Below are 142346 nucleotides of genomic sequence, written 5' to 3'. Positions count from 1 at the left end.
GTTGACCTCTGACCCCCACATGTGCTCTCACATGTGTCCATGTGCACATAATGCAAGCGCACAGACATCTTAAACTGTAGACGTACATAGGTGTACGCAGACACAAGGTGCGTCTCTGATCTTAGAATTCTGAAGTGGGGACAATTAGGAAAAACTCTCTCAGCTGCTGTGGGGAGAAACCAGTGGGGGGGGGCAGCATGATGATGACAGGAGTCATGGTGTTGGTCTGCCAGGCACAGGCTGAGCTGATCTGGTTGTGCCTGTCTCTCTAAAACATTGTTCACTCACCCAAGGTCCCAAAGCTTTCCTGACATCTAGGTGCAAGTTGGTCCCAGACCCCGATGCGCAGCCAGGACCAAAGGCTTGGGAATGGGACACACCGGCTCACAAGGCTGTGCACACCTTGTGAACCGGTGTGGTTGGTGGCAGACTTGCTAGGGAAAAGGGATGTGCGAGCTGGGCTCTGATGCATTTTCCTGTGGGAAAAAAGCAGGATGAAGTACCACACAGAGGAAACTAGCTGAGCAAGAAGAAGACCCCCCCTCTCACCCCCGAAACTCATAGTTTTCTCATGGGAGGCAGAAACATGGTTTTGGAGGCACAGGTGTAGGACAGAAGTCAGGTCCCCTTCTCCTGCATAAGTAATGCCAAGTCGTATTGGACTCTACCTGGTATCAGTGTCCTCTTCTGTAACAGGAGATGTCTGGGGAAGTCAGTGCCTTTAGCCCTTCCTATGCCTATCCTTTGACCTCAATAGTCTCCATGTTCCGCAGACTCCCGGCCTTTGCTCATGTTGGATTTGTGTGTGTGTGTGTGTGTGTGTGTGTGTGTGTGTGTGTGTGTGTGTGTGTGCTATGCCAAGACTCACCTCTGTAGGACAATCTGGAAAGCCCACCCTTGCGCACATGCCCAGGGCTAGGCTCTGGCAGCACTCTGGAAATCGGCACCGAGTCAGCACCTGGGTGACCAGAGAGCACAGATGGATGGCTCTGCTTAACCTCGAATCCCCGGCATGTCAAAGAACTCCTGGTATCCAGACTGTCCTGGGACTCTGTGGATGAATGGGTGGGTGGATGGGTGGGTGGATGGGTGGGTGAATGGGTGGGTGAATGGGTGGGTGGATGGGTGGGTGAATGGGTGGGTGGATGGGTGGGTGGATGAAAGGAGGAGAGGCAGCTAATAAATAACTACCCTAAAAGTCAGTGGCCCATCGGCTTCTCTGTTGCCGGTATCTGGAGTGTGGTGTGATGTACCTGTGTATCTAATGGGGGCGTGGCTGGGTGAAGTGTGGGGCTGCTTACGGGCTTGGCTGGGCCTCTGCTGCGTACAGCAGACTTTTTCTGGGGAAGCTCTTGCGAGGCTGGGAGAAGTGGTTCTGGAGGTTGGCAGTGGCCTGGGCCAACTTCCTGGCCCTCCGACTGGTCAGGGGCCAGGGCACAGGAATGGACCAGTTAATGCTGGCCCATTGGCAAGCCTAGCCATCCAACAGATCACTTCTAACTGCCATAGCGCCTAGATGCACATGGGGAAACTGAGGCCTTTGGAAAAGAAGGCCTTGACCCAGATCTGATCCTTGGCATGCTGGAAGGATAGAAGGTCATTCAGGTCCAATTCTATGAATGATTGTTTGTTCTTTGTAGGTAGACTGGAAAACTGGAGGGGAACCAAATCCGGGGCCTCTGTGAGAGTAGTGAGTGTTCTTAACTGCTGAGCCATCTCCAGCCCCAAATGCTCTGTCATTTAAAAACATCTGTATTCTCTTTTCCTTCAAAGCCCATAAGATTGCTATAAAAGCAGCTGCTGAATGGGAGGAGCAGCTACGTGTAAGTCTGTACATTTCTGTGTTGCCAATTTTCATCTTATTATTTACATTCCCTGTGTGTGGAAAAGTATATGAATGTGTGTGCATGATCTTGTGTGTGTGTGTGATGGGACCTGTATGCCAGGACAGGTGCTTAGAGGTAATAAATAGGTCAACCCTGAGTGTTGGTCTACGCCTTTCCATCTTGTTTAGGACAGGGTCTCTTGCTGCTGTGTCTGCCAAGCTGGACTGAAGCTTATGGTAACTCTCCTGTCTCAGTGTCTCCCAGCAAGGAGTGCTGGAATCGTACACTTGCACCGCTGCTTCCTGCTTTTACGTGGGCTCCGGGGATCCAAACTGGGACCTCAGGCCTGTGTAGCAACCACATTTACCCACAGAACCAGCTTCCCTGCCCAGTTCCTTGATTTTGAGCTAGTGGGAGGAAATCTGCATTGTGCTGAGGATCTGCAGACATAGACTTACATTCCCACAGGCCAGTTTCATTTAAGCAACAACCCCTCTCAAAAACTTTTAGCGGAGGGGCTGGAAGAGGGTTAGTGGGCAAAGTGCTTCCAGAGCAAGTGTGAGGACCTGAGTTCAGTTCCCAGAACCCATGTAAAAACCCAGGCATGGTGGCACGCCATTGTAATCCTAGCACTGTGGGCCAGCCACAGGAGGATCTCTGGGGCTTGCTGGTCAACCAGCCTGGTCTTATTGGCAAGCCTCAATATCAAAAAACAAATGAATAAATAAAATAAAGAGTGACCAAGAAAGATACTCCTTATTGACCTTTGACACATCCCACAGCACACACACATGAACATGTAACCCCACACGTGAACGGGTATAACACACACACACACACACACACACACACACACACTTACTAAAGAAAAGCTAGGGGTATAGCTCAGTTGATAGAGGGCTTACCTTGCACGCACAAGGCCCTGGGTTTGATCCTTAGAACCATAAATCTATGGCTGTGCATACCTATTATCTAAGCATGGAAGGTAGAGAAGGATGATCAGAAGTCTAAGGTTACTACCAGCCATGGTAGCATATGTCCTTAATCCAGCCCTCAGGAGGGAGAGGCAGACAGATCTCTGTGAGTTCATGGCCAGCCTCATCTACATAGTGAATTCTAGGTTAGCCTGGTCTACATAGTGAGACCCTGACTCAAACATGCCCCGAAGATGAGCATGTCGTGGGGTCATAGCTGTCCTGAGTATCAGCATGACAGGCATCACTGCCCTGAACCTTCCCCCAACATCAAGTACAGGGAGGCTTCCTGGAGGAGGGGATCTTTGGGCAGAGTCTGTGGACAACCAGGAGGAAGAAACAGGAAGTCAGACCTTGGTTCTGAGGCTGGTGGGGGCCATAGAGACAGCCCTGACCCTGACAGGGGAGAGGAGCTGGAATAAAGCTGTCTTTGGAGGACAGTGGCTGTGGCAAGGCCAGCTACTCCTGCCTGCACTAAGGAAAGGCCAGGGGGTACACTGTACTTCTTCTTGGGGGAGAGGTAGGGCATTTAGACCCGCTGCTGTCACAGAAGCCAAAGAAAGCTAGCTAGGGTTGTTCCTGGAGTTACTAGTTCAGAGCCTGTGCCCAGGTAGTCCTAGCAAGTTAGGCTGGGCCACCCATCCTCAATGGCCAACTAGACAAATAACAGTGAAAACAGACAACGGAGAGCTATTCACTGTGGCCACATGGAAAAAGGACCAAAGAGGTCCAGTGACCCGCCAGTCCATCTTTGGGGGCTTGCTGACATGGGGTTCAGGTTTAAATAGAGGTCCAGAGGTATGCATAACTAAGCTGTCGTGGTCCTAGTGTGGTCCCGCCCACCATCTTGGCTCAGCTCCAGTCTGTCCGGCAAGGTGGTTTGAAAAGAGGTCAAAACTGCATGGAATCTCTGGGAGACAAGCTGTTCCTGTGGCTGGTGCCAGGATTTTCAGCGTTTTCCTTATACCCAGCATGAGATTCCTGGGGGGAATTCCAGGTTCCTGAGGTCCCTAGTCTATCTGAACTGTCTCCTTAGATTATCCATCACAGGCTCTCACTACACAGTTCCACAAAGGCCATCGGGGTCTGAGGTCACTCATGCCTGGGTGGCAGCGGTATCTGTGAACAGGGATGAGGCTGTTTTGAGAGTGGGAAGGGTATCTTGAAGCAAGGTGTCGCCACTTTAGGGGCAGAAAGGAAGAGCAGGAGTCTCTTTAGGGACCTGATCACAAGGAGGAGGGGACCTGGGTTGGAGGACACCCTGGACAAGGGAATAGCCAGGGGTATATTTGGTCCCAGGAAGGCCAGAGCTGGAACTGCCTATTGAGAGGCATCCAGGGCAAGGCCCCCCATCACTTCCATGGACACCCACCACTGTCCCCTATCTGGCCTCCCCTTATCTCTACCACACAGTGGCCACAGAGCTCTTATAAACCCAACCAGACCACAGGAGGTAGAAGCTCCTGGCTTCTAACTCTGCCTGCCTTCCGCATCTTTACCTGAACCCCCCATTGTTCCCTCCCCTCTCAGGTCTCCCCTGCTCTTCACAGGGGGCCTGCTCCGGCCTTCCTTAGCTTGAAGGCTCTCCTCAGGCTCCTCACACCTCCCCAAACATCCCAACTTCTCTGGGGTCTCATTCAGTGATGCTTTTTACAGGAAGCTTCTAGAACATGCCTCTCAGTCCCCAGTAACTTCAGATTCCCACTTCATTAGGCCACACTCCAGGAGAAACCCTCCTCCTGCCTCACCTGTCCTCATTAGAACAGGAATCCAGCTCTGCTGTGGCCTCCACAATGGCAGACAGAGCAGAGCCTAGCACTGAGAAGGGACCTAGGAAATCTGAATGCTGAATTTTGGATTGAAAATAGAGAGAAGGGCTGGAGGAAGCTAATGCATGTAAGGGCTGTTATGCACCGGATGCTGAGAGGGAACTGGGAGGCATGCAACACTTGGAGGAACAGAGGACTTAGCCAGGGTGGCTTCCAGTCTGTCTTCCAGTTCCTAATTGGAGGACAATGGTGGCCACCGCTGGGCACACAGAGTGTGTTCAGTGGATGCTAGTAGCCCTGTGCCTTCAAGCCTGAAAGGGCAGTTCCTGGGGTCCCAGGGACCAGACAACCAATTCTTCAGGATGGTGATTTTCCAGCGAGGGGAGGATCCATCTATCCTGTACTCCTGAGCCACCTAGGGTATAACCTCTTCTTACCTCCGCTGGCCCCTGGAGGCGGCAGAGTGAACATTGGGGTGGCCAGGGGCCCCGGGCCGGATGTCTGAGCCTGGCCTCGGAGCCGCCTTATCACCGTCTGCCGCCTGCCGCCTCCCTCTCTGCCGTGCTGGCTCCGCGCTGGCGGGAGCGTCCCCCGGGGCTGTGCGTCGGCCGAGCTGGCTCTGGGTTCCTCCGCTGTGCGGCCTGGGAGCAGCAGAGTTGAGCTAGAAGAGACCTGGAAAGGACCAGGAGGACGATGGAGTGGGGAACACTGTCCAATCCTCCTATCAGAGAAGAGATATTTGGAGTCCATTGCCCAAGCCATCGTGTTCTCATGAGATCCTGCGCCCCCTCCCGGAGGGGGGCGGGGAGCCTGGAAAGGTGGCAGAAGTCGGGCCAGCTAGTCCCCGTGGTGTCTGGCTCTGAGGTTAGCCTGTAATTTAGGCCCGACTGGATACTGGAATCCACTGGGCTCCCTCTGAAGCCCTTGGCTTCTTTCTGATCTCAGTCACACTCACTGCTTTGGGTCTGGTGGCTCTGACCTCAATAAATGTTCTCCATTTCAGCCTCCAGGAATAGGGTCCCAGCCTGAGGTCTGCAGTGCCCGGGGAGGCAGGACTGAAACCTCCCCTCCAACACTAACGAACCACCTAGGGACCACTGAAGGGTGCTACCAGGGAGTGGTAGTGAAGGTCTGTCGTCTCAACCACTGGGAAGGCTGAGACAGGTTCGAGGCCTGCCTGGGCAACAAAGTGAGTTCAAGGGTAGCCTGGGCAACCTAGTGAGACCCTAAGACCTTTTTTTTTTTTTTTTTTTGGTTTTTCGAGACAGGGTTTCTCTGTGTAGCTTTGTGCCTTTCCTGGGACTCACTTGGTAGTCCAGGCTGGCCTCAAACTCACAGAGATCCGCCTGGCTCTGCCTCCCGAGTGCTGGGATTAAAGGCGTGCGCCACCACCGCCCGGCCGAGACCCTAAGACCTTTAAACAAAAGGTTAAAACAGAGTTAAGGATAACTCAGTAGGAGCACTTGCTAGGCCCTAGATTCAATCCCAGCTCTACAAAATGACAATGTAGGAGCCCTCCAGAACAGAAGAGTGCTCCCTCCTTGAAATGGGGCATGGTGAAGGTGAGATTCCTCTCTTCTTGGGCACCCAGTAAGGGTTCCTGACCCTAAGGAGAGTCTGAACCACTTTCCCAGTCATCAGCAGCCCTGGCCAGGTTGGTTTATGGTGTGTCAGACTTAGGAAGGATGCTGAGCTGAGAGGAAAGGCTGAAGCTGGCCTCATGTGAGTCCTAGGGAAGGAGAGGAGCTGGTGACACCTGGGAGGGGACCAGGGCTAAATCAGGTGGTATGGAGGAGGATGGCCGTGCACAAGCCGACTTGGGCTGGAGGCCTGGGAGGGTGATTTAGGTAGAAGGATGCCGAGGTGGCTGGGGTTGTGTGGTGAAGGGTAATCTGGGCCCCATTGAGCACACTCTCACACCCAAGACCAGCAGGGAGAATTGAGTTTATAGTCCATAAAATAGGAAGTCACAACAATCAGTGGCATGCCCATTTTACAGATAGGTACATGCTTCACAAATTGGGAATATGAACATGAGAGGGATTATCCTATAGCACAAGCACCAGCTTCAGGAAATGAAAGTATGGAGGGGCTCTGGGTTCTGCATGCCAATCTCCCCCACCTTCCTTTTTCCGTTCTCTCTCTCTCTCTCTCTCTCTCTCTCTCTCTCTCTCTCTCTCTCGACAAGGTGTTATGCAGCATGTAAGGCTGGCCTTGAACTTTCTATGTAGCCAAGCATAACCTTCAACTTCTGATCTTCCATTCTTTATCTCCCCGAGTGCTGGGGTTATAGACATGCGCCACCACCATCATGCCCAGTTTATTCAGTATGGTACCCAGGGCTTCAGGCACGCTAGACAAGCATTCTACCAACTAAGCCGCATCCCCAGCCTCAACTATGCCTTTATGGATAGAGTCAGAGGCCCTAAGAGGTGCCAGGCTTGGCCCCATCTCTTCCTTCCTAACATGACATCCTTCCCAGGCCAGGAGCTGGTTAAGAACACAGACTGCTCTGCCCTCCAGGCCTCTTGCTTCATGCGGCCAGAGTCAGGCCCAGGATTCTGTATTATCAGCAAGCATCTTGGCTGGTCTGGGTCTGCTGCTCACCCCCAGGCACTTGGGGACCTGCAGTCTCTTTTCAAGCTTACCCCAAAGGCACACACTCCCCACTCCCTCCACTGTGCACAGCCCAGGCCCTTCCTCTTCAGGCTCCCCCTTCTTGCAGAAAAGTGAAAACACATGGTTTCCTGGGCAACCACATCCCTCCTCCCAGCTTGCTCTGAGACCTCCCAGCAACTGACTCTGTGACTCTGTGTGGTTCAGAGGAATATTTCAAATACCAGCTTCCCCAGGCATGATCCAACAAAGGCTCATCCCTCTCAAACCCTCTCTCTGAGGGGCCATAGCCCTGCTCCTCGCAAACTTGTAGGCATGGGATCTTGGGAAACGGTCCATACCATCACCTTGGTTACCACATAGGTCCGTTCACTGAGAAGGCCATTGCTATGTGACCTTAGGGGTCTGTTTAGCTGGGGGAGGTTAGAGCCAGAGAGAGAAAGGGAACTCATCTTAGGGCACACAGCAAAACCGGTTTGACAAGGTACTGAAATGGAGGAAAGGAGGGTTGATTGGCTATCTGCTGTCTGCCAGACATAGGGTTGGTATCTTTGAAAACTAACCCGGTAGGGCCCATTTTTTAAAAATTTGATGCATATGGGTATTTTGTCTACATGTATGTATGTGTACCACATGCATATGTGGTACCAGCAGAGGCCAGAAGAGGGCGTCAGATCCCCTGGAACTAGAATTAAAGACAGTTATATGTCACCATATCAGTGCTGAGAATTAAACCTGGGTCTTCTGCAAGACCAACCAGTTAACCATTAAGCCCTCTCTCCAGCCCCCATAAGGACAATTCTTATTTCTATGCTATAACTGAGAAAGACAGAGCTCAAAGAGATAAAGTACTTTACCCGAGGTCACCCAGCAAGTAAATGGCATGCTCTAGGACTGTCTCCTCACTAAACTCATTACCAGAGACTACCGTTCTCCAGATTAGAGTCAGAGAAGTCATGGGTGCTGAAGACGCCTGCCTGATGTTGACCTTTGCTGTTTTGTTGGGAGAATTCGACTAATGGTCTCTGGAGGCTCAGATGAGGGCCTCTCTCTTGTCTATTCTTAGCCCAGATCCCCTGTCAATATTCCTATACAGTCCTGGACATCTTCAGGTGGGTAAGTAGAGACAGGGGCCATTTGTGTTCTTCATGCCATCTTTCTGGACCTGCTGGTTTTGTTGTTTGCTTTGCTTTGTTTTTGAGACAGGGTTGCACTATTTAGCTCAGGGGATTCTCCTGTCTCAGCGTCCCAAGTGCTACATTAAAGGTGTGAGCTACCATGCCCAGTTTAGGGGTTTGGAATAGAAGACACCAAGAACATGCACATTTGTGAAAATGTGCTCTGACAGTTTCTCTCTGTGCAATTGGGAGTATGTAGGTCGTTTGAGTGGCCTGGGTCATTGGGTATGTGTGGGAACAGGTGAGTACTTGGGCATACTTTCATGTGTGTAGGTTGAGTGTGGGTGACTGTATGTGCAAGTGGGTGTGATCAAGGTTGAGGGTGATGTGAGATCAAGTTTGTCATAACTGTTGTAGGGAGGGTCATTGTGACTATTTATCTGTGTTGGGGCTGTGTATGTGAGAGTCTAGGTTCACACTAGGCTGTCTACTAATATGCTGTCTGTGATAACGTGTATGAATGTGTGTACGTATGTATGCTTTTGTTTTACTCTTCCTGATCTCTTCCGGTATTGGTTGGGTACAACTTTCATCCTCAAGTTCCCTCAAGGGTGGCAATGAGGGATAGAAGAGGAGTACCCTAGGGGTCCCCATGAGGCCAGCGGGAGGCTGGAGTACACTTCCCTATAGCCAGCTCAGGGACCGCCTATTGGTGCTCCCCCCCTCTGTCTCTGTCTCTCTGTCTCTCTGTGTCTCTGTCTCTGTCTCTGTCTCTCTCTTTCTCTCTCTCTCTCTCTCTCTCTCTCTCTCTCTCTCTCTCTCTCTCTGCTAGGGAGCTTAGGAGGATGTGGAGAACATGTTTTCCACCCCAATCAGGTCTCTTTGGTGAGAAAAAAAAAAAAAACACAAAGAAGGGGGACACTCCACAGAAGGCAGATTTTTATTGAGACACTTTATGACGCACACACCCGATAAACTATTTTCTAATTGTAGCAGCCTTCTCTCAAGGCCTCTGCTCTCTGAGCTTAGAAACGAATGGGCATAGAAGTAGATTAGCACAGATGCTGTGCCGTGCCAGGCTGGGCCTCACATTTGCAGGGTCAGCTCTGCCTAGGTTTGCTCGAGGACCACTGGAGAGTAGGAACACAGAGGAACAAGAAAGGCTGGGTGCCAGTCAGGTCAGGCAAGGTCATTATGGTCCCTTCTCAGGAAGCCAGAGCTTCGCCTCTAGGCCTTTGACAGATGGCAACTCCAGCTCCATCCGAGGGTTACTAGGAAGGGAGAAGGCTTTTTTTCTTCTTTTAAAAATTTTGTTTATTTATTATGTATACATCGTTCTGCCTGCAGGCCAGAAGAGGGCACCAAATCAAATTATAGATGATTGTGAGCCACCATGTGGTTGCTGAGAATTGAACTCAGGACCTCTGGGAGAGCACTCAGTGCTCTTAATCTCTGAGCCATCTCTCCAGCCCTGAAAGGAGGGTGCTTTATCCCAAAGCCTTCTGAAGATGCCTCTGTCAGAGTTTGGAACTGAGGCACAGGGTGCTGTATAAGCATAGGAGAGCACCTGGCTAGCAGACGGGGCCTGGACCCCGACCATGCTTTCTCTTCATTTGATGACAAGCAGGAGTAATCCCTCTGGGCTCTTCTGACCAGAAGAGCTCAGGGAATACACAGATGAGGAGCATGGTGTGGGATAGGTGAGGTTACCGGTAAGCTCAGTTAGCATGCATTGGCCTGTGAGGCCAGAGAGGATTTCCTGGACAGGGTAGCATTTCCGTGGTAGAGGGGCTAGGCCTGTAGGGCTGCCCCTCAGTTGGCACCTACAAGCATGGTCAAGTCAGGCATAAAAACATGTTATCACTTACACACTTGAGTAAAATTCTTCCAACCTGAGGGTACATCAGAGCCCCCACTGTAACTGTGAGCAAACATCATGATTGTCACCACACAAAACTGGGGATCCCTAAGACTGAGCTGGTGTTCCTTGCTTTACGGCATAGGATGGGGCAGTGGCTGGCAGCTAGACCCCAGGCTGGGCCAACAGCCCTGCTGCTCGACACGTCCCTTCTATTCCACAAGGACTTCCTGGGAATGATCAGGGCCTCTGTGCAGTTCCTGTTCCCAGCGGCTCACAGTCGCCAGGCCCAGGGAGACAAAACGTGCATGAGTGTGGTAGGGCAGGGAACAATATGGGTAGGGTGGGGGAGGGCCACAGGAAGCAGGAGCAGGGACAGCCAGGAGCGGAGCTGGCCTGGGGGTTGGGGGTCACTCAGGGACTTGTGACTTGATAAGGTAAGATGAACGCAAAGAAAAACAAACCAATGAGGCGCCAAAATGGTCCATCAGACGGGATGTCCAGGACAGGGACAGATGTTAGTACTGGAATCCTCATACCCCCCTGTATCAAGGGCCTTAAATAGTAGCAAATCCAATCCACAGTGGTCACTGGTGTCATCATAGGTATAAAAACCCTGACATCACAGAAAAAGAAACAGATGTTCGGAGAGGTGAGATGACTTAGCTGAGTTTATTTCAGGACAGGACTGAGCCAGGATATGCCACAAGCCAGTCTGACCATAGAGCTTTGTGTCACCTCAGGCTATCCACCTGGGAGCAATGCCCCTAGAAACTGCATATTCCTGTGTTCAAGCCCAGGGTCTCTTAGTGGCTTTATTTAGATCATTGTCCACAAAGTCAGTATCCCTGCCCCTCATCATTCCTCCTCCAAAGATCCCCAGTAAACGGGGCACAGTCGTCCATGCCTATAATCCCAGAATTGGGGAGGAAGGAGCAGGAGATTTGAGCTTCTAGGTCATTCTTGATTACATAGAGAGTTTAAAGCCAGCTTGGGCTCTAAGAGACCCTGTCTCAAAACAAATAGACAGGCAGAGGAACCAAAACAAAACAAGAGACCTCCAACAAATACGGCCATTTTATCCTTAGACCATAGAATTGAAGAACATGTCTGAGGGCGGGAGATGGTAACCTGAGTTTCAATCTCAGGACTAAAGGAAAAAAAAAAAAGCCTGAAGTTTTAAGGAGGGAAAGGTCTTGATTCACAAATGTAACAAGAAAACTGTAAATCAAACTAATAAGCAGAGTAAAAATCCCATTTGCTACAGGACTGGGGGGCGGGGAGGTGGGGAAGCTAGCCTTTTGAGTATCTGTGGGATGATATATCGTGGCTGAGAGGCTTCCAGGCTGGTCTCTGTGCCCTGAACCAATCATTTGACTTCATTGTGTTCTGATTTTTCATTAGTAAAATGTAGTTGTAACAGCTTGCTTAAATGGGATAGGAAGGCGAAGCACAGTGGAGGGTAAAGGACTTTAAAGCCTCGCAGAGCCGGGCCTGGGAGTGGAGTCACACTCTGCTGCTGAGGTCTTTTCAGGCTGCCCTGCCCAATTTCAGGAAGCCTTTATTGGCTGGAAATGTGTTCTTTAAAAAAAGGAAAGTTAACCCAACAAGTATTTAGCAGAGGGCGGTGTGAGTGTGTGTGTGTGTGTGTGTGTGTGTGTGTGTGTGTGTGTGTGTGCCACAGTTCACCAGTGGCGGTCAGAGGACTACTTGTAGGAATTGGCTCTCTGCTTCCGCTGTGGGTTCTGGGGTTGCCGGGTTTAGTGGTGAATGCCTTTACCCGAGAAGCCACCTCGACGGTTCTAGAGACTTCTTAGGATGAAGGAATGCTGGAGACAGCCTTAGAGATAAGGGTGAGCTTGAGCCAGCCTCTAGTGCAGGGAGGGTGATGTGAGGTCAGCTGCATCTCCTTCAGCTCACCCCCAGCCTGGTTGAAAAATGACCCTGTGCGTTCAGCCTCAGGCTTGCCTCCGTTATGATGAACAGCCACCACCTCCTCCTCCCCACCAAGGTCGACCGGGGTTCTGGAGCCCGGCTCAGCTTCATCTCTGTTTCTTTCATTAAAAATAAATACAAAGCTCCATTGGGATGCAGCTGACATACAATGAGGATGATATGTTACTTGGAATGTCCAAAGCGACAAATTTTGACGTATGTTTATGCTCATGAAGCATTCCCCACCATCAGGCTAACTGACATGCCCAGCATTGCCAAGTTCCTGAATGCCATCTGGAATCCTACCTGCTGTCTCTGCACTCACCCCCCACCCCCTACCCCCACCCCTACCCCCGTCACCTGGCAGCACAGAGCTGTCTCCTTGTATTTAGACATTACCTTGCATTTTCAAGAATTCTCTGCAGGTTTGGTGCGGTGGCTCAGTGGGTAAAGGAACTTGCTACCAAGCCTGAGGACCTGAGTTTGATCCCCAGAACCTACATAGTGGAAAGAGAGAACCAACTCTACAAAGCTGTCCTCTGACCTCCACCTGGGTGCTGTGGCATTCATGCTCCTCTCATACTATAAGCAAGTGTAAAAAAATACAAATTCGGGGCTGGAGAGATGGCTCAGAGGTTAAGAGCTGTTAAGAACTGACTGTTCTTCCAGAGGTCCTGAGTTTGATTCCCAGCACCCACATGGTGGCTCACAACCATCTGTAAAGATCTGGTGCCCTCTTCTGACCTGCAGTCATACATGCTGTATATGTAATAAATAAATAAATAAATAAATCTTTTAAAAAAATGCAAGAGCATGTGGTAGCACATACTTTTTTAAAATTAATTACCTATTTTTACTTTATGTGTTTGAATGTTTTGCCTGTGTGTATGTGTATGCACCACTGTGTATGCTTGGTATCCAAAGAAGCCAGAGAAGAACACTGGATCACCTAGAACTGAAGTTACAGACAGTTGTGAGCCACCATGTGGGTGCTGGGAATAAAACTGGGGTCCTCTGCAAGAACAGCAAGTGCTCTTAATCCTCAGCAATCTCTCCATCCACATGGCACACACTTGTAATCCCAGCCTTAGGAGGCAGGAACCCCTAGAGTTCAAGGTTAACAGAGAAGAAGAAAAGTTACAAAGTGGGTGGATTTCTAGGTAAAGGTGTGTAAAAGTACCAGCCTGACGATGGAGTTCAGTCCCCAGGACCCCTCGCCCCACCCTCCCTCTGAGCCAGATTCTGTGGCCTGCATCTGTAATCCCAGCACTCCAATGGCAAGATGGAGGCAGAAACCGGAGAACTGACAAGGAGCTCCTAGGCCAGCCAGCCTGGAGTGTGCAGTGGAGCCCGTAAGAAACAATGAGAGAGCTTGCCTCACCAAGACGGAAGCTGAGAAACAACTTCTCAAGTTGTCTGCATGTGTCATGTCATGCAAGTACCTGGACACACACACACACACACACACATACACACACTACTTAAAAAATTAAGTTACAAGAAAAGGTCAGAGTAAAAATATCAATGAATTAAAAACCACAAAAAAGCTGGGTGGTGGTGGCACATGCCTTTAAATCTCAGCCCCCGGAAGTAGAGGCAGGCAGATTTCTGTGAGTTTGAGGCCAGCTTGATCTACAGAGTGAGTCCTGGGACAGCCAGGGCTGTTAGGCAGAGAAACCCTGTATCAAAAAAATCCCAAACCCAAAACAAAACAAAAACAAAACCTACAAAAAAATTAATAATAATGCCAGCAAGGAGAGACATCATTACAGTCTCTAAATATGTTTTAAAAAAATGAAGGCACATTTTTCTGGACACATGTGACAACATTTCTTTCTTTCTTTTGGTTTTTCAAGACAGGGTTTCTCTGTGTAACAGCCCTAACTGTCCTGGAACTAGCTCTGTAGCCCAGGCTGGCCTCAAACTCACAGAGATCCACCTGCCTCTGCCTCCCAAGTGCTGGGACTAAAGGCATGCACCACCACCACCCAGCTGACAACATTTCTTGAAAGACATACTTTCCAAAGCTCATTCAAGGTGACAGAGGTAATACAGACAGTCCCATAACTATTAATGACATTCCACTTTTCATGAAGCAAATTGCAAATGCTCACTGGAGATGATTCTTTCAAGGAGGCTCGTGTCTGGGCCTTTCCTACTGGGCGTATGTTGAACACAGGTCAAGTACAGAGGAACTCAGCATGACCATTTGTCTTGGTGACCATCCATTCCTGCCTGGGAAGAGCTGGAATCTCCCTCTGATAAATGGGTATCATGTGGGAGCGTAATGGCAGCCTGCCTCAGAGGCCTACAGAAGAGTAAGTTGGAGTCGGGAGGCAAAGACCTCAGGAAAGCCAGAGTACGTAGAGTATCTGCACACTTTCCTTAGAGTTGTGATCATGTAAATGCTACCCATTTGGGTGGTTTAAGCAACAAATTAAATTTCCCACAATACTGGAGGCTGAAAGTCCATAGTCCAAGGGCAGGAAGGCTAGATTTCTCAGAGGCCTCCTCCCCTGGCGGCAGGAAGCTGCTCCTCTGTTATCCCACTGTGGTCCTTCCTCTGTGGGTACTCACTCATCCCTGGAGGGCCCTGGGTAGCTAGATCCCCTCCCCTTGTTCATCTTGTTTTTCAAAGCAGGGTCTCTCATGGGCCTTGAACTCACTGCATGGGTTAGGCCGGCTGTCCAGAGAGCCACAGGGATCCCCCGGTCTCTGCCTGTCTGATACTGGAATTACACGTGCGTGTGTTTGATTCGACATGGACTCTGGGGGTCAGATTTGGGTGCAAGGCAAACACTTTACTAACCAAGCCCTCTCTCCAGGTTCTTCAACCACCTCTTTAAAGCCTCTACTTCCGAGTACAGCTCCATTCTGATGTACTGGGAATCGTCCGTCAACCTGTGAACTTGACGGTACCACAATTTAACTCATAACAAAATCAAATGGCAACCATTGCTCATCCCTGGCCTGAGAGGACAGACCTGGAACTTCCAGGAAGATGGAAGCATTCCAAGAAGATTTCCTGGAAGGGAAACTTAAAATTTTGGTCAAAAGGGAATTAGAAAGAAAGACTGGAAATTCCAGGCAAATGGAACAGCAAGAACTCCAGCCTGGAAACAGGACGCGTTTCAGGAAAGATAAAGCTGAGTGACTGTCTGGATGAATCACAGGGTCGATTGTCCTGGAAGGTGGAGCTAGGCTGTAAAAGGCCGTGGATGTTGGGAGAACCAGGGGCTTGATTCTGCTGCAATGGGAGCCATTGATAACATCTGGGCTCAAGAAAGAGGGGAGTGTTGTACTTTGGGCCAGAATCAGGGAAATCTGTGGAGCAAGCTAGTAATTTAAAGCGGGCGTCAAAAGCCCCTGGCCTGCTGGTTACATGGTCGGCGTCACCACCAGGTTCCTCATTCAAAGCGTCTGGGACGGCATGCTCCTGATGGCCCGTGTGACTTAGGAACCACTGGAACTTTACTAGGCAGTATGAACAAGGGGGGCGGGGGGGGGGGGCGGGGAGCAGGCAGAGATGTGACTCCTCCTCTTCCCTCCTGACTCGGGCGTTTCACCCAGGAGGGAACTAAAGCCTGAAAGGCCAAGGCCTCAGTAGAGGTGGCGCCAGCTCTGAAGACTCATCTTGTGTCCGGTTGCCATGGCATCCGGCGCTGCACAGGAGGGCCAATCCGGCTTCCCCCCACACCCCCTGCTCCTGGAAGCGGGGTGATCACCTGGCCTCTGCGCTTTCCACAGCGCTGCGGTTGTTTGTTTCTTTGGTTTGGAAACAACACCAAATTGCCAGGTCTCCTGGAGATTGTAGCTCGCAAAACAATTCTAACGACAATACTTTTTCGACAATACTTTTTTTTTTTTCCAAACTGGGACTGTGAGTCTAGGCTCGTCTTGGCCCCGCCCACTCCGGCCCCGCCCACTCCACCCAAGCTGGCCATTTCTGCCTTCGGCTCCACTCTAACTCACCCCTGCTACCCTGTCAAGAGCAAGGGCCCTGAATCCTGGCTGTTCTTCCCACTGACCACAGGGAAGATACTCAACTCCTCTGTAGTTTGGGAGTAAAACACCGCATCCTTGGGTTGCTAGGAGGATTAAGTGAAGGTGAACTTGGAAAGCCCCGGAATACTATTAAGCATTATGATGGGCCTGCTAAGCTTCCTTAACAGCTATCGTGGTCCTATATGCCTTTGCTCTTTTGGAGTGTCTTAGTCACTGACCTCGTACGCTTTATTCATTTTTACCCCCACCGGATATGGCGAGAAACGGGAGTTCCAGGCCAGTGTTGCCTAGCTAGTGAGTTTGAAGCCGTTCTGCTCTCCCAGAGACGCAGCTTTGGAAAAATATAAAACAAAAAAACCGATTGCAGTTTAATTCAGGTGTGTGTGTGTGTGTGTGTGTGTGTGTGTGTGTGTGTGTGTGTGTGAGAGAGAGAGAGAGAGAGAGAGAGAGAGAGAGAGAGAGAGAGAGAGAGCGCGCATAACCCAATTTAAGAGAAATACGACAACATAGAGAGTGTCTGCTCAGCTTCCACCAGGCCTCAAACCTTGTGTCCTGGGGTTTCTAGGACATCCTGCCTTCAACCGTCCCCTACACTGTCCCAGGAAGTGAGAGATGCAGGCAGAACACAAGCTGACTCCTGCTATAAACCGCTTCAAAATCTCCACCCCTCTCGTAAAATCCAGACATGGCTTTTACACCAACCTACACCGCTACTTCCTGTTTGGTGTCCACCATCTCAGACTAAGGTGTCCCTTGGAATTTCTGAACCATTCCTTGCTCTTTGTGTATGTCAGTCTCTCTCTGCTTGGGGTCCTCTGTATTCCTTTTTTTTTTTTCTCTTCTCACTTTAGGAGAGGCACCATCAGGACTGAAGTGTTCCATGGGGTTTCAATGTGTGTGTGTGTGTGTGTGTGTGTGTGTGTGTGTGTGTGTGTATGTGTGTAAGTGTAAGTGTAAGCACCTGAATATTCAGTCCATAAGCTGTAAAGACTCTGAGGAAGAATACAGAGGTAATCATTGGGATCTTTATGGCGAAGAAGATCTGTAAAGTATGATTTTCTTTGATGCCCAGGATAATCTTCCAAACCCCTTTCTGCTCCTCTTCTTCTGGATCCCTGTCTCTTCCTGAGCAAGTGCTAGCCGGCTCAACCCTGCTTAGTTCCTGAGGTAGATTAAGTCAGGAGCCTTCAGAGTAGGCCAATAAAAGGCCTCCCTGGGGACTCTGATGGGAGACCTGTAGTAACCTTTGCTATTTGAAGGGTAGCCACATAGAGACTAAGCGACCCCCGGCAGTTTTGGTGCTTCCTGTGGGGCCCAGGCTCCCCGTCTTGTTCTGAAGGAAGTACTTGCCAACGGGAGGATCTTTGAGGGACTCAGACTCTGGTTAAGTCAAGTGCCAGCTGAGTCACTGAGGCTCAGAAGGACACTTGCCTCTTGATGTTCTGAATTGTGTTCTACGTTTGCAGCTGACCTGTCTTTTATATATTTACTGTGTGGTTGTCTGTGTCTACATGTGCGTCTGCCATGATTATGAGGGTGTCCATGGAGGTCTGAAGAGGGTATTGGATCCCCCAGAGCTGGAGTTACAGACAGTTGTAAGCCACCCATCATGGGTGCCAGAAACTGAACTTGGGTATTCTGGAAGAGTAGCAAGTGCTCGTAACCACTGAGCTGTATCTCCAGCCCCTCAACTTATTTTTAAAATGAATATGTGTGGGTAGAGAGTGTAGTGTTTGACTAGCTTACATGAAGCCCTCACTGGATTTGGTCCCCGGCATCACTTAAACCATACATGGTGGCCCTTGCCTCTAATCACAGCACTCAGGAGGAGTAGGCAGAAGGATCAGAAATACAAGGTCATCCGTGGTTACCGTGATGGTTTGAATGTGAATGGCCCCCGTAGGGTCATATATGTGAATATTGGTCCCCAGTTGACGGAAATGTTTGGGAAGGGTTGGGAAGCATGGCCTTGTTGGAGGAGGTGTGTCACTGTGGGCAGCTTTGAGGTTTCAAAAGCCCACTCCATTCCCAGTGTGTTCTCTGCCTCCTGGAGTGTCTCAAAATGTGAGCTCTCAGCTACTACTCCAGCGCTATGCCTGCCTGCCTCCTCCCCGCCATAATGGTTGTGGACTCAATCCTTTGAAATTTCCCAAATAAATGCTTTCCTTAATAAGTTACTTTGGTCATGGTGTCATATCACAGCAATAGAAAAGTAATTAAGATAGCTACATGGGAAGTTCAAGGCCAGTCTGGGTTACTCAAGGCCCTGTCTTCCCCTCAAAAATACTGTGAATTGAATAGTAATCTGAGGAGGTGGTTTTGGTGTTGAAATAACAATCATGGCTTCTGGTCTTGGGTTCTGAGCTTCACCTTAGCGACTTTCCAGCTCCCTGGCAGGCTCAGAGTAGACATGGGGAGACCTGTGTAGATTAGACAGGGTCAGCACTCTTTACTCTGACCCACACTTCTTCAGTTTATTTCAGTTGATCCTAGTGGGCCTGGTGTGACTCTGAAAGCCATTGCATGGTCTCTGTTTTCAGATAATCTCCAGGATATCTATGTGTGTGTGTGTGTGTGTGTGTGTGTGTGTGTGTGTGCCTGTGTATATCTGTGTCCGTGTGTGTGTGTGTGTGTGTGTGTGTGGTGTGTGTGTGTGTGTGTGTGCCTGTGTATATCTGTGTCCGTGTGTGTGTGTGTGTGTGTGTGTGTGTGTGTGTTCATGTGTGTGTGTGTGTGTGTGTTCAACATGCGTGTTTATGTGGAGGTTAGAGATCAATATCAAGTATCCTCTTCCATTACTTCTCTTATTTATTTATTTATTTATTTATTTATTTATTTATTTATTTTGGTTTTTCGAGACAGGGTTTCTCCGTGTAGTTTTGGTGCCTGTCCTGGATCTTGCTCTGTAGACCAGGATGGCCTCAAACTCGCAGAGATCCACTTGGCTCTGCCTCCTAAGTGCTGGGATTAAAGGTGTGCACCACCACTGCACAGCATCTTTTATTTATTTTTTTTAAAGATTTTTATTTTGCAGGGCAGTGGTGCATGCCTTTAATCCCAGAACTCCAGAACTCCAGGCAGAGGCAGGTGGATCCCTGAGTTTGATGCCAGCCTGGTCTACATACTTGTTATGTTTCATCCCTGAGTCCCTACCTGTCACATGCCTCCTAGCTGGCATACCCCGCCCCCTACCCTGAATTTTCCAGCCCAGGGGCCTGGGCTGCTCTTCCCTATATGATCCAACCATTTTTGTTACTCACCCTTTTAGTACCTTTGGGCCTCCTGGCTGCTGCACTTGGTTCCCCTGGTTCCTTTCTCTCCCCTTTCTCCCCTCTCTCTTCCCCACCACATGGTCCAACTCAAGGTCATGTACACTCTGGACTCTCCCAGAGGTTCCAGCCTCTGGCTATGCTCTCCCACATATTTACAATAGACCTTTTCCTCCACCATACCTAGGAGCAGTCATATCCTTTCTTTTCCTTTTCCTTCTTATTTTTTCATTCGATAGTAAGTTCCAGGATGCCCAGGTCCACACAAAGAAACTCTGTCTTGAAAACAAACAACAAAAAGAATTTTTATTTTCACTTATGTGCATGTATCTGCATCTGTGTGAGTGTTTATCACATGTGTGCAGGTGCCTGTGGCGGCCAGAAGGGGGCATCGGATTCCTTGGAGCTAGAGTTATAGGAGGTTATGAGTTGCTTCACGTGGGTGCTAAGAATGGAAGTCGGGTTCTCTGGACGTGCAGCCCAAGTGCTTTTAACTGCTGAACCATCTTTCAGCCTTCCTCTACCTTGGGTTTTGAATCTGGATCTCTCACAGAATCTGGAACTTGCTATTTGGTCTGCACTGACTAGTCAGTTAGCTCCAGGGTTCCTCCTGTCTCTGCCTTCCCAGGACTGGGACTCCAGGCACTTACCACCATATCTGGCACTAACACAGCTGCTGGGGATCTGACTGATGCTCCTGTCACAAGCACTTTGCCCACCCACCGAGCCATCTCCCTAGAAGCACCCCCACACCCCCACTCCACCCCCCCCACCCCCCCCACCCCCCCACCCCCACCCCCACCCCCCCACCCCCGAGCCCGCGAAGAATAATCTACTTGGAGACTGCAGAGAGGATTCAGGACTTGGCCTAGAGACATTCCTGTTTGTTGTATGGCGGGTGATGCCCGGCGAGGAAAAGGACGTATGTGTTAGACTTTGAGTTCCAGGTCTTAGGGCTGATCTCAGGGCTCCCTGGCCTGGCTCTGCCGTCTTGGTCAGTACACATCCCTGCCCTTCCCTTCTCCCCACTTTCCTCCTCCCTCTAGTATCTCCAGGGAGCTGCAAAACTGAGGCCACAGTGGGCATGACCTCTCACATAACAGTTAGCTGTGGGCTAGTGAATGGGCGCAGGGGGCAGAGGCACTGACTGCCAAGCCTAACAACTTGAGTTTGATTCCCTGGAACCACGTGGTGGAAGGAGAGAACTGAATCCCACAAGTTGTCCTCTGCCTCCACACAAACATCACGATACACATGCCCCTCCAAAATAAATAATCTCTAAAAATTTTAATGTTGGCTGTGACCTAGAAGGAAATGGGGCTGTGAGCCATACTGGGCTAATGACAAGGAGGTTTGTTCTCCAGCCCCTAGTGCTATGGCTTTCATTGAGCTCTCTCTGCCGCTTCCTGGAAGTACTTTTCTGCATTTGTTTAATGGGGTGTGGACTGGAACATTCTGGAGGGAAGAGCATCCTCTGATTGTGGAGATGACGCTGGTGATAATGATGTCTTGCAAAACCATGATGTTCAGATTCCTGAGTCTTTGAGAGCAAACGGCTGTTCAGGCTATGACACCACTCTGGCCTTGGCTTCTTCCGTGAACAGCCAGCCAGCTAGCCACCCCCTACTAATTGTTCAGGGGCCCCAAGCCAGGATTCCCACTGCCGGGGAGCTGGGCGCAGCCTCGGGGCTTATCGCCTCCCTGGCTCCCCAGCAGGCAGACTGTCTCCGTTGCTGCTGAGAGTAGCTGATAAAGAGGACAGACCCTTGTGTTTACTGTGGCCCAGTCTGCAGAGAAGCAGGCCTCCCAGCGGCGGCCCTGTCTCCTCTGGGAACAGGCTGTCTGTTTGCCAAGATACCATCACATTCCTGCAACCAGAGGCCACCCCAGGATGGGTGGGGGTGGGGTGGACAGAGGAGGAGGAAATAGGACAGCTGCAGGCCTCTCTGTTCCCTGGGGCCAGTTCTGAGAAGGTACTCAGGGGGGGATTCTCAGTTCCTAGCCTAGCTGTTAAGTGCATTGCAAAGCCTTTCAAAGGGTGCGCACAGCCCACGTTGGGATCATCACCTGTAGATGTCCATTGGTGGTTGTGTCCAACCATAGCCCACAGACTGCATGCTGCTGAGGCCAATTATGAATATTGCCCAACTTAAAACAAAGTCATAAAGTTTCTTAAAACATCACAAGGGTGTTTTGGGAATTTGTTGTTGTTGTTGTTGTTGTTAACTCTATTATGTGTTTCTTGACCATGAACTTCATAGATGACAATATCATGTCACAATGTCAAAAGGTTGGACATGCCTGTACAGTTTCCTGTACAGAACATACACTCAAAACTGATGTCTGTCTTCCAAACAGCTTTCCGTTTAGGTAGTCAGGGATCATACAAGGTTTCCCATGAAGGGAGCTGTCTGGCAAGATTGAGATGACATAGGGCCACGTGCCCCTCCACTGGCCAGGTCCGTTGACATTCACGGCCAATCCTAAAAGGGTGCTTGCTGGTGGCAAATACTGCCCAAAGCACCATGGGGACAGACTAGGGGGATACATCAGTGGGTAAAGTGCGTGCTTGTGAGCATGAGGACCTGAGTTCAGTCCCCCGCACAGGTGTAAAAAGCTGCCCGTGGTGGTGTGCATGTGCAAACCCAGTGTTGAGAGGCGGAGATAGGGGGAGGATCCTGGGCTCACCAGCACTCGAGTCTAACGGAAACAGTAAGCTTCTAGGTCAGTGAGCGACAGTGCCTCAAAAACGGGGGGGGGGGGGGGGGGGGGACGCACAGACGGACACCAATGAAGGATTCAAAGTTAGATTTCCCTGATAGGCAGGCAGAGAGGGAGGGGCCTACCAGTAGGAAATAAAGATGGCTTCCAACTTCCAACATAACTGCCTTCTTCCTCACCGGCCTACTGAGACAAAAGCTTACCTACCGGCTGCAGACAAAGGCCTGGCTGGCTTTTTTAGTCAGTAAGGCCCCCTTGACTATGGACCGGTTGGACAAGTTCAAGGCTGATTTAGGACTTGTTAATCCTAACGTTGCGAGCCCATCAGCCTCCCTGCCTTTGTTCAAACTGACCAAGCCTAAATTAGGAGAAGAAGACTCCTCAAAAAACACTTAAAACCTCCAGCCCTCTGGGCTTCTTCAGCTTCCCGAGGCCCCGCTCTGCTCTCAGAGGGCTTTTCTCTCGGTGCATTGTTGTGTGTTTCCTACCCTAATAAAAGCCTTTCCTCACCGGCTAATTCTGTGCTGTGTCTGAGACTGCCCCTGACGCTACTTGTTATGCTGGAGATTTGAGGGTTTTTTCCTTTTAATTCTTTAACTGGCATAAAAAAACGAACCTGAGCAAGACCCCTGGACAATAACACAAGCTCACCCTCCAGCCTCCATACACAAACACACCCATACCTATGCGTGCGTACACCACATACCACACACTATAGGTCATGAACTTGACAGCCCTTTTTAGGCAGGTCACCATTTTATTACAGAGTTAAGAGTGCAGAGTTAAACCCAGGGCAAATCATAGGCTCTAGACCCTCTGGTTATTCTCTGGTTACTCTGAGCTGCTCTGCCAGCTCCACAGGTGACTGGTTACAAGCCTATCTTGCTTAGCAAGGTCATGGGTGTTTGCAGCTGCACAGATGGCCGGCTTCAGGGAGAGCTGGCTTTGGAGCCCGGTCTGTATTATACTGCTTGGAGCCTGGTCTGTATTATACTGCTTGGAGCCCGGTCTGTATTATACTGCTTGGAGCCCGGTCTGTATTATTATACTGCTTGGAGCCCGGTCTGTATTATACTGCTTGGAGCCTGGTCTGTATTATTATACTGCTTGGACCAAGGCTAAAGAAAGCTGAAGTGGATTCTGAACTCACTGAGTCTGAGCTTCCGCACGCATCGTTATACAGCGGTGTTATACATCGCACGCATCGTTATACAGCGGTGTTATACATCGTTACACAGCGGTGTTATACACCGTTATACAGCGGTGTAATACACCATTATCCTCCTAGCTAAACTGCCAGGGTCTTTGGTTTTGCTGAGGCAGCTAAGGAGAGATCATTACAGCTGGCTGTTGATGTTTCTTCACAGAAGCAGGGGGCAGGTCCCTCACCTGAGTGTCTAGCTACCCTCCCAAACAGTTGTATGTAAATCTGTCTTAATTGCCTGTAGCCTTAGGGTCTCTGTATGGGGCTAGTATTTATAGCCGGAGGAAATACCCAGGTGAGAAACTCCCTCATAGATATACCCAGAGGGCTGACTCCTACATGATTCTAGAGTCTGTCTCCTTAACAAACATTATTAACTAAGTCTTACTAAGTTGTCCAGGCTGGCCTTGAACTTGCCATCCTCCTACCTCAGCCTCTTGAGTAGCTAGGATGACAGGCCTATGCTGCCAGGCCCAGCTTAGTACCCAGCACTTGCTCTGTATAGCCTTGGGGAGCAGCTCAGTGCCTCAGTTTGTAAAATGAGCTCTCTAAAGGAAGCATCCCCACAGACATGCGTAGAATGGATGGCATCATTTAGAGAACTTTGGAGAGAAGTCGGGTGGGGGTTCTGGCGAGGCACACAGTAAGTGCTTAATAAATGTGCCTGCTGACCTTGTTCACAAGGACCTAGGGGGTGAGGAGGAGATGGAAGTATAGTTGATTGAATGATAGCCCAAAGATGTCAGTGTCCTTGGAACCTGGGAATATATTAAGTAACATAATAAGAGAGAATGAAGGTTCAGATGGGACCTGGGCTGCAATCAGCTGACTTTGTTACAGAGAGATTGTCCTGGGTTATAGTGAGGCCTTTAACCACAAGAACCCTCCCTCCCAAGTGGAAACAGAGACAGAAGACCCACAATGAGCAATGTGAAGGATGCTCCCCCAGTCACTGTGGCTGTGACACGGAGGAGGAACCACACGCTGAGCAATGCAGGCCGCAGCTAGAAGTTGGACAGGGCAAGTGAGCGAATTCTTTCTTCCCCTGAGCTTGCTCAAAGGCACAAAGCTGAGCTGCCAAGACAGTTCAGGTAAGGGGGCTTGCAACCAAGCCTGAAGACCTGGGTTCAATTCCCCAGACCCACATGGTGAAAGGAGAGCACTGACTCTGGCAAATTGTCCTTTGACTTCCACATGCATGTTTTGGTATGTATGCCTCACTCCAAATAAGTAGATAAAATGCCTGTAGGCTTGGGGTCTTAAAGAGAAGGCAGGGATCTCTGTCAACACTTAGATTTTAGCACAAAGATACCCATTCATGTTTCAGACTTCCAGAACTGTGAGAGAATGGATTGGGATTTCGTTAAGACACTGTCTTTGTAATTTGTCACCACAGTGAAATGATTTTTTTGTCCCACCAACTGCTCCCCAAATAACCACACAGAGACTTAATATTAATTATAAATGCTTGGCCGATAGCTTAGGCTTGTTTTAGCTAGCTCTTTTAACTTAAATTAACCCATTTCTATTAATTTGTGTGCTACCTGAGGCTTGTTTACCTCATTTACATACTTTCCATCCTGCTTGCTCTGTGTCTCATGGCACCTCCTCTGACTCTTCCCTTCTTTTTCTTCCCAGCATCCTCTGTGTCTGGCTATCCCACCTACACCTCCTGCCTAGCTACAGGCTAGTTAGGTCTTTTATTAAGCCAATCAGAAGGCACCTTGGCAAAGGCACATCTTCACAGTATACAAAAAGATTATTCCTGGCTGGAGATGGCTCAGAGGTTAAGAGCACCGACTGCTCTTCCAGAGGTCCTGAGTTCAATTCCCAGCAACCACATGGTGTCTCACAACCATCTGTAATGAGATCTGGCACCCTCTTCTGTATACATAATAAATAAATAAAATAATCTTTAAAAAAAAGATTATTCCATAACAACTGGGGATGTTGAGCCTTGAACACCAGCAGGCTGGTGACAGACAGAGGTAGACAGGGATTGGAGGGTAGAGGCATTAGGAACGGGGGAAACTTGCGTGTCTCCGCAGAAATAAATGGACAGAGTTTTTCAGTCTGTAGAGTTAGTGCCCTTGGTGATGGCTGAGCCACTTCCTGGTAAGAGTGTGTGTGTGTGTGGGGGGGGGGGTGTGTCTCCTCCATCCCTTCATCTAGGATTGGATTTAACCTGCTTTGGCCAAACGTTTGTAGGTTTGGAGCCTGGCCTTGGGGGGTGTTGCACACTCCTGCCACAGCACCAGCTGTTTTCCCACCTGCCCTAGCCTAGGACCAAGCCTGAAGGGACATACAGCTGCTAACAGGACCCCAGCTCATAACATACTGTTCCCAGTTACTGTCTTCTGTTGAGTATGGGCGGTACACACAGTTTCTAACAAACAGTGTTCTTCATTGTCCATGGCTGGGGGGTGCTTTAGGTGCCAAAAGGCCAACAGAACTTCTCTCCGTCTCTCTGTCCATCTCTCTGTCTGTCTGTCTCTCTCTCTCTCTGTGTCTCTGTCTCTCTCTTTCCCTTCCTGACTTTTCCTGGAAGAACATGGCTTCTGTGTTGTAAGATGCTCGTGTGGTAAGGAAAAATGCCTCCAGCTGAAGCCAGGAATGGTCCAAGACTCATTAAGAGCTATGTAAGGGGCTGGGCGTGGAGGCACACATGTAACTCCTGGCTGGCCAGGAGCACCATAGACTTGGGGCTAGCCTGGGCTACATAGTGAGATCCTGTCTTAAGTAAGAAGGAAGAGGAGAGGGAGGAGAAGGAAAAAAGTGCAAAAAGAAGAACAGAGGAGGAGTGAGGAAGCAGAGGAGGAGACGAAACCAACCAACCAACCAAAGACACCTAGTCCAGAACGGAAGCCATGTGAGGGGCTCAGAAGTGGGTCACTATTTTTTGAGTCTTTTTTTTTTTTAAAGGCATGGTTTCAAGTACCTCAGGCTGTTTGCAAAGTCTTTATGGAGCTGAGGATGACCTTGAACTTCTGATCATCTTGTGTCTACTTCATGAGTGCCAGGATTACAGAAGTGGGCCTCTGTGCTCGGTTTGTGCCGTGCAGGGGACTGAGCCCAGGTCTTTCGTATGCTAGGTGAGTGGTCCACTTCCTGGATCTCAGAAACTATGAGGATCTCCATTTGTTGTTTTTAGTTGTGTGATTTGTTATGAAGCAACAAGCCGATGACTGATTGGTCTTTATGATGATGCTGACATGAGGCCTGGTCATTCCCTTTCATCTAGTGGTGCTCAGATGGTCTTCAGGCATTGACTAGACCACTCCCACCTAGCCCAGAGTGGTAAAACAGCAGTTGACGCTATAACTGTCAACTAATCTCAGGCATGGTGTTAAGCCACTGAGTTAGGAGTGGCATTAACCCATTCACGGCTAACCCATGTTAGCCGGAAGATGTAGTAGAAGCTGAGAGAGAAAGTGGGTGAAGCGGGCTGAGAACATGGATCATGCTGATGGCAGATTCCAGCAATGTGGAGTTTGATTTGCTGACACAGAAGCAGGTATTTGAGAGGTGCAGCCTGCTGTAAACAGCCTATATGGAAACTTCAGGCAGTACAAAGGGTATGACTCAGAGATCTGGGTGACCTGGGGGGTCTGCTGTCAGGGGGTAGATGAGCAGGGATGGAGGCCTGACAATGAGCAGAGTGGAGGTGTGGGAGAAGCAGTTGGGGTGGGGCTCATGGAAGCAGTTACAGCAGGGAGGGCAGAGCAGGGCAGGACAGGGAGCAAATAGAAGTGGCCCAGGTCATGAGCTGAGGGACTGAGTGCTTGGCGGTGCTGCTGGCAGAGGAGAGAAAGTGCGGATGGGGTCAAGGTTTGTGCTGTTTGGAATTTGGAAGAAACCCAGGAGACTGGATTAAACTGTGGTGTGTGTGTGGTGGTGGTGGTGGGGGTTTCCCAGCCAGCGGATAGGTCGGGCCAGGGAAAGGCAGAGGACAGGTCAATCAGAGCGCTGGAGAGATGGCTCAGAGGTTAAGAGCACTGGCTGCTGGTTGCTCTTCCAGAGGTCCTGAGTTCAATTCCCAGCAACCACATGGTGGCTCACAACCATCTGTAATGAGATCTGGTGCCCTCTTCTAGCCTGCAGGCAAACATGCAGACAGAACACTGTATACATAATAAATAAATACATCTTTAAAAGGAGGAGGAGGAGGAGGAGGAAGAGGAGGAGAAGATGGGAGCAGGTGTGGAGAGGACCTTGTATAGAAGTATCACCGGGCGGTGGTGGCGGCGCACGCCTTTGATCCCAGCACTCGGGAGGCAGAGCCAGGCGGATCTCTGTGAGTTCAAGGCCAGCCTGGGCTACCAAGTGAGTTCCAGGAAAGGCGCAAAGCTACACGGAGAAACCCTGTCTTGAAAAAAAAATGAAAAAAAAAAAAAAAAAAGTATCCCAGGCTGGCACTAGCCCAAGCTATTACCTCCTCTTGGTGAGAAGGGAAGGAAGAGAGTCTGGAGCCCTGTGAGCATGCTCTGATGGCTGCAGCCAAAGACTCAAAGTCCGACAGTAAGGGCACAGCTGTGCACAGCTGCAACATCAGCTGCTACGCACTCTGGTCGCCCACCCTGGAGCCCATGAACAGACCACTTGGGGTGCTGGTACCCCAGTCTCCAGTGCTCCTACACCCAAGTCCTGTGACAACGGGTGAACATTACTACTGTCCCCTCTCAGTGTGGCCCAGGAAGTCTTAGCATCTGAGATTCATAGGGGATTGCTACCTTAGCATGAGAATCTGACTTTGATCCCCAGCTGTGGTACAAGCTAGTAATCCCAGAGGAGTCAGAGATAGGAGAGTCAGAGATAGAAAGGTCCAGGAGCGGCTTGGCCAGCCAGTCAGTCATGTTAATTAGGGAGCGCCCCCCCCCCCCCATGAGAGATCTAGTCTTCAAAGATAAGGTAGAGGCATCTGAGGAATGACATGTGCATGTGTGTACAATTTCACACACACACACACACACACACACACACTCAGAGAAAAAGAGAGAGAATCTAATATGAGTAACCTAAGTTATTGTGTGATTTTTCTTTTTTTTTTTTTTTTTTTTTTTTTTTTTTTTTTTTTTTTTTTTTCCGAGACAGGGTTTCTCTGTGTAGCTTTGCGCCTTTTCCTGGAACTCTCTTGGTAGCCCAGGCTGGCCTCGAACTCACAGAGATCTGCCTGGCTCTGCCTCCCGAGTGCTGGGATTTAAGGCGTGCGCCACCACCGCCCATTTCATTTGTTTTTTCAAAACAGAGTTTCTTCGTGTAGCTCGGAATTTGTTCTATAGTCCAGGCTGGCCTCAAACTCAGAGATCAGCCTGCCTCTGATCAGCAGGGATGTTAAGATACTGGTAAGCCATGAGCCAGGTGGCAACTTATAGATTAATAGAAATGGGTTAATTTAAGATATAAGAACAGTTAGCAAGAAGCCTACCACGGCCATACAGTTTGTAAGCAATACAAGTCTCTGTGTGTTTACTCGGTTGGGTCTGAGTGGCTGTGGGACTGGAGGGTGAGAGAGATTTGTCCTAACCATGGGCCAGGCAGGACCAAGAAAACTCTAGCAACAACAGGGGTTCTCTGTGTGGCTCTGGCTGTCATGGAACTCACTCTGTAGACCATGCTGGCCTCAAACTCAGAGATCCTACTTCTGCCTGGGATTAAAGTGCTAGAATTAAAGGCGTGTGCTGCTACCACCAGGCAGTTTTGTTTGCTGACCCTGGGTCTGAACTCCTGAATACTGGGGTCACAGACAACTTTGTGCCCATTCTTGGAGGTCACCAGTGTGTTCCAAGTTTTAGTCCCTCATGGACCCTGCTGGAGGAAGCATCAAGCTAACATGTTTCCCCAGTGACAGCGGCAGCGAAAATGGATGGTGACCACCCTCCGCCGCTCCTCCGTGTCCAGCCCTGACGTGTGCTGCTGTCGCATGTACTTAGCCTCGTTCTGCTTGCACTTCACTGGCCCAAGGGAGTTCATCAAGGAAGATGATAGAGAGGCTGGAGGAATAACTCGGTGGTTAAGAGTGCCTGATGCATTTGCAGACCCAAATTCAGTTCCCAGCATCCATGTTGGGTGGCTCACAACCTCCCGTAACTGTAATTCCAGGGGAACCAACAAACGCCCGCCTGGTCTTCTGGCCTCCACAGGCACCCACACTTACATATCACGTACATTTGGCTTTTGAATGCAAACGTTTGTTTATTTTGACAGAATCTCATACATACAGCTTAAGGCAGGCCTCAAACTGTGTAGCCCAGCCCGGCCTTGGCCTCCTGCTCCTCTGCCTCGAGTCTCCTAAATGCGGAACTACAGGCACGTGCTGCAACGCCCAGCTTAGATCTGAAGTGTTGACTAGCAGGTGAGAAGAGTACAATGGAAGGAAGCTGGAGCAGGAGACTGACTTATAAAAACCACAAGACTGTCTTGATGGAGGCGGTGATGTCGAAGGTCAAAGCACCAAAGCAGATTTGGTGTCTGTCCGGGGATGCTTGACTGACTTGAAGATGGCCATATTTTCACCATGTCAGCCACAAGGCAGAAGTAAAGGAGCTCCCTGGACCTACCTTCGTAAGGTGACCTAATCATTCCTCGGCACTCTGTCCTCTAGTGTCACTGCATGGTTGACTGAATTTCAACATGAGGAGGGACCCATGCATTCTGTCCATTGCAGTAATCCTAGTGATTTAAGATGGATTCAGTTGAATAGATTATAATTGAAAAATTCAAAATAACGGCAATTAAGTGAGATGTTTCCTACTCACATGAGAAGAGGCAGGAGATGAGGAGGCAGGCCAAGCTGGGTAAGGTTGTTCAAGAAGTCCCAGACCCGGGCTCCTCTCTGTGCTGGCTCTGCCATCTCTAGTGTGTGGTTCTGTCTGCAACGCTGCTTCTGTGCTGGCTTCTAGAGAGCCCGTGGTCACAACCATACTCAGGCCACAGGGGGAGCACGCTCAAGGCAAAGGAAAGGGTGTTTCCCACTGTGTCAGCTTCCATCACACAGTCCTCCTCCTCCAAGTTGGACACAGAGTTTCTGCTTCACTTTGTTGAACAGACACAGTTACAGGGCCTAAGCAAGTACAAGGAGGTGGGGGTAACCTGTGACTGTCCAGGCCTGTTTCCCTGACAGTAGAGAATCTGTCCATATAAAAATAAGTGATTGCCGGGTTGCGGTGGCACACACCTTTAATCCCAGCACTCAGAAGGCAGAGACAGGCGAATCTCTGTGAGTTCAAGGCCAGTCTGGTCTACATACAGAGCAAGATCCAGGACAGGCACCAAAACTACACAGAGATCTGCCTGGCTCTGCCTCCTGAGTGCTAGGATTAAAGGCATGTGCCACCACTACCCGGCTCTTCCCAATCCTTCTTGAACAGTTCTACTCCCTGGTGATGGTGGTACATGAGCCTTTTGAGGCCATTCTCATTCAAACCTGAACCTTCCATGGCCACCAAGGCCTCTCTTGTCCAGAAGACTACCATTTTGATGGGCTGGAATGATGAAGCAGGTACCTGGCTCACCCTGGGCCTGATCTCAGCTTGTCTCAACCTCCACCCTTCCTTAGTGCCTTACCAACAACAGTCAGTCTCTAGCTATCATTGGGCCAATGCTAGGTTTTGTTCTGTTTTTCTTTAAAAAAATATTTATTTGGGACTAGACAGATAGTTCTGTGATTTAGAGCACTTGTTGCTCTTGCAGAGGGCTGGGTTTGTTTCTCAGAACCGACATGGCAGTTCACAAACATCTATAACTCCAGTCCCAGGAGATCTGATGCCCTCTTTTGACCTCTCTGGGCACCAGGCATGCATGTATATGCATGCACACAAAACAGAACAACCAAATCGAAAAACAAAACAAAACAAAACAAAAAACCCCAAAAACTCAAAATGTATTTATTTCTTCTTATGTGTATGAATGTTTTGCTGTATGTGTGCATGTGTACCACATGTATGCAGGACCTACAGAGGCCATGGGGAGAGTGTCCGTGTCATATCTCTTGGAACTGGAGTTACAGATGGTTGTAAGGCTCTGTATAGGTGCTGGGAACAAAACCTAGGTTCTCTGTAAGAGCAGCAAGTGTTCTTAATCACTGAGCCATCTCTCCAGCCCCTAGATTTTGTTTTCTAAGAGGAGGAATAGTTTCTTCTTCCTACACCTTTATGAAAAAGACCAAAAGATTTAGTGAGACGTTCACATTTCGAGAAAAAAAGGGAGCTGGCTCAGTTGGTAACGTTCTTGCCATGCAAGCATAAGGTCCTGAGGTTTATTCTCAACACCCACATAAAAACCCAAAACCCACATGCAGTGGCACATGCCTGGAATCCCAGTACCAGGGAGGTGGACACAGGAGGATCCCTGGAGTGAAATAGACAGCCTGGCTGAAGTGGGGAGCCCTAGGCTAGTGAGAGACCCTGTCTCAAAAACTAAGTTGGAGAGCAACTGAGGAAGATACTTTGTCAATCTCTGGTCTCCACGTGTGCACTGTGTGCATCTGCACACGTATTTATATGTATGCACAAACAGGGCTTCCCCCCTCCCCAGGCAGGGTTTCTCCGTGTAGTTTTGGTGCCTGTCCTGGATCTCGCTCTGTAGACCAGGCTGGCCTGGAACTCACAGAGATCCACCTGGCTCTGCCTCTCGAGTGCTGGGACTAAAGGTGTGTGCCACTGCAAACCAGGGTTTTTTTTTGTTGTTGTTGTTGTTTTTTGTTTTTTGTTGTTGTTTTGTTTTTAAGCAAGCCTGTTTCTATGGAGAAGGGAAACAGGACCCCGGCTGTGCAGTATGCAATCAAGGTGTCCCGGAGAACCCATCTTCCCTAGACATTCACAGCAGCTGTCTTATAGCTCACTATATAGGCCTGAGTCTTCTGGGCAGGTTTCTCCCAGGAAGTCAGCGGTCTCAGCCTGACTGGCTATGCACAGCCCAGCCCTGTTTCTGGGAGGGGGCCAACTGGGGTCATCCTACCCCACTTCCCCCTTATTTGGAAGGCTCTTGCCCGTCTTTGTATTCAGGGCTTAATTTGAACAAGTTCAAAACCGCCTTGCAGAGTTCAAGATCATTATGACAGGCAAAAACGCAGTGAAATAGCACACCACTGCCAGTTAATTATGAAAAATCCCTTAATAGCCAACATTATTATAAATTATATACCCATTATGACAGGAACAATTGAACTCTCTGTTTTTCTTGCCCAGCATGGGAGCTCTAAACAATACTGTCTTGTTGGGGAGAGTGACCTGGATGTACTTGGAGGCTGGTTAGCAGTTCCTGTGGGCTACCTTTGCTGACCGCAGGGACTGTGGACCTCTGAGGACACCCTGCTTCTGGGAGACGTGAGGCAGTGGGCTGGCCAGGCCTAAGAACCAACCTTGTCTCATACCCACCATCTTCTCTACTGCTATGGCTACAAGAATCTTCCCCACAAGGCCTTCCAACGACCCCTTCCCTGGTCCTCGCTCTTCTCCCTACCTATTCCTGGAAAGAATGCCTCCAGGCAACCTCCCTTATTTATCCTTCTTATAGCTCCAGGCCTGTGGCCCATGAATCCCTTTTGTTTTTACTTGCAGTCAGATAGATAAAGTAAGGGAAAACTTTAAAAAAACAAAACAAAAAACCAGAAAACCAAAAAACCAAACAACCATACATACTATGGAATTCCTTCCAGACCAAGACCGACAGAGAGTCCCTTAAGTTAGCTTTCCAGTTATGTCCCCTTTATCCCAGGGTCCAAGAAGGTTCTGGGCTGGGAGTGGCACCTAAATTAGATCCAAGACACTCCATCCTCCCCCCACCCCCACCCCCCGCCCGCTTAAGGAACTGTCTCTCATATAGCCCAGGTTAGCCTTGAGCTTGTTATGTAGCCTAGGATGGCCTTGAACTTCTCACCTTCCATCTCTTGAGTGCTAGGATTACAAGGTGTGCCATCACACCCTTTTATTTAGTGATGGAGAATTGAACTCATGGCTTCATGCACGCTAGGTAGGCACTCTGCCAATTGAACTACGTCTCCAGTCTGAGAGACTGTCTTTAAGAAAAAGAATAAAGGGGTGGGGAAAGTTGGAGAGATAGTTTAGTGGTTAAGAACAGTGGCAGCTTGCCGGGCGGTGGTGGCGCACGCCTTTAATCCCAGCACTCGGGAGGCAGAGGCAGGCGGATCTCTGTGAGTTCGAGGCCAGCCTGGTCTACAGAGTGAGTTCCAGGAAAGTCGCAAAGCTACACAGAGAAACCCTGTCTCGAAAAACAAAACAAAACAAAAAGAACAGTGGCAGCTCTTCCAGATGACCCAACTTCAATTCCTAGCACCCACATGGTGGCTTACAACTGTCTGTAACTCCAGTCTCAGGAGATCCAACATCCTCCTCTGGCCTCTGAGGGAACCAGGCATGCATGTGGTCCACAGACATACAGGCAGACAAAACAGCTATCTACATGAATGACCAGTATGGCATGATCCCCAAGGGTGCAGTGACCAACAGCTCTCTAGACTTACAACCCCCTCAACAAGAGGGGAACCATGTCTGGTACTGGAAACCTAGCTAACTGCTCAGAGCTAGTGAAATCATGCTCATTGGAGGAAAATCTGCAACTGTGAATTTCCTAAAGCAGCACAATCCCGACAACGATCTATAAACATGTGTCCCTACACCCACGGATAACTGTAGTCTTCATCCCTCATCAAAGAGACTTGTCATGGCAACAGAGACCATTAAAGAAAACCATAACCAGTCAAAATGCAGACTTGTGGACCCAGTCCCAGCAGATACATCTACAAAACACTCCCACAGTCAAGGCTCAGAAAACATTGCAGAAGATGGGGTGGAAAGACTATAAGAGCCAGAGAAGCAGGGTGTTTGCTGTGAGATTGTGTCTCTTAGTAAAGTCAGAATCAACACCCATAAAGTCTCAACAACATGACTGTGCAAACTCAAGCTGAACAAGTAACACATCAATACACATACCAAAATGGACATATACATATATACATGCAATAACAGTTGTGATATTTTATTTGTGCTCTAAGAAGCTTGCCTGGAGATCAGAGGAAAAAGCCAGCCATTATATTAAGTAGAAGTCAGGCAATGGTAGCACATGCCATTAATCTTATCACTTGGTAGGCAGGGATCTGTCTGGATCTCTGTGTGTTCAAGGCCACACTGGGGAACAGAGTGGGGACACACTGGGGACACACACCTTTAATCCCAGCACCAACCATAGAGGTTTGGAGGGCTGTACAGACAGACAGGAAGTAACAGAGCTGGGCAGGAAGAGGAAGTGATGTAACTGGGCTGAGAGTGTGAATGAGAGAACAGAACAGAAAGGCATATAGACATGGGTATACAGGAGTAGCTCTTTTTTTTTGGAAGCTGAGGAATTGGTGAGGTGAGGTTAGCTGTGGCTTTCCCTATTTCCCTGATCTCTCAGGGTTTCACCCCTGTATCTGGATCCTTGTTTTTTTATTTAATAAAACCATTTAGAAATTCATTGACAGCCGGGCGGTGGTGACACAAGCCTTTAATCCCAACATTCTGGAGGCAGAGGAGATCTCTGTGAGTTCGAGGCCAGCCTGGTCTACAAAGCGAGTTCCAGGAAAGGCGCAAAGCTACACAGAGAAACCCTGTCTCAAAAAACCAAAAAGAAGAAGAAGAAAAAAAGAAATTAATCTCCAAACAATTAGTGAAAAAAGAGGCCGTGAATTTGAAGAAGAGTGGAGGGGTATATGGGAGAGTTTGGAGGGAAGAAAGAGAAGGGAGAAATCTTGTAATTATATTGTGATCTCAAAAACAATTTTGAAAAGAAAAGAATACAGTGTTCAAGATGCCTTCAGAAGGGCCTCAGGCAAGGCATGCCAGCTCTGTTCTGCTTCTGGCAGCCACCTAAAGGCCTTATGGTCTCAGAGCTTGCCCAGGTCAGAGGCACCTGCCCTGGCTTCCTCCTTCCCGCTACAGCAGGGACTTTGTAAGGGCAGAGCCTCAGCCTGTGTGTTGGTTTGAATGAGAAATGTCCCCCATAGCCTCTGGCATTTGAAACTTGGCCCCTGGTTGGTGGATCTGTTTGGGGAGCTTTAGAGGATGTAGCCTTGCTGAAGGAAAAATACCTCACTGGGTGCGGGCTTTGAGAATAACACAACGCCATGTTTACTTCCAGTTTGCGCACTCTGTTTTGTGCTTGGGGTTTAAGAGGTGAGAGAGTTCAGCGTTCTGCTCCTGCCGCCATGCTGCTCACCGTGCCTACCCAGCATGGCAGACTCACCCCTCTGCAACCGGAAGTCCAAACAAACGCTTCCGTAAGTCGCCTTAGTCATGCGTTTGATCACAGCAACAGACAAGTAACTAATGTGGTGTGTGTTGGAATTACCGGGGGACCACAGAAGTCCAAACGAAGGCCAAGGCTGAGGATAGAGCTCGGTTGATAGAGAGCTGGCCTAGCACCCCACAAACCAGGCATGGTGGCCCCCACCTGTGGTCCCAGTACTCATGAAGTTGGCCTGGCTGGCTATTCAGCCAACGGTTTTATTTAAAACACTCAGGTGATTGGGACACATAGGCAAGGCACAGAGCCCGAGCTGAGTGGGAGCCGAATGCTGTCTTTCGGTGCTTCCCACCCCACTACCTTTTGCCTCTTTCTCACAGAAGACCTTGATTCCTGACCACTTGTGGACCTGACCTACTAGAACATTCCCTCCTTTTGTGGAAACACTTCAGCTACCAGCAATGGGCATGTTCCCTGGGGCCAGGGGGAGTACTGAACTCTGCACCGTCAGTGGTGGCCTGACCGTGGCCCAGTAGTAAGAGTTGGATCCAGCCTGGATCTTCAGGGCTGCAAAGCAAAGGCATTTTCCCCAGAGCCTGCTGATCTTGAGAAGCAGTTACTGGTTAGTAAATATAAGCCATGCTTGGGGCACAGGCTCAGGGCCTATTCACTCATTAGTTACTGTGTATGTGATAAGCTCATAATCCTTTATGAGTTTCAGTTTTGTTTAAAATCAAAAGAAACTAGGGTTGGGGATGTAACTCCATGGCTAGAATGCCCGCCTAGAGTACCAGAGGCCCTGGGTTGGATCCCCAGAATCCTATAAGGTAGGGTTGGTAGGGGCACACAGGGCTGCAATCCCAGTTACCTCGGAGGCCAGAGTTGGAGGACCAGGACTCATCAGGCTAGCTCCAGGCTCACCAGGCCTACATCATGATAATAGCAAGTAGATACCCACAAATCCAGTTTGAGGAATGTGGTTCATATGTCAATACACTCGTCAAATATGTTTTAAATTATTTATGAGAGTATGGAAAGATGGACATGTCCATTGTCTGCCTGTGTACAGCACCAATCTGCCTGTGTACAGCACCAGGCCCCGGAGGATGGTGGTGACTCTGTCTTCTGTCCCTTCCATGAATGCGGGCTTGCGTCCGAGGGAATGAGGACAGGGAGTGTTTCTGATGGGCTTTCTGCACACCAAGCTCTGGGGCAAACAAAAGCATGAAGCCAGCTCTGGCCTGGCTGGAAAGGAAGACATACACACAGGAAGTCCCAAGCAAGGCGGGACAGGATGTGCTGTCCACTGTCACCAGCTCTTTCTTACCTCCGCCCGTCTCTGCTTGGTCATGTCCCGCTTTGCAGGTCAATGGACTGTTTCAGAGATTAGAATTCTTTAATAAATAATTCTTTTGTTGGTTTTCTTCCTTTCTGCAACCAGTGTTTACAATTCAGACAGATTTGTTGTTTCTGAGCATTTGTTTTAACTATTTCTGGGGATTCCACTTGGGGAGAGAGCGTTCAGGAGGGACTGCCAGGTGTCCACCTGGGACTGTACGCCAGGGAGCAGGAGACGGAGTGTGGGATGTGGTTTTTGTCCCAAATAGAACTGTCTAGATTTTGTACCAAGTGTAAAGTATTAGTGATTTACTATTAGATGACTTGGCAAAGCTAGGTGTGGGGGCCGTTGAGATGGTTCAGTAGGGAAAGGTCACCAAGCTTGATGTCCTAAGTTTGATCTCTGGGACCCACATGGTGGAAGGAGAAAACCAACTCCTGCAAGTTGTTCTCAGACCTCCACACTTGCTCCAGGGTGTATATGCCCTCCAAAATTAATTAGAGCTAAAAACAAATATTAACAATAAAGAAGCTGGGTGTGGTGGAAGACATTGCCTATAATCCCAGCACTGGGGAGCAAGGAAGATGAGGCAGGAAGATGCTAAGTTTAAGGCCAGCCTGAGCAACATGGTGAGACTCTGTCTCAAAACACAACAGCAACATGGCAGAACCCAACCCAACCAAACAGGCAATTGGACAAAACCCCAAACGGTTCCGTGCTGAGGCGTGGGTCCAGTTTCTGTCTACCTATGCCTTCCTCTAGCATGGTGGTTCTCAACCTTCCTAATGCTTCGACCCCTTAATACAGCTCTTCATGTTGTGGTGACCCCCGCAACCACAAAATGACTTTTGTTGTTACTGCATATCTGTAATTTTGCTACTGTAGGAACCGTAATGTAAATATCTGTGTTTTCCAAGAACTGCTGCTCTAGAGGCATACATCCATCTTTACCAGGTATACCCCCCAGACAGTCTCACATGGTAGCCTAGGACATGTATGACAAGCAGCTACTACCAATGCCTGGCTTTATTGTACATCGTTCCAAAGACCATTTGTGTATCTGTAAACACAATTTTTTTTTTGGGGGGGGGGGTTGAGACAGGGTTTCATTGTGTAGCCCTAGCTGTGCTGAAGCGCTATAGACCAGGCTGGCCTCGAACACACAGAGATCCTCCTGCCTCTGCCTCCCAAGTGCTTGGGTTAAAGGCGTGTGCCACCACTGTCCCACCTGCAATTTTTTTTTTTTTTTTAAATTGAGGTAAGCAGGGTATAGTGGCATACACCTGTAGTCTTAGCAACCAAGAATCAGAGGCAAGGGGATCAAAAGTTCAAGCCATCCTCAGCTACACAGTGAGTTAATGGCTAGCCTGGGTTACATTAAATCCCATGAAGTTTAGTGTAGTGGGGCTAGAGATGCTGCTCAATGGTTAGAGCACTTGTCTAGCACTCACATGGGTTCATTCCCAAGGACTAGAGTGGGGGTGGACCTGTAGCATAATGTCCATTGTGGTCAACCCTTAGCTTTCTTGTTCTCTCTCTCTCTCTCTCTCTCTCTCTCTCTCTCTCTCTCTCTCTCTCTCCTTCCTTCCTTTTTTAAAAAACATCTTTAAAGATTTGTTTTATATATTTATACTTTATGGGTATGGATATTTTGCCTGTCAGCACATCTGTGCACTACATTCACGTAGTGCCAAAAGATGGCAAAAGACCCCTGGAACTGGAGTTACAGAAGATTGTGAGCTGCCATGTGGATGCTGGGAATTGAACCTAGGTCCTCTGGAAGAGCAGCCAGAGGCTGGTGTGGTGGTGTACACACCTTTAATCCTAGCACTTGAGAGGTAGCAGCGTGTGTATCTCTGTGAGTTCGAGGCCAGCTTGATCTATACAGCACGTTCCAGGACAGCCAGAGCTCTATAATAGAGAGACCCTGTCTCAAAACCAACCAAACAAAAAAAGGTAGCCAGTGCTTAACCACTGAGCCATGCCTCTAGCCCTCCAAAAGTTCTTTCTTCAATTGCTTTCTATTTTGATCTTTTATGTTCAGGTGCCTCTTCTTTTTCAACAGCTGGATGGTGAACCATCATTCTTCAACTAGACCTATATCGATACAATTAAGGTTGCTTTTAATATTCTGCCTTTTATTAGAAAATAATATTTACAGAGTGCAACTTCCCACTCTTCAGGAATAGCACAGATGGATGTGCGTCTGTGTGGAGTGTGATTGGCCGAGAGTGGGGACTGAGGGGTACAGGCCAGAGTGGACACTGAGGGGTACAGGCTGAGAGTGTGGACTGAGGGGTACAGGCCAAGAGTGGGGACTGAGGGGTAGAGGCTGAGAGTGGGGACTGAGGGGTACAGGCCAAGAGTGGGGACTGGGGGGTACAGGCTAAGAGTGTGGACTGAGGGGTACAGGCCAAAAGTGGGGACTGGGGGGTACAGGCTGAGAGTGGGGACTAACAGGCACAGACTTTGCTGCAGAGTGGAGGCCAATTGGACTGAATCTGTCAGAAATTCCAATCTGTGTCCCTTCTCCCAACATTTCTGGAGTGTTCCCAGGGTGTTAGACTAGGGGTGTGGAAAGTTATCTCCAGTCCTGAGAAAGAGGGACACACCAATGCCAGGATCCTGCAAGGAAGGGAGCCTCGGGGTTCAGAGGAAAAGGCAGGTGGACCACCAGTGTCAAAGGTTGGGGTGTTGGAGAGCATGTGGGGAGCTCTCTGAGGTCAGGAGTCACAGAGGGAGGAGGAGAGATGCAGGTGACCCATCCGATGGCAGCTAGGAGGCCACCCTTCAATCTCGGGGGCACTGACTGAGGGGGTCTCCAGCTGACAGCCTGGTTAGAGAGGAAGGCAGAAGTTTCTCTCTCCGTGGTGTGGAGGAGTGACTGACTGTGCACCATTGTACACGGTCCTGCAAATAATCTAGCCTTGGAAGGCTAGTCTCCATGGAAATGTGCTTTTGAATTCAGCCACGCATCGGCGTCCTTGGATACTTTCTTATATGAGGATTTCTGTGTTTCCCTGAAGGTTGGGAGAGGGAGGCCTCCCTAGAATCAGGTCTTCGGTCAGTCTGGGGTAATGTTCACTTTGGTAGTGACAGTCTTGAGTGGTCTCTGATCTCAGATCAAATGTTCATGGATATTTTTTGTTCTACTCCCTGGTATATCTGGATTAGTTTTAGTATTCAAAATGGAATATGTTGTAAATAAATGTATATCATAGAAGAGGGAGGGAGCTGAGAGAGGAGAATAGGGAGTGAAACAATTAAAAGTCATTATGTAAATGTATGGAAAACCAAGCAATTAAAAATTTAAAAATAGGGGAAGACAGCCACCCGCACCTGATGCCGTTCTGCTCAGACAGGGTCCAGCCAGCCCAGGTCCTTAGGCCCTCAATGGCAGGAAGACAGCCATGGGCCTGGCCTTGCAGTACCGGGCATGTAGGCCTTATTATGATAAGGAAATATGTGGTGGAGAAATGGGAGACATAGAGAAGCGGAATGGTTCCTGCGCTGTAGAAAGACTCAGAGAGTAAGAAATGAAGATGGTGAGGAGTGGGCAGATGTTGGAGGCCTGCTTGCCACCCGGGGACATGGTGATGACCAGATGGGCTTCTGCCAAGGGCTGTATCTGGGTCCCTGGTACTACAGTAGCCAGGGTCTGTGTTGATGTCCATGGCTCCTGTCGCCAGCGAGGGCCATGCTAATTCCAGTGGGCTGGGCTGCCTCCTAGGGTCCTGTTTGGGTCCGTGAGCCATGCTGCCATTGGGGCCTTACCTATCTGGACAGCTTTTGCCGCCACCTGGGGCCATGGTGACAACCAGGCCTAGGCTGCTGCTGAGGACCATGTCTGGGCCATGGTCCTACCACAGCCATGGTCTATGTTGATGTCCATGTCCCATGGTGCCATCAAAGGCCACATGAAGCCCGGGGGCTGGGCTGCAACCTGTGGCCTTGTTGGTGTCCAGGAACCATGCTGCTGCCAGAGCCATCCTGATCTGAGTGGCCGGGGCCACCACTTGGAGCTAGCATGTCTACCAGGCTGAGCTGCTGCCTGGGGCCATGTCTGGGTCCGTGGCCCACCTGCAGCTGGGGTCTGTGTTGAAGTCTGTGACCCAGGTTGCCCAAGGGCCATACAGAGGCCCAGGATCTGGTTGGAGTCTGGGGGCCACGCCACCACGCCACAGCAGGGACCATACAGATAAGGGTGGCCTGTACTGTCTGGGGCCATGGTGTCATCTGGGCCAAGGCTGCTGCCAAGGGCCATGTCTGGGTCCATGGCCCTATATCGTCCAGGGTCCAGATTGATGTATGTGGCCACAGAGAGCACCATGAAGATGCTCAGGGTCAGATTAGCCACCTGAGTCTGAGGGCCAGGATGTATCCAGATCTGAGTACCCTATATTGCTACTCATTGTCATGGTGACTTCGGGACCAGAGCTGCAGCTGAGGGCCATGTCAGGATCCTTAGCCCAGCTGCAGCTGAGGTCTGTGTTGATATCTGTGGCCTATGTCACCTCAGGAGGGCTTAGGAACCATGCAGATGAAATCAGAGGCTGCCCCACCCTTCGCTGGCCCTGGGAAAGCTGGCTTTGCCTCTCACTGGACACCACAGCAAGAGAGCTGACCCCTGCACTCTAGGGAGAGATGGCCCCTACCCCTCACCACAGGTGAGGGTGAACCAACCTTGAGGGCATGCATGAAGGGAGCTGACTCTGCCCCCTCGCCGAGGATGGTGGCCCCAGTGGCTAACCAGCTTGGCTACCACCCAGGCCCACAGCCTGGCTTTGGGTTGACCCACCCTAGCGTCTACCCAATCTAGGACCTGCTGGAACTCGAGAAGGGACTGGTCCTGTGGAATGATACCTGCAAGATTCCCAAGACTCGGGGGCAACCACAGGATATCCCAGAGGAGTTCTGGTGAGAATTCAGTAAGGATGGTGTTCCAGAAACCAGAGGCCGTGAACCAGACCAGTGACTCAATTGCAATGAACATTTGCCAGGAAAGCTGATGGGACAAAGGGGTGTACTATATGACACACAGAAGCCTCCAATGCCACCAGGACGCGTGAAGAGGTGATGGAGAGGAGGGGAAGAAGAAGCGAAGAGGTTTTTCTCTTGTTTGTTTTGTTTTGTCTTTTTAGGGTTTTTTTGTTTTTACTTTTGTTTGCTGCTCACTTTGTTTTGTTTTTCTTTTGGGGAGGGAGTGAGGCAGGGATGAGGGGAGGATTTGGAGGGTCCCAGGAGGTGAGCAGAATTGGGGTGCATGATGTGAAACTCCCAAAGAGTCAATAAAGAAGTTAAATTTAAAAATATATTTATTTATGTATTTATATATTATTTGTATATATTAAAGAAAATAATGCAATGTGTAGTTCAGTTGGTAGAGTGTTACCTAGCATGCATGAAGTCCTGGGTTATTGCTGGCACCTTATAAATGTGTCAGGGCACACTCCTGTAATGCTAATACTGGGAAGGTAGAGATAGCGGGCTTAGGAATTCAAGTTCATTCTTGGTTATACAACAAAGTTCAATGCCAACTTAGGCTATATTAGGCTGTTTTGTTTTTGTTGGTTTTTGTTTTTTGAGACAGGGTTTCTCTGTGTAGCTTTGTGCCTTTCCTGGATCTCGCTCTGTAGACCAGGCTGGCCTCAAACTCACAACGATCCGCCTGCCTCTGCCTCCCGAGTGCTGGGATTAAAGGCGTGCACCACCACTGCTTGGCTGTATATGTGTCTTTTATGTGGGTATATGCACATGAGTACAGGTTCTTGAAGAGGTCACAGACACTGGATCCCCTGGAGCTGGAGTTACAAGTGGTTGTGAGTTGCCTGATGTGGGTGCTAAGAACTGAACTCAGGTCCGCTGGAAGAGCAGGAATCATTTTTAACCCTTGAGCAATTTCTCCAGCCACCACACCCAGCTTTTTTAGTATGCATTTTTAGAGTTGAACTCAGGTTCTCAGGCTTGCAAGGCAAGTATTTTTCAGACTGAGCCTTCTCTCCAGCCTCTAGATAGTGAACTTTGGTATTCTAAACCACCTTCTAATGTCACAACCATCTAAGACTAAGATTTTTATAAACTAGAAATGATGGAGCAAGCCTGTAACCCCAGTGCTGGGGAGGTGGAAGCAAGAGGATTGCAAGTTTTAGGATAACCTGGGTTACCTATTTGAGTTCTAGGCCAATGTGGGCTTTGTAGCAAAACCCTTTCTCAGGGAGGAAAAAAAAGAAGGAGGAGGAGGAGGAGGAGGAGGAGGAGGAGGAGAAGGAGAAAAGAAGAAGAAGAAGAAGAAGAAGAAGAAGAAGAAGAAGAAGAAGAAGAAGAAGAAGAAGAAGAAAAGAGAATTGTGCAGCAGAAGAAACATTTGGGGGGTAGCTCAGCTGTAGCATGTTCACCTCAGAAGTATGAGGCCCTAGAGTCAATATCCATCTTCATGACTACCACCACCACTACAAAATACTCCCCAAAAAAAGGAGGAGGAGGAGGAAGAGGAGTTGGGGAGGACTCAGGAGGTCTATCTGTATGTAGCCAGTCATCTGGTGGAGAAACCACGTTTCCAGTCTAGGTCAGCTGGACCTTGTGACCCAGGCTCTTAACCATTAGTCCATCCTGCTGAGATTGTTCCCTGTGCAGGAGACCTGGGGTGGCTAGAATAACCGGAAAGTGGTTCAAGAGGGCTTTGGAGCACTCCCCATCACAGAGACAGAACAAGGAGGAATCATCCTCTCTGAGAGACAACCACGGAAAAACAAACAAATGAAGGCAAAGCAAAGAGGGTGGAGTTAGAAATTGATTAAACCAAAGTGCCCGTTGTCTGCCTGGTGTCACGTGTCCACGGATGATCCCAAGGTCATTTGAGGTGATACGCAGATAAATCGTCTTAGTTACTCCACACTCAAGTAGATGCGTGTCTTTGTTTGAAAGTGATAAATGTAACTAACATATCCATGTCTTTGTAGATGTTATTCATTACAAGTGACTTGAGTGCTGGAGCAGTTGGCTCGGGGGTTAAGAGTACTTGCTCCTCTGGCAGAGGACCTGGAGTCAGTCCCCAGTACCCACATGGCAACTCACAACCACTTGAAACTCCAGTTCCAGGGGGTCAGCCACTGTCCTTCGAGGGTGCCGGGTATGTGCATGACATACAGACACATATGCAGGCAAACACTCAGTTGATTTAAACCATTAAGTATCTTTGATCCCCAACACTACATGAACAGAACACAGTGGTGCATGCTTATAAACCTAGCACTTTAGAGGTAAAGGAGGAGAGTCAGAAGTTCAAAGTCACCCTTGACTATATATCAAGTGAGAGGCCAGCCTGGGTTACATGAGGCTCTATCTCAAAAAATATAAATAAATGCCAAATATTATGGGCTCCATCTTCAAATGTTATTATGCTCTTCAACATGCGACAGCAGAGCCTGGATATACGTGTTTTATCATCTACTGCTCCCCTGCCTCCACTGCTCCTACCCTGGTTGGTCCACGCTGCTCCTGATCACCTAGCTACCTGCAAGGAAGGCCTCATACCAGACCCCTGCTCTGGCCTGGTCTGCAGGCTCTTCTCTACATGCAGTCAGGGGGAGTCTATTAAAACAGAAAGACAGCCTGAAAGCCAGCCTGGGCTAAGCAGGAGAACACTTGCCTAGCATGCGCATGGCCCAGGGTCTGATCCCCAACACTGCAAGTCATCAATATAACCTAGAAAGCGGGTTCTGCCTCTCCTTTGCTGAGAACTTTCAGTGGCTTCCAACTGACTTAGAACACAAACCAAAGACCCAGCGACAGCCTGCATGAGCCCACATCTGCCCCCAGGATTTCTCTAACCTCTTTACCTCTGTGAAGGCCCTGGAATGTTCTAAACACAAGCAATCCAGGCATGCTCCTGCCTCAGGGCCCTTGTGCTCATTGCTGTCCATTCCTATAACTTTTTGCAAGCAGACAGTGTGGTAGAAAGTGCCTCCCTCCCTTCTGAGACTACCACTATGATCTCAATGTCACCACCAAGACGTCAATTTAATTATGTCACCAATAGAACCTCATTCCCTCAGTCCAGTGTCACCTTCCCAAGGAAGCCTTCCCTCACATACCTCCTCTCTTTCCCCTTCTTTCTTTTCCTTTGGCCTTGGTGTCTTTGTTTCCAGTGCTGGGCACTCTGCTTGTCTAGTTGTGGTGGGTCTCTTCCCACCAGATTCCATGAGCTCTGGAATTACTGGATTTTGTTTACTGCAGGTTCCCCAGCTCTGAGAAGAGGGCAGGGCACCCAGCAGGAGCTTGACAAATACCACTGAACCCCAAACTCCATTACAGTATATGCGCATCCCCCCCCCCCCCCCCCCCCCCCGCCAAGGGAGAGTCTGAGGAGCATGCATCAGAGTTTCAGAAGGCTGTCTGTCACTTTCAAGTGTGCCCCAACTCTTTCACTTGGGGTTATGCTGGCCAAGTAGATTTGCCTTCCAAAGGACTAGACAACAGCACCTCGCTGGTTGGCCCTCTGGTTGGTCTATAACATTCGAATGTATAATTGTTCTCCACAGAGTTAATAGGCAGGACCTGGACATTTACATCCGTCTCTGTGTGGTGGGTTACAACGAGTCTTCTGGTCAATCTGTTTAGTTATGGCAAGAGGCGGCCAGCCTTCCTTATGACTTGGTTGTTTGTAAACTGTGCTCTCTGGATCCCGATTACTTCCCACCACCCAGAAGCAAACTCTGGCTTCTGTGATTTCTGCTGTCTCACACCTCGTTTCTTACCAGTTCGTGTAGAAACTTCCCAAGGGCAAAGGACCAAGTTTTTTTTTTTTTTAATAGAACCAGGAGATGTTCACTTACCTGGTTTCGACTCTGCCACCTACTGGCTGTATGACCAGAAACAAATAGCCTAACCTCTGTGTTTCAGGCACTTTAAAAGAGTCTAGGAAGAAAGAACAAGACCTTCCTCGTATTGTCAGGAGAATGGGAGAAGATGATGCCTAGGAGGGTTTGGCCAGGTAGGATGGAGAATTCAGTGAAGTGAGGAATTTTAACTCAGCCGCCCCACAGATATTGAATGTTTGGGGGTCAGAAGAAAGGCAAGTGCTGTCTCAGACAGGAGGGTTCCCAGGGGCCTTGCTCTGATCCACACTGATGTGGGTGGCCTGGCCTGACAAGGTCCCCATCTCTGCCCTTGCAGGCTTTTGTTTCAGAGGAGAGAACGTGGAACTGTATTGCGGCAAATGATACTGAAATGAGGATGCTCGGAGTGCTCCCAGGAGAGAGAGGATGGCGGGGACAGGTGTACATCTAACGGGTCAGAGTCACTTCTTCCTTGGTGACTTCCTGCAGCTACAGAACCTTGAGGTTGGGCGTCTGGGTCCTGCCTTCCTCCTTTCCTCTCTTGTCCCTACATCCCAGGGAATCCGAACCTGGCAGTTTAGTAGGGTGGAGGCCACAGCTCCACAGGCCTGCACAGCTGGGCCCCACTGCACGCACCCTCTAGTGGCTACAAAGTGTGGCAAGCACAAGTTGAATGGGCCCTGAGAAGGAGCAGTCCTTTAGCACAGAGTGCTGATCTAAGGCTTACTGTCATTTAATGTCGGCAGCTGCCCCTACTGTGATTCCTATTCCCATTTTACAGTGGATAGATAACCCACACTCACCAAGTGGAGAAGTACAGTAGCATCAGGCCTACCAGACTCTAGCCGTAGTGCAGGGATGTCCTTCCTAGACACTGTCCCCACCCTACATCTCCCAGTGAGCAAGTGCCAAGAAGCTAAATTTTGCTTAAGTTAGCATCCCTCTTATGTATTCCTTTATTTGATTATTTATTTAGTATGTGTTTACGGTATATGTGTTGTGGGTGTGTACATATGTGAGGCCAGAGGTTGACATTGGGCGTCTTCTTGATCACTCTCCACCTTATTTTTTTTGAGACAGGGTTTCTCACTGAATCTAGAGCTCATCCATTCAGCCAGGCTGGCTGGTCAGAGAGCTCCGGGCATCTACCCCTCTCGGCTCCGGTCTCCCCAATTCTGGGTTGCAGACCAGCACAGATGTGCCTGGCTTTTTACATGGACCACTGGACATCCAAATTCAAGTCATCATGGCAAGCACTTTAGTGCTCTCCAGCCCCTGGTTTAAAGTAGCAGGCTTCTTGAAAGCTTGCTTTAGTCTCTCCTGGCCTGGTGTGTACCACAGGGACTTTGCAGGAAGAGGTATTTGCGCTAGGAGTAAAGGGCAGGAAGGACAAAAGCCTCAACTCCCAGAATCCTCCAGGGCTGGGGGTGTGGAACTCTTCTGGAAGTATCCATCCCTACCATGAGGGAGGCTTTTTTGGGTTGTCTACAGGCAGGGAACCCCTCCTTCAGGAGTCTGGGTTCCCATGGTACTCACGCTTCTTTCTTGGCCAAACTGTCTGGGTTCAAGCCTCACCCCTGCCAGGAATGACAGCTTGTGTCCAAGGCCTTGGGCTTAGCATTCTATATAAGGATGGTTGTCAGCCATCCTCCTCTCCAGAGCATTAGGAGATCCAGCACACGTCGATCCAGCCAGCAGGTCTCAGACAGGCAGTACCCTGCACCACATTCAGGGAACCCCTCCCCTGAAAGGTGTGCTGCTGTGATAGCACACAGGCACACACCTCTTCCAGCTGTTGGGGTGAGAGCACAGCTCCCCACATGCCCCTCTGGTTTCGGTGTCTTAGTGCTCCCAGTACGGTAAATTAAAGGAGCAAGTTTCTGTGCCTCAGTTTCTTTATCCACAGAGAAAATAAAACTGATGAGGGTGAGAGATGTAAGTGAACACAGGCTGGTTGGGCTGGAAACGTCTGCTACCGAGGTAAGAAGCTCAATTATTATTGTAACCCGGATCCAAGGCCACAAATATCTTCATAAAAGAAAACATATTTGGTTTCTTTTTGTATTTTATTTTATTTTGGGGGACTTTTGGAGACAGGGTCTTATGCATCGCCAGGCTGGCTTCCAGTTCAATGTGTAGTCCAGGATAGTCTTAGACTTCTGATCCACCTTTAAGTGCTGAGGCTAATGGGCGTGCACAACCCTGTAGGGCTTTCTTTGTATTTTAGGAACCATCACCTTCTTCATGGATAAGAAATAATAAAAGGCAAGTTCGTGTGGGTGCTGCCTGTCCACTTGCGCGTTGTGTACACTTATTAGTAAGCCAACTATTTCCTAGAATCTTCGTTCTGTGAGGCAGGCATCATCCCTAGCATTTTCAAAGGAGAAACAGTGGTCAGGACTACTCATATTTCACCTTGGCCAAAAGAGTAAGGGGTGGATGTGACAACCGGTCTTGACGAGTACCTGACTCCAGGTAAGGCTCAGGAAACGATTCTGGGTCTTTTCCTGCAAACAAGGCCCTTCCCCCAGTGCACACCCAGACCTGGCTCTGGGCTTGCACGCCGCGGTCACGACACCAGCCCCAGTGCACCGGTACCCTAAAGGGGGGGCGTCACAAGTCCGCGCCCCATCTTCTGCACCCCGCCTCCCGCGGGGAGCGGCGTCCAGCCCCAGGCCAATGAGAGTAGCGGAATTTCTTTCATTGAGCTCGGGCCCCCTCTCCTGCCCGGAAGGGGGCGTGGCGCTGCGCCGGGGGTGGGGCCGCGGGGCGCCAGGGGAGGGCGGGGCCGGCCCCGCGGCTGAGCCAATCGGCGCCACGCCCGGGAGGGGGAGGGGGAACCAGGCCTTTTTTCCCCTCCGCGCGGGACCAATCCCGACTTTACAAGCTTGAACTTTTGCCACCCTCGGACTAGCAAGCACGCCCGAGGAGGTACCCCGCCGCGCCGGCTCCAGGGCAGGAGCGGCCTTAACCCTTCCGGTGCCGGGCCCCAAAGTCTGTCCCCCAACTTGCCCCTGTTTTCGTAGTGAAACCTAGCTGGGGAAAGCACGCCCTCCACATCCCTCTCGAAGGGGCAGAAACTAAACCCAAGAAGGGAAAAGGAAGCTCCCGGCCATGAGGGGGGCCTGGGACGCCAGGCAGCCTGGCGGGAGAGCCCAGGCGACCGAGAGGAGCCATTCAAGAGCAAGAGCACTCCCGCCTCTACCCCACCCTGTCCAAGTCCCCACCTCCGGCTATCCTGGAGTCCCTCGATCGAAGCGTTCCCTAGTTCTGGGAAGTGGGTACGTGGAGCCTTCGTGGGTCACAGAAGATCCCACTACCCCAGCTTCTCAGCCGCCCCCCAATCCCTCAGAGACGCAGGGCAGGAAGGCGCGCACACACGCCCATTTTTATTAGCCCGCGCTGAGGCTGGGGGTTTGGACCGATTCTAAAGTGCAATGCGTGTTTGCAAGTTTGTGCACAAGCCAGAGAGAGGCAAAGGGCTGCTTTGGACTCCGGGTCGCTGTGGGTTCACCGAGCAGAGCTGGGTAGCAGGGCGTGTGTGTTTGCTTGCGCGTGTACGGGATCGTTCGTATCCGTGCCCAAGGCGCGACGTGAGCTAGAGAGCGAGTCGCGGGCGCTGTAAGCCTCGAGGCGGGGGTGCCGGGGCGGGAGATGGGCGGGGGCCCGAGTTCGTCCCGCCCCGGGAACCAGCCCCCTCGGAGCCTGGGGCTCAGCAATGGGACGTGTTCTCCTTTAAGAGTTAAGAAACTTGAAACCTTGTTTGCGCAACAATCAGCGCCGCGGAGCCGCCAAAGTGTCTAGACTGGCATATGATGGGAGGCAGCCAATGACTCCGCGGCGCTCCTCCGGGGGCCCTCAGTGTGCGTTTGAGGAGAACAAAAAAGAGAGAGGGCGCCGAGCAGGGGAGCGAGCGAGGGAGCCGAGCCCAGAGAAAGAGCCGCCGGGCGCTGCCTCGCCAAACCTCGCTGGGACCGCGGGGCCACCGGGAGGCACTTTGGTGGAGGGGGGAGGGGGGGCGACCTCGGCAGCCGGGGCGCCCGAAGCGACCCAGCACAGCTTGGGGCGGGCTGCGACCTCTGCCTCGGTGGATTGCATTTTTAATTAAGGATTCCTAGCAGCTCTTGGGATTTTTTTTACGGCTTCCACTCATGTGTTGACACCCGCGTTCAGGAGAGATTTGCCCCAAGTGCACCGAGCGCCCAGGACCTGAGACGGAGTTGCTTTTCGTGCGTGCAAATCCAAGCATTTCGGGTTTTGTTTGGGATCTTTTTCTTGCTTTGCTTTGCTTTTATTTTTATTTTATTTTATTTCATTGCAGGGATCTGGAAGTTATCCACAAGCCTGAGTTTCGGATCCTGCAGGGAAAGCCCATGCAGCGTAGCACTTGGTTTTTGAAGGCAGAGTTGTGCAGACACATTTGGGGGTACAACGCAAGCGCTTTGTGCTCGTGTACCAACCGCGCAACTTTTGAAGGCTCGCCGGCCCATGCGGGGTGTTTCTAGCATCGCTTCGCCCGCGACTCTCCTAAGGCTCCAGAGCGGCTGTAGTTGAGCAGTCCCGGCCCACCGCGGTCCATGTAGCCCGCTGGTCCCGCGCGGACTGCGGCTCAGCGCGCGCGTGTTCCCGGCCTGGCCCGGCGCGAGCTCCCTCATGTTGCAGCCCTGCGGTGCCCCTTCGACGACAGGCTGTGCGCGGTCTGCACGGCGCCCCGCTGCAGAGCTTCATGTGGGGCTGCGGCCCGCGCAGCCGGCGCCTCGTTGAGGGAACGGACCCCCGGTAACCGGAGACCGCCTCCCCTCCCACCACCCCAGGCGCCAAAGGATATCGTATGTTCAGGTCTAAACGCTCGGGGCTGGTGCGGCGACTTTGGCGAAGTCGTGTGGTCCCTGATCGGGAGGAAAGCAGCGGCGGCGGCGGCGGCGGTGGTGGCGACGAGGATGGGAGCCTGGGCAGCCGAGCTGAGCCTGCCCCGCGGGCACGAGAGGGCGGAGGCTGCGGCCGCTCTGAAGTCCGCTCGGTAGTCCCGCGGCGGCCCCGGGACGCGGTGGGACCGCGAGGCGCCCCGATCGCGGGCAGGCGCCGGCGCACGGGGGGCCCCCCGAGGCCGGTGTCGGAGCCAGGGGTTGGAGCTGAGGGCTCCCTGCTGGATGTGGCGGAGCCTGGAGGCCCGGGCTGGCTGCCTGAGAGTGACTGCGAGACAGTGACTTGCTGTCTTTTCTCCGAGCGGGACGCTGCGGGTGCGCCCCGGGACGCCGGCGATCCCCCAGCCGGGCAGTCCCCGGAGCCAGAGGAGGGTGGCGGGCCTCGGAGTCGAGAAGCCCGCTCGAGGCTGCTGCTTCTGGAGCAGGAGCTCAAGACGGTCACGTACTCGCTGCTCAAGAGGCTCAAGGAGCGTTCGCTGGACACGCTGCTGGAGGCGGTGGAGTCCCGCGGCGGCGTGCCGGGCGCCTGCGTGCTGGTGCCGCGCGCGGACCTCCGCCTGGGCGGCCAGCCCGCGCCACCGCAGCTGCTGCTCGGCCGCCTCTTTCGCTGGCCAGACCTGCAGCACGCAGTGGAACTGAAACCCTTGTGCGGCTGCCACAGCTTCGCCGCCGCCCCCGACGGGCCCACGGTGTGTTGCAACCCCTACCACTTCAGCCGGCTCTGCGGGCCAGGTGAGCGCGCGCGCACGGGGTCGCCTCGACCTATGCCTTTATCTTCTCATCCTTTTCTGTGGCCACCTCTTTGTGGATGCTCTCGGGATACTCCCCGGTACTGGGAGCCTGCAGTGGGTTGAGGAAAGCTGAGGGGTAGGTGTTTCAAATGGTAACTTCACTTGTAGCGCCAGCGAATTTAGAAAGGGGCACGTTCGGGTTTCTGTATGCCGCTTCTGGGACTTAAAGTAGATTTCGGCTTTGTGAAACGGGATAGCAAGCCATGGAGAGGCCAGAGGAGTAGACGACATCTCCCTTTTGGGGGATTCACCCCAGTCGGTAATCAGCTTCTAGCATTTGTGCGCATATTCCTATACACCCCAGGTCGGTATGGCTGTGAAACTGTTTGCAGGCAACGCGTGCCCAGCGTCAAAAGTGTGTGCAAAATGTTCCACTTGTCCCTTTCTACGCTCTGAGCCCAGATTCTGCAGGGCATCCTTTGGGCGTGGAATGCCAGGCTCCTCCATCATCATGGCTCTTAATTCTTGCCTTCAGCTTACCTCTAGAGTTGAGGGTCCTAGGGCACCTGAGAGTCAGAGGCTGCCAGCTCTTTTGTTACTAGCCTCTTTGTTCTCTTGGGATCTTCCGCACACACCCTACCAGCCTTGCTTACCTAGGCAGGCTCAGGTGCAGGAGCAGAGGTGAGGATAGATGAAGGCCCCTGATGGGCCTGGAGTGTTCTCTCTCTCTCTCTCTCTCTCTCTCTCTCTCTCTCACACACACACACACACACACACACACACACACACACACACACACTTGTTTTCTGTACCACAGGAAACACTCACTGTAGGTGTAGGGGAATACATTCAAGGCATTGGAGGCTTTGCAGGGGAGAACGGGACAGGTAGTTCCAGGCTGTTGGCTCTGGTCAGTTCTTAGGTCTCCTGACTCAGTGTGGTATGAGAACATGGACTCAGGAAGCTTGGCTTCTCCCTGTGTGTAGACGGGGGCCTAGTGGGATGAAGAGAAGAAAGTTTTCTCCCTTTACTGTGGTTCCTGATGTGCCTCCCTCGTGGCCAGTCTCTCCAGGCTCTAGGTAGACTTTGGGTAGTCCCTGGCTTCTGTGCCTGGAGGCTAACTGACAGACAGCTGCTTCCCCTGGAGGAAACTGCAATCTCCGTCTCTGGGGAGGAGGACCCTGTCTGTGCTTGTGTTGCCTCCTTTCATTTTTTTTCCTAGTAGGAGATGGATGGTGGGGCCCACGACACTCCTCCATAAGGCCCTAGTGGATTTTTTTTTTCCTGTGACCAAGTCACAGTTCTAACAAGTTGGTTGAGCATTTACTCTGTACCAGGTACTGAATGTGTGTATGTGGTGTGAGAGAGAGAGAGAGAGAGAGAGAGAGAGAGAGAGAGAGAGAGAGAGAGAGAGAGAGAGATGGAGGATTCATGCTGTCAAGAAATCCTCCTGGGAGGTGGGAAGAAGTGGGAAGGAGGTAAGGGGGTGGGGCTAGGTCAGTGGTCTGAGCCACCGGGAGGGCTGTGGGTGTGTCTGTAACTGGATCACCTCTGGGAGTGCCACGCCTTTAACCTGGAGCAGCCTCCGAGGAGGGGGTGGACCTAAAGAGGGCTTACTCAGGTGGGTGGACCGGATAAGGAGGAGCAAAAAGCTGGAGGCCTTAGGACCGGACCCCACTCAGTTCCTACTCTTTGCACTCAGAATTGGCCCAGCGTGGCCAGGGATGAGAGGGACTTGATGAACTATAGAATCTGGACCCAGGCTCTGTCCAGACAGTGACCTTGGATGAGTGTGTATGTGTGGGAGGACTCTAGAGACATTTCAATTCTACTGAGTATTAGAACCTAATTCCCTGCTTCCCTCAAGAGGCACTTCCCCCTGGGGGTTGGGGGAAGGCATGCACCACAAATCTAGTCCCTGCCTCTTCTGGCCACGAACCTAGGAGGGCCCTAGTCGGCCAGCTGGGGGCACCTCTGAGGACTGTGGTTGTGGGAAAGAAGCAAGAGTTTCCAGTATGCCCGGTTGACCCTCTTGCCTTCTCTGGGAGTGGGGACTGGGGAAGCCCTTTGCTGCGCACTCCGCCCCCGGGGCTGGCCGCCAGCCTGGCTCCTCGAAATGGGCGGGCACATAGCTGGGGTTCAGCCGAGCGCGTCCTGATAAGGAGACCGCTCCTCCCAACTTTCCAGCTCAGGGAAAAGGGCTGGGGCATGGGGCAAGCAGGCAGGCAGGCAGACAGACAGACTGTCTGATCGCGCACACAACTGGAGCAAAGTGCATGGGAACACCCAGCATCGGTCTTTCGTGCATAGCCTCCACCCCCAAGGACTCCCGGTGTCCAGACATGTGGGAAGTACGGTCCCCTTCTTTTCTGTAAAGTTCTGGGTTGGCCCGAACAACTGAGGAAGAGGTGACAGGTTCCAGGCCCCATGGGCTTTGTCTTAGAAACTGGTGTCCTGAACACCGGGCTCAGTGCGGGACAGAGTCTGGAGGCCTCGGGGAGCGATCTTTCCTGGGCCTTTCTGGTTAGGACTAAAGGCGGCGCTGAGCTTAGTGGGTTGCCTATGTGGACGGAAATGTGGAGAAATACTTTAATCACAGCTCTGACCTGTTTATAGAGTTCCTTTCTCCTGCAAGTATCCATTAACTCTGGAATGAATCCCCTGGTCTTTGCTTCCCTGCTTTTTTTTTTTTTTTTTTTCTGTAATTATATTCAGTAAATTACTATTATCCAAATTGTGCCCGGGAAAGAGAGAGAGAGAACTTCTAAAGGGCTGGAGGAGGCCGCTTAGGAAAACACAGGGTTCCCAGGCCAGGCCTGGAGGAATTAGAATGGGCTAGAAAGTTTTTCCTTTTTATTTGGCCTGGCATTATCCCTTTGAAATGAGATCAATTTCAAGTTGGGCTTCCCGGCCCCGCCCCGCCCCCTCGCGGCCCCTCGGCCTGTCTGTCTGCTCCCCGCTCCTCTCTTGGAGGTGAGGAAGCCGTGATAATGCCCAGTTTGCCTCTTGCTGGCGCCAGCCGGCTGCGCTGTTTATCTGGCTGCTGGGGGAATCTGGGCAGTTAGGCTCCTTGGCCTTAAAGCGCCAGGAGCTCCTTTTCTGTCCTCCCGATCCTCGGGCTTGGGGTTGGAGCCTTTAGGTCCTAAGGGAAGAAGAAACGGGTACCCAGGAGGCCCCCTCCCCGCCCGCCCGCCTGCCTGTCACCCCTGGGGAGGGAGAGAAGTCAGAGGCCCAGGCAAACACGTGGATCTTGTCCTACAGCAAAGAGCCGTCCTGCAAAGATGGGTGGGAATTGATGGAAACTCCGGCCAGGCTCAGAGAGAGGCTGTGAACTTTGTTCTGGCCTCACATGTAGGTCTGGATCCCAGAAGGCTAGGTAGCCCCTAAGGGCTGACCAGAGAGGGACTGGACTGGGCTGATTGATGCTGTTGGCTCCTGACTGACTACTCAGCCTTTGGAGGAAGTTAGGGAATTCTTTTAGTCCATGCCTAGGGCTGGAGGTCTGAGGGGCTTGGAGTTTCTGAGGTCTTTCTCTTTTTCTCTCATCCATGTCCAGTTCTCTCAGAGGATCCTGCAGAGACTGGAAGTGTTCTGTTAGAGTTTACAGTGTGTAAATTACTTCCAAATCAACATAACTCTTAACAAGAGCTAGGATAGAATCTTCTAGACAGTGGATGGAGAGCTAGGGGTCAACTTGAAGATTCTCTTCTGATCCTATGTCTTAACCCAGTGGAGGGCTCGCCTAACCTGCCTGAGTTAAGTGTCCTGTGGTTCCATTTTCTTAAATCCTGGAGGCTGTATGGGAGGGGAGTGGGAACATGACGGGTAAGAATTACTGGTATTGTTCCCAGCACATCATTCATAACAGCAAAATGTGGAACCAACCCAGGTGTCCATTAGCTGATGGATGAATAAACAAAGTGTGATGTAGCCACACAATGGAGTATCATCCAGCCATAAAAAAGGGTGAAGTGCTCGCCCATGCCAAGGCCTGGATGAACCTGAAGAATGCTGTGCTGAGTGAAGGAAACAGACACAAAAGGCTCTGTAGCTTATGATTTCATGGACATGAAACTTTCCAAATAGGCAAATCCATAGAGACAAAAAGCAGATTAGTGGTTGCCTGGGGTTTGGGGTTGGAATATAGGAAGTGATTGCTAATGAGGACAGGGTTTCTTTTTGTGGTGGTGAAAATGTCCTAGAATTAGATCATGGCGATGGTCACACAACTCTTGGAATGTACCCCAAACAACTGAATTGTGTACTTGAAAAGGGTGAATCTTGTGATCTGTGAGTTTCTCTCCCCTCCCCTCCCTTAAGATTGCCTGGTGTTGGTCTCCAACAGCAATACGAGGGCTTGTGTAGCTGCCTTCCAGCATGGCCTTGGGCGGGTCCTTTGCTGGCTGGGTATCAGGTGCCCCATCGATTAAAAAAAGGAGTAGAGAGCTTTTGTTGGTGGTGCAGGCCTGTAATCCCAGTGCTCAGGAGGCAGAGGCAGGAGGATGCATGATAAGCCTTTGAGAATAGTTTGAGCTATGCACTGGGACCCTGTTTCAGAGCCAAAATAAATGAAAGTTAAATTAAAAAAGAATTGTTTGGTGAAGTGCCAACCCCTTTGATCTCTGACATGCTAGAGTTCTGCATTCTGGGCTGGTGTCTATAAGCCTTCTTCTTTTTACTTTCTAGAAGGGTCTGTGGTTAGATGAAGTCCCTCCTAGAAGCTTAGCTGGTCTTTCCCTGGCTGCATGTCTGCACTTCTGGCTTATCTGTTTTTTGTCTCACTGATGATGTTAGGAGCCTCTACCTCAGGTGTGACTGTGGGTAGTGGGTGCTTCGGAAGGAGGAACGTCGTTAGCACTTTAAAATCTCTGTAAGAGACACTGGGGATGGCCAGGGATATGCCTGTAATATGTTCAGGAGGCAGAGACAAGAGGTTTAGTAGTTCAGGGTCATCCTTGGTTATATACTGAAATTCAGGGCCAGCCTGGGCTATATGAAACACTCTTTCAAAAAACTCAGAGAAAGGTAGGGTGGGGAAGGCTGGGATTGGTTAACCGTTGTATGTCACACTCTAGCTACTACCTCTGTTGCTGGAGACAGGTGTGGGGGTAGATGTCTAGCTGTGTCCTGGGTTTCAGGGGCTGTAAAAGAGGGTGTGTACCAGACATGGCTCTGGTTCTGGCTCCACAGCCAGTTCCCCAGGGAGTCACTTCCACTCACCAGGCCTCAAGTCTCCTCTGTGCCGTGGGAACCCAGGCTCAGTCCCCTCTCCCTCAGAGCGCCAGGCCTTTCCATGCTGGGCCACTGGACCTCTCTCAGGTTTGGCCTCTGGGCTGAGGACAAATGCAGGTAGCTGTTACTAAAAGTGTATAGTCTTCCTCCCTGTGTCCTGTTTGAGGTCGCTGGTAGGTACCTTTGGCTCTCCAATCCTTCCTCCCATTCTTTTGTCTTTGCCTGGAAACATGAGTCAACACTGGGTGCAGAGGGGCCCTTTGGAACAATGAGGCTGAAGTCAAGCCTGGGCGCAAATCTCAGCTCTGCCGTGATTGTCTTGGGTGGCAGGAGGCTGTCAGTATCCTCATCTGCAAGATGGGAATGTGGATACCATCTTAGGTATTTCATTTTTTTATCTCTGAGAAAAGATTAAATTGAAGCCGGTGTCCGACGAGCGTGATTAACCTTCGTGGTCTCGAGGGCTATAAGAATGAGAGATGGGGCTGGATAGTTGGCTCAGCAGCTGAGCACTGGCTGTTCTCCCAGAGGACCCAGGTTCAAGTCCCAGCACCCACATGGCAGCTCACAAGTGTCTGTAACTCTAGTTCCAGGACTTGTGACACCCTCACACAGACATACATGCAGACAGAATACCAATGCACATATGAATAAATAAATCTAAAAAAAAAAAAAAAAAAGAATTAGAGACAATAGAGAGACTTCAAAGTGCCTGGCACAGAGTGAATGTTCAGATCCCTTCAGTGTCTTTGCCCTATTTGACCTCTCCTGGGACCCCTGTCCACAGAGCGTCCCTGCTCTAGACTCAGAGCCTCGACTCTGAGGAAGCCACTTCTGGCTGCAGAGGACAGGCTGGCAGGAGAGGGAGTCCTCCTTTGGGTGTCTGGAACGCACATAACTAATGCTCCTCTAACTAATGGTGCCTTATTATAATTGCGAAAACACTCATTACCCCGTGTCGTTCCTGATACCCACCTAATAATAGTTATTACCCCTTTATTACTGTGGAGTCTGCTTTAGCTTGCGATCTGATGGGGTTCAGTTTCATTTACGGAAAATGGAGGGTCATTTCATTCACCCAGATTGTTACTTAGTTTAGCAAATTGTTACTTCCCGGTAATGCAAGAGCCTAAGAAATTCCTCTGAAGGCAAAGTGTATGTTTTGAAGGAGGAGTATTTTAGGCAAACGAAAGGCGGCCGGAAGGAAAACACCATAGACAATCAGGAATCAAGAGTCTGAGCTGGAAAGTTGGGACCCACCTCTGGCCTCTCTTTACAAAAAAAAACAAGAGACTGAGGCCAGATTCTGGAAGTAACTGGCTTAGAATGTGAAGGCATCCAGGGTCCCAGCAGCCACCCAGGAATGGTGGTTCTAATGTGGATTAAATACTTTTTAAAATTTATTATTGCTGTCATGTATGTCGTGGAGGGGGGGTGCAGACATGGCATGAAACACATGTGAAGGTCAGAAGATGACTTGAGGCCGTCTGTTCTCCCTTCCACCAGGTGGGTTCCGGGGATCAAACTCGGGTCCTTAATCTTGGCCGCAAGCTTCTTTACATGCTGAGCCATCTCACCAGCCCCTCCCCGCCCTTTTTCCCTCCCAACCACGTTTCCATGTGTGGCCCTTCTGAACTCTGATTTGGCTTGTTGAACTTAGCCAATAAAAATGTAGGATGCCCCCAATTCAGTTTCCATTTCACACAAGCAACACAAAATTTCAGCATAAGTATATCCCAGATAGCGTAAGGCCTGTGCTTCTCCTAAGAGACCATACTCGGTGTTTAGCCCAAATGCAAACAGAACTGAGCCTCCTTGTAAATCATCTGGCAGCCCGAGCACGGACTTCTGCCTTGTGTTTTTCTAGTTGTGATGATAATAAAGGTGCTGTTTATGGGAGTGTGACCAAGAGCTGTGCTAAGCATTTTGCATATGCTATCTTTTGCCCTCCTGGCAAAACCAAGAGGTCTATGATTATCACCCCTGTTTTATAGTTGAGGAAATCATCTTAGCGAGGCGAGGGAACTCTCTGGAGCTCCCAAAGCATAGGTGGCATAAGTAGGGACTGAGCCCCAGGGAGCCGTAGAGATGGTGGGCGACATGGAAAACATCCTGGGGTCAGAGGTTATTATTTGCGGAAACTAATAGTTAAAAGCACGTGGAACACCAGGTGTGACATGCTGTATCCTGTCTTCCAGAATCACCGCCACCCCCCTATTCTCGGCTGTCTCCTCGTGACCAGTACAAGCCACTGGGTAAGTGTGCCCTCCCCTGGAGGGGTGGGCTGAATGCGTTCAAACGGGGTGAAGTTTTACAAACACTCCCACGTTGGGCTGCTGCGGAGAGACTATTTACATCTTCAAATTCCAGGCTTCTCGTTAACCTCTCCATGACCTTTAAACATGGGCCTGTGGGAGATGAATGGGTTCTGACTTCAGCTGCTTTTTGGAGGTGGGTTGGAATTTCTGGGTCTCTTTCCCTTCCTTCCTCCCCCAGCCTTGAGTTACTGTCCACCAGTGTGTTAATTGGGAGCGTGACGGGCAGATAGGGCATGGAGTCTTTGTTGAGCTGTATCTGTCCTTGTCCCCTACCTGGACAGGTAGACAGGTGGCTTGGCTGTCTCCGAGGGAACTTAGTGGAGAGGATGTGTCATTTCAGATAAGTCCTGTGCAATGGCAAGACGGATTTTCTCTACAACCTTGGGGCTAAGTGTCAGCTCATGTTCTGGGGTGCACACATACAATTTTGAAAGCAGATGAGGGGCTAAAGAGATAGCTCATGGGTTGAGAGCAATTTGCTGCTCTTGCAGAGGATCTGGGTTCAGTTCCCAGCACCTACACTAGGTGGTTCCCAACTGCCTGTATCTCCAGCTCCAGGGAATCCAGTGCCCTCTTCTGGCCTCCAAGGGCACTTGCTTGCATGTGATGCATGTGCATACACTCATGCGCGCACACACACACACACACACACACACACACACACACTTACACACAATAACTAACTAACTAAATATTTAAAAGCAGAGATGCCCTAGGTCCTGGGCTCTCCTCAGTGGATTTAGAGTAGTGATGTAGTCTGCAGAGTTCCAGTAGCAGGTGAGCTGGCCTGAAGAGTTCCAACAAAACAACTTTGTCACCAGCAGTCACTGTGAGGCCTAGGCCTCCGAAGTCCATTGGCATGGTGTGGGTGCTAGAACATTGCCAACTGACCACCAAGAATAAGTTTATGGTAGAAGCGTCCTCTCTGGAGTGTGTGAGCTCTGGCTGGAGGGTCACCTTCAGGGTCATGGACTCAGGGGTCACCCCAGGTTCCTTCCAGCCCTTCATCCCCAGTGAGGTCAGAAATATACCCACCCCAGAGTTGCTTGAGGAGTTTGATCCATGGCCAGTGGGGCGAGGGCTGTCCCTCAAGGGTGTGGGAGGTAGTGGCTGAGCAGTGGTTTTTGTTCCAGCTGTGTGCCCCGTGCACAGCGAGCTTTGCTTACTTCTTTAGGAACTAGAGGGTCTTGTGGTAGATGAGGAGGAGCCAGCTGAGGGAGGAGAGGGAGACCCTTAGCTGAGGAGCTGTAGGGCTGAGGAGCTGCAGGGCTGAGGCACCAACCCAGGGCAGCCACAGCTCAGGCCATCTTCCCCATCTCCCTGCCATAGGCCAGCCTCAGCATCTCCTAAGTCAACACAGTGATAGTTGTCCTGGAGAACATGCCTCTCTCCATTAGAGGAAGAAAAAGTCAAAAGTTCATAAACAATGGCAGGATTATTCTTAGAGGAACTGTCGATCAGCTTGGGGGAAAACGGACAAGCCCTACAGAGTGACCATTTAGAAGCTAACAGGTATCCCATTATTTCACAGGTGGGACACCTGAGTCCCAGAAAGCAAGCTTGACCCTTGCTGGGGCTCACAGAACTCCATCTTAGCCTAAGAGATAAGAATGGCTTTTACTAATTTGCTTGATTGAGACACGATCTCCTTGTAGAGTCTAGGCTGGCTTTGCTTCAAACTCTCCATCCTCCTGCCTCAGCCTCCTGCTTGCTGGAATTACAGACATGCACTACTGTGGCTGGCTCTGTTTTTATTTCTTTAAACGATGTGGGGGAAAAAAAAATAAAGTTGCAAGAACATTCCCCCAAACATGAAAGGTGCACGAAATGTAGGTGGCCCGAAAGCAAGCAGCTGGATGTTCAGTCACGCTCCTCCAGTTGCCCACAGCTGCTCCGTCTTGCTACTGTGCAGAGCTGAGCAAACGGGGCAGGTTGTGAGGCTCTCGTGATTGAAGGTGCTTACTCTCTATGGAAAATGGTGATGACCTCAGGTACTGCTGCCTGTTGCTGGAGGTGCATCTTGAACTGGGGCTCCAGATCCTACCAGGATCTCTCCATGGCTTAAGGTGGTGTTAGAGGCTGGGGGAGATCTGGGAGAGATTTCTTTCTATAGCAGCCACCACAGGAAGGCTTTCATGACCTCAGTGGAAAGTTTAGATCTATGGGGCTTGGCAAGGTGTGTGACAGGTACTCAGTACTGAGTAGCTACAAAAGGTAGAAGCCACTTGCCCTTCCTAGTCCTTTGGGAAACTTCTGGGTGCTACCTATATAGATGTAGCAGTTAGGTACCCGGTACCCCCATCAGGTAGCTCAGAATTGTCTGTAATTCCAGCTCCAGGGTACACACACCTACATGGAGACACACACCTACACATAATTAAAAATAATACAAGTAAATTTTTAAGAAAGTAATAGGACCCAGCTTTGGGCTGGTGCTGCTCCTTCAGATGAGAAGTGGTGTCAAGGCTCCAGGCACTCCGCACTGCGGACAGTGGGTGTTAAGTGCTAACTCCAGGTGGGGAAGAAGGTTCAGTCGGTAGAGTGCTGGGACATAAGTTCAGTCCCACCACGGAAGAGGCCAAGACGGGAGTTCTCCCCGGGACTCAGTGAACTAGGCCAGTGAGAGACCCTGCTCATAGAAGAATGGCACCCAAAGCTGACTTCTGTGTGTCTACACACCCGTACAGTGTGCACCTACAAACGTGCAAACACACACACACACACACACACACACACACACACACTACAGAATTTTAAATCTTTATCATTGAAGGGTTTTTTTTTTTGAAGATTTTCTTGTGTCTTTATTTTTAGTACTGTTACCAGCAGATAATGTTTTTATATGCCTTGATAAATAGTGCAATATTTAAAAAAGGAAATAATTATTTCCTTTACCTTGAATTATTTCCTTTTCTTTCTTTCTTTCTTTCTTTCTTTCTTTCTTTCTTTCTTTCTTTCTTTTCTTTCGTTCTTTCTTTCTTCCTCTTTATTTCTTTCTTTCTTTTTTTTTTCGAGACAGGGTTTCTCTGTGTAGTTTTGATGCCTGTCCTGGATCTCACTCTGTAGACCAGGCTGGCCTCGAACTCACAGAAATCTGCCTGGCTCTGCCTCCTGAGTGCTGGGATAAAGGCGTGTGGCACCACTGCCCGGAGAATTATTTCTTTTTATACACACACACACACACACACACACACACACACACACAAAACTAGTTCATGTCTGTGCCTCCCTGATCACGAGACCAGGAATCAAAATAAAACCCAGCATCTGGCAAGTGGGAAATGGAAAAAAAAAAAAAAAAAAAAAAAAAAAGCCAAATTGGTTAATGTTTCATCTTTCCTGCTCTTCAAGCTATGCGGTAAAAGGGGGGAAAAATTCCTGCAAGATGAAATGGAATTCTAGCCAGCTAGAGCCTAAGCTAGGGAATTGTCCCAGGAATTCCCAGCCCCTGATGGCTGCTGGGCCAGCTGGGACTAGCCCAGCCAGATCTGGTTTGTGTTGGGTGACCAGAAGATAAAAAGGTTTCAGGCCTCCTGGTCCATGCCTTCTCAACTCCTGGTCAGGCCTGTCCTGTACTGGGGACAAGCCCACACTGCTAATTGCAGAGGCCCAGACCTAGGGGGAAAAACTTCCCGAGTCTTCCCGCCTCCAAGAGCATCAGTTTATGAAACCAGCGGGGCAGAAAAAGTTCCCTTCCATCTCTGCGCACGGCACTCAGGGGATGGCCGGTGATGCATGCCATGTGAAGTACTTAATTAAGCATGAATGCAAAACCCAGCCCAAGCTCCACAGGCCGTTTTGATGTTGGGGAGTGGGAGAGGTGAGGGAGACAGCAAAAGTTAATGTGAGAGCAAACACTTGGGTCATAATTAGAGGCGTGTGGGGACAGAGGTGGCTGGTGATTTGTTACGTTTCTCCGGCTCCAGGAGGAGGAAAGGAAGGGAAGAAGGAAGGAAGGAAGCAAGAACGAACAACTTCAAGAATTTTAATGGTTGTGATTAAGTTGAGCAGCTATGAATTGTTCAGGGACTTAATTTAACCTTACCCAAACAGGCTGCAAGTTGGTGCTTGCTCAGTCCCCTGAATGTGGACTGTTTCTGTGGTCAGGGCCACCAAGGCCCTTCCAGGTGTCAGGGTCACAGCGGTCTGCATTTTTCCAGAAGGGTTCTGGGGCTAGATGGTTGGCCTGGTCTGGGGTGGTCCTGAGACTGGGTCACAGAGTGGCATTAGTAACTTGTGAGGGGTCTGTGGGTTGTAGCTCAGTTGGTAGAGTGCTTGCCTGACATACATGAAGCCCTGGGTTTGATTCCCTGCACTGCATGAACCCAGCTTGGTGGTACATGCCTGTAATCTCAGCATTTAGAAGAGCAAGATGATCAGGAGTTCCAGGTCATCCTTGGCTAGGTACTGAAATAAAGGTCAGCTTGGGCTACAGGAATAAATATATACTAAAAAAGTGGTCACCAGGGACATCTGCCCTTTGTGCATGGGAACAGGTGCCTTTCGGCCAACTGAGTTCTCTTTCTTTTCCCCCTCGAACAGATCTGTCCGATTCCACATTGTCTTACACTGAAACCGAGGCCACCAACTCCCTCATCACTGCTCCGGGTGAATTCTCAGGTTGGCATACTTCTTCTCACTCGTGGCTGTGGGCGGTGCCAGTGGGGACCGATGTGGGTGCATTGATGGAAGGATTTTGATTTCTTGTGATTTTTGTGCTCTTATCCGCCCACTCTGTGAGTGGGAAGATGTCGTGCGCGTGCGTGCGTGCGTGCGTGCGTGCGTGCGTGCGTGCGTGCGTGCGTCTGGGGTTCTTGGAGTTAAGAACTGGGTGTGGTGTTGCATGCCTCTCAGCCCAGTACTCAGGAGGTTGAGGCAGGAGGAGAAGGCCAGCTTGTGCTACAAGGCTGTGTGGTTTATGTGGGTAGAAACTTGAAGATAATGACTTGCCAGATTTTAACCTGGTGTCTCTACCGGGTCTTTCTCATTCCCATGGCTTAGACAGGCCCCTCCATCATTGTAGCCAGGGACACTTCCCTGTAACTGGAGGCCTCAAGGTGGATGGGTCACAATAAGTTGTCTTCTCTCCCGTGCTCAGGGAGAGGGCCCGTGGGTAAGCAAATGGGATAGCTTGGGCAGACTGGCAAGGGAGGAGTTTGCTAAAAGCTGCTGGTGTCTATGCCCCGTACTTGGCAGTGGATGGCAGGCAGGAAGCAGGGGGAAGGAATTCCAGCCTTGGTGGTGTCCCTAACTGTCTGAAATTCCAAGTTGGTGGCCCTATAAGTCCCCTCACATTCAGGGGAATTCTTGTGAGAGGGTGGTTAGGAGGAATGGGCAGGAGGGCCATTGTGTGGTGAGGTCTGTGCGGCCTTCTGGGAGCAAGGTGGGTAGGGTGTGCTGTGTGGCAGCTGGGCCTGTGGCCTGGGGGCGGGAGTGGCTTGCCGGGGCCTCTGCTTCTTTTCCTGACTCCACACCCAAGCCATAAAAGCAAGGTAATGAGAATGAGTGGTCACCGTGAGCCAGGCCCCACCCCAGCACCTTACATAGTCTCACTCATAGGTTTAGGGATTCCTGTGTCCCTCAGGGCCATACAGCAGCCTTCATGGCCACAGGAACCTTGCTGCTCAAGCCTGAGCGCCTTGTTACTATTGTGCTACTCCCCACCCCCACCCCAGTCTGAGACAGTGCAGTGAGTTCCCTCTCTTACTTCTCATCCTCCTGGTGATTTGAAGGTGACACAGTCTGCCTGCTCCCAGGCACCTTCCATTTCCCTAGCCGTGAGCCCTTCCCTGTCTGTCTCCTGGTCTTCCCACAGTCCAGGAGGACACCTCAGGAGCATGGCTGTTTTAAGAGATGGAGACAGACAGCAAGACCCTACAGTGAGCTCGTGGCTGCGATGGTACAGGAGTCCAGGTCTCCTGTCTGCTCTCTGGCCCCTGGTCCCCTAATCAGGCCACTTTGCTCTCTCCTCTTCCTATTCGGTGTATTCTCTCTCCCTCAAAGACCCAGCCCAGGTAGCTGGGTGTGGTGGCACACGCCTTTAAGCCCAGCACTCAGAAGGCAGAGGCAGGCGGATGTCTGTGATATAGACCAGCCTGGTCTGTAGTTCCAGCCAGCTGGGGATACATAGTGAGATCTGTCATAAAAACAAAAACAAAAACAAACAAACAAAACTAACCACACACACACACACCATGACAAAACAAAAACAAAAATAAAATATGTTGAAGATCCAGCCAGGTGACATGAAGTTAGACCACAAACCATTCGACTCTGAAACAGGGACTCTGATTTTTTTTTTTTTTTTTTGCATTTATGATTCTGGGTTCCTGCCAGCTCTCATGGCGGTTGTTAGCTGGGTTGCCTTGGTGTGGATTGCAGGACAGATGGGCACTTGACGTCCTCTTTCCTTGTTAATCGTGGAAACTTGTGTGTGTGTGTTTCACAGTGTGTTTGCATTTGTGAGCTTCCTTGATTCCAGAGGAGGCTGGCCTGGTGCATGATTCCTGCTTAAAGGAGTAGGACCTCAGCACACCTCCGGAGGCCTGCCCTCAACCTGGCCCCTGCAGAGAGCACCACCCCAGCATGTAGGGACTGTAGGCTGGACTGTGTTGGGGTGACCTGTGCCGGGGATTTCTGCCCCGATGTCTCAGAGCTGAGTCTGTAGTACTGGGCAGTGAGGAGGCCATTGCTGGTCTTGACTGTCATGAAGAAAATGTGTCTAGTCGTTGGCATGCTGAGAGGCTGAAAGATGGGGGAAGAAAGTTTGGGGCCTCCTACATGGGAGGATGGGATGAGGTGGCGGTGGGCTTTGGGCTGGGCTCCTGATGGCCTGAGTAAGCAAGTGGAACATTTTCTGTGTCCTCTTGGGCTTTGGGCTGTCACACTAAAGGAAAGACTCAGGGCAGGGGACTTTTGCAGGTAGGGAAAGGCCCCAGGAGGTAGCAGGCCTTGCTGGATAGTAGAGTCATGACCACTTCATCCTGTGGGGATAGAGTGATGTTACACAGGAGCGAATCGAGGGATGTGAAGGCTGGGGACAGAGTGGGCACAGGGTGTGGGTCAAGCCGGGACATTTGATGGTCAGGGACCACTGGGGTGGTTACGGTGCTGGTGGTAATGTTGGTGGCCCTTGACCCTCACACTCAGATCAGTACTGGCTGTCCTTTATCTCCTTGACTGTGTTCTACCATCCAGTGAGACAGCTGGGATCCTTCCAAGTGTACCCACGGGGTCCCTTCTGGAACAGTACCCCAAAGCCCCATCAGACGGTCTCCTCTACACTACTTCCTCTTGCTGCTGAGTGGTCAGCCCCAGTGCCCAGATTGTACACAGGGAGGCTTGGGCAGAGCAAGTTGGCAGAGGCTTGGACAGCTTCAGTGCCAGGGCTGGGGTGAGGGCTCGCTGGCACAGGACTCATGCTTCTGTGCAGCCACTGAGCAAGCCTGCCAGCCGACTGTGCCATCCTTCTGTGCTCCTGTGTCCTGAGGGCTTGGTGCCCCTGAGGGCCTGGTCTCTCTCACATCGCAGCATAGATGTCTTGCACACAGTGACAGTCACAGCGTGGACGAACTTCCAGTTTCTCTGCAACTCCTGTTCGGAGTCTCTGTTCTTCTTTCCTGTCCTGTGACTGAGGCCACAGAAGGGGGATGGCAGGATTGAGGGGTTAGTCACAGGCCTTGGCAGGCAAGGACCCATAAGGAACTGCAGGAAAGGGGGTGCTCCTGTAACTCTCACTTCACAGAGTGAGGTCTCTGGGGGTGCACTTGGAACTCTGGCGCTGTGGTTCCCTTGCTTCATTTGGATCTGGGGCACTGTCCCCTGGCTATCCAGAGTCCCCTTAGGTATTCGGTCTCAGCATGGGCTCTCAGTTGGGCTCTGTGATCTACATGGAGAAACTGAGGGTCAGAGGGCACAGGTGACCCCACCAAGGTCATTCAGGTGGGAGAGGTGGACGTGGACTGTCAACTAGATTCTGTAGACCCGCATACTCAGTGTCTTCAATGGGATTTGGGTAAAACCACTGGCCTTGAGGTCTCTTTGGGGAGTGTTCTTGAGCTTTGGTCTATGGTTTCCCTGCTTCACTTGGGTCTGGAATGCTGTCTCCTGGCTATCCAGAGTCCCATTAGGCAACTTCTTTACAGTACTAACATTCCTCTCCTGTTCCCTTGACTTCAGTTAATTTGAGGATGAAGTATGATGAGCTAAAGAAGCTCACACCAAAGTGTGAGTGGCTATGAGTTACCCTCTTCTGGAAGGCAGAACACGCTCTCATTCAAAAATCTGCAGACTGAGAGGGCAGAGGGAGCTGGTGCTTTGAGGAGAGGGCTGTGGGGCAGGCGAGCTTCTCCCAGCACCCTCTACTCCAGCCTAGAGGAAGAGCATGCTCCTGAGACGGGAATTTTGTGCCCTGGCTGGGTGGAAGAAGGAAGGAACCTCTGCCAGTCCAGGCCGTGTGCCGACCGTCCAGGCCGTGTGCCGACCATCCAGGCCGTGTGCCGACCGTCCAGGCCGTGTGCCGACCGTCCAGGCCGTGTGCCGACTGTCCAGGCTATGTGCTGGCTGTTCTGTGAACTCTAGTCACTTAAGGAGACTCGAGGTGGTGAGCCTCTGAGCATTTAGGCCTGCCCAATCCCATGGTGGGAGCGCCTGGCTGGCACCTTTACACCCCACCGTCACCCTTTGGTGAATAATCAAGAGCCTATCCGATAATTGGCCTGATGTTTATTTAGTCCGACATTGTCTGTATGCCATATACGCTGCCTGTAGCGAGGACTAGGCAGTCCCTTCCTCTGACCTTGACTGTGTGTCCTGCTGGCTTTTCAGCCTGAGCTGGATCAGTGAGGGCATACCCCTCCTTAGGAGGAGGCCGTACTACTGCAGTGGTTGGGGCTGGGCTGGATCTGGTGTCTACCTGATCAGAAGCTCCGTAGGGACCCAGGCCCTTCATTTGTACTTGCATTCTCCAAGCTAGCAGTTTGGAGACAGGCTCAGAGAGATGAAGAGACTGGCCGTGAACCACCCAGAAAGCACTGGTAGCTGGAGCTAAGTTAAAAAGTAGGTGGACCTGTGTCTTTGTCCACCTGCCTCCTGGTGGGAATGGTACCTGTCCTGTGGCCCTTGCCGCTCAGCTGGATGCTGTTGGCTCACATCTTCAGGCACAGATGACAATGTCACTGTCTCTCCTCGATTGCTGGGATCACACAGGTCTTGTCTAGCATAGGCTATGTGTCTCTCTGTCCCTCAGGGCTCCACCAGCTTCAGCCAGCACACGTCTAGCCTTGCAGCAGTGGTGAGTGACAAGCAGGGGCTTTGTAACAGTTAGCTAGGTCTGGGCGGGGCAGTGGTGGCGCACGCCTTTAATCCCAACACTCGGGAGGCAGAGCCAGGCGAATCTCTGTGAGTTCGAGGCCAGCCTGGGCTACAGAGCAAGATCCAGGACAGACTCCAAAGCTACACAGAGAAACCCTGTCTTGAAAAGCCAAAACACACACACACACACACACACACACACACACACACACACACACACACACTCACACACACACACACCCCAAAACAAAAAACAAAAAACAAAACAACAATAACAGAAACCAGCCGGGCGGTGGTGGCGCACGCCTTTAATTCCAGCACTTGGGAGGCAGAGGCAGGCGGATCTCTGTGAGTTCGAGGCCAGCCTGGGCTACCAAGTGAGTTCCAGGAAAAAGCGCAAAGCTACACAGAGAAACTCTGTCTCAAAAAAACCAAAAAAAAAAAAAACAAAAAAACAAAAAAACAAAAAAAAAAAAAAACCACAATAACAAAAACCAGTTAGCTAGCTTGGGGTTCAAGTCTCTGCTCCTGATTAGTTGAGAGGGGATGGCTGCTTAGCCACCTTGCCCCTCAGTTTTCCCACTTGTGGAATGGGGACAGTAATAACATGCCCTTTAAAGAAGGTAACTGAGCCCCTGGTCAGTTACCTGTGTAGTCCTGGGCGAGATGTGTGGCTGTTAAGGGGTACCTGGCCAGGAGATGAGACCTGTATCCTTCCCTCCAGGTGCCCATATCAGGTGCTGTGGGAGGAGGCAATTAGGAGCAGAAGAGGGGTACCCACGTGGGGGTTGAAAGGATGGCTGGAATTCTGTCATCATTCATTCCTTCACTTTTTCATTCATATGTGCATACACGTGTGGACTTGAGTGCCACAGTACGTGTGTGGAGATTACCTGACAACTCGCGGGAGTTGGCTCTCTCCTACTACCCCTGTGTGTCCTGGGGATCCAACTCAGTTGTCAGGCTTGGCAGCAAGTGCTTTTACCCCATGAGCCATCTCACCCGCCCTGGGTTAGATTTTAGCCAACATTTTTATGTGCGGGGATATAGGACCAGCTCGGTGAGTTTCAGTAGCAGTCACACCTAGTGGCCAGGGGGACTTGGGTGCTACTGTCACTGAATGGTGTTCTTGGAATGAACCTTAGGGACATGGAGTGGTTTGGAGGGGAATGGAGACAGTGAGGAGGAGATGCTAGCTGAAAAGATGGTTTTCTTTCTTAGGCTTTGGGGTGAGAAGGATTGTGACACTCTGTGGGGGGCGGGGTGGTCTCATGCTTGCTCCTGGGGGCTCCCCGGATTAGAGAGGCACCTTGGGGGGGGGGAAGTATGGCCAGTGCTGTCCCCACATGAACGGTGTCTGCTACTGACAAGCCCTGTTCCAGTGTTCCTTTAAATCTCCTTTCTCCCTGCTTTATGCTCCTCACGCTTCACGGAGGTTCCATTCTCCCAGGCTGGTTGCTGGAGGTGACAGGGCATGCAGAGTGACAGAGGTGGCTGCTGTAAAAGGACCAAGTGCCTGCTGCTGCTGCTGTGTGTGTGTGTGTGTGTGTGGTGGGGCCGGGGGTGCCTTCAGGAATATGCCGCAGAGCATCATGCGATAAGGCAGATTGCCAGGGTGTGTTCTGAGCTTAGCTTTGCCCTTTCTGCTGGGTGTCCCCAAGCAAGCAAGGTCCTTGCTTCCCATATCTCAGTTTGTGGTGCCACACAGGAGCCCATTGGGTCAGAGATCTCGGGCTCCATGGTGCCGATGTGCCCCTGAACGTTGGTTCCAGCTCCTAGGCCTTAGGAGGAGGATGGGTACAAAGCTGGCCTTTATGGCCTATATCATTTTAGCTGCTCTTCCCCTTCTTCTTTTTTTTTTTTTTTTTTTGTTTTGTTTTTTTGTTTTTCAAGACAGGGTTTCTCTGTGTAGCTTTGCGCCTTTCCTGGAACTCACTTGGTAGCCCAGGCTGGCCTCGAACTCACAGAGATCCGCCTGCCTCTGCCTCCCGAGTGCTGGGATTAAAGGCGTGCCCCTTCTTGTCCTAATGCACAGAGGTGGCTTGAGACACAGCTACTCAGGAGGGAGAGGACTGGTGTCCTGGATGCCAGAACTCTGTTGGGAATGTGGGTGTTAGGGAAAACTTCACAGAGCGGGCCATTCTGGGTTGGGTTTTGTAGGCTGACTAAGCGCTCGCTGGGAACAGACTGTAAGTGTTCTCTCAGTAAAGGGAACAGCTTGTGCAGAAACAGCTGAAGGTGGACGTGGGAGGGGTGGGAGGATGTGGAGAGACGACTCCTGAGCGGTTGTCCTGTATGTTGGAGGAGTGGTTCAGACAGAGTGGGGAGTATGGCCACTGGGGCCAGGGAACCCTAGGACATCCTTGGTCCTAAAGGACATTGGCTTAGCATTAGGCTAGCGCATAGCGGGGGCTCACTCTCATGAGCGGAGAAATCCTGAGAGCGTTCATGGAGACCAAGACAGAGCAGTCATCACACACTATTTAATGACCCTGGGAGCACAGAGCCCGGAGCCGGGTGCTTTCTCAAGTGCCATACATCTATGAGTTCATGGAATTTTCCAGCACCTCCATGAGCAGCCACTTTATTAGCCAAATTAAAGGAAGAAATGACTGGGGCCCAGAGAGGTTGAGTTGCTTGTCTTGGTTCACTCAGCTGGAAAGCGGTAGAACTTGGGAGCTGGGAAGCTTGGCCAGCCCCACCGTGGGGTCTCCCAGTAGCTAATAAGGTACTCTGTCCGCTCTCTGGAAAGTGTAGGATTCAAAGTCTTTGAGCTTCTGGGGCTTATTGGCCCTCAGGGAGCCAAGGTTCGGCATGAACAGATGTCTGTTCACTCCACTGAGGGCACCAGTGACCAGAATAATATTTTGTCAGAGTCCAGCTTGGAGAACCGGTGAGTTTACTGGTTTACTCCCAGAACGTGGGTGAAGGGTGACCCCAGAGCAACCACATCACTGCAGAGTTCCACCCCACCGTGAATGGCGATGTCACGGAAGCCTATCACAGTCTCCTTTCTGTTAACATTTCTCTTATATACCCTAGCACCTTCCAAGAGCACACGTGGCCGGGAAAGGCAGAGGGAGTAATCTTGTGATCCTCGCCTCCCTTTCTCTGACTAGGGAGTGTCACCAGCTCCTTGACCATTACTGGACCTATCCCTGTGTTGTTCTGCTGAATTAGTTGCCCCGGCTACCAGGCTAAGATGGTGAAGGAGTAGTGAACACGTTGTCATAGGCAACAGGGCATCTCTGCTCCTTGGCTGGTGGGCCGTAAAGGAGTGAACTGCCAGGGAGACGGTGGGAGAGCTGAGATGTACCTGCTGGGCTGGGAGGGCATAGATGCTTTCTGCAGATGCTCTGACTCTGAGCTAGATTGGATGGCCTCACTCTCAGGACATCTTGGGACCCCTTCTTCCAGGCAGGGGGCCGGTCTGTGGCACTGTGAAAGCAACCGGTTTTCTGAGGACCTTCCAGAAGGGCAGTTACTACCCCCTGTCTCATTTTGGCCATGTGCACCCTTGGCCCTCCCTCACACTGTCTCTCTAGCCCATCTCTCTGGGCATCTGCAACACTCAGGGGCTGCACTTGAAAGTTTCTTGGTCTGAATTGAGTAGCTTTTTTTTTTTTTTTCCCCGAGACAGGTTTTCTCTGTGCAGTTTTGGTGCCTGTCCTGGATCTTGTTCTGTAGACCAGGCTGGCCTCGAACTCACAAGAGATCCACTTGTGGATCTGTCTCCCGAGGGCTGGGATTAAAGGCCTGTGCCACCACCACCCGGCTAGTATCATTTCTTTCACACAGAAAATATCTCCTGAAGATACTTGACCAGGTGTTTTTGTATGAAACATTTTTCTTCCACGCCCCTTGGCCGCTTGTCCACTTTTTGCGGAAAGAATACGTGATATTCATGAGCCTGTCCCCATGGCCCCCAGCCTGAGAGGGTAAAGTCTGAGGGACTGAACTCCACAGAGCAGTCCATCACCCACCCACCCTACCCCAAGCCCTGTGTTAGAAGGCCCTACTCACCTTATGGTAGAAGTTTCTGGATTTGGATAAACAGAGGTCTCAGGTCGGAGCTGGCCTCAAAGCCAGCAGCCCAGACTTGAGGTGAATCATCGCCAACAGACTAATGACCTTAAAAAGGGGAGCGAGGGGCTGCAGATGTAGCTTAGTCGGTAGAGAGCTTGCTTAGCATGCACACAGCCCTGGGTTCACTCCCCAGTACCTCATATACTGGGCATGGTGGCCACACCTGTAATGCCAGTACCTGAAAGGTGGAGGCAAGAGGGTCAGATGTTCAAGGTCATCCTGGGCTACATAATGAACTGGAGGCCAACCTGGGCTACATGAGACAGACCCTGTCTCAAAAAACCTGGCAATGATTTTATTCTGAGTCATCTGGGATCAGGCGAAAGTGGACAGAACTAGAGAAGCCAGCCATCACCGCCCGGGTGGGGTGGCGCCAGATTGGTGAGGTGGGAGGATGAGATGGGGAAGGACTGGGTTGCCTGGGCTGTGTGCAAAGAGGACTGAGAATCGAGGCATTCCACTGATAAACCCATTTTACAGATGGAAAGGCCATGAGGTGGCGATTTGAGATGACAGGATTGCTGGGCCTCCTGGATCCCTGGCTGGGTGGTGCTACTTTCATACTTCAGAGGCCACTGGGGCTGTCTCTGTTCTCTGCTCAGTGAAAGACAAGGTGGCGGCCAGCTCCAGATGGGCAGCCGTGCAGAATTTGGGCAAGCCAGAGCCTTCTCCACCCTCCTCAGCTCTCAGAAGCTCAGACAACCGCAGAGTCCTGGAGGTGGTGCAGCCCAGTTCTGTGTTCCACAGCTAGACTGGAAGCCCCAGCAATCCTCCTGCCTCTGTCCCACTCAGGCTGGGGTTACACCCAACTACTTCATGTCGGTGCTGAGCCCTGAACTTTGGTCCTCACGGCTGCAGAGCAATGCTCTTACTGTCCGGTCCCCATATCTGGTTTCCCTCATTCGGCAGAGTGTGAGTGTAAATGCTCTGTGCTGCTGCTGGGTCTAACTGCCCGCCAGTCTCATTTCCGGATGGAGTTCCGTGGGGGCATGGGGAGCATCCGTGAGTTCCATGCATCACCCTTCCAGGAATCTGTGGCCCCTCGTTTGAATCTCCTACCCATGGTGCAACAATAAATGTTCCTGAGCTGGCCTTACCAAAGACACGGGGACAAATTTCTCTTGGGCACATACCTGGGAGTGGAGATGCTGGCTAGCCGTTATTAGCCTGTCACCTTTTACTACAGGCTGTGGGGATTGTTTCCAAGGTCATAGCCTAGGGGTGTGTGTGTGTGTGTGTGTGTGTGTGTGTGTGTGTGTGTGTGTGTTTATGTATATTCAGGTGTGTTTGAAGGCCAGAGGGCAACCTTAGGTGTCATTCTTGAGATGCTGTCCACCTTGTTTTTTGAGACACAGTCTCTCCACTGGCCTGGAGCTTGCTAAGTAGGAAGGCTGGCTGGCCTGTGGGCCACCCACCCACCCAGCTGCCCGTCTCCACCCACCCAGTGCTGGGAGTATAAGCATATGCTACCATGCCTGGTTTTTTGTTTTGGTGTCGTCCCCATCCCCGCGCCCCCCTCCCCCCTCCCCTGCCCGGCCAGTCCCTTTACTGTGGGCCCTGGGGATTGAACTCAGGTCCTCATATTCACAAGGCAAAGCACTGTACAGACAAAACCTTGGAGACAGTCTCTCACCACCCCCCCCCCCACCCCACCCCACCCCACCCCCCCGTCAAGGCCACAGTGTTTCAGTTGGGGCAATTGGAGGGGAGGTTTTGCTCATTCTAAGCAGCAGAGCTGGGCCTAGGCGTGGGGTCTCTCCTCTGGGTTAGGACCCTTGCCCCCATGACAGCAATGCCCGACCTGTCACTCAAATAGAACTGAGTCCTGGGCCTCAAGCTTCTCAACCAGAGGCCCTGGGCAGTGCGCTCTGGTAAAAACAAAAAGGAGGAAAGAGTGGAAGGAAACTCACTGCTGGAAAAGAAGTGTGTCTCCAATAAGCCAGGCCTTTCACTGGGAGCCAAAACATGACATTCCTGTACCCAGCGAGCCACGGCCAGCTTGGCCTCTCTGAGCTGTAAATCTTGCCGGGAGTTGGGTTGAGGTCGTCCCTGGGACACAGAGACAGGCAGTGTCCTTCAGCCATTTGGTGATGCCTGGCTTTGGGGGCAACTTCATCATCTTTTCAGTGCGTTTTCTGTGGCCCAGGTGCCAGGGGCTTCTTGTGGGCCACGGGAGGGGCAGTGTGCCACTTACCCTAAGGGACTCCTTTGCCTGCTCACCCTCCCTTTCTTGGGTGCTTTGATGGGTAAGAGGTGTTTATAGGCTTGATTCACGACCCAGTTACCAGGGTTTTCCACGGAAATAACTTATTAAAGGGGCCGTGCACACAGCAACATTGAAGTCTAGAGGGTAGTGTGCATCCGAGGCAACATTGGGGCCTGCAGTTAGAGCTTCGAGGGGTTCAGGGCTGGGGACAAGGGCCAGGCCTCTGAGGGGTGGGCATGGGGTGACTGGGCTGCAGAGAAAACACTTAGGCTTAGGAAAATGCCACAGACAGACTGAAATTCAAGCTATTGAAAAGAAACGTGTGTGCTGGGACCTGTGTATGGGTGGGGGTGGGGTGTGTAAGGCCCAAGGTCCCAGACCAACCCCACCCACCAGGAATGGGGACACACATGCAGTGCCTAAGCTCTGCTGTCATGCCCCTTGGCACAGGGCTGTTTGGGGGAGGAAATGCCAAGGATGAGCACTGCTGGGCGCAGCCCTAGGAGGATGGGCAGAGCCATCTGGTGGGGAAGAGAGGTTCAGGAGAGGACTCTTTCAGACCTTCCCTTCCCAGGCCCTCATTCCTTTGATTCAATATCCTATTTGGTTTGATTTGTTTGTTTATTTTTTAAACAGTCTCCTGTAGCCCAGGCTAGCTTTGAACTTGCTATGGAGCTGAGAATGGGCTTGAACTCATCCTCCTGCCTCCTTGTCCTGAGGGCTGGGAATACAGGCTTGTGCCACGATGCCCAACTTTATGTGATCTGTGGATCCAACCCAGAGCTTTGTGCACGCTAGGCAGGTACTTTGCAGCCACATCCCCAGACTCTGTATGATTTTTTTTCTTTGTATGTGTATGTGGTATTCATGCATGTGTAGGTGCACTGATGCACATGGGCCAGAGATGGATGCTGGATGTCCTCCTCTATGACTTCACCACCCCACCTTAGTTTTTGAGACAGTCTTTCATTGCTTTGGAGCGGACTGTTTTGTCAGGCTGGATCTCAAGTCTCTGAGATCTCCCTGGTTTTGCTCCCTTCCCCTACTCCAGGACTCGGATTACGTGTATACTGGTGCATGTGCGTGGCACACTGGTCGTCCCCCCCCCCCCCCCCCGCCCCACTGTTTACTTGAGTGTGAGGATTTGAACTCAGATCCTTGTGTGTTATTTACACAGTCAGCATTTTACCTGCTGAGAGATTGCCATAACCCCTGATTTGGTTTTGAAGTTTACTAAACACCCTTCTTTTCCAGGAAGGCTTCACAGACTGCAGCTCTCTGTGGCTTCTCTTTTCTGTGCTTTTATTGGCTGTTATACCTCTACCATATTCATGCAGAGGACTGACTTTGTATAGAACTTCTGTCCTCTGCCAGACAATGCGTGGCTTTGGGGCAGGACCTGGGTCTGCTTCTGCTCTTCGGCAGCCCATCATGGTTCAGAGTCTCTCCCTGTGACTAGACTGCTCTTGGATGCAGTCATGATGGTCACGGCAGATGTATCGTAGTGACCAAGTACAGGATGAGGGGCAGGCATCATGCCGTGTTTCTTATTCTGTACGCTTACTCATTCCTAATAGATGGGGTCTTGTAGTTATTTGTGTCCATTTTATGGAAGAGAAAACCAAGGCTTAGAATGGAGAAGTAAGGTGCCCAAGGTTGACGGGTGAGTAGTGTAGCTGGGACCTGCACCCAGATCCTGTACAGAGCCTGTAACCCTGGAAAGACACGGTACCTCTCTAGGCCAGCATGGCCTCTAGGCTCTATCAGTCAGTTCACCTGTAGCTAGAAAAATAAATCAAGCCCTCTGGAGCCAACAAGGCTTGTTGTTTGGCCCAGGTCAGGTGCACTGTCTGTTCCTGAAGTTTTGAAGTATCCTGTTGCATGACGTTGGCCCCTTTGTAACCATCACCATGCAGTTAAGATAGGGCTACGAGGGCAGCCTGGCATAGGTGCTCCATACATGCTTGCGTGCCTGCGTATACGATACCATGAGTTTGGTACCCAAGCATCTCAAACACTATGTAAGACTGGGCATGTGAGGTGCCTGCCAGCCCTGGAGAGGCGGAGAGAGGAGAATCAGTTCCGGGTCATCCTCCACTGCCTCAAGTTTAGGCCAGCCTGGTCTGCGTGAGACTGCCTCAGACAAACAAAATAAATGTTGTCTTTGGGTTTCCTCGTGAATCCAGGGTTCATACCACTTGTGTAAGTGTCCCTTAGGATTGCTGAGTTTTAATTCTCGTTTTCCTAGGGGTGAAATATATTGAGCGTTTCTCTGCACGGCTGACTTCCTGTCAGTGTATCTTCTTGGATGACGTATCTATTCAGATCTTTATATGACTTTTAAATTATGTTGTATGCCTATTGACTTTCGGCTGTTATTTATATATTCTAGGTATCAGTCATGTAGAAGATATTTGCAAATATTCTCTCTCAGCTTATGGCTTGTCTTTCCATTTTCTTTAGGGAGTCTTTTGAAGAGCAGAAGATTTTAATTTTGTTGAAGTTCGCTTTATCAGTTGTTCCATTTCATGCTTTTCCTGCCTTTTTCAGAACTCTTCCAGTCTTCAGGGTCCCCAGATTTTCTTCTGCAGATTTTATTGTTTTGAATTTTGGGTTTAGGTCTATATAATCTATGATGAATTGATTTTTGTAAAAAGAGTGAATCTATCTATCTATCTATCTCTCTCTCTCTCTCTCTCTCTCTCTCTCTCTCTATATATATATATATATATATATTTTTTTATTTTAAAGACAGGGTTTCTCTGTGTAGCCATGGCTGTCCTGGAACTCACTCTGTAGTCCAGAGAGATCCACCTGCCTCTGCCTCCCGAAAGGTGTGCGCCACCACCACCCGACAGGTCTAGATTTTTTTTAATGGATGTTTCCTACCATTAATTCAAAAGACACTCTTCCTTTTGGGGGATTACATTGTTTGGTACCTTTGTCAAAAGCCCATTATGAGACTGGGATGTGGCTCAGTAGAGTGCTTACCTAGCTAGCATCCAGGAAGCCTTGGGTTCAGTCTGCAACACACATCAACCAGGTGTGGCACAGGCCTGTGAATCCCAGCACTGAGGAGGTAAAGGCAGAAGAATCAGAAGTTCAAGACCATCTTTGGCTACATAGTGAGTTCAAGGCCAGCCTGGGATACACGAGACTCTGCCTTTAAAAACAACAACAAAAACAACAACAAAACCAACAAACTTTGTGATGTGATGATGTGATGCTGACGCTCGTGTAGTTCTTCTGGACTCTTCTGCTTGTTCCAGTGTGTATACCTTTCCTTGTTCCAACACCTCGGGGTATCGATTACTGTGGTTTTGTTGTGGTTTTAGTGATGATGAGCTTGGAAATCAGGTAGTGTGAGTTATCCAACCTTGTTCTTCTAGAAGGTTTGGCTCTTACAGGTTATTTCCATTTCCCTATGGATTTTAGATCAGCCTGTGGCTGCCACAGAAAGGCCAGTGGGGATTTGGACTGGGATTGCTTGGGGTCTGAAGATCAATGTGGACAAGACCGTCATTTGACCATTGACTCTTCCAGCCAATGAATATGCTGGAATAACTTCCATTAGTGTTTCAGCTTACAGATTTATGCATTATTGTTAAGTGTGCCCCTAGCATTTCATGTTCCTCTTTTCTTTATTTCTTCTTCTTTTTTTTTTTTTTTTTTTTCTTTTTGGGACAGACAGGTTTCTCTGTGTAGCTCTGGCTGTCCTGGAACTCACTCTGTAGATTAGATTGGCTGGCCTTGAATTCAGAGATTTGCCTGCCTGCCTCCTGAGTGCTGGGTTTAAAGGTGTGCACCCAGCTTCAATTCATAGTTCTAGAGTCATCCTAAAGTGGTACTTCGTATTTTCCAGGGACTGCCCCTCGGCTGGTAGTGCTCGCCTGGTCCCCAGCACTGAGGAAGCTAGATGTGATAGCTCACATCTATAATCCCAGAACTAGGATAGTGGAGTCAGAGGAATCAGAAGTTCAAGGTCATTTTCTGTGCATAGCAAATTCAAAGGGAGCCTGGACTATCTTGTCTTCAAACAAATAAAACTCTCCCAAACCAACAATCCCCCACCACACACACAAAAAAAAACCCCACAAACATCTTCCAGCTACATATTGCTAGTCACTAGAAGTATGGTTAGCCTAAACATTTAAAACTTTATTTATTTATTTATTTATTTATTTATTTATTTATTTATTTATTTATTTATTTATTTATTTAGTATGTGTTGGGGTGCACTCCACAGTGCTTGTGTGGAGGTCATAGGACAACTGTGGGAATCATTTCTCTCTTTCTACCAGGTGGGTCCCAAGTAGACAGCTCAGGTTGTCAGGCTCGGAGGCAAGTGCCCTGACCTGCTGAGGTTTGGGGAATGGCCAAGGCCTTATTTTGGAATTTTCCCTTTTTACCATGTATCAGAAAAAGGGCAGAGTCTTAGCCTAGAGTGACCTAGTGGCTGGTGGGAGGGGCCTATCTCCTCACCCTCAGCTCTGTACCCCTGCTTTGAACTAGGTAGGGCCAGGAGGAGACTCCAAGTCCAGAGGCAGCCATAGGTGCTGGCAGCCAGGAGGCCTGAGACCCTTCCAGGATTGCTGACACTCAGAGGTGGCCAGTTCATGTTTGACTGTTTTCAAAATCTAAAAGCCCCGGGCTTGGAAGAGTGGATTTTGGCTGACCTCACCCTGAGGTGCTGAGTGTGGAGTTTAAAGGCCTTTGTAACTCTTTGGTTTGGAATGGGGCTCTGGACAGGGCTGGGGAAAACACTGGAACCTGTTAGTACTGGCCTCGTTGCTCCACCTCTGGGAAGGGAGGCAACTGTCCCTTCCTTTGTTACCACAGAAGTCCCAGGAACCTGACAGACAGGATGCAGAGAGGCTGGAGAGGGCTGGAGAGGACCCTAGCTGGGCCTTCAGCTCCAAGAGCTGGAAGTAACTCTAAACGTTGACTGACTGCCCCTCAGTCTCGACTTGCATCGGAACCTCTGAGTTCTCCTGCGTCACAGGTGAAGAAACGGAAACCCAGAGAGGTGTCCCTCACTTTCCCGTCAGTCCAGGAGCAAGCGGAGGAACTGTGATTCCAACCCAACTGTGTGTGCTCACGTGTGTGTTTGTGTACCGGAGGGCGAACCTGAGGGCGCAGGCCCGTGCAGGGTAGAGAATAACCTCGGGGTTCCACTCTTTCGGGGTTCCACTCTTGGTCCCAGATAAGGTTACTCATTGGCCTGGAACTTCGCCAAGTAGGTTAGGCCAGCTGGCTGGAGAGCTTCTGTGGTCCCCTCCCCTGTGTCCTTCTGTCTGTCCCCCATCTTAGCACTGGGAATGCAGGTATGTCCATTGTGCCAGGCTTTTTGCGTGGGTTCTGGAACCTTCACTCTTGCACAGCAAGGGCTTTGCCGATCAACTGCCTCCCAGCCTCCAGTTTCTATCAGAACTCCAAAACTGTGCAGTGCAGTGTGACGACTCATAGGACAGGGAGTTCTGGAGCCAGGCAGTGGTGCTGGTTGTCCAATTTTGTGAATATACCTACGGCCGCAGGACTAAATCTTTACATGGTAGCAACGGTCTATTTAAATATGCTTTAGGTTACATGTGTGTGTGTGCGCGCGCGCGCATGCCATGGTGTGTATGTGGAGGTCAGAAGACAACTGGCAGTCAGTCCTTGTCTTCTACCATGTGGGTCCCCGGGATGGAACTCTGGTTGTCAGGCTTGGCGGCAGGTGCCCCTACCCACTGAGCCATCTCGCCAGCTGTGTTTCGTGTGTTTCTCTTTTCCTTCTTTTAGCTTTTTAAATTTGATGTGCCTGCATATGTGTGTACCATGTGTATGCTCGGTGCTCATAGAGGTCAGAAGAGGGCATCGGATCCTCTGGAACTGGAGTTACAGATGACTGTGACCCACCATGGGATATTGGGAATTGAACACTAAAGAGTAACAAGCGCTCTTAACCTCCGAGCCTTCTCTCTATCCCTGGTGTATTATTATTATTATTATTATTATTATTATTATTTTTTTTTTTTCATAATTGCCTATACCACCCCGGCTGCCTTTTGATGTCACAGGTTCATGTGTGGCAGAGGGTAGATCCTCCTGCCTCGGGTCCAGGCAGAAGGCCACAGGGGCTTTAACTAGGATAAGCAGGATAGTGTGCTGGTGTGGACTCCCGCAAACAGGACAACCGGGGCCCTGGCAGCACTCAGGAGGATGTCAGGGCACTCACTGTCCCAGAGCTTTTGATTCGTATGAGAAAGGTGGAGCCTGGGGTGACCACAGCCTGCTGGACAGCACGGTCATGCTGTCATCCAGGACTGGACCGGAGCGAGAGTAGAAGACGTGGCGCCTGCCTAGTGACCCCTGCTCTTTGTCCTTGGGCATCGCTGGGAGCTATGGCTTCCTCCTCTACTACAGAGAGACTGGAGCAAGATCAGGAAGGAGGACCTCTAAACCTAATTCCCTGTCGGGCTTGGTGTTCACACTGGTAAAAGCAGCTCTTGGGAAGCGGAGGCTAGAGGATGTGAGTTCAAAGCCAGCCTCAGCTACAAGAGGCCCTGCCTCCAAACACAAAATTCTCTCCTGAAGCAAAGTTCTGAGAGTAAGGAGACAGCAGGGAAGCTCTGTGGACCTTCTCTTCTTCCTCCTGAGGGGAGACTCAGATGGGAGCCATGAAGGTACTGGTCCTAGGTGTAGGATTAGCGTATGAATACAGGCTGCCCCATGGTATTTTAAAGTGGGTATTCGTGGGTGGATGCGGGTGAGAGGTGGGGGATATGCTCAGCCATATATGCACAGGTGTCTTCCTCCAGTTTATTTGTTCAATATTTATTGTGACAGACTCACTCACTGAACCTAGAGCTTGCCATTTCTGCCAGACTGGTACCCCAGTGCTGGGATTATAGGGACATGCCTTGTTGCTTGGATTTTATTTTGGTTATGGGAGTGCAAATTCAAGTTCTCATACTTGGGCTCTTTACCCACTGAGCCATCTCTCCAGTGGCTGCCTCCACCACTCCTCTTTTAAGACAGTGTCTCATGTAGCCCAGGCTGGCCTTGAACTCCTGATCCTCCTCCCTGTACCTTTTGAGTGCCGGGATTACGGGCATGTACCACCCTAACCTGTTCCCACTGGCACTGAATCTGAGATTATCAATGAGAACAATTTGCATAGGCATGTCCCCAACAGTATTTGTGACAGCGATATTAGAAAGTTCGTCACCGTCCATGGGAGACTCAAGTTTTGCCCACATAGCCTGTAGATATTTGACAGACTTTCCCGGACCATCTGACTTACAAAGCATGGGACTGAGAAACAACACTGACCAGTGTAGACCCCATACATGATTTATGGGCTGTTGTCTTCTCTGCCTCCTGGCAGCAGAGCCCACAGGAGCAGGGTCCTCTGGCCGTACCTGGGCCTCACCCCGGACGCCTATGAAAGCAGAGCCTCCCCGTCCACCTCTCTGCCCTTGTCCCTCAGGTGGCTGTGAGTTCTGCAGGTGGGTTCTGAAAGATGACCTGGACCAAGATGACCTAGGCTAAGGATTCCTGGCCTGAGGATCCAGATTCTATCATGTATGAATGTAGAAGGGGAATCCAGAGGTGTAGAGGGAGCCTCTAGAAATTTCCTGAAGCTGCTGCCCTAGTTTGTGCCCAGGATAGGGATGGGCTGGAGCTCCAGCCTCCTGGGAACTCACATCCTTCCCCAATTTAGCATCATCCCAGCAATCCACAAGAAGAGGAGGGGAAAGTTCAGAAGGGCTCCCTGAACATGGACTTGGCCTCCAGTTGCCAGGACATCAGGCTTTCCAGCATCCCCCAGTCTCCGCTGGTCCCACTACTTGAGTGCCCTGCCGGGCTGTTGTTAGTCTCTGGCCAAGCTATCCTATGTCTACAATGTTTACTTTTTGTAAATGTCCTTGGAGAAAGTAATTTTATATACACAGCTGGGAACAGGTCACAAAGCATTGCAAGTGTCCTCTGGCAATCCCAGCACTTGAGAGGCAGAGGCAGGTGGATCTCTGTAGACCAGGCATAGGAAGTCCCAGGTCAACCAGGGCTACATAGTGAGAGCCTGCCTCTAGAACAAAGGCAAAAGATGGAAAAAGAAAAATAGTTGTTCTCTGACACCCCCCCGCCTCCCCCCACAAATGTTATGTGTACTCTTTCTCTCCCTCCTCAAATTTAAAAAGTAATTTAAAAAAGAAGTGAGTCCTTGTTCTTGGGGGCAGTGGGGGGGGGGCAGGGACAGGCAATCCTGGGGCAAATAGGACATGGTTGCCCAGGAGGGCAAGAATGAAAGACTAGTGCGTTCACACAGAGCTCAGAATGTGATTGGATGGGCGTTCTGGCTACAGACTACAGATAAATAGACACTTAGGATGATGTCTGTTTGTATCACCGTTAAGAGCTGGTGGTGACTGCCCGGGGGTGGGAAGAGGTCTGAGATGGACTGGGTGTGTAGCTCCGCTGAATGCCTGCCTAGCCAGACAGGTTGGCAACTTGGGAGGCGCTTCCCTCTTGGAGCAAGGTCATGAGCAGAGGGAGCCAAGACGACTCTTGAATTACTGTTGTGAATACATTACCATCCTCCTTTGGATCCTGAGCTGCTTTGGGGAAGCTAAGGCTTTCTCCTGGCTGCAGGTGAAATCCAGAAGTGAATCCCTCCATCTTGTAGACTCTGGGACACCGGAAGTGGCTGGGAATGTTAGCTTCCATCTTCCTGAAGTTCCTGGAGAGGGTCTATACAGGCCTTCTGTCTACAAGGGCGTGTGGTGGGTGGAGAGTGCGGGCGGGCAGGGTCCCCTCAGGGACCAGATGTGTGTGCAGTGCCGTTTTCACATGCTTCTGTTTTCAGTGCTCGTTAGAGGAAGTTGGGGAGCCTAGGAAGTGCTGAGAGATGCAGGGAGAGGAAATGACATGGGGGAGATGTCTGCAGCCCCCAGAACCACTCAGGAGACAGCAACATAGCATCATAGTTCTTAGGGCATTTTGACTTCTTCTGCTAAACGACCCCCCTCCCCACCTCGTTTTAAAAAAATACAGTTTTGGTGCTGGGGTTGTAGCTCAGAGGCATAGCACTTGCCTAGCATGCCTGAGGCCCTGGGCTTGATCACTAGTCCCAGAGTAAACGAGCAAATGGAGAGAACTGAACACCCCACAAAACACATGCATACATGCGTGCAGAGTTTTGCACTCTGCCCTTTCTCCTTGGCATTGTATAAATGTTTTTCCTGTCATTACACTTTTTTTTTTTTTTTTTATAAAACATTGCTTTTGATGGCTTTGTTCTGTCATGGCCTGGCTCTAAGGGCAGGCTTCTTAGCCTGAGCCCCACACTGGCTTCCAGGTAGGCAGAGGAGCCCTGGCTGGGTTGGGACCTGTACGTGGCGTGTGAGGAGAGTCTTGCATTGGTGGTGATCTCCTGATCTCTCAGCTGAGCTCTGCCCTGCTCAGGCCTGGTTCTCAGAGACGGGCATCTAACTTGGCAGCACATCCTTCTTGGAGCTCATGCAGCCCCCATCCTGAACTGTGGCCCTTCCAGAAAGGTCACCCCAGCTGGGGTATGCAGTGAGTCTTTAGCCTCCCTCCTGGGGCCCCTGGGAAGGAACTTCAGAAGCTCAAGGCATACAGCTGGAATGGTGGGGTGGTCTCCTGGGCATTGTGTCTGCCAGGCTTGCACTCTTTCTCTGGCTCTCTCCGTTCTCTTTTGCAGAATTCCGGCTTTAGAATAAGGCTTTGCCATTCACTAGCTCCGACCTTTGTCAAGTTCCTTAACATTCCTGAGTCTTGGTTTCTCGTCTGCAAAATGAATGATAACGACCTATCTAGGGGCTGGAGAGATGGCTCATCAGTTCAGGGACCCAGGTTTGGTTCCAAGCAGCCACATGGCAACTCAACAGCCTGTGACTGCAGTTTCAGGGGGTCTGAGGCCCTCATGTGGCCTCCCTGGCACCTGCACATACGTGGTGACACACGCACACACAGGCACAAACACACGAAATCTAACAATTAGATAGCTTGTCTGCTGGGTCCTTGGGAAAGGTTATTGGAATACACGCCTGGTGTTCAGTCATGTGCCAGGGATGTGTGGGTGCTTCAGAAGTTAGACCCTGGCTTTTGGTTGCTTCCCCTTTCACTTACAGGAGCAAATGGCCCTGTTGGTAACGGTTGGCCTGAACCACAGTCAGCTCCACAATAAATGAGTGAGCCAGTCTTTACCCCTTCCTTCTGCTCACACTCCAGTGGGGACCCAAGGCCACCCAGTGTTTGATTCTCAAGTCCCCTTGAGGGTGGGGTGGTCGAGATGCTGGGAAGGGCTCGGCTGCCGAGCTGGGGAATCGGCAGTGCTGTTTATTAGCAGTGAGCCGTAGCCCTGTCTCTCTCCAGCTGCCAGGCATTTATGAGCACACACTGGCTGTGTGCCGGTGGCCAGAGGACTCCAATGGTCCCCATCTCTCCGCCTTCCGGATGGAAGTAATTTGTGTTTGAGAAATAACAACAATAACAAAAATCTCCATCTCCTTTGGACTTCTGGCTCCGTCAGGACCAGGTGGGGAAATGGTGGATGTATGTCAGCTATCTCTAGAGGCAGGTGGGTAAGGAAGTTCCCCAGCTCTCACTCACCACTCTTGCTAGCCCTGGCTGATCTGTGGGATCCCAGACCCCACACTGGTGCTGTTTGGACTCACTGCACGGAGCTTCTCTTCTGCCCTGCTCAAGTCCTGACCTTACTTAGATTATTATATCTCATTACGGACTTCTGAGAGCTTTGGGTCCTTCTGATGTTCTAGGCCTCGGTTCCTCATCTGTAACACGAGGAAGGAGGCTGAATGGGAGGAAATGTCACATTCAGACTCAACATCATATAGAAATTAGGGTCCTGGCCCTAGGGCTGTAGGGCCTTACCCTGGCCAGGAAGCCTGTGTTCCATGCAGAGTACCAGTCCGCTGACTCAGTCTCCAGGGTAGGGCCTAGGAGTGTGCAGTTTGGGGGCAATTTTAAAAACTGCAAGTTAAGAGGTGGATGAGATGGCTCCGTGGGTAAGTTCATCAGCGCAGACAGCTGAGTTCTGTCCCTGGAACTCACGTAAAGATGGGAAAGAACTGGCTCCACAGAGTTCTTCTGACTTTACTGATGTGTTCTGAACAAAGGCCTGGGGACTTCTCTGTCCTTGTGAATGTCTGACAGTGAGATGCTGGGTACCAGGCTGAGTGTCTGAGTCATGATCTACTGAATTAAGATGACTTGCAGAACTGGGCATGTGACTCAGGTGGTCGGGCGCTTGCCTGACTTGACCTAGGCTCTGTCTCCAGCCCTGCATCAATGGGGTGGAGTGTCCTGTGCCTGGAGTCCCAGCCCTTGGGAGGTGGAAGTGGAAGGATTGGAAGCTCAAGGTCATCCTTGGCTACACAGGAAGTTTGAGGCCAGTTTGTGAGAGTCTATCTCAAAAATAATAAATAAGCAATAAACAGACAAATAAATCAATTGCCTTCTTACAACTTTATAGAGAGCATAGGCCCCGGCCCGAAGCCCCTAAGAGGTGAGTCTAACCCCAGCTCAAGCACAAGCAGCTCATGGCAGTGACAGAGGCCATGGGGAACCCTCACCTTCAAATCACCTCTCTCCTCTCTTCAGACCCCGCATGTCAGTGTCCCCCACCCTCACAGCCGTGAATAGGCACAAGGGCCTAGGCTTTGCCCTCATAATCCCACCTACACCATATCTTCCCAAAATGCCCCGTGGAACAGCATAGGGTGTCTAGAAACTTTGCTCCCCAGCAGGTGGGGCTCCATGAGAACCACAGAATCTTCCAGTGGAGAGGCAAATTACTTTATTTTATTTTATTTTTGTTTTTTTGAGGCGGGGGTTTCTCTGTGTGGCCCTGGCTCTATAGACCAGGCTGGCCTTGAACTCACAGAGATCCACCTGCCTCAAGGTTAGTGCCACTACCACCTGGGGAGACAAGTTACCTTAGCTCCCAGCTTGTCAGTGAAAGGGACAAAGTCTTAACCCTGTGCACCCTCAGCATCCAGCAGATGATGTAGCGAGCCCTGTCCTGTCCTAGGGTGCGCAGTGCTCTTGACCAGGATAGTCTCTCTCGTGTCCTCTTGGGCAGTGAGACCCCACATCAGTCAGCCTTGTCGTGCTGTGGTCCTCTGTATAGTAAATGGTAGCTCCCAGGGTGGGACCCGGCCTGCCCCTAGTGAGGGCTGGAGGGTCGACCTGTCCTTACAGCTCTGGGGGTCCTCCTATCAGACTTAGCTTCACCCAGGTGCTGTTCCCTAACTTCTCTGATCTCAGCCTTGGTAAAGGCTCACACCTTGGCTGTGTGACCTTTTCCTCTGTGGGTCTCAGTTGCCACATCTGCATAATAATAGGTCCTTTCTTCCCTGTCCTTCTGTGAGTCATTGATGCCTATGAGGTAGTTGCCCAGGGAAGATGGAGTGGCAGCTGTTCCAGCTAGCAGTTACACACACGCGCACGTGCACACACATCCACCCCAGCTCTGAGAGTCCCCTCAGCCTTCAGAGGGAGAATGGCAGTTGTCAATTTTCTTCTTAGAATTAGTAGTTCTGGAGAGGGTGTTTCTCTCCTAATACCGCCCCACCCCTAACACACACAACACGCTAGTACCACAGATCTGTTGTGCTGTGTTCTCTTGGAGCATCAGGTGTCAGGGCTCAGGAGGCGAGCAGGTGGCCTCTGAGCTGGCACCAGGTCAGATTTGGTTGGCATCTGTTAAATGGGTGTGCACTTGGAAGGGCTTTTGCGAGTATAAACCGTGATGGCAGAGGACAGGCCTTGTGCAAGAATCCCCTTCTTGGCTCTCATTGTCTGTGAGGCCCTTGTTTTTCTTCCAGTTAGCAAATGAACCAGCAGAATTTCCTTTTACCTAATGTGTACATGTATGTTCACGCGTGTGGGTGCACACACGTGTGCATGTGTATGCATGTGTGTGGAGGCCTGAGGTTTATATCAGGGGTTTTCCTCAATCATTCTCCGCTTTATTTTTTTGAGGCAGGGTCTCTACTGAACCAAGAGCTCCCAATATGGCTAGTGTGGACAGTTTGTTTCAGGGATCCCCTGTCTGTCCTCTGAGTACCAGGATTAGGGTGGGTCACCATGCCCACTCAGCTTTTAGGTTTTTTATTTGTTGGTCCTGGGGATCTGAACTCTGGTCCTCATAGCAAGCGTTTTTGAATGCTAAACTACCACCCTCACCCTTTATTTTTATGAGTATGTTTGTGTGTCCCAGGGTATATGTGTGTATGCCGTGTGTGCACACTGACCCAAGGAGGGCAGAAGATCGCCTGGAACTGGATTTATAGATGGTAGGCATGAACCACCAGGTGGGTGCTGGGAATCCGACCTGGGATTTCTGCCCCGACAAGAAGAGTTAACAGCTGAGCCATCTCCAGCCCACCTAGCCCTCTTTAAAAAAAAGAAGAAAGGGGAAAAAAAATATATATATATATTTCCCCAGACAAGGTCACATGTAGCTCAGACTAGCCTTAAACTTACTATGTAGCTGGGCATGACCTTGAACTTGGCTCCCCGGGCTGGGATTATACATGTATGCCACCAACACTCCATTCCTGGGTTTCCCTCCTTCCCTCCCTCCCTCCTGTCTCCTTTCTTGTAATTCATGATTAATACAGAACATTTAGAAAGCAAGAAAAGCCTAAGGGAAAAACAAACTACCCTCAACTCTTCTTACTCCAAAAGCAAATAATCCCGTTGTTATTGTAATCGTTTGGAATATTTTTTTTTTCTTGTCATCTTGTTTCTCAGAGAATCACGGAGTTAAAAAAGGAAGTTAAAACATGAGATGGGACGGTGTGTTGTTTTATGTGTGAGAAGAAGCCTACACAGTTGAGGTGCCTCTTCTCTCAGCCATATTGAGGACATTTCCTTAATTCAACACATGTTCTCTGTGACCTTCAACGGCTGTTTAGTATTCTTTCTCATGGACCCGGCATGTTTCCTCAGCCAGCCCCCGAGCTCTGGGCCTTTAGAGGTGGCAGTGACTTTTTTTTTCCCATTTCTTTCTCTCTCTCTCTCTCTCTCTCTCTCTCTCTCTCTCTCTCTCTCTCTCGGCCATGAACACAATATCTGGTCAACCATGCTTGCACTTAAATCCAAATCACTGGCCATTTCCTTAGGATAAATTCCTAGAAATGGGATTGCCCTGTCAAAGGCCAAGCACATTTAAGGTCAAAGTGCCCTCCGGAAAGGCTGCATCCGTTTTCTCTCCCAGCAGCGATGGAAGAGAGGACCCAGAATCCTGTAATTCTGAATCCTTTGTGATTTCCAAACAGCCCAGAAAGAGTTGGGGGAAAAAAAAATTAAAAAATAAAAACCAGTGCTCTGGGAGCGACTTCCTGCCAGAGGAAGGGAGGCATTAGGTAAATAGTCCGCTCCCAGCTTTTGAATGAATGCCCTGCAGCCTGCTAGGTCGGGCCCCTGGGAACACGCCACAGGGCTCAGAACTGGCCTCTGTCCTCAGGTGGCTCCCACCTGCCTGCAGGAGGAGGACTGGACAGCAGACCCACAGACATCCACCTTGCAACCTCCATCCCTGGCATCTGGCTGGGTCTGCGTAGAGAGCGTCCTCAGTAGCCAGTAGCAAAAGCTCCTGGCGACAGAGGCTGTCTTGTTCATGGCTTCACCAAGCCAAAAGTCCAGTCACTGCCCACAGTTACTGGCTGAGTGAGCAAGCATCCGTAGTTCAAGAAAGGGGTGAAGCATGGGCTAGGAAAGAACACAGGATGGGGCGCTGTGTTGGGCTGCTCGCGTGCCACACTCCTCTGTCCTCATTCTAGGTCACTGTAGGACCTGAGCACTGAGCCCGGGACTAACTAAGCCTTAATTTATTTTGTTTGTTCATTTTTTGTTCTTAAGGGGTCTAGCCTTGATTCTGGGGTGGAGGGCTTTTTGCTTTTTTGTTATTTGTTTTTGGACCAAGAGCCTGGATATCTGTGGTCAGGAGGCGGTAGAAAGAGAGTTGATTTGGCAAGACTCCAGCTCCCCAGGTGACTTGGGGTGAGGGTCATTTGCTGTCCAGTCCTGGTTCTCTCTGCCTCCTCTCCCCACCTCCAGAGAGCATGGCAGTCAGCCCCTGCCCTGGCCCCTCTGTTTTGAATAAGATGGTGTGCTGTTTATTTTCAGGAAGAGAGGCCCCAGCCAAGCATCCTGCTTTGGAAATCTTAAGTTCTAACCAGCTCTCTCCCTATCCCCAGACCACTCTTTTGCAGCCTTCGGGCTGGTATGCCTTCTACCTCAACTCCTGACTCCCCCAGGGGAGTCTTCTCACCCACCAGCCTCCGTTAAAGCAGCCCTCAGTGACTCCTTTCCCCCTAAGTTCCACCCCTCCTTACTCAGGGTACTTGACTCAGTACAGGGCCTAGCTACAGGATAAAGACTGGGAAAGCACACTACAGCACAGCCTCTGCCTCCAGCTGGTGTGACCTTGGGTAAGTCCATTTCCTCTTCTGCCCTGGATGCTAAAGGACAGGGACGTTGGTAGTCAGTGCTCCCTGGGCTCTTTGCATACCTGTTTGTATTTGCAGTGGTGATCACATTGTATCTGGTGGGAAGGCCCCTTGAAGTCCCTCCTCAGCCAAGTGGCACTCTTCTTACATACCATTTCCTGCCATCAGTTGTCAGTTCGGGGCCAGAGACAAAGGCCCACTCCAAGCAGGAGGTGTGGCCTTTAGGGGTTTTGCAGGTGCCTGGCTGGCAGCTCCTGTGATCTGCTGGAGGTCATGAAGCGGGGACAGTGGAGCAGGTTGGACCTGATAAGAGAAGAGGGCAGGGCAGGCACACAGCCTGTGTGACTGCTGTCCTGTTTTATGTTTGCAAGGCTGGGCATTTTCTGTCTCCAACCAACTTGGGATCTTTTAAAAAGGCACAGGGGTGCGGGCGGGTGTGTGTGTGTGTGTGTGTGCGCGCGCGCGTGCGCGCGCGCGTGCGTGCGTGCGTGCATGCTGCGTGTAGGGTATAGGATGCATGAGTAGGTTGACGCATGAGTTTCTGGAAGTAAAGTTCTCCCTCCCTGCAAGCTGGCTCTTTGTTCTACATCCTCAGGGTCCCTCTGCCTGCAGCCTGTTTGCTGTGTGCACCTGTTTGCTGTTCCGCTCTGGCTTAGCCCTGGGATGGGGTGGTACATATGCTGGGGATAGCCCTACTTAGTAAAAGTCACTTGGGTGACAGCTTTGTGGTTAAGAGCATGGCTGCTCTTCCGGAGGACCCAGGTTGGATTCCCAGCACTGGCATGGTGGCTCACTGCGGACTGTAATTCCAGGTCCCTATGGTCAGATGCCCCCTTCTGGCCACCATAAGCACTGCATGCACATGGTTCAAAATACCCATACACATAAAAATCATTTTTCAAAAGTCAGTTCCAGGGCTGGGGATGTAGCTCAGTTGGTAGAGTGTTTGTCTACTGTGCACAAAGCCCTGGGTTCTGTCCCCAGACCACATAAGATGAACATAGTGATACATACCTGTGCTCGCAGCCCTGGACATGTGGGGGGGCAGGAACATCAGAAGTTCAAGGTCATGCTCAGCAACATAACAAATTCAAGGCCAGCCTGGGCTACCAGAGACCCTGTCTCAAAAGATGAAACAGAGCCTGGTATGTGGCTCACACCTTTAGTGCCAGCACTTGGGAGGGAGACAGAGGCAGGTAGGTTTCTGCCAGGTAGGCAGCCTGGTCTACAGAGTGAGTTCCAGGATAGCCAGAGCTTCATAGAGAGACCTACAAAGGATTCACTTCCTTTGGGAAGGGGCCATCATGGAATATTATTTGAATATGGGAGGGAGCTACAGTGACTACCTTGGTTTTTATATCTTGGGTTACAGCCGCTTCCAGCTGTGACTGGCTTCGGGCTCAGGGGTCGGGTGAAGAGTTTCAGTCTGGAAGTATCTTGACAGGCTTGCTTGGGAATCTGATGGTCAGTGACGCACCTGTGAGCGCAGCAAGTCCCCCAGCAGGGATCCCCTAAACTTCATGGCAGAGTTGAATGTGAAGAATTGAATCCCTCAGGTTGCTGTGTGGACCCAGGGCTGCAAAGAACATGGGCTTTCCAGGGTCAACATTATTTTGAAGTCTTAAGTAAGGGACGGGAATATGTAAGCCACTTTCCAGGATGTTGTGCGTAGGGCCATTGAGCATGTCAATTATCGGGATAACAGCACTAATACGTGAAATTCCTTCTGGCTGATTTTCATTTTACAGAGTAATCCAGTTAATATAACTGGTCCCATTGCGCTTCAGGGACAGCCCTCAGCCAAGAGGAAGGAACAGAGATGCTTTTCTCTGTCTAGCAAGTGGGAAGAGGATGGCCTGGCCAGAGGTTGCATGGTTTGAGGGATCCCAGGGTGAGCCCTCTGGGGCATGGGTGGCATGGGTGTGCCTCTGGCTGGCAAGGTGTTCATAGTGGGAACCACTTGTCCAGGCTGACTTGTGGGTCCTGGCCAGGCTTTGTGAGTCCCTTCTTCTCTAGGAATTCCTGGGGCTTGGGTGGAGGGTGCCTTGGGAGGTGTTGGTGGCAGAGCCTTGGGCACCTCCCGATCCATGTGCCAGCATTGCTGGTCATGGGACAGTCATTCACAGGGAGTTCCAAGTCAGCTTTCCCAACCTCTGTGTGTCCCCCTGAGTTGTAGCTGTGGATGAAAAACTGAAAAATGGGCTGGAGAGAGGGAAAAGGTGCATTCAGTAAGGGCACCAGGCCTGACTGTCTGAATCCAATCCCAGAAATACACATAGTAGGAGAGAACTAAGTCCTGCAAGATGTCCTCTGACCGTCAGGCACATGCCAGGGCCTCCAAATAAAAATTAAACAAGTATAATGTTTTAAGGAGTTGGAAAGTGAGAGGTCTTAATTCGACAGATGTTCGGCAGAAAGTCCCAACTCATAATGTAAGTGTGGTGGCTCACTGGGAACAGAAGGCTTGCCGTGCATGCATGAAGGCAGCACCCGCAGAGGTCAGGCCGGGCCTGGACGCCCCTGTAATTCCAGTACAGGTGGGTGGGGAACAAGAGGACCCCTGGGGCTTGCGAGCCAATCCGTGAGCCTCAAGTTGAGTGAGACCGTTGTCTCAAAAAGTAAGGCAGACAGCAATTGAAGAAGACACCAAGTTGATCTCTGGTCTTCATACACAAGCGTGTGTACACGCCTGTGTATACACATAGACACACATGCACAAAATGAGATCTCACACACACAGACGAATGGCTCCTGAGGACACTGAAGTTGATCTCTGGCTTCTATATACACACACATGTACACGTGTGTACACACACACACACACACACACACACACACACACACGTACATACGCATGCACACACCCACCCACCCACACCCACACACAAAGAATGCAGAGCTCAGGCAGGTGTGGTAACACCTGCCACAGCATGAGGCAGTAGATACCCAGTTTGAGGCCGGCCTGGGTAACTTAGAGAGTCCCCGTGTCAAAACAAAACAAAAAATGGACAGAGAAATGAGCCCAAGGGCCTTAGAATTTCTAGGTGTCAGGGACTGTCTGTGGTGGCCCCTTCTGGCTCAGCCACCATTTCCCGGGCCACCGATGACACCCGTCTGTCCCTTTCAGACTCACTGCCCCTCATCCCATTCACCCTTGCAGGGGTGACCTGCCATCTCCCCCGAGAGCCCCACGTCTCCTGACCCTGGCACCTAGCCAGCCCCACATCCTAGCCCCACCTCACGGCAGCCAGACCCCTCCCTCTAATCACAAGCCTCCCCGGGCACCATAAATCACCCTAAGAGCACATTCCTTGGGGGATTTGTAAAATAATCAAAATATTTGGGGGAAAGACCTTCAGATTACTTATGGCTATTAGTGGGATCCATATATTTTGGCACCAAGCATTGGCTTAATTGAAAAAATATGTGTGCATGGTGATTTCTTTCTTTCCACCACTCCCCCCTCCTCTAGGAGGAGTAGGCTCTGAGAGGAGGGGTGGGGGGCGGGGAGGAATTGAATATCAAAGCATTTGTGCGGAGGACCTGTTACAGAAGGGCGGAAAATATAATGCTCACTGGGAAGCAAGCCCTGCCCATATAGTCCAGGATTATTAATAGAGCCGAGTTACCCTGCACATAATGAACCTTTTAAGAGACCTGGGACAGCTTTCCCCTTCGCAAAACAAATTTCCCTCGAATAGTACCATTCACGCTGCTAAGGGCATTGGGTTACAACAATAAATAAAAATGAACAGTGCCCTGAGATATTCAAGGAATGCGCAAACGCTTCAGTGATTTAATGTGAGAAAACACGGTTTCAACGTTTAATTGAAGGGTATACTTTCATCTGAAGGGTAGCGCTGGATACTGCCCTGACTCTCCGCATCAGCTCTCAGGGCCCTTGGGGGGGTCACTCTGCTGCCCCCCTCCCTTGCTTTTCCTCTCCCTGCTGCTCAGCTCCTTAACTTGCCTTTGCCCGGGATTATCGGGAAAAGGAGACTCCGTGGGAGTTTCCTTGTAAAGCCACAGGGGGAGACTCGGTAGAGTTGTGCTTTTCCAAACGTCCCCAATGTTTTCTTTGCTGGGCGGGAACTGTGCATGCAGTCCTGGTTGGTCTCCCGGCCTCTTGGAGACTGGGGTTCTTTCCCTCCCTCCCCTCCCGCTTCCTTTTTCTTCACCTTTTCCCTGCTCTGGGCTCCAGGATTTCAGACTGGCCTAAGCTGGTTACGGGGCTACTGATGATGACCTGGCACTTCTGACCTCTGGCTTCCAGCGTTGGGATCCTGTACACGCACCTGTTTTGTGCAGTCCTGGGGACCGAACTCAGGCCGCCCTGTGCCAGCTCAGTTTCTAACCTTGTCGGTCTGCATGCCTGGTACCCAGGCTGAGTCTGTGGTTTTCTATCTGTTTCTCTTGTCCGTACCCGGTTGAAAAAACGTGTAGAAATCCTGCAGGGCCTCTGCAGATCTAGGAAAGGAAGGGATGGGGACACAGTATCCTAGGGCATCCTATGGCCTACCCACGTGCTTGGTATTTAGTAGGAAGTGCCAGGTTACCAGGACAACGGAGCCAGTGAGGGTCTGCTGTCTCAGGCACACACCGGCGCTGTGTGTGCAGCAAGGTGGCCAGCTTTGTCCTTCCAGGTTCCCATGCGCACATCTGAGAGCACACACATCCCTGTGAGTGTGTTCTCTCTCAAAGATGAACCAATGACCCTTTGTTGATAACCTGAGGTGGCCAGGCCCCCTGCCCTGCCCCTTAGCTGCCAGGGGCACACAGAGGGACGTCTCACAACCTGACCCTGGAGGGGCTTGAAGTCAGTTTTCAGTGAAAGATAGCAAGACTGTGACCTTGGGCCAGTCACCTCTCAGGGAGGCAGAGGTCTGCCCTAGGTGCTGCCCGGGCAGGCCCTGGGGTATCACACACCCCTTTCTTTGTAGGTGTTTTCCTCTTATCTTCCAGCTTGACTGGAGGTGCCCTGAGGACAAGGGCAAGCTTTCTTCTGTGTATTCGGAAGATTGAGACATCCTGTGGCCGGTGGATGTTCCCAAAGTGACTCACCAAACTCCATGTGGGCACCCCCTAGGAGTTGGCCTGTGAATGGCAGCCGGGCACTGAGCAGATAGATAGGCATTGGTCCTTTAGCTCTCCTTGGCTCTCAAGGAACTAGGGCTTGGTTCCCACACAATGTGCTCAGTGCCGAGGAGGGTTTTCTTAATTTGGATGTTAACAAAAGCAGAGCCTGAGACAGAAAGGAAGTTGACCCAGGAAAGGCCAGAGTAGGGTGGGGTGGGGCCAGGGACATTTGAAGCCCCTTGCCAATGTGGGCAGCTGAAGCTGTGTCCTGTGGGGACTTTGTAGAGACTTTGTGGGGAACCAGAAGAATGTGCGCTCTGTCCTCACGCTACGCCCTGATCCCACTACTCCTGGCTGTGCATTCCTGGCACCTGAGTGACCTCCTAGCAGCCCAGTTGTGACCTCCTAGCAGCCCAGCTGTGACCATCTACCCTGAATTGGTGAGGGCTCAATATTCAGTGACAGTATTGGTGTAATTCATTTAGCTCATGTCTGTAGAGTGTCTCTGTGTGCTAGGCCCCGGTGGCTCAGAGAGACCTCACCCTTTGTGTGTGTGTGTGTGTGTGTGTGTGTGTGTGTGTGTGTGTGTGTGAAAAGCTCTGGAGAAAGAATTCTCCCAGCTGGGTTGGCCCATTCTGTGGAAAGCTGGGCAGGAGAACTTTGGTGACTGAGATCTGCAGGTGTTCTTCTTATGGCAGAATCAGAAAAAGGAGGCTAGTCCCAGCTCGGCTTCCTGGACACTACGCACCTGCTGGTTGTTAGCCGCAGATGGCAGTCTGCATGGTACCTAGAGATGCTCACCAAATGGGCATCCTCTTCCCACCCACCCCTCCTGTGGCCCTTGGTGCTGCTTCCACGACAGGAAACCAAAGTCCAGGCATCTCCCGAGCCTCCGCTTTCCTGATGACACAGTCATGTGTCCAGGTCAGAGGCAATATCGTAAAGCTGGTTGGTGGGGAGGTGACCCTCCATGGGGGAGGCCACTTGACCACCCTGGCTGGGCCCCTTTCTTGTCTTATTGGGTCACTACGGCAGATGCTTGGACTCAGGGGACCTTGGCTTCTGACTGCCGGTCCCAGCACTTGCACAGGCCCAGGCAGAACCCAGGAGGAGAGGAAAAGGTCCCAGACATAGTAGTGATTCCTCAGGTCACTTGGTGACTTGGTGACACCTAGAGCTCAGTGGCCAGCTTGCCTTTTCTCTGTCCCTTCTGTAGGGATGTGCTGTGTGAGACACTTCAGCATAGCACTGAAAAGCATGACAACCCCTTCTGCTAGTGGAGTATCACACCAAGTTCCTTTCACCCCTCTGGAAAACCATTGAGAGTGTTGTTCTTTTTTGTACTAGTGACACTGAGGCCCAGGAAGCTGGTGTTGTCTCTGCCCCTCAGGAGAGATTACTGGTTATACTGGGATAGGTGGGTCAGGGGCCTGGGCTGGTTGGTATTAGATGCTATGGTCCTGGCAGACCACAGACCTGGCCATTGGCACCATTTGTGTAGAGGAACCCCCAGCTGGAGCCCAGAATGCCAGCATTAACCCCAGCTTGCAGGTAACATGAGCAACTTTTGAGTCCTTCTTCTGAGACAGATGTTCCTCTTAGTACTGCAGCTGGTTCTCCCATCAAAATGCTCACAGCTTAATGGAACAGATGTCCACTTAGAAACCCATACAGACCTCTGTATGTTGTATTGGGAGTGCTCCAGGTTGTGTGGAGAGGGTTTCCTGAGGAGCGGACCACTAGTCCAGGGGCCGGAGACCTGGGATGTAACAGGGTTTACAGAGATGCGCTGTGGTCTTGCTCATTAGATGTGGACGACATGATGGACATCCCAGAGTTTGCCTCATTGTTGCCAGTGTGCTGATGAGCTCAGGTACCAAGGAACATCATCATCCCTGGCTGTGCTTCTCCACAGCCTCCCACACAGGCCCCGAGGCCCACTGGGACCATTCTTTTAGAATTGGACGTGAAGAGTAGGTGATAAAGCTGAAGGTGTGTCCAGGGATGGGTGGGAAGAGTGCCCAGCCTGTCCTGGCGTCACCTTAGTAGTGGGCAGCTAGCTTCTCTGGGCTTTGTGTGAGTCAGGCCATCTCTGGGCAGTCCTGTGGCTCCTCCCTATCTCCCTAGCTCCAGCTTTGAGGTCCATGTCTTTTCCTGGTCCGTCCTGTAGTCTGGCTCCCTTGGGTGACCTTGGACATAGCCCAGCAGGCAGTGTTGGCATGGAGCTCCTCTCGCAAATCCCCTAGTGTCCCTTTGTGAGAGATGTCAGGTCATTCAGCTCAGGAGTCCGTTCCAGGGGACCGGAACGATGGCTCCGTTGATGAAGTGCTCGCCACACAAGCACGGGCACTCGAGCTTGGAACTCCAGAACCCATGTGAAAAGCCGGGCATGGTGGCACATGCTTGCAATCCCAGTGCTGGGTAGGTAGAGACAGAAGGATTTCTGGGTGGCCAATCTAGTCAAATGAGTGAGATCCTAGTTCGGTGAGAGACCCTGTCTCAAAAAAATTAGGAAGAGAGCAAGTGAGGAACACACGTGATGGGTGACCTCTGACCCCTACACAAGTCTGCACATACCTATGCACACATAGGAACACACACACAGATATATAACCACCACCCCCTCACACACACATACACAAAGAAAATAAAAGCTAAAAAATATTCCATTTCACAGATGGGGAAACTAGGGCTCTGAGAAAGGAAGAGACTTGTTTGTGCCCAGAGTCACATGATATCAGAGACTAGGAATGCTGGGTGACCCTGACTTAAGAGTGACTAGCGTGGCTTATTCGGTCCCCACCATGGTAAGATGGTTCCTGGGATCCATAACTTTCGCCCTACCTTGCCTGGTTCAGACCTTCCCACCCCCGAATCCCTCGCTGAATTTGAAGAGGAAACTTCCAGACTTTCCCTCAACTGCCCACAAAGATTCGTAACTGTGGAGTTTGGGGAAGCACCTGTTACTGAGGGTAAGAGGGCAAGAGCTCCATACGGGCGCGCAGGACAGTGACCTCTGTTACCTCCCTGGAGTGCCACAGCCACTTCCCTCAGGCATCCTAGCCTTGCCAGCCCCTGAGCACGCGCTGTCCTTATATCCCAGAGACAGCGGGCAGCTCCGGTCCTCGCAGCCCTCCGATTCTGTGCTTTCTAATTCTCTCAGCGTGGAGACTGCCACTGTCACTGGCAGCCTGTCCTTGGCCTGTGTCTCCCGATGCCCGCATCCGCAGCCGGGTGACTCTACCCAGGAGTGGGTGGGCTTGTTTTGTGATGAAGGACTGTTCTAGTTTGGCACGCCCAGCCACACTCCCTTTGTCTAGGCTGTGTTCTCCAACTACCACACTTGTGTATGGACACACACACTTCATCCATAGCCCTGTGTGCAGCTCTGGTAACTCTCCTGGGTAGGAGGAGCTCAACACTGCGGGTCCTCCTTTTATTTTTAGTTATGTGTGCACATGGGGGGGGGGGTTGGGGGGGGGTTGCGTGCACATGAGTGCAATTCCCACAGAATCCAGAAGGGTGTCAGATCCAGAGCTGGAGTTACAGGTGGTTGGGAGCTGCCAGGCATGGGTGCTGGGAACTGAACTTATCGTCTTATAAGAGCATTATTTGCTCCTAACTGCTGATCTACCTCTCCAGCCTCAGGCTCTGCTGCCCTGTGGAGGGGCTCAGCCACTCTCCTTGGTGTACACTATATGGATTTCCCAGAGGGTCTCTGGCCTGCCAGATGGGGCTGTGTGGAATGCATACCTGCTGGCTGACCCGGCAGAGCCATTGTAGTGTCTCCCAGAGTCCTGACACCTGTCTGGAGAGTGTTAATCACAGGGTGATTAGGTGTTGAGGCACAGTTAATCACAGTCCTGGTTTTACAAATGACTTCTCTGAGGCTCAGAGAAAAAAAGCACCTTGACTCTAGACCAGTGGTTCTCAACCTGTGGGTCACAACCCCTTTGGGTTGCATATCAGATATTTACACTACGATTCATAGCGGTAACAAAATTGCAGTTAGGAAGTAGCAACAAAATAGTTTTATGGCTGGGGGTCACCACAACACGAGGAACTGCAGTAAAGGGTCCCAGCCTTAGGAAGGTTGAGAACCATAGTGTCAGAGCTCACAAGTTACCGAAGACACCAGGGCAAGGGTCCATGAGACTCTGGCTCCTGGCAGAAGCAAGTTAGGGCCAGGAGGAGGATCAGGGTGGGGTTCAGGGGGTCAGACATGCGGGAGGCTTGACTCACAGTCCCTCCTGTTGCTCACTTGCTCTGTGACCTTGGGTAAGTGTCTTTCCCGTGCTGGCCCTGTAAATTACTATACGCTCATAGTGCATCTTTTTGTATGAAATCTTGTTTGAAACTTCAACAATGGTTCAACAATGGATCGGTTGGTGGAAGAAAGGAGCTGTTGATTGGCTCTCTGTACCCTTCAAAGTTTTCATAACGGTGTTTGGGGTAGGTCACAGCTCAGCTCCAGGAAATCACCCAGCAGATACTCTGCTTGCCCTCAGGAAGTTACCAGGTAGGTAGGTCTTCCTGGGTTTCCAGGCCCCATTAGTGTGGAAACAGGGTTGGGTTCCCCGCCGTGTGGCGAAGATCCATTCACTGCTTGGCCTCCCTCCGTTTCCCACGTGCACCAGGTGAGGATGTTTGGATCCTCTCAGGCAGGGTGGGGAGGCGTGGGCAGCTGCCATTGATCTGTTTTAGATGGTTGACTGCAGGATTCCTTCAGAGGTTGCAGTGGGGTGGGGGTGGGAGTTAGCATAAGATCCAGGAGCTGCAGAATCAAGCACCAGGAAGTTCCCATCACTTCCGCTTTAGTGGCCTTTATAAGGCCACACTGGTTACTTCTTTCAGCCCCAAGCCTGGCTGCAGGGGGCCCCCCAGCCCTCCCTGGCCTCTGTGGGCCCCCTGCATGTTACAGGGTCCTTTCTCTTGGCCACCCACTGCCCCACCAGTACCCCAGATTGTGGGCAGTGGTTGCTGTTTGTACCCTACTTTAAAGATGAATGATAGATGCTCCAGGTTGAGGAGCAGCAGGGGACCGCCCCCCCATATGCCCTGGCCTTTGGGCCCAGCCTCCACCTCACAAAGATGTCTAGCCAGGAGAAGCCACAGTGGGGCTGGACTTCAAGGCTTTGGGGTGGGGGGAAGGGAAGTGTCCCAGGGTTCTGTGCTTCTAGCCATTTTGGTAAGGGGGGGGGAACTATCCTAATTAGAGGTGACAGTGGTGGCTCTGTCTGTGTGTTCACTTTTTCCTCCCTCCTCTCCACACACCCCCGCCCCCATTTGTTGTATCCGTGGGAAAACTGGGGCACTAGGTACCACTGTGATTACAGAAAATGCTGCCTGCTTGGAGGCCAGGGGAGGGGCAGTGTGCGGGAGGCCCTCTTGGAAAAAAAAGAAACTTTTATTTTTTCCCTTAGATTTTATTTTATTTTATTTTTCCTTTCGTTTGGGAAAGGAGCCCTTTTGCAGTCATACTGTCACAGTTAAAATAAGGTTTAAATTACAGGCCAGCCCGTGGCTTTTCCCCTTTCTTTCAGAATTTTTGCCAACTTGCAATTTACTTAATGAAACCCTGCGATTCTGTTTAACGGGGATATTTTTTGCAGATGTTGGTTTAACTCAGCTTTGCAAAAATATGTGAGCTGTGCCGTTTCTTCTCCTATTTTTAACGGTTTCAGGATTCCGGTTCATGGGCTCTGCCTGCTCTGCCATGCCAACAGGGCTGTTTACTTCGGCTCTGAAATGCATGTTTCCATTGTCCTGCCTGCCCTCCCTCCCTCCCTCCCTCCCTCCCTCCCTCCCTCCCTCCCACATACCCACCAAGGGGAGGGTCCCCTCTTCACAGCAGAACCTTCCACCCCAAAGCCATCTGCCCCAGTGGTTCTGGGGCAGCAGAGTTACTGATAGTCTAGCCCCCTGGTCTGAAGACGCGAAGGCCAGAGTGGGGGAGTCACGTGCCATGAGTAACGCAGTAAATCAGGAGTCAAGTGGCCAGAGGCCGCAGGTTGGAGTGGGGAACAGGGCTGTTTCTTGTCCCTGAGAAGGCGCGTTCCTCCTCCTCCTCTATCACAGCCAGCCTGGGCTACATAGTGAGTTCCAGGACAGCCAGGGCTACATAGAGAGAGACCTTGTCTCAAAACAACAACAACAACAACAATTAAATTGTTGAGAAGCAGTCCACTTTCATGTCTATCTGAGGCAGTTGTCCTGTGGTGGGTAAAAGCCCAACTCAGAATCCTTATGCTTAGGTGGAACCTGGAGGCCCCTGCTGTTGACTGTCTTGAATTCTCCATCTGTGAAGTTTAGGGGATAGCCTTGTCCCCCAGCAATATAAAGATCCAGTGTAGAGGCTGCCGAGACCCCAGCAGATGCAAGGGAGTGCCTCTGTAAACTCACATACCACTGGCTCCTGATGGAATGTTGGAGCCCAGGAGGATAAGAGGTGTATACCCCAGACCTGCCTCAGAAGGGGCAAGTCCGGGTGTGGGAGTGCCCAGGAGCTATGTACACACAGTGGGAAGTGCCCAGGAGCCATGGTACACACAGTAGGTAGTGCCCAGGAACCGTGGTACACACAGTAGGTAGTGCCCAGGAACCGTGGTACACACAGTGGGAAATGCCCAGGAGCCATGATACACACAGTGGGTAGTGCCCAGGAGCCTTGTACACACAGTGGGTAGTGCCCAGGAACCGTGGTACACACAGTGGGAAGTGCCCAGGAACCGTGGTACACACAGTAGGTAGTGCCCAGGAACCGTGGTACACACAGTGGGAAGTGCCCAGGAACCGTGGTACACACAGTGGGAAGTGCCCAGGAACCGTGGTACACACAGTAGGTAGTACCCAGGAACCGTGGTACACATAGTGGGAAGTACCCAGGAACCGTGGTACACACAGTGGGTAGTGCCCAGGAGCCATGTACACACAGTGGGAAGTGCCCAGGAACCGTGGTACACACAGTGGGAAGTGCCCAGGAACCGTGGTACACACAGTAGGTAGTACCCAGGAACCGTGGTACACACAGTGGGAAGTACCCAGGAACCGTGGTACACACAGTGGGAAGTGCCCAGGAACTGTGGTACACACAGTGGGAAGTGCCCAGGAACCGTGGTACACACAGTGGGAAGTGCCCAGGAACCGTGGTACACACAGTAGGTAGTACCCAGGAACCGTGGTACACACAGTGGGAAGTACCCAGGAACCGTGGTACACACAGTGGGAAGTGCCCTTTCGTTGGGATTGGGGGCTCCTTTAGCTACCCTTGCCCTAATTAGGAGCTGCCAGAAAGGCAGAGGCCCTGGGCACTGAGAGAATGGACAGACTGGCCTGTGGTGCAGGCAGAGGCCCAGAGACAGGCTGGGACTTGCTGGAGCTGCTCTCTCTCTCTCTCCTGTTGCTCCTGGGGACAGCCGTCCGGACTCCCCTTCCTCAAGGCTGAGTCTCTGGCCTCTGGGCCTTGGCCTGTTCTGACTTGTTTCAGCCCCTCCGGGCTCCGTCCCTCAGCTGTGGGATGTCCTGCCCACGTGGCTGGAGAGCAGGCAAGACAGTAAGTAGTTCAGGGCCCTGAGGGGCCTGTCCTGCCCTGAGCATGAACACTACCGTGAATACTTAGATGTCCACAGGCCAAGAAGGAAGTGCAGGCAGGTGACAGGGCCCAGCCTGGAGTCTGGGTCGGAGGCATCGGATTCTCTGCAGATGTAGAGAAGCTGCCCAGCGGGACAAGAGAGGGACAGCCACACTATTATGACTGATACGACTGACGGGGTGGGGTCCCTCCTTGAAGCGAACTCCACGCTGACTCCCTTTATATCAAGTTGCTGTGTCTGAGGGATGCTACTGTCTTAGTCAGGGTTTCTACTGCTGTGATAAAGACCAGGACCAAAAGCGAGTCGGGCAGGAAAGGGTTATTTCAGCTTACAACTCTCAGGTCACACTCCATCACCGAGGGAAGTCAGGGCAGGAATTGAAGCAGTGCTTTGGAGGAGGGCTGCTTACTGGTTTCCCCCTTGACTTGCTCAGGCTGCTTTCCTATAGCACCCAAGATCACCTACCCACCAGGCACCACCCACAGTTGACTGGGCCCTCCTACATTAGTCATTAATCAAAAAAAAAAAAAAAAAAAAAAATGTACCCCAGAGGCCAATCTGGTTGGGGACATCTTCCCAATTGAGGTCCCTTCTTCCCAAATGACTCTAGCTGGTGTCCAGGTGACATAAAACATAAAACCAGTCAGAATGGAGGCACTCGGTAGAAAAGTCCTGGAACTTGGTTGATGGAATGTTTTTAAGACAGAAGGTCAATATAACCCGGTCTGGCTTTGAATTTCTTTGTAGACCAGACTGGTCTCCATGGAGGTCTGCTTGCCTCTGTTTCCCAAGTGCTGGAATTACAGGAACGTGCCACCAAGCCTGGTCTTTTTCCTTCTTCATTTCTTTCTTTCTTTCTTTCCTCCTCCCGCCCCCTTTTTTTATATAAGGCTTCACTAGGTAGACCTGGTTGGGCTTGAACTTGAGGCAATCCTCCTGCCTCTTCATCTCTAATGACTTGACCAAAGGATAGTATTTATGGGGAGTTCTGTGTGTCATGCCTCTGCTGCCCCCTCCTCCTCCTTTTCCTCTGTCTCATGTATTCTAGACTGGCTCAGAGCTCATTATGTAGCCAAAGATGATCTTGAACTTAGAATCCTTCTGTCCCTACATTTGGGGTGCTGAAATTATAGGTGTGTGCCACCGTGGCCGGTTTATACAATGCTGGGGATTGAACCCAGGGCTTGGTGTGTGGCAGGCAAGCACCCTACCAAATGCACTCCATCTCCACCCTCTTGGCGCTTTAGAAGTCCTGCTTTGTCGTTAGACCTGGAGCAGGGTGGTGTTATGTAGTATAACTGTATGATCTTGGTAGAAGAAGTCAAAACCAGTGGATAAAGCAGGTGTCTCTTCCATGTCACTCCCTGTTGCTCCTAAGAGTTAACTCCTGGGGCTGGAGGCATGCTCGGTGGTTAAGAGCACTTTGCTCTTCCAGAGGACCCAAGTTTGGTTTCTAGCAAATGCATCTGGCAGTTCACAACTACCTATAACTCCACTGCAGGGAATCCATAGCCCTCTTCTGGCCTCCTTGGGCACCTGCACACACCTGCACACACACACACACACACACACACACACACACACACACACACACACCAACATACACACCAACATACACACAGAGTAAATGTGTTTTTTAAAACAATGGAAATAAACATCTAAAACCCCCCCTGGCGCTCATGACTGAAGAGAAGTAGGGGCGAAGGCGCTCACTGATTGGGTAGGCCTGTTGACCAGTGAGCTCCAGGGACGAGGCTGTCGTCACTCCCCACCCCCTCAATTCCCTACCACCTCTCCCAGCTCTGAGCACTGGGGTTGTAGTACCCAGCTTTTACGTTGGTTCTGAGGATCCAAACCCTGCTTCTCAGGTTTGTGTGGTGAGCACTTTATCTGCCCAGCCCCTCCTTGGAGTTTTAAATCGAGAATAAATAGTGTGTCTTACCTCTGAATTGGAGCCTGGAACCAAGAAGTTTCTTCTTCACACTGTGCACACTCCTCCACTCAGCATTGGCAGAGACCCCCACCTTCTAGTATTGGGTTGTTAGTTCTAGGATCCAGTGGAAGTGAGGGCCAGAGTCCAGGCCTTTTATAGTCTGCTGGGTGTGCACACAAGGACAGTGGGGACAGCATGGGTCCAGGACCCCCACCCCCCACCATCATGCCATGGCTTGCTGCGCCCACACAGGACGCCAGCACTCACCTAGTCAGAGATGCCAGGTCTCCTGTGCTGGGCTCCCAGCCAGCCTCTGCAGCCACATCCTTTACTGCACCTCTTGTGGTTCTGGGGTCAGGTCAGAGAAGCCCATGGTAGCCTTGTCTTCCACTTGGGTGCTGGGCTTTGTCTTGTCCCGCACTGTGGCTCCCCATACTTCATCTGCTTGACACCCCGCCTCCAAATCTCTGCTCACCCTCTCCCCATAGCTGGACTTGCTGTCCCTCATTTATAATGTTCTCCTCAGGTCGTGTCCTCACAGACAGAGGCGTGCTAGGCAAGAGGAAGGAAGGTGGTTGAGTGGGGAGCCTTCCTGCCTGGAGTACAGCCTCAGACTGCATGTGTGAATCCTGGGCCAGCCTCTGGTCATGACCTTGAGTGGATCAGGAGGCCCTAGTTTCTTTTCATCAGTAAAGCAGGACGGTTACAAATGGCTAGCTGTCAGGGACCTTCTGAGAAGTGGCTGTGCCCGCCATGCGGTGAGCTCACAGAACCTGCCAGCTGTGAGGTCTTTGTCATCCTCCAGCAGTTGTCTGTGACAGGTGTTCTTGACCCATTTCACAGCTGCAGAGACAGGCCCAGAGACGCTAAGACCGTTTTATCCCAGGTGTTCCTCTGGACCGGTGGTAGAGGCAGGATTGGAACCCTCATCCTGGATTCCACATCCCACCGGAAAGGTATACACTCTCCCAAGGGCCTGTCCTCAAACACACCCAGACCCCCTGAGTCAGAGTCATCATGCTGGCTCCAGAGTGTCGCCTTCCCATCCGTCTCCCAGGCCTGGCACTGGAGCAGCTGCGTCCGTCTCAAGCTAGGAGGTTGATTGGGTTTGGTCTTCTTGCCCTTGTCATCCGTTGATGAGGAAGCCAGCTCTCCTACCTCTGTGCCAGGCTGCTGAATCCTCCACACTCATGCCATTATGACCCATGGAGCCAGCAGAGGGGCCTCCTAATCTTGTGCAAAACACAGAATCTCAGGCTCCACCCAGGACCCATGAATCAGAGTCTCCAGGGGTGGGGCCTGGGAATCTTGACTTGAGGGCCCCAGTAGAAGGCTCTTTTAACCCTTTTCTGTTGTGGTTGTGGAAGCCACGATGTGAAGAGGATTCTCAGGCTGTGCTGCTGGGAGGCCCAGTGAGCCTGTGGCCTGTAAAGTCACTCTCTGGCCCCTTACCTGGACCATGGCTGCTGTCATTCACAGCACTGTCCCTGTCCTGCACAACCTGCTCCGCCCGCCGCGCCCCCCCCCCCCCAGATTGTCTAGAAGCCTTGTTCAGTGGAGGTGGTTGTGAACGAGTGTGCCGAGAGGCTTTCTGGAAACACAGGCCTTGCTCGCAGACTTCCTGTGTCTTACAATGTTATCTTCAGAATAGGAAACTTTGCCCCATTTTTGCAACGCACATCCTCTGCCTGAGAGTCCATGGTGGTGCCGGGGCGGGTCATTTCTCAGGCACAGGCCGGGAGTTATTCCGACAGCCGGGGGTAGGGATGGGGGGGCTCTCCCTGCTACCCATAAGAACAAACAGACCATTTTGCAAAAAGAATTCATGTTGGCTGGACTCATTGGTAGTCCTTGTCTCGGTTTCTTGGGCTCGTTGGTGCCCACGATAGGGTCCACTTGCCAGGTCCAGGGATTTCTGTTTCTAAGCCTCAGTTTCTTCTTCTCTAAATGGAGAAGGTTGAGCTCAGTGACCTCCGGCTCTGAGGTTGAGCTATTCTCCACAAATCCATTAGAACCTCTGTCTTCCCCCAGGTTCCTCTTTGAGGCGGCATGATGTTGCCTTTTGATATCAAGTTGCAAAGCCCCCTGGAGTTTTCAGAGTTCTACTACTATACGATGGGCAAGCCCCCTCACCCTGAAACCTCCACGTGACCCACTGGGATGGTGGCCAGTCTCCCCAATACACAGAACCCATTCGGAGGCAGAAGTAGGACGGTGACTCTCAGTGCCTGTGAGTGGGGCTTTTTATGGGCTTGGAGGTAACTCTGGCAGCAGCTGGAATTATTCGTGTTGTTTTGGTTGGGAGAAAACAATCAAACGTGTATAAGCCCCTAAATAACTCGGCACTGACCTGAAGGAATAAACAAGAGTCTCCTGAGTTTCCTTTGACAGCCCGGTATTTTCTCACCTCAGTCTCCTGGCCCTGCCTGCAGTGGGCATTTGTCTGGTGCAGGAAGAGCACAGCCTCCCAAGCAAACGCTCTCGGCTCGCACCTCGGTGGCAGTTCTCCTGGCCCGAGCCCAAGGCCACAATGAGTGGCTTCTGAAAACACCCTGCCCACGCTTTCCCTTCAGGGAGTGCGCTTCCACCGTTTCTGAGTGGAGCTCCACGTGTTCAAGGCCTGGGTTGGGGTGGTTTTCTGTTGGCTGTGTGGTGAGCCAGCAGGAGGGGCCCCCTTTGCAAGGTAGAAGTGGCTGGACTCTGACAAGAGTGACGTGCTAATTGCGTGTTTACCACGAAGGGAGTTGGGTTGTGAGTTTTAGTGTAAATGTCAAGAGGAGGGAGAGGGGTTGAATTGCTCACCTTGCAGCCAGACTGCATGACCGATGAGGGTCAGGTCCCCATGGTGTCTGGGCGATGTCCGTCTTGTGGCAGGACATACTCATATGGCAAGCTGTGCTATTATTTTCTTATTGATACATATATATTCCAGGGCTGGGATGGAAGCCAGGACATTGTGCCTGCTAGGGAAGCGCTCTGCACCAGCCTTATAGAAATAGGTAAAGCCCACCAGAAAGGGGCAGAGGAGTTGGGAACGTAAGTGAGATGGAGGTATCCTCAATACACCAATCTTCCTACCCTGAAGGATGACTTCTTCTCAGAGGCCAGCCTTGGGATCCACTTCAGGGCTGGCTCCTTCACCCTGCATACAGTCAGGGTCTTGGTGAGCTAGAAGATTCCAACATGTCTACAAGGGAGGCAGCTACAGAGCCCCTGGTGGGAGGTGGTCTTGGTGAGATCTGATGAGCATCTCTGGGATCAGGAGCTGGTAAGTGATGATAGAATGGTCCTGTGTACTAGAGTGACCAATGTCTCCAAGGCCAGTATGAAGGGTCCTTATGCTGCAGTGCTGTGGGATAGTGCCAAGACAGAGGTACCCTGGGTCTCCCTGGCTAGACTCCAGCCCCCATGTGCCTCAAGACATAAGAGATTGCCCCTGACTCTGTGCCCCTTAGAGACCTGGCCGGAACCTGCCAGTATCTCCCCCCCCCACACACACACACACGCACGCACCATCCCCGTCAGCACCGCCTTCCCGACTTGGCAGGGCCACCTCTCCAAGCTGGAACAACCCTCGGTATTTCCAGCTTGGCCCCCTGCCCACATCTCTGGGGCCTTGCAGTCTGTCCCTCTCAAGCCAGGACCAAGGCACCCTATCAGCTGACTGCTTCACAGGCTCATGGAACCTCTTCCTGCCACCCCACACCCTATGTTTATCTTTGGGCCCCTCAATTCCCCTGACTTGTGTGTATGTTACGGCCAAGGGCGGGGCCACATGTTTGCAGATGTGTGTGCAGGAGTATGTGTAGGCTTAGAGATCAACCTTGTGTATTGCTTCTCAGGAGCCGTCTCTCCTGTTTGTTTTTGTTTTTGTTGTTGTTGTTGTGTTGTTTTGTTTTGTTTTTTGAGACAGTCTCACTGACCTAGAGCTAACTGATTAGGCTGACTTGTCCCTCAAGTCTCTGAGAGGCTCTTGTTTCTGCCTCCTCAGTGCTGGGATTACAAGTGCATCATCCTACCACATCTGGCTTTTTACAGGAGTGCTGGGGGTTGAACTCAGATCCCCATGCTTGCACAGCAGGCTCTTGTATGGACTAAGCTGTCTCCCCAGCCCCTCTTCTGCCTCCTGCCTGACCACCTAGTCCACTCACAGCTTTCCTGGGGAGAAGAGCAGCTCTAATTTGTAGATCGCCCCAGAGGGAAGGCACCAACAGGCACCTTGGTTGTGAGCTGCAGGGCTGCCTGAGAGATTTCCTTGCCTACTCTCAGTGGGAATGCCTGAGCTGGCAAGGTCCCCTGGCCAAGGGCTCTAGGAAACACTACTTCTTGAAGCTGGGCACAGAAAACTGGGTGGCGTGTAGAGCCAAGAGTTCCCACTGTTTCCTGGGTGGCCACTGGCTACCAGAGGAGGACCAGGGAAGTTTAGCCATCCCAGTGGCTTCTTTTCCAAATATAGAACTCTAGCAACTCAGGGACTCTTCACCAGCCCAGGATGATGGGGTGAGGGGTGACAGGAAAAGACACTAAGAACCCAGGTTGTGTGGGTTTTTTTTTTTTTTTTTTCAACCATCCTAGACTGCTGCTGGCTGGGAGTGTTTCCTGGGAGAGGTCCCTGGTGAACTTCATTATGGACAGAGGAGCGCAGTGTGTAACTGGGATGCACTGTTTATATAGCGCTAGTAAGATAAACAGTTGTTCTAAATCGTATTTACATTTTGCATTTGTTTATCAAAACTTTTCCTCAACTTTGACCCAGCTACTTTCAGAATTATTACAAAGCCTGGATTTATGGGACCTAATTACTGATGCTTTATGTGCGTAATAATTTATTTTGGCAAAATCCGTGCTTTTTGTCCAGAAGCCTCAGTGCTTAGGGGGAAGAGAAGACAAAAGTCTCCCTGCCTCCCCAGAGCATCAGAGGTATAGAAAGCTTTGGGGTTCAATCATGAGTTGAGTGTGGGGACATAGGCTTGTAATCCCAGCTCCTCTGGAGGTTGAAGCAGGAGGATCACAATTCAGGTCAGCCTAGATAACTGAAGTGAGAAATTGTCTCAAAATAAACAGTAAAAGGAGGGCTGAAGATACAGCTCAGTGGTAGAGTGCTTGCCTAGCATTCAGGGGTTCCCAGATTCAACCCCCAGTACTGGAAGTGGGAAGCAGACATAGGCACGTAGTAGGTAAAGCAGGAGATGCAGAAACCTTCTCTGGACCAGCTGGGAGTGAGATCGGGGCACCACCGTGTGGTGTGGGGCTAGCGGAGTGACCACAACACTATTGCAGTTACCAGCAGCAGCGAATTATTCTTGCTAATGGCTGCGTGTATTTTGTCCGCTCGGTTTCTCAAGCAGCCCTCTTGTCCTCCTGTCTCGGCCTCCTGAGTATCTGGGACCTGGATTCTGGCCTAGTTTTGACATCACCCGACTAGCAGCCACCGGTCCGCTTTCCTGGTGGCACAGAGTGCCCATTTGAACTTGTAGCCTACTGGAGGGGAAGATGGCTTGTGTTTAGGAATTAAAGACACTGCTTGGCAGAGGGCTGTGCACTAAGCTGGGGCTGCTGCTGGTGTTCTTCTTCTTCTTCTTCTTCTTCTTCTTCTTCTTCTTCTTCTTCTTCTTTTTCTCCTCCTCCTCCTCCTCCTCCTCCTCCTCCTCCTCCTCCTCCTCCTCCTCCTCCTTTGAAACAGGGTCTTACTGTGTATCCCTGGTCTGAGTGAAACTCACTCTGTAGACCAGGCTGGCCTCGAACTCACAGACATCCACCTGCCTCTGCCTTCTGAGTGCTGGGATTAAAAGTGTGCACCACCATTCCCAGCCCACGTGGTTTCTTCTTAGAGTCTCCCCAAGACTTGGCATGGACAGAGGCATGGGTCTCACCCACGGGGACGGGTTTTTGCCCATGTTCCACTTCCTGTCCTCCCTCCAGTGTCTGAATGTCTGTTCCTTCATCATCTAGTGAAAGGTGGAGTGAGTGGATGAACTAAGAAACGTTGCGTAGTCCAGGCTGCCCTTGAATTAGCCGTGAAGCTGAGAGTGGCCTTGAACTTCTGAGCCCCTGCCTCTAACTAACTCCTAGGTGTTGGGATTATAGGTGTGTGCTGCCGTGGCTGCCGTGGCTGCCGTGGCCGGTTTATGCAGCACTGGGAGCTGCACCCATGCATGCTAGGCGAGCACTGCACCAACTGAGCTACAGCTCCAATGGTGTCACCGTTCTGGCCAGTGAGAATGACCAGATGTGAGGCCTTTGTATTAACCTCTACAAACACAGTTCCAGCAGTAGGCCACCACAGTCCATCATCCTGAGGTCGGTCACCCATGGATGTGACTTGCACCCCTTCCACGAGACTGGTGCCTGCCAAGCTGCCATCAACCCTTCCTCCCCCCTTCCCATGGGCACTGGTAGCCTGTAGGCTGCTGGCGTCTGCATTCCTAAAGCCTGGGCCCCAGTCAGCCACTGAGGAGGTTCCCAAGTAATCCGGGCCATAAATCATGGCCATTGTGTATTCCATCTTAGCCACAGGCAAAGGCGAACTTCTCCTTCCTCTGTGTCGTTAACTAGCCCTGGGTTCACTGAATATTTCCAGCTCTGCCTGGGTGGAGGCCAGCTCCCAATTATTAATTAATCTGGGAGGTGCAGGTTGCATTCCTGGTCACCTAACCACTTCTTCCTTGGTAGGCAACTCACGGGCCTTTGAGTGACATCAGACTTTCACAATATCCCAGCCATGTCTTGTGGGAAGGGTAAACGTTTAAAGCCAGAGCTAAATAAAGATGACAGCAGAACACCCGAACACCCTGACATCCCCGTTCAGACCACCTGGGTGCCACTGCAAGATGCCTCGGTTTCTCAGGCTGTGAAATGGACTGGTGTGTTTGCAAGTAACAGCCAGTTCCGCCACCCAAGCCATGTCCCTATCCCTCCACACTTGTAGACCAGACGACCCAGAGAGATCAAAGCCTCTCCATGGCCAGTCAGGTACCTGCGAGCTTTAGTGAATCTGCAGCCTTCCTCCTTGACAGAGCAGGTAAGCACCACAATGCTCCACTCCACCTTTGGATGGGATAGCCCTCGGAAGAAACCAACACTTCTGAAGGCTAAGCCATGTGGGCCATCACAGGGCGGTTCCACCACCCCTAGAAGGCGTCCTTGCCTGATTAAATGTTTGCTTCACCTTCTTAAGAATTTCAGTGATTTTTGAAGAAAGGGCCCTGCATTTTTATTTTACATTGCTCATCCCCCATCAGAGAGGTGGCCTTGGCCCTCGAAGATGCAGTCCCTGGCTCAGAGAAGCACAGCTATCTGGACTGGCATCTCTTCCCTTCTCACTGCCCGTGGCCTTGGAGCCATATGGATCAAGATACGGGATAGACAGAGGGTGCACCGGGTAGTGGTGTTCAAAATGCAGGGAGCTGAGCTGACAGCAGAGGTCTGAGGGGGTGGGCTTCTGCAGGCTGCAGGAGGTGATGGAGGACAAGCGGTAGGTGCTTTGTCTTGATGACTTTATGGGTCCCAAGTGAAGTCTGAGGTAGAAGGAAGTGTGCAAGGAAACCTCAGGCTGCTTTTGGAAGATGAGGGAAGCATGGAGATGGGCCAGTTGTCCCTCTGTGGGAACCCGAAGGGTGGGAACTTGGAGCACAGTGCCAACCACCACATGTCCCATTTGTCCCCACCTGAACCCCTAGAGGGTCGATGCTGTTTGATGTGGTCTCAAGTTCACTAGGAAAGTCAGGCTGGGCGTGTGGCTCAGTGGGTAGAGCGCTTGCCTGTATTATACGAGGCCTGGGTCTCCAGCATTTCATAAACTGGGCATGTGCACAGCTGTAATCCCTGCACTTGGGAGGTGGAAGCAGGAGGATCAGAAGGTTATCCTTGTCTACAGAGGAAGATCAGCTTGGGCAATATGAGACCATGTCTCAAAATAAAATAATATTAAAAAAAGGTCAAAGATGATGACCCAGGTCTAGCCTCTCGTGAACCATAAGCACCTGGGAATCCAGTGGCCAGCAGTTCCCTCATGGACAGCATGAAGGAGAAGGCCCCCAGCTTCCCATTTGTAGCCAGACTCCAGAGGCAGTAAGAAAAGTGAGGCTTGCCCGCCCTAGAGGTCCGTAAATAAGTAAGCAGAGGTTCAGCATCTGCCTTTGGGAGGCCTTGGAATGGGAGCAAAGGTCAGAGTCTTTTGTGATGGGAACTGGTTCTTTCCCTAAACCAGGTTGAATTCCATAAGCTGCTTAACTGCTTGCTCTCTAACTCTCCCTCCCTCCCTCCCTCCCTCCCTCCCTCCCTCCCTCCCTCCCTCCCTCCCTCCCTCTACTGCACACACTTTATCCGTCCTTCTCTACCTGCCTGCTTCACCTGGGGCTTTCCTGCCCAGGGGCTGAGGACTTCCCTGCTCCTTGGGATGTGGTGGTCTTTCCCTACACTGAAGCTGTTGGGTCTTGGTGTGTCTCTGGCCCCATCTGCCCACCCCACTTGCTGTCATGCAAGAGCTGGTTATGACACTCATCTTTGTCCTTTCAGCAGCTCTTGGAGTGGCTGGTGGTGTGCTGCCAAGCTTAACACTGAAGCCTGGGGAGAGACTCCCGGGGCGGGGGAGCGGGGCCGGGGGAGTAGTCTCTGGCAAGGAAAGACTGGGATGCTGTAGGTGGAAGGCTGTAGAGGGATGTGATGGATGTGGACTCTCTGACTGGTTCCTCTGCCCACTGAGGTTGAGCCTGGGGCTCACGGGGAGACTGTCCTGCAGGGAGCAATCACAGAGCAGACGTGGGTGAAGCTTATTCTGGGTCAGGACTTGACTGCTAGAGGAGTTCATCTTTTCAGAATCTGTTTCATTGTGCAGGAGATGCAAGAGTGGAAACCTTATCCAGCACAGCCAAGGCTGCCACTTGGTTCCACCAGAGGCCAGAGGCTGAGCAGGCTAAGGTCAGGGCAATGAGGCTGAAAGGAAGGCCTTTCTACAGGGCCTGCTGGGCCTCTTGGAAGCTGATCACCAGATTCCTGAGGGATCTAGCACCCTCCTGGATGGCGCCTCTAAGGATAACCCAGGCCACCATATGGATGAGCAGCAGGAAGGTCATTCATTGCTCATGGGTGCAGGATGTAGGCTGCATGGCAGTCCTCTCCTTGGGCAGCACCACTGTTGTGAGCCCCCAGAAAACACTCCCTGCTGTGGTTTGGAGGAGTGGAGCGCATGGACGTGAGGGAGAAGAAACTAAAAAGACAGACGGATGGTTTCAGAGGAGCACTGGGCTCTCTGGAGAGCGGATAGAGGCTGCATTTGAGAAGCCTTTCTGCCCTTCCAGGAAGCTGGTCAGCACGCAAGCACTCTCTACCACTAAGCTACACCCCAGCCCAGAGGACCCCTCCCATCTCTGCATGGCCCAGCACAACGTCTTAGAGCTGGCAGAGCAGAGGTTTGGGCACGGTGCCTGTGACGCTATCCTTGCTGCCACTGGGGTTGGCAGCACGTGTGGGAATAATACGAAGAGCCCCATCTCTAAGCCGAGAGAGACAGGAGATCAGATCCTAGTCTTGCAGCTTCCTGGCTACTGACTTGGGGCACAACCTTCTTAAGTTGACACAGCTCCTTTATCAGAAAGTGAGAGGGTCTGGGATGACCTGGAGATGGCTCAGTTGGGAAAGCATCTGCTGCCCAGGCATGAGGACCCGAGTTCCTATCCCGGTACCCACATCGAAGCTGGGCAGGGTGACTCACACCTATTAATCCCAGTGCAGGGGAGGCAGAGACAGGGTCCCTTAGGCTCCGTGGCCAGCTAGTCTAGCCTAATAATTGGCCAGCCCCAGGTTCAATGAGAGGCCCTATCTTAAAAAAATAAGGTGGATGGATGGTTCCTGAGGGGCAGCATCTGAGGTTGATCTCTGGCCTCCTCACACATGTTCGCGCGCGCACACACACACACACACACACACACACACACACACACACGGACGGACGTCACACAAACACCCCACAGCACAAGAGGAGCTGAGAGAATTAGCAGTTTGTCCACAGAGTGTCACACCGCCTGGCATTTGTAAAGGCTTCCTTCAGTGTTGACAATTTATTATTATCATTATCATTATTATTTCTCCTTGTCTCAATTCCATTAGCACATCTTATCTTTGCTATGGACATCACCCAACATGAATATCCTTGTGAACTATGCATTATATAATTGATGTAAATAATTCGAATAGCAGCCAGGCAGTGGTGGTGGCACATGCCTTTAATCCCAGCACTCGGGAGGCAGAGCCAGGCAGAGCTCTGTGAGTTCAAGGCCAGCCTGGACTACAGAGTGAGATACAGGACAGGCACCAAAGCTACACAGAGAAACCCTGTCTCAACCCGCCCCCCACCAAAAAAAAATTTTTTTTAATAGCTTAGATCTTGAGATCTATCAAGCATTAGTGATACCTGTTAATTTCCAGGCTGCTCATTTCCAACCAGGCGGCATCTGGTGCAATTGCAATGGATCCCAACGCCCTGTGAAGTAACCACTGATTGCATTCCCATTTTACAGTTTAGGAGACTGAGGCCCAGAGGGGCAAAAAGACACTTGCCTGAGATAGCATAGTGTTACTGGCATTTGGGGGTACAAGCTGGGCTGTGCTGTCCATCCTCTGTAGGCCAATTAGAGAGACAAGGAGTAATGAAAAGCAGAGAAAGGTGACATATTCAGTGTGGCAGCCTTGGGAAGAGGAACAGATGAATAGGTCCAGCGACTGCCCGTCCAAGACCATCTTTAGGGTACTGACTTGGGAGGTTCGAGTTTAAACAGATCGTTAGAAGGATGTGTAGCTGGTCCAAGGGGTGGTCCTGCCCATCACTGACCCATCCTTGTCCTGGGATCCAGTCCCTCCTGCAAGGTGGTCTGACAAGTTGTCAGAACTGTGTGCAATCTCTGCTCCCCCTCTTACTGACACCAGACCTCAGCCTTTTCCTCCTCCCAGCTTAAGATTCCTGGGGAAATTCCAATTCCTTGGGGACAGTTGTCTGATCGCCAAAGGGAGGGGCACAAGTGTCTCTCTTTAGAATATTTTTTGTTGGGACCATTAAAATGGCTGGTGAAGGACAGAGCTGGGGTTTGCACGCACGCTGCCCTGCTCCTGCTCCAGTGCTCAGAACCCAAGCCCATGGAGCCGATACCAGACTGATCCCAGCTCTAGTGCCGATTTCTACCGTGACCTTGGCGAGTCGCTTCACCTCTTTGGTGGAGACCTTTTGGTCACCAGTCAAGTGGACCCCATGTTCCCGGGCCTCTCCCTCTTCTTGCTGGATTCTCCTTCTCTGCACCCACCACACCCCTGCCAGCAGAACAACCAGGTCGCCATCTGGGGAAGGGAGGACAGCCGCGTCCCCAGACTGGAGACCCACAGTCCAAAGAGCGCCTGCGGTGGGGCCTGTGCAGGCAGGCAGGCCAGCAGTGGCCTGACCGGCCGGCCCGTGATGTAATGACCGATTAGGAACTTCCTCTTGGAAGCCATGCTTCCTCTGGGAGCCAGAGGTGCTGGCTCTGAGGTGGGGGTTGGGAAGGTGGGTGGGAGCTAGGAGGAGGAAACCCCTGTCAGCTGGGCCGCCTTCTGGACCGAGTTCAGCAGAGGCTTGGCTGACTCTAAGCTGCTGACCATTAACATGGCCCTGAGCGAGCGAGCGAGCGCATTCTTTCCCTGCTCTGCTGCTGCAGCCTGGGGGGGGGGATGGGGGGACGGGGGGGGGGGGACAGGCCCTCCTTCCCTCCCCCCCCTTCGAGAAAAGCGGGCCGTTAATGAATGCTGCTTGACGCTGGATGGGCTGCAAAACCTGAAGCCGTTTTTTCTGCGGCTCCAAAGGACAAAGGAGAGTTCAGTAGAAACTCTTTCTTCCCCTAAGTTTGATAACAAAAACTACTTATCTAATGGGCAAACAAGGCTTTAAAAGGGGTGTTAGGTTAACCAGATGCAGGGCCTGCGTAATTGCTCCCAGGCCCCGGAGCCACAGATGAAAGCTGTTGTTGGTTGGATGAAGGGAACTTGAAGCCACAGACATGACATGGGACAGAAGAAAGTCGTTTTCCAGGAGGGGGCAGGCCCCCATGCGAAGGGCTTAGAGGAAGCCCTAGGCTTATTTCCAGTTCTGCCACCAACTTGCTGTGTGACCCTGGGCTGGTTGCTTCACCTTTCTGGTTTTTGAAGAGCTGGTCTCTCTTCTCAGCACTCTGCAAGAATCGACTTGGTTGGTCCTTACCTGGAGCTTACTGCTGAGCAGTCTTTTTTTTTTTTTAATTGGCGGCAGGGAAGGGGTGTAACCCAGAAGGATGTGAAGCCCAGCAGAAGAAGTTAGGAATGTGGAGGGCATGGACCACCCCACAGGCCTCCTGAGAGTGCTCTGTCTTCCCATCTAACTGGGGCATGTTTTTGGTTCCTTCTTGGGATAGCCCACCCTGGGCATTGTGGCCAAAAGACAAGGGAGGGCAGGAAAACGTTTCACTGCACTCGGGCTTTAGCTGGGTCCTGTGGGGGAGCGCACAGGAACGCACTCCTGCCCTTTGTTTTGACAGAAAATTGCTGATTCGAAGAAGCTAGAGGCATTTCTTGGGATTTCAACCCTCCCCACCTCCTCCAGACTCCAGCCAGCCCCCTTGAGGTCCAGCACACACACACACACACACACACACACACACACACACCACACACAAAATTACATGTTGGTCTCTCGGCACCCTGGCTGGGCAGAGAAGTCTGGAGGAAGGCCTGCCAGCCTGTGGCTGGGCCCTACCATGGGGCTTACTTAGTTGGGGCTGTCGCCTGGTGCTCTGAGCAGGCAGCCACCACCCTCTGGTGGCAGGAATGTGGGTGCCTCTGGGAGACAGCAGGGGGCCGTCCCCTGGCTCACCTGGGGACCTGCTCAGACCACCCTAGATGTCATAACTACAACAAAAGCCTTCTTAGCCTCGTGTTTGGGTCATGACCCTTCACAGTGTCTGTACCCCCAGTTCCTATCCTTCTCAGCCCCTTCCTGCTCACCCAACTCCCCAGGCTGTCAACTATCCTGACCCACCCCTCATTTTTTTCCTTTCTCCTTTATTTTTATTTTTTATTTATTTATTGCAGTGTGGGGGTTGGAACCTGGGGCCTCGGTCATGTAGACAAGCCCAGCTTTGCCTGTTGTATTGCCTATCAGCTGTTCTGCCTACTAAGAACTTCCGGTCTCTGGACTTCCGTGGGTTTTCTGTGTGTGACTTCCTTGGCCAAGCCGGTACGCCTGAGGGCCATCCATGCTGTTTCGTGTTTGTGGAATTGGTTCCTTTCATTGCTGACCGGTGTCCTGAAAGGGCTGCACCATCCCCCTGTCATACATGGCTGAGCAGGACTCCAGGCAAGGGACTGACCTGGAGCTTGCTGGGAGTAGAAATGTAGAGGCGAGCATGGAAGTTACTTCCTTGTTAGTCAGAGAGGCAGACTGAGGCTGAGAAAGGAGACAGCTAGAAAGCCGGCCTCCTAGCATTCCTCCTCCTCCTCCCGTGTCCACCCCTCCCAGCGGGACCCATAGCTGGCTGGGAACTAGGCCAGGCCCTGAGCAGGCCAGGGATTCAGAGGGGGGAAATGGGAGTGAGCGGGAGTTTCGGTCAGACCTCGGTCATCTTTGATGTTGGTCTGGTCTGACTCCCCCCGGTATTTATTTGCAATTAAAGAGATGCTTCCTAATTAGGCGGGTGGCTGTGGGATGGCAGCACCAGGACTCTGGAGCTCCAAAGAGAAAAGGCTCTTTCTACTCAGAGATACGATCCCTGAGTAGAGGAGGGCCATGTGGGCTCACAGGTACAGCCTGCCCGCTCACTATCACCGAGGCACATCAGTTTGCAGCAGACATGTCTCCACAAAACTGAGTTCTTAGGAGTTGTGGGTGTGAGCATGGAGCCACAGCCAGGTTCATTCTAGACCTTCAGTTTTCTTTCCATTCCTTCTCTTACAGGGCAGGTCTGGCACCACAGGAACTCACCAAGGTGCTTTATAGAGTGTGAAAAGGTCTGTCCCACCCACTGTCCTGAAAGCATGCCTCTAAGCTTGAGTACCCTTGCCGGGGTTGTTCCAACAGGCCTGGAGCCAATGAGCAAAATGCCTGTCTCTTTCTACACCTGCTTGATTTACTCTTGGAGTTTCTAGCAAGTCCACCATGGCCTCAAGTGAGCAGAGAGCCCTTGGGGATTGATCAGTCGGGCGGGGGAGGGGGGTGTTCACGAAGCAGCTTGCTGGTGGCTGCATAGCCAGTCAGGCAGCTGCAGCCCTTGCCCTGTGTCCTTCAGAGTGTTTGACTCTTTCAAGGATCGGAAGTCCGGGCCCCAGCTTTGCCAGTCTGGGCTTTGTGTCTTCAGGCAAATCACTCTACACACTGGTACTACCACCCCCCCACCCCCACCACCCCGCCTCAACCCAGGGTGCCATCTTCCAGGTATAAGGCCACCAAACTTCACTTGTGGAACCCACAGGCCCTCTCTAGACCAAGTTTTCCTTAGTTCATGGCCGGGCGCGGGGTATGTGTGTTAGAAAGTATAGAAAGTAAGTACCCACAGGACAAAATAGAGCAGAGGTAGCCCTGTGCCATCCCTCCCCATCCCATTTAAAGTGTGGCTTGGGCTTGGAGTGTTGCTCAGTGGTAGAGCTCTTTCCTAGCATGCCTAACTAAGGTCCTGGGTTCACCCCCTCCCCCAGTACACACACACACACACACACACACACACTTTTCTAGTGTGATATCTTTACCAGATGAGATGATCCTGGGGGAGCTCTGAGGCTGGGAGAGGCCACTCTCAGGGTCCTTAAGTCCTTGCCCACCACCTTCCACTGCCCTCAGCCCTGAGGCTGAACTCACCTCCAGGGCAGGCTTCCTGTGAGCTAGGTACATGGACACTTAAGATGTGTTTTATTTATTCCCTTCCTCTGCTTTAGTGTGCTCACAGCGTGGTACGGATTTGCAGCGTTGGGAGAGGACCCAGAGAGGATGGAGGTTCCTCTGTTCATATGTAGGGAGTGTGGGGGAGTAGGCCATCCCCAGAGTCACTGACCCAAGCAGGCACCTTGTCCAGGACCAGAGAATGCTGGAGTTAAGCAGCCCAGGAGGGTAATCACAGAGGTCCACACAGGGCAGGAGGCTGACTACCTTCTGGAATTTGGAAGCCAGTCAGCTTCAGAGCCACAGGGGTAGAGATGGATCTAGCCTGGGCACCCAGAGCCAGAGAACTAGAGCTGTTCACCCCAGCTCATAAGGTAGGGAGGGAACCATCCCTGTGAAGCATCCTGTGGCCAGGCTAGGGATCAGGGCCGGGAGCTGAGAGAAACAGTTAGCCCAGCTGGACTTGGGTTACAAAGCCCTCTAGAAGCTGGCAAAGAGAAAGTATCTCCCCGCCACACTGCCCTCACACACTCCCCCCCAACCCGCACATTCCTCCCCCCACTCCCCCCCACATTCCTCTCCCCACTCCCCTTCACTCCCCCACCCACATACTTCCCCCCCACACTCCCACACTCCCCTGCCCACACATTCCTCCCCCACATTCCCCCCTCCCCCAACTCTCCCTCCCCCCCACACCCACCTCTCCCCCCTGCCTAATGGCCCCTGCACACTCCCTTATGCGAAGCTGCTTCCTTGACCTGGAGCGATGCTGCTTTGTACCCAGCGATTCCTTTCCTCAGTGAGAGAGTGAGGTAAGCACCTACGGACTCACAGGCCCTTAGAGCAGTTGCCATTACAGATAGGGAAACTGAGGCTTAAGAGAAGTGAGCCGCCCAGTGTACAGTTTTAAGGAAGAGCCTGCCTGACATTCTGCCTAGAGCAGCGGTTCACAACCAACTGTCAGTCAAGACTCCTTTGGCAAACCTCTATTTCCAAAAATATTTACATTACAATTCATAACAGTAGCAAAATTACATTCATGAAGTAGCAATGAAAATTTACGCTTGGTCGGAGGGCGGGGTCACCACAGCATGAGGAACTGTATTAAAGGGTCACAGCATTAGGAAGGTTGAGAACCACTGACCTAGAGGATGGAGAAGAGCGCCCTCTAGCGTGGTTGGCCTGGGGTCTGGGTGTAGCTCAGCGGGAGGTTTCATGCTTGGCATGTGCAGGCTACCCTGCATTTCATCACTGGCACCACACACACAAAGGCGTGCCCTCTCAGTGAGGCTGGCTTCAGAATTCTGGGGTGCGTGACCTGGGATTCAGTTTCCTAACCTATGAAAGCAGTGCCTAGCTCATAGGAGATGCCCCACGATGCCTGGTACCCACCCTGGCTCTGCTCCCAAAAATCCAGGCTCCTGCACTCAGCTTCCTGACCTCACTTGGTCCGGCTCACTAGAGGAAGTCTTGCTGGCTGTGAGCAGCACCGGAAGCTCATGGCCAGTAGGCATGGCTCTGTTTTTCTGGCCCTCGAGTTCCCCAGGCCTGGGCCAGATGGATGGGTGTGGAGAAGAACAGTGGCTTGGCAGGATGGAGTTCAGGATCTCGCTGATCCTGGTCACCTGCCATGGGCTTGAGCTATCTAACTCCGCTAGCCAAGGACATTTAGTTGAGGATAGCCAGGATTCCCCCCCCCCTCCCCTTTTTAACCTCTCTTTTAGCTGGTGAGAAGATTGGCAGTCCTCAGCAGACTGAGGAACCTGTGGGTGGCGCCAGAGTGACAGATGGCAGCCTGGTCATAGGGTCCTTGGGCAGCCCAAGGTGGCAGCCTACAGAAAGCCCCGGGGGTGCTTTCCTGTTAGGAGCCAGGCATCCTTGTATGTGTGAAAAGGTGTCCCGGGGCGCCAGGGCTGGGAATTAGGACTGAAATGGACAACATCCACATCCTGTGGAGAGCAAAACCCACTTTTTAAAATAGCGCTTAGCAACCGCCAAGGGGTGCTGCTCGGAAGGGGCCATGGTTCTCAGAGACCCGGAAAATCCACTTGGTAAGGATCACAGGGAGACTGAGGCAGGGAGTATTAGCATTATTTGGGGGGGAGGGGGCTCACTCCGTTGCCCAGGCTGGTTCAAACCATCCTGCATCTTCCACCTCCTGAGTATCTGGGACAGCAAGTACGTGCCACTATGCCTTATTTGTCGAAGGCCAGCAAAGGTGCAGCCATGCCTTACTCTAAGAGGTCCCTACCTGACCCCTGTCTTATGCTGGAGGCCCCTTGAGGAGCTCTGTTGGAGTGGAGTCTTGGACTAAGGGGTTCGAACCACATCCTGGTGGGCCGCTGTGCACTTTGGGCAGGCCCTGGTGGCCTTGGAGACAGAATCCTATAAGATTGCTACACTTGCTTGGTAGATTATAGGTTCTGTTTGTGTTTGTTGGTGTTTATCTCTCCTAGATGTAAAATTATAGTGGATAGGCGCTGGATGTGGTTCATATCTGTGTATTCCAGGGTCTAGCACACAGTAGGCAGCTTGGTTTACATACTGTAAGTTCGTCTTGTGTGTGTGTGTGTGTGTGTGTGTGTGTGTGTGTGTGTGTGTGGTGGTGTTGGTGGTGGGGCCGGGCTGCTCAGTTGGTGGAGATGTTGGAGTCCAAGCTGGAAGACCTAAGTTTGATCCCTAGCACACATACACACATATATATACACACACACACACACACACACACACACATAAGTGTCTTGATTTTTTTTTTTTAAAGAGAGATAAATCCCCACTGTGTACTAAATTATTTGACGGTCTGGCACACAGTGGGTTGGTTCGCACACATATGCTGGTTGAACATGGAAAATCTTTCCTAGACTCCCCTCCCTTCCGCACCCGCAATAACGTTGCCATTTCCTGTGTTTGCCCTGCAGATGCAAGCATGTCTCCAGACGCCACCAAGCCGAGCCACTGGTGCAGCGTGGCGTACTGGGAGCACCGGACGCGCGTGGGCCGCCTCTATGCGGTGTACGACCAGGCCGTCAGCATCTTCTACGACCTACCTCAGGGCAGCGGCTTCTGCCTGGGCCAGCTTAACCTGGAGCAGCGCAGTGAGTCGGTGCGGCGCACACGCAGCAAGATCGGCTTCGGCATCCTGCTCAGCAAGGAGCCCGACGGCGTGTGGGCCTACAACCGGGGCGAGCACCCCATCTTCGTCAACTCCCCGACTCTGGATGCGCCCGGAGGCCGCGCCCTGGTCGTGCGCAAAGTGCCACCGGGCTACTCCATCAAGGTGTTCGACTTTGAGCACTCAGGGCTGCTGCAGCATGTGGACGCCGCCCACGGCCCCTACGACCCACACAGCGTGCGCATCAGCTTCGCCAAGGGCTGGGGACCCTGCTACTCTCGACAGTTCATCACCTCCTGCCCCTGTTGGCTGGAAATCCTCCTCAACAACCACAGATAGCATCATGGCTGCCACTGCGCTGCAGCGTCCCCCCACCTCCGGGGGACCAGCGCCCAGAGACGCCACCCCAGGGACAACCTCGCCCTCCCCCCAGATATCATCTACCTAGATTTAATATAAAGTTTTATATATTATATGGAAATATATATTATACTTGTAATTATGGAGTCATTTTTACAACGTAATTATTTATATATGGTGCAATGTGTGTATATGGAGAAAAAAGAAAGACGCACTTTGGCTTGTAATTCTTTCAATACAGATATATTTTTCTTTCTTTCCTTCTTTCCTTTTTTAAAGAAAATTATACAGCAGAACTAGGTGGAAAGCCTGGGTTTGGTGTATGGTTTTTTAAAAATATTAATGCCCAGACAAAACTAATACCAGTCACTCTTGATAATAAAGTGTTTGCATTATAGCTTTTTTTTTTTTTTTTTTTTTTTAAAGCTCTCTTTCTTACAAAGAGGAACCTTCAGGACTTCAGTAGGCTTCCGAGCCATCAGGGACATGGTTTCAGTACTTACTGAATTTGAGAGTCTATTGAAAAGGGAGCTGTCGGGACATGGTGGCACATGCCTGTAATCCCAGTACTTGGGAAGTGGAACCAGGGGCATCGGTAGTTCAAGGCTACAGAACAAAGGAAAAAAGGGAAAGAAAAGGAGAGAGGATTTGTTTATGCATAAGAACCAGGCAAGGGCTTGTTTCTCCTTGTCCATGCTGAGGCGTGTCCAGGGGGGTGAGAAATAGTGCAGGCCTGTCTGATGAGAGAGGTCCCTTCCCTGTTCCGGTCTGATGGGAGAGGCTCGGGTCCCTGCCTCCCATCTAAGAGCTCTGAACAAAGGAGAAAATACCATCTCTCCCCACAGTCTGAGGAAGAAAGACCTACTTCCAAGATGGAGACCTAATTCCCATCTTGAGCCCTGGAGTGAGGCTTCTCTCAGGACCTTGATAGGACACACACACTTACACACACACACACAATCTGCCACATGAGCTGTGTTAAAGGTATGTGAAAGGCAGGGAGACTGCTTCTGATTCATTAACGGGGCATGTTGCACTTCTGAAGATGGTGGTCGGAGGATCCATCACGCTGTAGGACCAGAGTGATGTGAGAGGGTTTTTCTGGAGGCTGTCTGCACGGAAGGGCTCTTGTGTTTCCTCTTGGAGACTTACACGGACATAATTCTGTCAATTAACCCACCGCAGGCAGCTTTAAGTCGCCACTACTTCTTACTGCCCACTGTGTCTGTGGCAGGAGCCAGTGGTCCTGCCGGCTCGCGCTGAGCTTATAGTCAAGCTAGGCGTCCAGCTGTGGCTGCCTCAGGCTAACTGGGCTGAAGGATCTACTCCGCGTCCCCTCACCAAAAGATCCACCCCTCAGAGTTCTCGTGACAAAGCTTTCCCAGAGCAAGTCATTCACGGGACTGACCAAGCTGGAAGCTACTGAATTCCACAGTCACATCTCCTCTGCTGCCTTCTACTGATCACAGGGGCCCCGCCCGTCCCCATGCCTGGTAGCCACAAGAGGACGCAGGTGGCACAGGACAGGTGTCAGGAGTCATAAGTCACTTGACTTTCTCAATGTTATTTACCCATGAGCTGTCCCCACGCCAAAGATCCCTGGTGTCCCTGTGCTAACCACAGTTGATCCCTCCGGGACCTCCCCAGCATCTCCCTCATGTGCTGCTGCCAGGACCTGATTCTTAGTGTAGGTCTCTAGGTTGCCATAGGCCATTAGTGAGTCCAGGAATAAATTCTGTAGGGTGCTGAGGTAAAATTGGACATTCTTCTGGGATCTCTGCCTCATGGGACAAATGCAATGGGATCTGGAGCCAAGGATTTAGGCTGGGTGAGATCAGGGAGTGGGGAAGGAACATTTTCACAGACTTGCACCCTGGAGAGGGACTGCCAACTCATAGCCAGTGTAACTAAGCCAGCCAACCTGGAAAGGGAGGCTGGGGACCCTCACCCTTGACATTGAGCACCAGACTGATGCTCCATAGGCAGTGGGAAGGTGGGCTGGGTTCTAAATGGGGTGACGAGGTGATCAGCACTGGGCTTTCTTCATGAAATTTATTTATGTATTTATTTATCTTTGTGTGTGAATGTCTATGTGTACCATGACATCTATGTAGAGGTCAGAGGTCAATTTACAGGAGTAGGTTTACTCCTTCCATCGTGTGATCCCAGTGATCAAACTCGGCTCATCAGGCCTGGGAGCAAAAGGTTTTACCCACTGAGCCATCTCATTGGCCCTAAGCTGGACTTTCTTAAAGATCATTGGTAGGGACCCAGCTGCAGGGGGGCGCTGGACCCAGCTGAGCCCGACTTTTCCTTTTAAATTACATTCGTTCATTGTTGTTGGTTTTGTTTGTTTGTTTGTTTGTTTGTTTGTTTTTGTGTGTGTGTGTGTGTATGTGCACATGTGTGGAGGCCTCAGGACTCACCTTGAACCTTGTGGGTTCCAGGTCCCCGGGTCGGCCACCTGGGTCGTTAACAGCTGAGCTAGCTCACCTGTTCTGTGACAGCCTTTGCTCCCTCCCGAGGGCCTGAGTTCTGCTCCAGCCCCTCGGGTTACAGGTGAGGGTGCTGGGTCCCTGGAACTGGCTGAGTGGCTAAGCTGGCCATCTTGGGCAGCAGCTGCCTCCAGCCCAGGACCCAGCAGTGACATCCTGGTTACCCCCGGACCACCCAAGATCTGGTGACTCATGCTCCAAGGAGACACTTGTAAACAAAGCCTGAGTCCTTGGAGAATGCTGAGAGCCTGGTCCCTGCTGGCCCTAGAAAAAAAGGTAGGTGGGATTTACTGTCCCCAAACAGAAGCTCGGGCAGCCTATGCCCCAAGGGGATACCTGAAATGGACTAAGTTTTTGAAGAAGAGCTAATACCTCCATCGGGTTCTTGCCATTCAGCACACCACCCCCATCTCTGACTCTGCCTCGGCCTCTGTCTTTGGGTATATTTGAGGGCTAGGTCTCTATCACTGATCTAGGAATGAGAAAAGCAGACTAATGGGGAGTGGTGTCCTGAGTACTTTGTGTTCATGTCTCCAGTGAGGTTCAGAGAGGGACTGTGAGTGGCCTGAGGTCTCACAGCATGTGCACTCTATTCATCTCTAGGGAGTTATTGGTGCTACAGACCTCTTAGTCTCCGACCCAGCTCCCCTCCACCCTACAATCTCCCACCCCACACATGGCAGAGGCCCAGAAACTCCAGCTGCCTCTGGCTGTAACTACCTTATTCTAAGTGACCTTGGGCAAGTGACTTAGCACCTCTGTGGTGGTTCCCTCATCTGTAAAGGTGGACTTGGCTAGTACTAGGAACTGTGAGGGGTGTGAACTCATGCTGGTGGCACTCAGAACCAGCACACATTGAGGATTCAGTGGCATTACCAGGGGGCCTGAATGGCAGCCCAAGGGGGTGGAAAAACCAGGGTTTGGATACTCAGTAAGTGGGGGAACTTGAAGCTAGATCTGTCACTTTCTGGTGATCTGGCCAATCGCCTGCAACCTGACGTGCCTAGTCATGGACACCCAAGGCCCTCTGTTTCTCCATTCTCCACCCGGAATGCTAAGGTTCCACTAACAAGTGGGATTGTGCTTCCTCCCTGGTGCAGGGCTGCCTTCCTGTCCCTGAGGATGGAGGTCAGCCTTCAGAGTGGCTTGTGGGGGGAGGGGGAGGGAACCTGGTACTGCCTGACTCCATCCAGGCCCCTCATAATCCCCCATCCTGCCTCCTCTTCAGGTCCTGGCCAGTCTGTCCTCATCTCTCCAGCCAACCTGTCCCATGCATGCTCTGATCATGACTCTAAGCATCCCCCTTCCCCCACGGCTCTGGCTAGCCCAGTCCTGGGCACAGGGGACAGATCTGGGATGTTTGTAGAATGAAAGGGTCACAGAGAGCATGGATGTGGGTGTATTCTATAAACTCCAAGAGACCACGCAGGCCTCCAGAAGGGTGTGTTTATTAGGACAGTGTGACAACCCCCAGCTGGCTTTTCCCATGGTCACTAAGACTACTCACCCTGCCCCAGGCTGAGGGACTCAGGACCTGCAGTCTTGTATCTTCTTAGATGCTCATGGAGATGGGAGGTCCATTGGGTGATCCAGAATGCAGGCTGGAGCATGTCAGTGCTGGGGAGGTCCCAGAGTGCCTCTAGTTTTGTTCCCATGACAGAACTTAGCACCAGAGAGGGTGAAGTGTTTGCTGGGGCCACAGAACAGGGCAGTGGCAGATGGAGGCCAAACCTGGAGCACTTCACTTGAGGCCAGTGTCAACCTAAGCAGAGCCTTGGAGAGGCAAGGAAGGCAGGTCAGGTGTTTGAGTTTTATTTTGGTAAAACAGAACTCTGTGTGTGTGTGTGTGTGTGTGTGTGTGTGCGCGCGCGCACGCGCGCGCGCGTGAACATATGTGTGCATTTGTGCGTGTGTGCATATGCCTGCATGTGTGCATGCTTCCCTGTGTGTGTGCATGTGTGTATGTGTGTGTGCACTTGTGCAGGCAAGTGTGCAAAGATATTGCGTTTGTGGAGACCAGAGGTCAATCTCAGGTGTCATTCCTCAGGAGCCTCCCACTTAGTTTTTAAATTAATTTTTTTTTTTTTTTTCCCCAAGACAGGGTTTCTCTGTGTAGTTTTGGTGCCTGTCCTGGAACTCGCTCTGTAGACCAGGCTGGCCTCGAACTCACAGAGATTGGCCTGCCTCTGCTTCCCAAGTGGTGCACCACCGCTGCCCGGCTTAAATTAATTATCACCGTGTGTGTGTGTGTGTGTGTGTGTGTGTGTGTGTGTGTGTGTGTATGAGAGAGAGAGAGAGAGAGAGAGAGAGAGAGAGAGAGAGAGAGAGAGAGAGGTGCATGCCATGGAGGGTATGAGGTGGTCAGAGGACAACACTGTGGAGTCAGTTCTTGGTTCTGAGAGTTAAAGCTCAGGTTATCAGGTCTGCACAGCAGGCGTTTTTACACATTGAACAGCCACACCTGCACTGCTGATTGGTTTTGCTAGTTTGGTCAACTTGGCACAAGCCAGAGTCATCTGGGAAGAGGGAACTTCAGTTAAAGAAATGACTCCATCAGATTGGCCTGTGGGCAAGCCTGTGGAATACTCCCTTGATTGATGATTGACGTGGGAGGGCCCACCCAGTGTGGATAATGCAAGCCATGGTGGTGGTCCTGGGTGGTATAAGAAAGGTAGCTGAGCCAGGCATGGTGGCACACACCTTTCATCCCTGCACTCGGGAGGCAGAGACAGGCAGATCTCTGAGTTCAAGGCCAGCCTGGATTACAAAATGAGTTCCTAGACAGCCACGGCTATACAGAGAAAGAAAGAGAGGAGAGAGAGAGAGAGAGAGAGAGAGAGAGAGAGAGAGAGAGAGAGAGAGAGAGAAAGAAAGAAAGAAAGAAAGAAAGAAAGAAAGAAAGAAAGAAAGAAAGGTAGCTGAGCAAACCAGTCAGCAGCACTCCTCTGTGACCTCTGCTTCAGCTCCTGCCTCCAGGTTTCTGCCTTGAGTTTCTGCTCTGACTTCCCTCAGTGATGGACTATGATGTGGAAGTGGAAACCAAATCAGCCCTTTCCTCCCCAAGCTGCTTTTGGTCATGGTGTTTCCTCACAGTAAGAGAGACTAGGACACCAGCCCCGTCTTGTGTTTTCAGACAGGGTCTCTCACTGGGACCTGGGGCTTGAAGACAAGGCTGGTCGGTGAGCCCCAGGGATCCACCTGTCTCTGGTCCCCAGAGCTGGGTTACCAGTGTGCACACTGTGCCCACTGGTTTCCAGTGAGCGCTGAGGATCAAACTCAGGCTCTTGTGTTTCCAGAGAAGTGCTTTATCAACTGAGCCACCTCACCAGCCCCATTCATTCATTCATTCACTCATTTATTTTAGACAAGCCCCAAACTCAGTATGTAGCCAAGGATGGCCTTGAACTTCTGATCCTCCTGCTTCTACCTCTCAAGTACTGGGACAGATGTGCCCTAACACATCCAATTTATGCAGTAATAGGGGTTGAACCCAGGACTTCAAGCACACTAGGCAGGTACTCTACCTATTGAGCGATACCTCAACTTCCCTTATCTACTTGGAAATACTTATTTTTATTAGTTTTAATTATGTGTGTCTGTGTGTATATGTGCACATGAGTACAGATGCCCTCAGAGGCCAGAAGAGGGCATCAGATCCGCTGGGGCTGGAGTAATAGGTGTTTGGGAGCTGCTGGCTGTGGGTGCTGGGAACCAACCCGAGTTCTCTGCAAGAGCAGTCATGCTCTTAGTACTGAGCCGACTCTCCAGTCTGTTTCACTTTTAAGTGCGTGGTTCAGTGGCACACGCATCCGTGGCATATGCACACCCACATCATCATGCCACCACCCCTACCAGCCTGTGCCTTTGAAGTCTCTGGGGTACCAGACACCTGATGATGTCATTTCCAGCAGTACAGGGTTCTGAGCAGTGAGCTCATCTTTACTGCTCGGTTCTCAAAGCTCTATTTAATGAAAGGCAAATGAAAATAGTTCCTGAATTTTTCACCTTTGAGGACCCTCACACAGCCCCCCAGGGCCAGAGGAGGTCTGCTGTCACTTTATTCTGGCCAGGAATGAGGAAGCTAATGGGGAGGGTGGGGAGGTGTCGGGAAAGGCTGTCCAGGCTAGATGGGCTGTTGCTAGGGCAGCGGAGAAAGAACCCAGAAGCCTCTGGGACTGTCTTCAAAGCAGACAATGGTGGGGGCTCTGTAGAGCACACACACATCCCCCAGAATTCCCCAGCCTGTGAGCTGAGAGGTGAGGCTGCCCTCAGCCTGGTCATCTCGGGATGGATGGTTGCACAGAGATCCAGCTGAGTGGTGCTGAGAGAGACCTCTGTCCAGCTCAGGGTCCCTTCCGAACGGAAGGCTGAGCTTGGTGGTTTCATGGTAGCTTCAATGGAGCCTGGAGGCTCTAAAAAATCCTTTTTCTTGTCCCAAAATCTATGTCCCAAGAGAGGCTGGTAGTGGGGAATTCATGTTGAGCTTCTGGAATGAGGGAGAGCAACTTTTTAAAAATAGGAGTCTTACCTGGTTTAGTGATATAATACTGAAGACTTCTTAGCCACTGGGCATTTTCTATCAGCTCATTGAATTCTATGCCCATCTGATAGACAGTCTCAAAGAGGTGATCAGGTTGTCCAAGGTCACCCAGCTCAGGAGGAGCAGCAGTAGGAATCACATTCACGTTGCTCTGGTCTCAGGGCTGCTGTCCCCCACATGCCTTTGCTGGGACTCCCCTCCTGACCTTCGCTTTTCACTATTGCTAAACACTCAGGCCTCCGAATCAGCCCAGGGGGCTGCAGACACAGCTCCGCCTCGAGCCAAGCGACCTTCAGCTCCTCACTTGAGATCCCACGCCCTGGATTCCTCACCTGCAGAAGCAGGAGGAAGAGTGGGGCCTTGTGCTGGGGGCAGCGAGGAAGACACGTGATTCCAAGAGTGGGCGTTTGGGAACAGCTGAGACAGGCCTGGCCACAGGGAGCACTGTTTAGTATTTGTTTTTAAAACCTTGTTTATTGTCGGGGTTTTGTTGTTGTTAGTTCTGTTTAAATAGCATATTCATTGTAAATGTTTATTTTTGACAGTTTCGCTTTCAATTTCTCATCAATGAGCAATGAACAAAATGCAGCTTTCGGAATGTCAAGGAATGTACACACGAGCACACACACGTACGCACACAACACACCCATACAACGTGTACACACACACACACACACACACACACACACACACACACACAAACTATACTCCATCCCCACCTTGTATGTGCTTGTCAAGAGCCTGAGATGCGCTTTGGTTAAAACTTTAATGGAGGGCCGGGCGGTGGTGGCGCACGCCTTTAATCCCAGCACTCGGGAGGCAGAGCCAGGCGGATCTCTGTGAGTTCGAGGCCAGCCTGGGCTACCAAGTGAGTCCCAGGAAAGGCGCAAAGCTACACAGGGAAACCCTGTCTCGAAAAACCAAAAAAAAAAAAAAAAACTTTAATGGAGACACATTTGCTCGTGAATTTGTATAGGGGGGAAACAAAACCTTCCAAGGGACCCTGTTCAGTGTGAACTGCACAGACAGTCTGGATCAGTAGCCTTTTGATGCGTGTGCAAGCAGGTCCTTTACAGTGACTGTTCACTCTTCCTTCCTCTTCTCTAGTGGGGAGCAAAGAGTTCCACAGGTCCCGGTCATGATGACAGTCATTTTGTCTTGAGGGATCACTTGCTCTGTGTTTGGCCTTGACCTTGGAACTGGACTTCACACTTGGTGGCTGAGGAGGCTGAGGGAGCATGCATAGGTCTCCGCTGCCCCATCTGGGAAGTGGGTCTGAGGTCTGCCTGCTTCATCAGGGCCTCAGACCCGGGGCCCGGGCCCAGGTTCCCTGCCACCTTCCCTCTTGGACTAGAAGGGAAATGCCATTAGGAGAGTGTCACTGAGCTTTGCGCATATGTTAACAGGAGCCCCGAGACCATTCTCTAAGGGAATTCGGACACCAGACTCACATACCAGACTCACATTTGACAAGTTTGGAGAAAGGAGGCTTAGTCAGGCTCACTGACTTGCATAAGAAGGTGAGAGGCAGCCGGGTGGCGGTGGCGCACACCTTTAATCCCAGCACTCAGAAGGCAGAGGCAGGCAGATCTCTGAGTTTGAGGCCAGCCTGGTCTACAGAGTGAGTTCCAGGACAGCCAGGGCTACACAGAGAAACCCTATCTCGAAAAAACAAAATCATAATTTTTAAAAATTATTATTATTATGTACATGACAGGGGATGGCATGATGTACGTGTGGGGGCCAGAGGATAACTGTGTAGAGTTGGTTCTCTCCTTCCATCTTTACACATTGTGGTGTTTGAAAGGAAATGGCCCCCATAGGGAGCAGCACTATTAGGAGGTGTGGCTTTGTTGGAGTAGGTGTGGCCTTGTTGGAGGAAGTGTGTCACTGTGCGGGTGGGCTTTGAGGCCTCATATGTACTCAAGCCGTACCCAGTGTCTCAGTTCACTTGCTATTGCCTTCAGATCAAGATGTGAGGACTCTCAGCTCCTGCTCCAGTGCCATGTCCCACCATGATGATAATGGACTGAACCTCTGAAAACGTAAACCACCCCAATCATTTTTTTTTTCCTTTATTAGAGTTGCCATGGTTGTGGTATCTCTTCACAGCAATAGAAACCCTAACTAAGACACACATGTTCTGGGGATTGGACTCCCTCAGACTGTGAGGAAAGTACCTGTTGTGTGTGCTTCTCCTCCGAGAAATGCAGCGGCAGTCTTGGAGAGCTGAGCTGTGCCTCTTTGCAGGAGAACTATTCCAGCTGGGTTTTCCTGATTGTTTACATTCCCTCATGGATGGCTCTGAGGGCGAAAGACCTTCACCTGGTTATCCAGCCACTCCCTACCACCTGCTGAATGCAACTCTTCTCTATTGGAGCGGCCTGGGGAGGGGCTAGAGTATAGAGGCCTGGACCCTTGGGGAGGGGCATCTGTTTCTGCAGGCTATGGGAAGCCCCTATCCCTGCTGGGTAAAGACTTTCCAGGTGTGGCCTTTTGGGGAGGAGCACCCACGTTCCTGTAAGTAACCCCTCACCTATGCTCTGTCTTTTTTTTTTTTTTTTTTTTTTTTTTTTTTTTTTTTTTTTTGAGCCGAGGATCAAACCCAGGGCCTTGGCGCTCTACCACTGAGCTAAATCCCCAGCCCACCTATGCTCTGTCTTACAGAGCCCAACAAACTCATTGGTTCCCCAGAGTGAACTTTGGTAGAATCATGTCTAGGACATTAGAAAGGAGGGCTAGACGTTAACAGCAATGCCTTTGTCTGCTGGGCCATCTTACTTGCCTCAAATTATGACCTTCATAGAAAGCTAACATCAGTACAAAGAGATGCACACACATGGACAAAAACAGCATCAAGCGAGCATTGTCTCCTCACACCCAAATGCCCTGGTCCTCTTGGGTGACCTGTGTTTCTCTCCAGATGTTAACATCTCAATAGTACTGTTTACCTGTCCCTTCCTCTGGGATTTATGTCCTAATGCTCTCTCCACAACTGGCACACACAGTGCCCACACACCAGTGCTTGCTCACGGCCCATAGGGCTTAGGTTAGTTTGGTGATCTGTTTGTGATCTATTTTGTCCCGAACTCAAGAGCTGCTTAAGGGTGTTAATGGTGCTGCATTGGTCCCTGTGACCCCAGAAGGAGGTTGAGGCTCTTGACAGTGGAAAGTACTACTGGAGGCTGGCAGGGTCTTTGGGTGGTGGCAGACAGTGTCTGAAGTTTCTGGGCTTCACAGAAGCCCCTGGAAAGGAGATTTGCTTCTCTCCAGTGGTGCTGGGGAAACTGAGTCAGTGAGGGCAGGGGACAACAGCTACGTCTTCATCTCACTCCACAAAGCAGAACACAGTTCAGATGGTTGAGACTGTGAAATTCAAAAACAGCAAAACCAGAAAATAACTTGCACAAATGTTGGTGATTCTGATCTCTGAATGGGAAAGGCCTCCTCTCCAAGCAGAGCCACAAATGGAAGGAATTATGGAGGAAAAGATGTATGTATTTGTATGCTTAACACTGGAAACTTCTGTAACATCAAAACACACCATACATAGAAAGAAAGTAAAAACCAAATATGTAAAGAGCACTTGCAAATCAAAAAGAAAAAAAAATCTAAAAACCTCAGTGGGAAAACATGAATAGCAACTTTTATAATAATAAAAAAAAAAATCAGCTGGACATGGTGGTGCATGTCTTTAATCCCAGAACTCAAGAGGCAGAGGCTGGTGGATCTCTGTGAATTTGAGACCAGCCTGGTCTGCATAGTGAGTTTCTTTTTTCTGGTTTTTCGAGACAGGGTTTCTCTGTGAAGTTTTGGTGCCTGTCCTGGTTCTTGCTCTGTGGACGAGGCTGGCCTTGAACTCATAGAGATCCGCCTGGCTCTTCCTCCTGAGTGCTGGCATTAAAGGTGTGTGCAACCAGGCCGCATAGTGAGTTTCATGCCAGCCAGGGATACACAGAGAGACGCTATTTCATAAAAAGAAACAAACAAATAAATAAAAAGAAAAAATCAGCAAATGGAAAACACTGTTTACTCAGCCGGGCGGTGGTGGCACACACCTTTAATCTCAGCACTTGGGAGGCAGAGGCAGGCAGATCTCTGTGAGTTCGAGGCCAGCCTGGTCTACAGAGTGAGATTCATGACAGGCTCCAAAACTACACAGAGAAACCCTGTCTTGAAAAAACAAAAAACAAAACAACAACAAAAACTATTTACTCCTGTTAGAAAATAAGCATCCGTTGAAGGTTATTGTAGGTTTTTTTTTAAGGTTTATTTTAATTTTGTGTGTGTGTGTGTATGTGTGTGTATGTGAGTGTTTATGTCCTTGGAAGCCAGAGGTATGGGATCCCCTGGAACTTGAGTTACAAGCAGTTATGACTCACCAGACACGGGTCCTGGAAACTGAACTCAAGTCCTCTGCAAGAGCAGCAAGTGCTCTAACCACTGGGCCATGCCTGCAGCCCTGAGACTGTGTATTTTTCTTTCTTGTCACTTCTGTAAACTATTTTTAAAATGTTTTCATTACATTAAAGCATGAATATCAGAACATAACATGTAACTTGTGAGCTTGTCTGCCGTCTGCCGTAAGGGAACATGTCTGTATCCCTTTCTTTTATACTTTATCAATTCTTTCACATTTCCCACACAAATCACATATTAGCTTTATTACAATAAACTTCATTATGCATCATAATTATATGCAGAGATTCTCTGTGATAAATGCCAACCAAGAAGCTCTGGTGTTGAATCTCAATTAAACACTCCTAACTGCTGCTGTTCTGCTTAATTGAAGTTGATTGTGTGAAGTGATGATAAACAACCCTCACATGGGTAACACTGAATAACGTATGGACACACTTGTTCCCCGAAGCACTCCGGTAAGGCTCCGAGACACGAGGCTATCAGTCAAACAGAATGGGACCCGCTGTGGCTTTGGGTGGGTCACAGTCCTCCAGGGCTGCAGGTGGCAGCCTCAGAAGCACAGGCCGTGACTTTCCAGCTGGCCTTCTGCCCTGTGGTTCACATCAAGGGGATCTGACCAGAAGCAGGGGCAGAGAAGCCCCCTACGGTCCCTGTAGGGTGGTGGGGAGCAATGCATGTCTCCAGCTTTCACAGGAAGCCTCCTGCTTCTCTGCCTGGAACATGGCGTGCTGACACACGAGGTGGTGTTTTCCCCGGTGCCCCGAAGCCTGCCCTTCTCAGCCAGCAGCAGGGCTGGTGGCCAGGACCTGACACCTCCTTGGAAGAAGTAAGGAGAGGCCTGTGCTTGTGAGTAACTGCTCTCCACCCTTTTGGCCATTGGATCCGAAGTGGTCTGCCTCACAGGCAGGATGCAGAGGGTTCTCAGCCTCAAGGCAGAGACCCCAGTGTAATTGCAGAAGTTTTTTGGGGAGCCAGGAGGCTTCTCTGGGAAGGAGGTTCCCCGAGGTCAGAGATTGTCAAAGCTGCTCCCTGGGCCAGCAGCATCAGCAGCACCTGGGAATGGATCAGAAGCACAGCCTCCCTGAGTCCACTCCAGACTCACTCGGTGGAAAAGCGTGGGCTGGGAATGTATACCTTTAACGCCAGCACTCGGGAGGCAGAAACAGGCAGATTGGATCTCTGTGAGTTCGAGGCCAGCCTGGTCTACATAGTGAGTTCCAGGACAGCCAGTGCTACACAGTGAGACCCTGTCTCAAGAAACAACAACAACAACAACAAGAAGTTGTTGGGAGAGGGGAGCCGCAGACATGTATACAAGGAAAGCCACACATTAAGACTCTCACGTACGGTCATAACACCCGAGGCCAAGCTGTAAAGGTGTTTCCAAAGAGCCATGATGGTAATGGTGGTGACGGAAACAACAAGACAATGACTGCTTTCTAAGCACCTGTGTCTGCCATCTGTCATTCCACTGTTTCATCATCCCTGTTACACCCATTTTACAGATGGTAACACTAAGATTCAGCCGTGTAAGGCGAGGATCCATCCCATCCAGATAACCTGGTGGGTTGGCCGCAGACTTGGAGTTCAAATCTGAGCTGCTCTGCCTCCAAAGGAATGCCTAGAAGGTGCCTCAAGTCTTGTATTCTCGACGAGGGTTCCTTTGTATGCATGTGTGGTGCTGGGAATTGAACTTCGGGCCTTGCACATACTAGGGAAGTATGGAGCTCTATCTCAGCCCTCGGTAGGAGCTCCTTGCAACAAGCAGATTTAAAGGGTGTCTCCTGACTGCTAAGCCCTGGTATATGTACTTTTGGTATGCGGCTTCCTTTAATCATCAGGATGGTCTCTGGGTGGATGTGCGGGTGATTATCTTCATTTTGAAAACGGGAGCACTGAGGCCCAAGGCTTGTTCAAGGTGACATTGAGCCACAGAAAGGCCCTGTTCTGAAAACCCCCTAAGGGGAAGAATGTAGTGGGAACGTGCTGGACCACGGCCCTGTAATCAGAGGGGAGAGCAGAAATGGGGGTGGGGCTGCTAGCTGGATCCTGCCTCCATGTGCAGGAGGCAACCAAGGTCGGAGAACATCTGTGATTTGGGCCAAGCCCACACCGACTCCAACGCCCACATGCGAAGGTGGGGCCCCTGACAACAGTGGCATAGGTTGTCACAAGGATTACTTACTACACACGGGGTGCTTGAAGCAGGACCATTTCCCTTCCTCAGTGGTGTCCGTCGGTCGGTTCCCAAGGAGACGTGACTGTAAATCTAGCCTGGCATCCCACCCCAACCCTCCCTGCCAGGGCAGTAAGATGATCCGACAGTCTCTGGAATGATGGCAGGGAATACAGCTTGGCCTGTAGAGTGCTTGCCCAGAATGCAGGAAGCCCCGGATTTGATCCCCAGAACTGTGGAGGTGGGAAGACAGGAGTTTAAGTTCATCCTTGGCTACATGGCCTCCTTGAGACTATTTATTTATTTATTAGTTTCTAGAATGAACCCCAGTTGAAACTCTTTTTTTTTTTCTCCTGGTTTTTCGAGGTGGGGTTTCTCTGTGTAGCCCTGGCTATCCTGGAACTCGATTTGTAGACCAGGCTGGGCTCCAATTTATGGAGATCTGCCTGCCTCTGCCTCCTGAGTGCAGGGCCACCCGGCCAGCTGAGACCCTTACTCCTTCAGTGCCTTTGTCTATATGGACCGGACAGGCAAAGGCGGAGGATGCAGGCTGGATTCACCAGCAGAGGCCTCCCCAGATCCGAGTGTATTCCCACCGCAGCTCCACACCCATTCCCAGCCTATACCGCCTTCACTCTGAACCAGGGCACAAATGGGCACAGGCCACTACCCCCTCCCGGCTACCCACCGCATTCTTCCAGAGCCTCCAGAGGGACTCCTCAGTATAGGAAGTGATGGCCAGCTTCTCTCTCCCACAGCCCTGGCAACCCCTACCCCCACAGACAGGAAGGTAACTCAGTCCCCACAGACCCCTCCTCAGACACCCAGCACAGACTTGCTTTAGGAAAAGGGGCAGTTTCATTTCCGCCCCCACCCTCCCCCCCACCAGCTACAAGTGCTCTTATTGATGTCCCAGGCTATCTCTCCCATGAGCCTTTGTGGTCCCAGCAAGAGGTCTTAGCGGACCTTGACCCAGGACAGGATGGTCTATCAGGGCAGGCTGTATGGCCCTACTGTGTACAGAGGGAAGAGGTGGACCCCCAGAGGCGGCTGCTGGCCCCTATTATATTGGCTTCTTTTAAATTGAAAAACATAGCACATTGATTACACAATAAACCACAGCTATTTCATGGATCGAATTAAGTTTTATTTGGGCAAATTACAACCTTTCCTACAGTTGTGCCTTTGTGAATCCATCCCTTTTCAATAAAAGCAAGCATTTCTGGGGCTGCCCTTCCCGAACCAAAGATCTATGGTGGGTTGAGGATTCAGGCTGGGGCTGGTATGAGGATGGGATGGAAGGATGGGGGAGGGTTGGGGGGGGAGAGGGAGAGAGGGACAGAAAGAGAATGAGAATGTATACATTCTTAGGACAGGAATCCTTGGGCCCCTCCAGGGAATAGATTGGCCACCCTTATCCTCCCCATCCTTAGGTTGCCATGGAAATTGACAGCTAATTTTTCATTAGAGAAGAAGCAAGTGGCGGCAGGAAGGCATTTCCCGGAACCTGAGGGGAAGCATGCGTCACTGGCCTGCTGAGGGAGTCCTGTGTGGCCACCTCCGCCTGGCCCAGGAGGCCTGGAGCACAGAGACAGCCATCAAGCCTGCAGCGGTCCAGGACGTACTCACGCCTGCTGTCCAGGCTGACACAGGCTCCCGGAATGCAAACAAAGCTGGGTGGAGGGGCCTTCCGAGGGCTGGGGTGCTGGGCCAGGCAGGAGGCAACAGGCCTGTGGGAGAGGCCTGCAGAGGGGCCTTGGCCCTTGGCCAGACCCCCCACCCCCACCCCTCTTTTTGGTATCATTGGCACCCAGGCTGCTGATAAGATTCCTACCTCAGGATGTGATGAAACCCAGCACTGCCAGGCTTCTCTGGGAAGGAGGTTCCCCGAGATCAGAGATTGTCAAAGCTGCCCCCTGGGCCAGCAACATCAGCAGCACCTGGGGTCAGAAGCACAGCCTCCCTGAGCCCACTCCAGACCCACACAGTGGAAAAGCATGGGCTGGGCATATAGACCTCAGTGGAAGCACACTTGCTTGAATGGGAACCCCGATGTGAGTCTAGCGACCTGAATTTTAATTGGCCCTCCACGCAGTGATGCTGAATGCTCACTTTGGGGGACGAGGGTGCTTCATGATGTGGAGTCACCTTCAAACCCACATCTGCTGGCGACATATTCAACATGATAATGTGTGATATATAAACCCTGCTGCTGTGTGCCAGGACCCCAGGTCCCCAGCTTTACCTACTTACTCAGTCTACTTTTCAGGCCTTCCGGGTCAACTTCTGTGATCATTCCTTGGTCGCACAGGTGACATAGTACTAACTCAGTCCCCAGAAGTGCTGGAGATACGGGGCCTGATTTATCCACTGAAGCTAAATTATGTGGCGGCTCAATCCCCTGGGTAGCTTTTGTTTTGTATTGGGTTTTTGGAGACAGGGTTTCTCTGTGTAGCTTTGGAGCCTGTCCTGGAACTCACTCTGTAGACCAGGCTGGCCTCGAACTCATAGAGATCCTCCTGCTTCTGCCTCCCAAGTGCTGGGATTAAAGGTGTGCCACCACTGCCTGGCTTAGGTAGTTTTTTTTTTAAAAAACACCTTCCAGAGCTCCTGCCTCTTCACAGGTGGCTGATAGGCAGAGCTCTCTTAGAACTGGAGGATAGGAAGGAACTGGGCAGGCAGCCTAAGGGGAGAGATGAAGCGTTGCAAGACCTGAGAAAAGATGCCCAGTCTAGGATTGTCCAGCCTTTTGATATTGCAAAGTGGGGTTATTATCTACGAAGTCCACACTGAAGGACCACACAATTGAGTTGCTTTAAAAAGAAATTCTCAAAAAAAGCAAAAACAAAAACCTTGATAATGCTTTAAGTTTACGACTTTGTGGGTTGTATTCATAGCTATCCTGGGCCATGGTCGGACCCAACTATGAGAGTCATTATTAATAGCATTAATATTAGGAATGCATAGTCTTGGGCCCTCCCCCAAACTCAGTGAGTTTGCGTGTTAACAAGACCCCTGGGGGATTCATGTGCACGTTCCAATTCAAGAAGTACAGAGTAAGCCAGGCATGGTCCCGTGCCTGGGACCCAGGCACTTGAGAGGCAGAGACAGGCTCAGAAGACAGTCTAGACTAGCCTGGCCTTTATATTGAGACCTTATTTGAAACAGGGTGGAGGGTGAAGGGCTGGGGAGATAACCTGGTTAGTAAAGTGTTTGCCAGGCAAGCATGAAGACCTGAGTTCAACCCCCCCCCCCAGGACAGAAACGGCATAAAAAAATAAAAATAAAAATAAAAATAAATTAAAAAAAAAAAAAAAAGCCAGTGCTGGTAAGACGGCAGCCGGCGAAGGTGCCTGCCCGTGAAGGTACCTGCCCGTGAAGGTACCTGCCCGTGAAGGTACCTGCCCACGAAGGTGCCTGCGGTGAGCCTGGCAACCTGTTGAATTCCTGGAGTGCACAGCAGAAGGGGAGTGCCAAATGCATCAAGTTGTCCTTTGACCTCCACAGATACGTGTGGCACGAAGTGCAACACTCACCTATCACACACACACACACACACACACACACACACACACACACACACGGAAAAACGACGAATAAAGTTAAAATAATTTTTAAAAGTGAGGTGTGGAGAGGCAGAGACAAGATCCCCAGAGCTCCACAGTCAGCAAGCCTAGCCAGACCTGCCAATTCCTGCCAGTGAGAGACACTGGCTTGTAACACTAGAGCATAGATAGATGGAGTCCTGACACGTGTGGCTGACCTCTGACCTTCATATGCACCACACACATGTATACATGCACTCCCACCCAGACATTAAAAAAGAAAAGAAAGAGGTACAACCCAACCTGTCCACAGTAGCTGTGTATCTACACAAGGAATATGAAAACAGGAGAACTAAGAGACAGTGTCATGGGCCTAGTGGTCTAAGTGTGTATACTTCTACAGGAGGAGCCTGAGTTCAAGACCAGCTGGAGCACTTCCCTAAGTCCCTGCCATGAAATAAAAAGGACAGCCTGGGGTATGACTTGGCAATAGAGGTTTGCCTTGCAAGTGGAAGACCCTGGGTTCATGCTTCAGTGCCAACAGCCTGGAGACCCTGGGGCCCAGAGCCTGGTGTGAGCTGGTCCCCACTTCACCTCCCTTTCTGCAGGAAGAGGTCTGTACTCAGTGACGGCCACGATTCAGGCACCAGTGCAGGGTCTTAGAGCTGAGCCTGCACTGGGACTAGCTGTCATGTGGGGTGCTGGGATTTGAACTTGGGTCCTTTGGGAGAACCATTGAACCATCTTTCCAGCCCTGACTGTCAGCAACTCTTACCAGCAGGCTCCAGAGCCATGGGGACTCTAGGGAAGCAAAGTTAGAGGAGGCTGAGATGTCCATGGGAGGCACCTGCTGAGGCACCATCCGTGGAGAGTGTCTGCCTGCTTACACCACCCCAGAGGTCAGCGCAGGACTGGTGGGCTGGATGGACACCAAACCCTCGTCACCCTGTGCAGCCCTCCCTGTAGGGTGTTGCCTCAGCACCAGCCTCTGAGGCCTGAGAACACACATACAATAGTGACCCTGCCATGTTTGGTCACCGCAAGACCACTTGCCTCTCCTAGAATCCTGATCTAGGGTTCCACAGCAATGTGGCCCCTAAGACCCTGGAAAGAACAAATCAAAATGCTGGGTTAAAAGGATCCCATGGTCAGGTACCCAATGGAGGTGGCAGGGAAGGGGTCAGCAGCTTCCTCCCCCTGCCATGGACACCAGCATGGCCAAGTGCACACTGTGAGATCCTCCACAGCCACCAGGAAGGTAGGGCAGTGTCCCTTTGGTCCCTTCCCCCCGGGCCCTTGACCTCTGTGGCAGTGCTGATCTGGGAGTTACTGCCTCTTGTCCTTCATCCCAAAGCTCTTCCCCAACATGCTGCCATCACGGACTGAGAGCGCGCTGCAGGGGCTGCAGGCGGGACAGGACAGGGCACTGATTAAGTTTGCTCAGGAGATAGTCTCAGAGAACAAGGCAGCCAAGAGCGGTGCTGTTCAAGACTTTTTATTATTTCTCCAGAAGGTTCAAAAGGGGTGTGGGGGGGCAGCAGCGAGGAAAGCCTGCCTTTTTTTCCAAGGTGTTGGAGGATGAGCTGGCCCCCGATGATCTCACCCAGCACAGCTGAGGGCCAGAGCGATGGTACTGTGTGAGCCACCCAGCTCCAGGTCATCAGCACCAACAACTTCAAGCTTCCAGCTCTTCATGAAGCCAAGGACCATAAAGGCCCAGTAACAAGGTGCCTTACGAGGAAGGGGCAAACAGCCTGAACATCAAAGAATTCTAGTGAGCCTCTCAGTGGGGCACGCTGGTGTCACAGAAGACTGTCTAAGGGGACAGCCGAATCGCTGGCCGGCTGTTCACATGTACCAGGAGGTGCTCACATCCCTGCTTGTGTTGTCCTAGACCTTGTGCTTCCTAACCTTCCTGCCTGCCAACTAGCTCCCATCCATATTCAGAACCTTCCGGGGGGCTGGGGATGAGGGCCCAGGAGAGCATGGGCCAAGTTGAGGGTAAACAGGCGGCTAGTGAGATGAAACTGGGGACCAGACTTGAGGCGGCCGCCCCGAGAGTCTCTAGAGAGGGACCTGCAAACTCCCTCCCAATGGGAGAAGCTGCCCCTGGGAGCCAGTCACCCACCTTCAGCTAGAAGTGCCTGCTGTGATCTCTTAGAGCGTCTGAAGGATCCCACCTTCTGTGGTCCAGAAGCAGGAGGGAGTGACTGAGCAGGAAGG

At 51.2% G+C, this 142346-nt stretch overlaps 1 protein-coding gene across 1 annotated transcript; it reads left to right on the top strand.

The window, feature by feature from the left end:
- Positions 1-49415: 49415 nt before the first annotated feature.
- On the top strand, positions 49416-123342 carry Smad6 (SMAD family member 6). The gene is made up of 5 exons (XM_059268085.1): positions 49416-49940; positions 50033-51368; positions 58798-58854; positions 63460-63537; positions 122392-123342. Exons 2-5 carry the CDS (start codon positions 50543-50545, stop codon positions 122922-122924), a joined length of 1494 nt encoding a protein of 497 aa, XP_059124068.1. The 5' UTR covers positions 49416-49940; positions 50033-50542; the 3' UTR covers positions 122925-123342.
- The last annotated feature ends 19004 nt before the right edge of the window (positions 123343-142346 follow it).

Source organism: Peromyscus eremicus, chromosome 7, assembly GCF_949786415.1.
Source record: "Peromyscus eremicus chromosome 7, PerEre_H2_v1, whole genome shotgun sequence".
Lineage (NCBI taxonomy): Eukaryota > Metazoa > Chordata > Mammalia > Rodentia > Cricetidae > Peromyscus > Peromyscus eremicus.
The sequence above is the reverse complement of the archived record's forward strand: the minus strand, read 5'-3'. Positions and strand labels throughout refer to the sequence as shown.

Excerpts from the sequence above, each read along its gene's own strand:
- Smad6 (XM_059268085.1), top strand. The coding sequence starts at position 50,543 with ATGTTCAGGTCTAAACGCTCGGGGCTGGTGCGGCGACTTTGGCGAAGT. Across the intron at positions 51,369-58,797 it reads CAGCCGGCTCTGCGGGCCAG|AATCACCGCCACCCCCCTAT; the intron begins GTGAGCGCGCGC and ends CCTGTCTTCCAG. Across the intron at positions 58,855-63,459 it reads TGACCAGTACAAGCCACTGG|ATCTGTCCGATTCCACATTG; the intron begins GTAAGTGTGCCC and ends CCCCTCGAACAG.